Source organism: Panthera pardus, unplaced genomic scaffold (assembly GCF_024362965.1).
Source record: "Panthera pardus isolate Hobbes unplaced genomic scaffold, ASM2436296v1 HiC_scaffold_8, whole genome shotgun sequence".
NCBI lineage: Eukaryota > Metazoa > Chordata > Mammalia > Carnivora > Felidae > Panthera > Panthera pardus.
In genome coordinates this window covers 3,414,679-3,532,825 of record NW_026527013.1, presented here as the reverse complement: position 1 = coordinate 3,532,825, position 118,147 = coordinate 3,414,679, and the positions used below count along the sequence as shown (strand labels likewise).

The window sequence follows — 118,147 nt, the reverse complement described above, 5'->3', positions numbered from 1 at the left end:
CCACTAGGTGGTTGCAGCCGGGGTGGTCCTGGGTGTGACGGGGGACGCAGAGGCCACTGTGGGGGCCTTGGGGTTGGGGGCGGTCATGGGAGGCTTCCTGGAGGAGGCATTCCAAGAAGGAAAGGCTACTGCAGGCAGGAGGGTACAGTCCATGCAAAGACTCCGAAGGATGGGGAGGAGCCAGTGTGGCCGACCTGAGTACAGAACCTGTGTCCTGTATGTGGCGCCCCCTTCCCCCCAGAACAGGATCCTGCGTTTATGGGGGGGGGGGGGGTGAAATCCAGAAAGCGCTGCAGTGAGCGTTCTGCGCCACCAGGGGTCGCCATGGGACAGTGATTCCGGGTTCTCCCCTGCCTGGAACCGAAGAGCATTCCTCCTGAAGAGAGGCCCCAGAGACCCCAGAGAGTGCCAAGTTCAGGTCATGCCGCCACGCCCCTTTCCTCGCTTATCGCCTCCGTAAATAACAATAGCAGCTGTATAAACATCCTCAGTAACTGGGCCTTTGGAAACTGTTCGGTCTAAGGCTGTTGGGGACCAGAGCCCAGAGAGGGCAGACACCTGCTTTAAGTCACCCAGCAACAAGGCCGGCCCACCCCAGCCTGACCCGCACAGTGCCCCCTCCCACCCCCAGTGCCTCTGGGCGCGGACCTTTTATTTTTAACTTGGTCAGTGGATCTGGCCTTTTTATAGCCCTGGGAGGTGCCCAGGGTTTCCAATTTCCAAGGGAAGTTAAAAAAAAAATTGTACTCTTCCCAAGAAAAGGAGCTTCCTGACCTCTGGGGGTGGGGGGTGGGGGGCTGGCCCCATCTCCTGTCTTCCCTGACGCTCCCCCGGGGGGCCCTCAGACCTCTTATCGGGCTCTCTGCCTGTCCCCGCCCTGCGAACCCCACGCCCCTCCTCTGCGGGGACCTGGGCACTGGAGGTTGGCAGGCCGGCCTGGCGCCACATGCCCGCCCCATCCCCTGCGGGTCGCTGTGTCGGAGCCCCTCTGTCACGTGGGATCTGACGGGCTCTGGCATCAGCCCGCCCATCCCCCTTGCTCACCTGTCTCCTGTCCCGCAGGTTCTTTGCTGGCCATCTGCCCTCTTCTTGAAGGTCTTTTCTATTTGTCGAGTCATTTAGTATTTTTCTTTAAACAGGCTTTAACATTACCCCCCAGCTCCCTTTTTTATTTCTGGAATTGGATCGCGGTGATGGTTGCACAACCTTGTGACTGCAGTGAAAGCCACTGAACTGTATGTCCGCTTTGGAATGGTGAATTTCATCTCGGTTACAAATTGTAACAAACTCGCCTTTATTTTAAAACTCGGGGTCATTTTCGGTACGAACATCTGTAAACTCACATGTCGTGGCGGGGGAGGGGAGGCTCGCTATGCTTTGTCCCCTAAGGCACGTTCAAGAAAAGATTTGAAAGCTTTCCCAATCCATCTGTGCCTCAGATGTATAAACGAGCGTGCACACAGCAGGCGCCCTGTAACCACACAGCTCTTTGCGCACTTATGATGCGCCGGGATGTTGTCACAGACAAACCCGTTTACTCCTTCCTGCGATGCTAGCAGGCAGCGGCTCCTGCCAACCCCATCTTACAGATGAGGAAACTGAGACTCGGGGAGGGGCCGGTGATGTTGCCAAGGTCACGTGGCCGCGGTCGGAAACCAGAACCACCCCCACCACACACGTTTCTTTCAATTTTATTTAACTTGTTTCTTAATATGTTTTCTTTAAAAGAATTTTTTTTTTTTTACAGTTATTGATTTTTGAGAGACAGAGTGAGAGCACAAGTGGGGGAGGGGCAGAGAGTGAAGGAGACACAGAATCCGAAGCAGGATCCAGGCTCCGAGCTGTCAGAGCCGGACGCGGAGCCCGAACTCACCAACCGCGAGATCGTGACCGGAGTCGGAGTCGGTCACCCAACCGACTGAGCCACCCAGGCGCCCCGAAGTATTTTTTTTTTTAAGTTTCGTAATTAAGTTTTTATTTTAATCCCAGCACAGTTAGTACAGTGTTCTGTTAGTTTCAGGGACACAGTACAGTGACTGAACAGTTCTATGCTCGGTGCTCAGCAGAAGCATCAATTTTATTTAACTTTTAAAAGAACCAGGGGCACCTGGGTGGCTCAGTGGGTTAAGCACCTGACTTGGGCTCAGGCCTCCATCTCAGGCTTCGGGGGGTTCGAGGCCCGTTGCAGGGCTTTGCAGGGCTTTGCTCTGACAGCACGGAGCCTGCTTGGGATGCTCGCTCTCCCTCTCTCTGCCCCTCCCCCCCCCACTTCTCTCTCTCAAAGTAAACTTAAAAAAATAAATAAATAAAAGGACCAGCTTTGGGGTTCACTGGTTTTTCTCTGTTGTGCATCAAAAACTTTTTTAGAAGTTTTCTTAAGGTCAGTAATCTCGACACCCAACGTGGGGCTCGACCTCGCGGCCTCGGGACCCAGACTCGCAGGCCCCTCGCTCCGGGAGCCCTCATTTGTGCATTTCTGCCTCACTGATTTCCACGTGCTCTGGGTTGACCTTCCAGCTTCCTACGTGGGGCCCTGGGCCAGGGGCTGGCGTGCCCCTCCTGCGAAGGGCACAGTAGGTCCCTCGACCTTGGGGGCCTGACGCCTCTGTGGCAAGCGCTCCGTCGCACCACCCGCAGTATGAAAGCGCCACGGGCACCGTGCGCCCTCTATGCCAGCACCCCCCTCCCCCAGCCTGTTCTGCAGCTGCAGCCGGGGGCCTGCAGGCTGCCGTCGGGCGGCATCTCCCCTTGGCTCGAAACCCCAGTGGCTGCCCAGCGCCCTGGCTGCGGGCGGCCAACCACCTGCCTGTGCTCCCCCCGGTCCCCCCAGCAGCTTCCTCCCTCACCCCATCGGGCCACATGGGCCTCCCTGTGAATTCCTTTATTCGTGCAACAAACTACCGGGTGTCAGCCCCTCTTCTAGGCACTGGGGACACAACAGGGGACGAGCTGGTGTGGTCGACGTTCTAGGGAAGGGGACACAGGAACAAATAAGGAAGCAAATAGGGGTCATCTCAGGGGTTAAGTTATACGTGTGGGCTGGGAAGGAAATGCACAGCGGGAGGTGGTGGATGCCTGAGAGGCTTTCAACAATCTGGGAGGGCTGCGTGGAGGAGGGGACATCCATCCCATCAAACTTACTGCTTGAGGAGCTTTTGATCAAGGGCATTAAGGCCCAGGGCAGGGGGAGGCTGCACTGGAGCTCAAATGTCCCATTCAACACCGATGTTCAGAGTCTCTTCCACAGCCCACGGAGGGCAAAGGTGCCGGGGTCCCTCCCCAGGAGTGCCAGTGTTGCCCACATTTGGGCTGGGTCTTGCCTAACACATGGGGCGACACCAAACCTAACTCGGGACTCCACACCCCCTTCTCCAGGGACACGCAGTTAGCACCCTGCTGTGCCAGCAGTCCCAGGGAGGGTCACCTCCCCTTTCCAGGCTGTGATGTGATTCCGACCCGTGCTATCTTTAACCTGAGGCTGGGAGGCTCTGCTCCCCTCCCTGTAAACACTGCTCGGATGACACCCCTGGAATCCTGGGGGGGGGGGGGGGGGGCGACGAGTGTGGCCCAAGTGTCTGGGGAGGAGCTGTAGTCCCAGAGGCAAGAGACACCCCCGCGTGAACTCACCTGCTCCCTTGACACGTGGGCGCCGAGGCCACGGCAGTGACCCCACACAGCCACGGGGCTCCGGAAGGTCTGATAGGCGAGTACCGAGCACCGAGCACCCAGCAATGAGCAGAAGTGAGGTGCCAAATTCGGCTTCGTGGAGGCAGGCAGCGGCTCCCACTGGTGGGGGCGCCGCGTGCTTTCGCGACCTTGGGCTTCAGCCTCAGTCCTGAGCTCCCGGACACGGGGCCTGGACAGTTGCCCCCACCCCCTGCCAGTGACTTAACACTTCCCGCCGGCTGAGCGGCTTCAGGCAGCCTGCTCTCTCTCCCACTTTACACAACCCACCTTCACTCGGCCTACTGGGGACGTGGGCTCCCCCTATAACCCTCACAAGCTGACAGGGGAAGCAGCGATGAGCTCACCTCACCCCTAGGCCCCCCGAGACCGGCCGGAGCCAGGGAAGCTGGGACCCCGGCCTGCACTCCCCCGCCTGCCACCTGGGGACCCCCCTCCCCCCAGCCCCCAGAACCGGAACCACATCGTCTGCAACCCTTTGGAGCAGTGGGATCACCTCTCACCTGACACCGGAGCCGGGCCGTTTTTAAGATGGCCTCCGTGGCCTGGGGGCGAAAGTCGCGCTTCTCAGGTCTGAGCTCGGAAAGAAAGTGTTTAGCCCCGATCAGCTTTCCTCTGGGGTGAGTCTTCTCACACCCCAGTGGCCGGTTTCCCCCACTTGCAAAACGGCAAGAAGAACACCTACTTCAGGAGGCCTGGGTGGCTCAGTCGGTTAAGCTTCCGGCTTCGGCTCAGGTCATGATCTCGCGGTCCACGGGTTCAAGTCCCGTGTCAGGCTCTGTGCTGTCAGCGCAGAGCCTGGAGCTGCTTAGGATTCTGTGTCTCCCTCTCTCTGCCCCTTCCCTGCTTCTCTCTCTCTCTCTCTCAAAAATAAATGTAAAAAAGACACACACAAAAAAACACACCTAGTTTACAGGGCTGCTGTGAGCAGCGATTCAGGTGGCCCATGGAAGCACGTGGAATGGTGTCTGGCATCCAGCAAGGGCCCAATAAATGCTTGGGCCGGTGTTGTGTCCCGAGACTACTCTGGAGCACCTGCTGATTCAACACCCACTCCTCCCAGGCCACCGTGTGTTCCCATTACAGCCGAGCGGGTGCTGTTAGTGGTCGGACCCCCGTGAAACCAGGAGCGGGAGAAGCAGCCTGGCCTTCCCCACTGTCGTGCGAGGGGACGACACGGAATAATCAGCCTCGATCCGGCCGGTGCAATCCTGACCCGAGGGGGCCTGCACCGTGCCTGGCGCACAGGGGGCAGCGGGACCTACTCAGCGCGCCAGACCAGGGAGCAGTGCTCTCACTGTGCTACCGTACGGAGAACTGGAGAACTGCAACTACACGAGGGAACCGGCAGGAGAAAGAAGAGGGACCAGATTTTCCTGCCCGACCGGACCGGAACCGCAGAGCTACCGAGTTCGGCCTCTTGGGCGCTCCCCCGCTGCCCCAGCCCTCCCTCGCCTTCCGGGAGGGCCAAGCCACCTCTTTGGAGCCTTCCCTACCGCAAAGCTGGGGTTTGGGAGAAGTCAGCGGTTTCCCTCCTTTTCCACGGGCAGAAACACGCCACTTCCCAGGGAAATCCCACACAAGGTCCCAGGACACAGACAGAAACTGCCCCAGTGAGATGGTGGCGCGGGGGCTGGGCTCTGCGAGCCCCCACACCACGACCTTTGCGCTGGGCGGCACCCTCTCCCCGCCCACCCCGGGAGGGAGCCGTCCATCCCCCCACCACCCGCGTCCCCCCACGGCTGCCTTTTAAATGACTCGGGCACCAGCGCGGAGACGCACGATTTAAACTGCCTCATTGCTTTATTCCGTGCTTTGAAGGGACAGGGACACTTTCCCGCCTCGACGGAAGGTAAAACCCGGCCTTGCCAATAAATAACGTCCTAACTAACACTGCAAATGCAAACGGGGCCCGGGGGCCCGCTGTGGCTTCTCGAGGCCTCCGTGCAGCTGCGAGACGAGGCTGGGGGGGCGGGGGGGGGGGGGGGGGGGGGGAGACACCCTCTCCAGGCGGGACCCCGCCTCCTGAGCCCGGGAGGCCGCTTCGTCCTCTGCCACCTGCCACCGCTCACCGCCACCGGCCCGCCGCTGCCGGGGGGCGTGGGCGGGCACCGCTGCGCTTGGCGCATGCGCGCCCTGAGTGGTGGGAATCCGAGATTTCTCATCACCTCACTGGCAACTTGTGGACATTCGCCGCCTCCTCCAGCTCAGTTACAGCGAGTGGGGACCTGGCTCAGGAACACCTGCGTTCAGGCTTCCAAGCAGCTAAAAAAAAAAAAAAAAAAAAAAGCCTAGAGCCGCGGGGCTGCGCACAGCCACACTGCGCATGCGCGCGGGGCCCGGGAGGCTGAGGCGACCGCGCTTCCTGGGACTCAGAAACCGAGCCCCCGATCCGCTCCGACCGTGCGGGTCCTTGCCGGGTCGGGGAGTGACGGCCCCGCCAGCTCCTTCGGCGCCCGGCCCGATCCGCGCTTGGAAAACGCCCCTCTCTGTGACTTGAGTGGAAAGTTGGGGGAGGCCCAAGTAGAAGGCAAGCAGGGAAGCTCCAGAAAATGGACGGTCGCCTCGCTTTAGGGACCGCCACCAAATCCTCCACGCCGCCGAGCTCACCCCTGGTAGACAGCCTCGCCGCCTCGGCCACGGCCACAACCTCCCCGTGTGACATCCGCTCATCCCGTGTGACCAAAAATTCTCAGGAAAAGAAAAAACACGGCAGCACAACTTCTGGCCTCCCGCGCCACGCCTGTAACCTGCCCGCTCACTAAGAAACGCAACACCACACCAACGAAAGCCATGCGAGGGGCAGGCCGCCCGGGCAGGGAGCCCTGCCCACGGCCCGTGGTGAGGGCAGGGGGCAGGGGGCAGGGGGCAGGGCGCGGGCGGGCTGCAGAACTGAGAGCCGGCCTGCTTCTCCGACCCGCCGCCTGGGAGCGCCCCCCTCCCCCGTCCTCACCCTGCACTCGGCCGCGGGGGGGGGGGGGGGGGCGCGTAAAAGCAGGGACCCGATCCTCAGCTTCTTCCCGGTTCTCGGAAAAGAAGGCAAAAGCTTCGATCCCTCTGCCTCGAGGCAAGAAGGCAAAAGTCCTCCGAGACCCGGGCAGATGGGATGCAACCTCCCCCGATCAAAGACAGGCGGAGCCAGTTCCTCGAGCGCCTGATGCCGACGGCTTCGAGCACCAACGACTTGCTGATTCCTTTCCCCTCTCCGCAGAGCGGAGGGGACAGGGGCTCCGGAGCCTGGAGAGCCCTTCTGTCTCCCGCTGCCTAAGGGCTCGGGGGAGGGGGGAGGGGGGAGGCGGGGCGACGAGCGTGGGCCCCACTCTTCCCGGTGGTTTCTCGGCTCTCAGGACCCCGTCAGTGCAGCTCGATGAAAGCCTCCAGCTCCTCGGGGATGAAGCCCTTGTAGGGGATCTTGTTTTTGTCCAGGGCGCGGGCCGCAAGGCACTGCAGGGTCACGTAGTTGAAGGGCTGAATGGTGCTCTTGGCCAGCAGCTTTTCATCCAGCAGCTCGTAGGCGGTCTTCTTGAAGGCATTGGTGGCATCCATGTGGGCGCCCGCTTCGATCAGGGCGTTCATGATCCCGGGGCAGTTGTTCTGGGCCGCTATGTGCAGCGGGGTGTTGTTGTCAAAGTCCCGGCTGTCTGGGTCCGCCCCGCAGTCAAGCAGCACCTTGACCACCTGGGGAGAGGGGAACCGGCCCACCGGGTAGCGGCCGACGTTCGTGGTGTCCTTGTCCACTGCCATGTGCAGAGGGGTGAAGCCGTTCTTGCCCCGGGGGGCGCACTTCAGCAGCCGGTACACGGTCTGGTGCTTCAGGTGCTCCTGGTCCGGCGTGCACTCCACCTTCTCCAGCAGGTACAGCAGGTGGAGGATGATGGCCAAGGCCTTGGTGAACTGGGCCGAGTCCCCGGGCTCCTTGGGCAGCTGCAGGGCCCGCTCCACCTCCCGCACTCCTTTGCATAGCACGCCCATGAGGTCCGCAAAGCCGATCTGCGCGCCCGGGCTGCCCTTGGCCGCGCGGTCCTGGAGCACGTAGGAGAAGAGTTCGGCGAAGGAGAGGAAGCTGCTGGCGGTCATGGGGCTCAGGGGCTCCAGGTTGTTCTGCTGCATGTCCAGGGCGTACTTCCACAAGCGGATGCAGCGCTCGAAATTGCCCGAGTCGGCGTACACCGCCCCCCGGTAGCGGATGTAGTAGGACGTGTCCGGGTGGGCCGGCCCCAGGATGCGCTCCCGGACCAACAGGGCCTGCGTGCGCATCTCATCCGGGTCGGTTTATGAGCGCTTCCAGCTCCTCGGTGGTGGTCACCTCCCGGGAATAGTCATAGGCCAGCACCAGCTGCGGGGGCTCCGGTTTGGGCAGATACGCGCCGCCCTGGTGCCGCAGCTCCATGGCCCGTCTCCAGTGCTTCAGGGCCCCGAGCAGGTCCCGCTTCTTATCCACGTAGGTGGCTCCCAGCAACTCGAGGGCTTCCACGGCGGCCTCCCGGCTCGTGGGGCAGCAGCTCTCGTACGCGTCACCGAGCGCGTCCTCCGGGGGGGAGCTGCGGCCGCGGGGCCCCGGGGGCGGCACGCATGCCGGGCCGGCGGAGGGGCCCCCCTCCCCAGCAGGCTGCTCCTGGATGAGGTACTCCACGATGTTGGTGTGGCCCGTGACGCTGGCCGCCAGCAGCGGGGTCATGCCGTAGCCGTCGCGCTCCATGCGGGCGTGGCAGCCGAGCAGCAGCTGCAGGATCTCCAGGCTGCCGGACTCGGCGCAGTCGTGCAGGGCCGTGTTGCCCTTGGCGCTGCGCCGGTTCACTTGGGCGCCCTGCTCCAGCAGGTAGCGGGCGATCTCGCGGTGGCCCTTGTAACAGGAGATCATGAGGCACGTGTGGCCGTGCCGGTTGGCCACCTCCAGGTCGGCCTGGTGCTCGCCCACCAGGTAGCGCACCACCTCCAGGTGCCCGTCGAAGCAGGCGGCGCGCAGCGGCGTCGAGTTGGTGCGCGTCGTGCGGTTCACCGACGCCCCGCGGCGCAGCAGGCTGCGCACCACGTCCAGGTGGCCGGCGGCCGAGGCGGCCCACAGCGGCGGCGCGCCCTCGATGGTCTCGCCGTCGAAGTGCACCGAGCCGCCCGCCTCCACGCTCGCGCCGCACCGGTCCACCAGGTACTCGACCACGTCCAGGTGGCCGTAGCGGGCGGCGATGAGCAGCGGCGTCCCCCCGCCGGCCACCTCACCCGTCAGCTCGTCCAGCTCCTCCCGGCTCCGGCCGCTGAGCAGCTTCTGAAGCAGCTGCAGCTTGCCGTCGCGGGCGGCGTTGTACACGGCGGTGCGGAGGTCCATGGCGCGGGCTTCCGCCAGGCCATGGGCCGGCCGCCGGGGGACGCGGAGGGCGCGGGCTAACGCCCGGAGGGGCGGGCGGCAACCTTCACCGTCTCCCCCGCCGCCATCTTAGGGGCTTCTCCGGCGGAACAAAATGGCTGCCGCGTCCCGGCGCTGCGCGGGCTCGGGGGGGGCGCGCAGGGAAATGTAGTCCTGGGAGCCGGCCTCCCCCTCAAGACAGACGAGGGACGTAGAGGGTCAAGACTACCGCTCCTAGGAGGCCGCGGGCCAGCAGAGGGGACCTGGGAGCACGGTGCATGGTGGGGATTGTGGTTCCGAGCGCAGAGGGTTGAGGCGGAACCTGGCCGGGCGTGGACTACAATTCCCGTCGCGCAATGCTATCCCCATGACTTCTGGGAACCCGGGCAAGTCTGACTACGTACTTCCTGTGGCTCTCTCCGCGCTCCGGCCCACAAGGAAACGCGGGCGCGGGCCGAGAGACTACATTGCCCGAGAGGCATCGCGAGCGACTCGGAGCCAATCGGGAGCGAGAACGAGGGCTAAGCCGGCCAAACGGCCCGGTGTGATCTGGATGTGGCGTGGCGGAGCCGCTGGCCGGCAGGGGGCGCTCGGGAGAGGCGGGAAGGCTGGCGGCGCCTGGGACGGTAAGGGACGCGGGGGGCGGGGGGAGGAGGGGGTACGCCTGTGGCCCTAAGGGCGGGTGTCCCGCGCTCAGCTCGCTTCTCAGTCGTTCGTGTGCACGCATACATTTATTTACTCCCTCATTAATACACGATTGAACACTTAACGTTGCTTCCTCCAACACTCGACACCCGAAAACAAAATCTACACTTGACTTAGACCGCCTAAGCCCTTGGTCGTCGGACCTAGGTCTTAAAGATCCTTCTGAGTAATACCTCTGGGGTTGGGGGCTTCGAGAATTTCGGCCACTCGCCCAAGGACACGGGGCAAGTAAATGGCAGGGTCGGGATTTGAACCCGGGGGAAGGAAGCTACGTCATTGGCAGGACCCCGTGCGAAATGAAAATGTGGCCTCCCTGGGCTCAAACTGATTAAGAATTTCCCTCCCGGTGGTGACAGCAGAGCCTCAAACCAAACGTGGGGTCCTTCTGACCCTGGGGGCCCCGGGTGACTGCACACATAGGTCCACACTTGCGAAGCGTGAACCGCACCCCCGAAGCCAGACCCTGACCCCCAACACGCTCCCGCCTGCCCTTTGCTGCCGCCTGCCCCCAGGGTTATTGAGAACGTAGGAAAGATGAAGGATGTGGGCGGACTCGGGAGTGTTCCAGAAACGCAGAGGGTTCTCTCACACCTCCTAACTTGTACAGGTACTGTTCCCGCTTCTTGCAACACTGTTCCACACCTTCACTTGGCCACCTCTTGGACCCTCTGCGGGTGAGACTCCCGAGTCCTCCTGTGTGAGCCCTTGACCCGGTGGCGCTCCCCGGATGCCCTCCCTGGCACCACTGACGTTCTCCAGGAATCTTCGGGAAAAGACTGTCTGAGTCAGCTCGGGCTGCTATAACAAATACCACAGACGGGGTGGCCGTGTTAGGGCTCCCAGAGAAAGAGAACCCAAGGCTACACACGGAATTGGCTCACGGAATTACGGAGGCCAGGAAGTCCTCTGATGGGCCATCTGCCAACTGCAGTCACAGGAAAGCCAGTCCGAGCCCGAAGGCCCGAGGATCAGGAGAGAGCTCCGATTCCCAAGACCAGGAGACATGGGCATCCCAGCTCTGGCAGGGAGAGCAAATTCTCCGTCCCTCCACCTTTTTTTTTTTTTTTTTAAGTTTATTTATTTTGAGAGAGAAAGCGAGAGCAAGCACATGTGAGCAGGGGAGAGGGAGAGAGGGAAGAGAGAGTCCCAAGCAGGTTCTGTGCTGTCAGCATGGAACCCGATACAGGGCTCGAACCCACGAACCGCGACATCATGACCTGAGCCCAAGCCAAGAAAGAGTCAGATGCTTAACCTTAACCGACAGAGCCCCACCACCCCCCCACCCCCGCCCCCAGGCACCCATCCACCCACCTTTTTGGTCTATCCAGACCCTCAACAGATTAGATGAGGCCCACCCTCATCGGTGAGGCCATCTTGCTTACTCTAACATCTACTGACACAAATGCTAGTCTCTTCCAGAGACACCCTCACAGACACTCGCAGAGCAGGTGAGCGTATTACCTGCTCTCTCGGCATCTCGTAGCCCCGGCAGGTTGGCACATAAAATAAACCATCGCGGTGGCTACAAGGACAAAACATTTATTTCCCACAGTTTGGGAGGCTAGCACTTGGGAGACCCCGACGCCAGGGCGGCTGGGTTCGGGGAGGGCCCTTTTCCTGGTTTGGAGATGCCGCCTTCTCTCTGGGTGCCCACGTGGAGGAGAGACGGTTCCGGTCTCTTTGTCCCCTGACAAGGGCGCTAATCCCACCGCGGAGGCCCCACCCTCGTGACTTCATCTGACTCCGATCGCCGCGGAAAGGCGCCACCACCCAGAGCCATCCCACCCGGGATGGGGCCTCGCCGTGGGGATTCGGGGGACACGAATGTTCGTTGCATAGCGCGCTCCAAAATGGCTTCCTGAGATTTGGGGCCTGTTAGTGGAATTTCTAGATTGCTGCGCTAAAGGAGGGGGGAAAACGAGAGGCCCGAGGAAGGAGAGGTGAGGACAGAACCCCTCACACAGGCTGGGTGGGGTTTGTTTCGAACGCGGGGACCAGAGGCAAAGGCAGTTAGAAGGCCCCTGGGCTCACGAGTGGTGGGATGGGGGTTCGAACCCAGGCCCGGTGGCTCCAGACAGGGCCTGGACCTTTAGTCACAGCAAGGTAGGGTCCAGCAAATTGTGATATCGTTTATGTCCTCGGCTGTACGTAGTTTCTACAGTCTTTCTTGTTGCACAAACGTTATACATTCTCTACAGGGTAAAAAATAAAAGTCAGGAAAGCTGAAAACTCCGCACCATATCCCCTCACCAGAAACAAAACTGCGAGTGACCTACAGACATTCCTTTAAAAAAAAAAAGGGGGGGGGGGGTCGCTGTGCGTCTCAGTTGGTTAAGCGTCCCACTATTGGTATTGGCTCAGGTCATGATCTCGTGGCTCGTGAGATCGAGCCCCGCATCGGGCTCTGTGCTGACATTGTGGTGCCTGCTCGGGATTCTCTCTCTCTCTCTCTCTCAATCTCTCTCTCTCTGCCCCTCCCCTGCTCATGTTCTCTCTAAATAAATAAATAAATAAATACACCTTAAAAAGAAAGAAAAATAAAAAATTTAAAAAAAGATTTGAAATAATTTTCACACCCAACCTAGGGTTCGAACCCACAACCCTGAGATCAAGAGTTACACGCGCTCCCAAGCTCTCCCGGCTGAGCCAGCCGGGTGCCCTGATCTACAAACGGGTCTCTTGTATATCCTGTTCTGTGCACATGTCTGAATTTCTTTCATCCTTGAGTGCCATTAGGTGTTGAGAACGACACCTTTTTTTTGTCCTTAAAGTGGGCTTCATGCCCAGCACGGAGTCCCACATGGGGCTTGAACCCAGGACCCTGAGATCAAGACCTGAGCTGAGGTCCAGAGTTGGACGCTTAACCGACTGAGCCACCCAGGCGTCCCTTCCTTCGATGTAATAACGCTCTCCAGGGGGAAACATAAAAATAGAAACAAACACCCCTCCCTCCCCCCCCAAAAAAAACACCAAAAAAACACCCCCCACCATGCTACACATACCCATGGCTTTAAGTTAGATATAGTTCAGTATTTCTTTCTGTTTCCTGAGTCGATAAAACATGGAAAAGTGGTCATTTGAGGGACCAAGAAATTACAGGTGTTACATACCTCCTCTTGTGCCCTTAGCATTATAGCTTGAATATTTTACCATTCATTCAACAGGTGCCACATTTTACATGCACAGTCTCCCGCTGGTGGGTATATATTGGGTGCCCACTAGGTGCCAGGTAGCTCTCTGGACATCAGGGGTATGAAAATGAACAGGACGGACAAAACTCTGTGCTCTGAAAGAGCTGATATTCAAATGACAGATTTTCCCAGCAGTATTTTCGGGATAGTGTAGTATTCCGTTGTGGGGAATTGTGCTATGATGTATGTAGATAACCAATCCCCTGCTATTAAAACCCCCACTAGCTACGTATTTGTGGCCAAACATTTCTGCGTTTTCTTTAATTATTTTTTTGATTGGGGTAAAATATACATAACATAAAATCAGCCTTTTGACCGTCTCCAAGTGCACAGCTCAGAGGCGTCAGGCACACACATAGTCGGGCAGCCGTCCCCGCCACCCGTCTCCAGAACTTTCCATCTCCGCAAACCGAGACTCTGTCCCCATGAAGCACGGACTCCCCACCCCTGGCTCCCACCATCTGCTCTCTGTCTCTGTGGACGGGACTCCTCTGGGGACCCCCCTGTGCCTGGGGTCACGCAGGGATGTGTCCTTCTGTGTCTGGCTTCTGTCCCTGCCCACAGTGGCCTCCGGGGCCATCCATGTGGTGGCAGGTGGCAGGTGGCAGGTGGCAGGAGGTCCTAACCCACTTCCTGTCTGTGGATTTGCCTGTTCTGGACATTTTGCATAAATGGAATCACGCGCCATGTGGCCTTTTGTGTTTGGTTGTCTCGCCCACGCTGCAGATCCTATCTTCTGGAAGCCACTATAATTCTGGATTTTCTGACCCACAGTGGGGGTGCATCATCCTAACTGGTCCACTCTTAGGGGAGAGCCAGGGACCAGGGGAGGAAGGGCTGAAGTTTGCATGAGATTAGGGGTAACAGATAAGTCAAGACAGCAGAGGAATTGGGGGGGGGGAAGGGGGGGATCCATAAAGTGGCTTGAACTGACCCTGGATGCATCTACCCTCCAGAAGGAAGACCGAGAACAGGATATAGGCCTGGCAGTGGAGAGATTTGGGGAACCAGGTCTCTTGCCCTAGGGCAGAGTAGGGACACGCCCACAGGACTTTTGAGACTTTTGATTTCGATGGTGTGTGAGGACCTCAGTCTTCTCTCCTGGCTGAGCGGGACCCTGCCCCCGGGGGTACTGCCTTCCAAGAGTTGATTGTCAAATTTTCAGCATTTTTGACAACTAGATGTTAAACCCGGCCAGTATTGAAATTAAATTCTAGGTGCCTAAAAGTTAACAAATCACGAAAAACAACAACAACAACAACAACAACAACAACAACAACAACAACAAAAACCAAAGGTGATGAATACAGAACACGCATCACATCCCCCTTACTCTCCTACTTACTGCTTTCAGCCGGGCCCTCGGGGTGATTCGTGCCTACCGCGTGGGCAGGGTGGAAATCCTCCCCGACCCTGACCGTGACCCGGTGACCCTACCCATTTCTTCCCAATTTCCTGCTCTGCGACTCCACTGCCCCAAGCGGGAAACCATCCCGGTGGGAGTTCCTTCACTGCAGAAACGGACTCGTGATTAAAATGAGCTACCGCGCAGGGGCGCCTGGGTGGCTCGGTCGGGTTAAGCGTCCAACCTCGGCTCAGGTCATGCTCTCGAGGTTCGTGAGATCGAGCCCCGCGTCCGGCTCTGTGCCGACAGCTCAGAGCCCGGAGCCTGCTTCGGATTCCGTGTCCCCCTCTCTCTCGGCCCCTCCCCTGCTCGCGCTCCGTCTCCCTCTGTCAGCCACCCCTCCCCCCAAGGCCCCCGGACTCTGCTCCGTCACATGTCACCTTGCATCCACATCTACTCTAGAATTTAGATATTGAAGCCATTATTCTCGGTCTGCGCTCGCCACGCGGGCTGGGACGAGCCGCGATGTTTGCCTGCGGGTGCTCGGTGCTCTGCGTTTGCTCGACAGGGCCTGGCATACAGCAGGCGCTCCATATATGATGTCGAGTGGACAAAGGAAGCGTTCCAGGCAGCACAGCGCCACCCTGCCTGAGAATGGCGGCCGAGATCGCTCCGGTGCCGGCGCCGTCCACCTCCTCCTCTTTCGCTCGGAGTTGGGAGGCAGCGCGAGAAGACAGGGTGGGGGAGGGGCCGCCATTCGGCCGGGACCGTGGCCCGGGGCCAGGCGACCGCCCCCTCCCCAGCCCCTCCGCCTCCGGGGAGCCCGCTGTCCCGCTTCCGGTCCGTCCCGGCGCGGGACAAACGTCGGGCCGCACCCGGGGCGGTCGGCCAGGGGCGCGGGGCGGGGCTTCCTAGCGCCCCACGCGGTGGCCACCTGCGCGGCCGCGCTCCGGACGCACCCAGTTGGCCCAGAGGCCAGGCGACCGCTAGGGGGCGCCAAACCTCGGCTGGGGGCTGGGGGCTGGGGGCTGGGGGGAGGGGGTGAGAAATGATGGAAGTAACTACCCCCCCTTGCCCGTTACTGGGTTACCGGCTGCATGCCTCCCACCCGGACGCTGAAATCCTAACCCGCAAAAGGCAACGGTTTTAGGAGGTGGGGCCTCCGGGAGGGGATCAGGTCAGAGGGTGGAGCCCCCCGAGAGAGAGAGAGAGAGAGAGAGAGAGAGAGAGAGAGAGAGAGAGGCCCCGAGAGCCAGAGCGAGCGCCCTGTGCCCTTCCTCCGCGTCAGGACGCGGCGAGCAGAGGGCCCGTCCCCCAAGCAAGGGGGCACCCGGGGTCATCGGCGCCCCCAGCCTCCCCACCCGGAGGAAACAGGAATCTGCGGTTCGGAGGCCCCCAGCTCGCGGCGTTTCGCTACCGCGGCCGGGACAGGCCAAGGCGGGCTGCTGCAGCGAAGTGTCCCCGACGGGGTGGCTTAAACGCAGACGGATCCTCCCAGCTTCCGGAGCCTAGATGTCACAGGTCAAAACGTCAGCAGATGGGGCGCCTGGGTGGCGGTGCGGGATCGGGCCCCGCGTCTGGATCTGCGCTGGCAGCGCGGAGCCTGCTTGGGATCCTCTCGCGCCCTCTCTCTGCTCCTCCCCCACTCACGCTCTGACTCTCTCAAAATAAATAAAGTTAAAATAAAAAAAAATACCAGCAGGGCTCCTGAGTCCTGTCTCCCTCTCCCTCCTCCTCCTCCCCCTCCTCCCCTTCTTCGTCCTCCCCCTCCTCCTCCCCCCCTCCCCTTCTTCCTCCTCTCCCACCTCCTCCCCCTCCTCCCCTTCTTCGTCCTCCCCCTCCTCCCCTTCTTCGTCCTCCCCCTCCTCCTCCCCCTCCTCCCCTTCTTCCTCCTCCCCTCCTCCTCCCCCTCCTCTTGCTCCTCTCCCTCCTCCCCTCCTCCCCTTCCTCCTCCCCCTCCTCCCCTTCTTCCTCCTCCCCCTCCTCCTCCCCCTCCTCCCCTTCTTCCTCCTCCCCCTCCTCCTCCCCCTCCTCTCCTTCTTCCTCCTCCCCCTCCTCCTCCCCCTCCTCCCCTTCTTCCTCCTCCCCCTCCTCCCCCTCCTCCTGCTCCTCTCCCTCCTCCCCTCCTCCTCCCCTTTCTCCTCTCCTTCCCCCTCTTCCTCCTCCTTCCCCTCATCCCCCTTTTCCTCCTCCTTCCCCTCCTTCTCCTCTCCTCCTCCCCCTCCCCCCTCCTTCTTTGCTTATTTAATAGCTGTTTGTGGCACTTTTATAACACGGCCCCCACATTCTCTGACCCTTCTCCCGTTCTCTATGTCCCCTCCCCTTGAATGTGCGTGGTCACATGTCTGCTTGACCTGTAAAGTGGAAGTCGTTCTGGGATTTCTGAGGCTAGGGCATAGAAGGGGGGAAGCCTCCCCCCCCCCCCCCCACAGTTCTCTTGAGCTGCCCATCACCATGAAGGAAGTCAACAACCCGGAGATCATGGTGCGGGGCAGGCCACTAGCTGACCCCCCCGTCCACCATCCCAGAAGGGCTCAGCCTTCTGGCCGTCTGCTCCCAGCTGTCCCCTGCAGAGTAAAGGCCTCTTGGACCTTCCAGCCCAGCCATCCGGGAGCTGCCACCACCCACGTGGTAACAGAAGCCCCCCCTCCCCCCCAGACACGCCCAACTTCCTCACCTACAGAATCAGTGACATCTGAGACAGATGATTTGTTTCAAGCCTGTGTGCTCTCTGGTGGTCGGGGAGGCAGCAGTGATACTGGGCCTCTAGTTTGCATGTCTATGATTACTAACCAAGTCACGCGTCGCCCAAGAGTTCGTTTACTATGTCGGTCTCCTCCCCGGGGAGCTGCCTGCCTGCCCGCTGGGGGAACCCCGCCACGGTTCAGTTCCTAAGAAACGGGCTTGACGTGTCCTTGCGGGGAGTAGACAGATCTGTGCCGAGTGCAGTCTTTTGCTCCGTTCACCCCTCCAGCCACAGTTCTTGACGTTCTGGGTACCTACAGTGTGCGGGGTCATGTACTAGAGGCTGAGGGCACGGCACCGAGCGGCCCAACGCCATTCTCAAGGGCCCGGAGTCTGGCCGAGGGCGATAACTCAAGTCCGGCTGTGTGGTTAGGGACGCACGGGCCCGGGGGATGGACAGACAGCCCCTGGCTGGGGAGGGAAGGAGAAAGTAGGGGGCTGTTTGTTTCGCAGACACGCATTTTCCGGGATAGCTGTTACAAAAAGTGGAGTCCCACATCATTCTAGTTGTCTGTTTTGGCTTAACAAACTCCCCCAAGCTCCGTGACTTCTGTGGACCGCCTTGCCTCGTCCCAAAATCCGTATGTAGAAGGCCTAAGCCCCAGCACGACCCCATCTGGAGATCATCTGTAGGGGGTATCCCGCAACCCTGGGGGGTCACACTCTGGTGTCACCCGGGCCCCCGTTCTATTGGCTGGAAGGCACTCACTAAGTCTGGTCCTCTTCAGAGGGAGGGAACCAGACGTCCCCCTCTCCAGGGAAGGAGATTCAAAGTTTGTGGCTGTTTTTAAGCCACACGCTTGAGCAGAGACCGAGAGCCAGGACCACAGGGCGGGCACGACCCAGTCGGTGCCTCCTTGAGTCGCCCCACGCCTACAACTCAGCGTTGTAGCGGAGATCTCCAACGCAGGGGTCCTCCACTGGAGACCGAGGTGCACGATTCTACGTACAGCTTCTGCAAGCAGAGACGATTGACGTCAGTGGCGTCTCATGTATTTCTTTTTTTTTTTTCTTTCTCGTTGAGGGTCTTCAGAAGCGACCCTCCAGCCCTCCTCCAGCCTCTAGCAGGAATGTTACTGAGTAGCAGGTGTATCCGCTTCCTTAGGAAAACAAACAAGAGAGAAGCGTTGTGTCTGTTATTTTCTTTCAAATGAAATAAATTAACCATGTTCAAGTGTATAAATGACACATTCAAGGGGAGCCTGGGTGGCTCAGTCCGTTAAGTGTCAGACTTCAGCGCAGGTCATGATCTCACGGTTTGAGGGTTCGAGCCCCACATCGGGCTCTGTGCTGACAGCTGGGAGCCTGGAGCCTGTTTCCGATTCTGTGTCTCCCTCTCTCTCTGCCCCTCCCCCGCTCAGACTCTGTCTCTCTCTTTCTCCCAGAAGTAAATAAACATTAAAAAAGTTTAATGAAACATTAAAATAACCACCTTGAAATGTACGATTCGGTGGCATTTAGATCATTCTAAGTGCTGGGCAACCTCGACTCCTGTCTAGTTCCAAAATATTTCCATCGGCCCTAAAGGAAACCCCAACCCCAACGGACCCAACTTCTTTGGACCCGCTTCTTCTGGACAATTCATGTAACTGGAATCACGCCCCAAGTGTCTGGCTTCTCTCCCTGAGCATCACGTTTCCAAGATGTATCTACATTGTATCGTGTGTGAGTGCTTTCTGCATTTTTTGTGGCTGAATATTCCGGCGAAGGGATGGACCACATTTTGTCTCTCCACTCATCTGCTGATGAACATTTGGGTTGTTTCCACCTTTTGCCTGTTAGGACTAGTGCTGCAATGATAAGAATTTGTTTGAATCTGTTTCCAATTTTTTTTTTTTTTTTAAGTGGCCTCACGCCCAGCCTGGAGCCCAACGCAGGGCTTGAACTCAAGACCCTGAGATCAAGATCTGAGCTGAGATCAAGAGTCAGATGCTTAACCAACTGAGCCACCCAGGCGCCCCTCAGTTCTCTCGGGTATAAATCTAGGTGTGGAATTGCCAGATTATACGCTAATTCTATGTTTTAACTCTTTGAGGAACCATCAAGCTGTTTTCGTGTATCTGTGATTAAAAAAAAAAAAACAGCTTTATGGAGGCATAATTGGTATATAATAAACTATGCATATTAAAACTGCACAATCACATCATCCGCGAATAGAGACAGGTGTTTTTATTTTTCTTTTCACTTCCTTCCAAAATCGATGCTTTTGATTCCTTTTCTCACTGCTGTAGCTACAACAGACCTGTTCTTTTTCTTTTTTTTTTTTTAACGACAGACCTGTTCTGTTCCCCGTCTTGGAGGGAAGCAACCAGTCTTGTATCGTGGGAGTGTGCCGGTCACTGTGGGGTTTCATAGGTGTCCTTTGTTGGGTCAAGAAAACTCCCTTCTATTTCCCTTATCTCCAGACTTAAAAAAAAAAAAAAAAAGGATAGATGTCGGATTTTGTTAAGCGCTCTCTCTGCATTTATTGAGATGATCGTGCAGTTTGCTTTTGGTGACCATATCGCGAATGACACGGACTGATTTTTCAAAAGTTAAACCACCCCTGTCTGGCTTGTAACTTCTTGTTTTGCTATAATTTCAAGCTTTTAGAAAAGTTGCGAGAAGAGGCAAAGTGTTTTTGCTTATCCTTTACCCAGATTCCTCAGTCGTTTGCATGTTATCATGTTTGCTTTATCTATGTGGTCTAATTATGTAGATTATTGTTTAGATAATATTTATTATATAGGAGTATATAATATGATACATAATATTTATATTATGCTCTATATTTTAAAGTGTATTTACTTATTTTGAGAGAGAGAGCGGGGGAGGGGCAGAGAGAGAGTCCCAGGCAGGCTCCACTCAGAGCCCAACGCGGGGCTCGAACCCACAAACCGTGAGATCATGACCTGAGCCGAAACCGAGAATCGGACATTTAACTGACCGCATCACCCAGGTGCCCCTACATTATAATTTATAACAAAATATGGTAAGGTGTTATAAGTAATACATTACATAATTATATAAAACATATAAAATAACGCATGATATATAAAATATAAATTCAGATGACATAGAATAAAATGTAATGGAATTGTACACATACATATACACATAATGCATATATGTTTTCTGAACCATTTGAGTCAGTAAGTTGGGGTCTTGACCACCTTTACTCTTTTTTTTTTTTCTGGAGAAAGAGAGAGACACAGAGAGAGAGAGCTCACGCGTGTGTGGGGAAGGGGCAGAGAAAGAGAGACTCCCAAGCAGGCTCCGTTCAGAGCCCAGCCCCGGGCTCGATCTCACAGCCCTGGAATCATGACCTGAGCTAAGGCCAAGATTCGGACTCTCAACGGTCTGAGCCCTCCCCCCCCCCCAGGTGCCCCATTGACTAACTTTACTCTTAAACACTTTGGTGGGCGTTCCCTTGGAACAAGGACTTCTCCTACAGAGCCACAGTTCAATGATCAAAATTGGGATATTTAACACGGATGAGCCTACGGGCTTTGCCATGCTGATTCCAGGGCTTTCTCTCCCTTCACAGCTGTGCTCCTGGAAGGTCAGGAGCGTTCGCAAGCCGCTGATGCTTTCCTTCTCTCCACGGCTGGTTTTATCCCTGATCCGAACCAGGTGGGCTGAAAAACAAGGATGGTTTGTGTTGTGTGTGTGTGTGTGTGTGTGTGTGTGTGTGTGTGTGTGTGTGTTTTCTCCAACTGTTTCCTCCCTGCTGTCTGTAAAACCTCTCTTCTCTGCCCTGAGGAGCATGTTCTGTGACCTGTCTGGTCACTGTCAGCTAAAAAAGTCTTGGGGCCCTTGGGTGGCTCAGTCGGTTGAGCGTCCAACTTCGGCTCAGGGCATGATCTCACAGTTTTGTGAGTTCGAGCCCCGCGTCGGGCTCTGTGCTGAGGGCTTGGAGCCTGGAGATTCTGTGTCTCCCTCTCTCTCTCTGCCCCTCCCTGGCTTGTGCTCTGTCTCTCTCTGTCTCAAAAATAAACAAAAGCAACCACAAAAATCTTGCCCTGTCCAACCCTGTGAACAGTTTCCATCTGACAGCTTTTTCCATCTCCTCCTTGGCTGGCTAAACGTCTCTGGGCGTGGCATGGTGCCCCCCCCCCCTCCGGGGACAGGACCTAGTGCCCTGTCCCTCCTGCGTCTCTTTGCACCTGTGCCTGGCCATGTGCTGCTTCTGTCCCTCCGTCCCTCACCAGGCTGGGGCAGGGCCAAGGAGCAGGAGCGAGGAGCAAACCAGCAGGTGTGAGCGCTGACCCCCCCCCCCCAGATGCCCTCTCTGGTCAGCACTGGGCACAGGCTGGGCTCCTGGGATCCAGAAAGGCAGGTACGGAAGGGGACAGATTCCAGAGCCAGATGTGGGTCAGGGGAGGAAGCTCAGCCATCTCCTTGTGATGCTGCCTGCCTGTCGTCATGGAAACCGAAGCCACTCTCTTTTGAAGGACCCATTAAGGTACTGGATGGGACGTAATCAACTCTCCCCTGGGGTGGCCCCCAGCCACCCTTGGGACCAACAGGAAAGGCAAGTCCTGGACCATGCAGCGTCTGAGCTCTGCCCTCGCCATCCTGACTGCTGCCGATGCACTGCGCGACCACAAGTCGGCTTCTGTTTGCATCTCGACATGCAAATGTCGTGGAAATGACAGAGGGACACGTCACAATCGCCACACTGTCTCTGAGTACCAGGCTGTGGGAGGAGCATAAGGTAATGGCTTGAAATGCGGACGCTGACTGCACACTGCCCGCGTTCAAATCCTGGCTCTGTCCCCCACTAGCTGTGCGGGCCCCAGGAGCCTGCTCATCTCTGACCTCGGCCTCTTGTCCTACAAAACGGAGTGTGACAGTCGTAACCACTTCATGCGAGGTAGTGCATCTAAAGCTATGAAAACAGTGTCTGGAGAAAGGAAATGTGGTATGGTCATGCAGTGGAATATTATGTGGCCATAAAAAGGAAAGAAGAACTTTCTGACTCTTGATACAATGTAGATGAATATTGGAAACATTATGCAACATGTCCAACATTATGGAAACATTATTATCCCCGAGAGAAGTCAAACATAACAGCCCACACAGCATAGTATAGTATTTATGTGAAATATTCAGAGTAGGCAAATTAATACAGGTTAGTGGAGTTGCGGGGAGGGGCGGGGTGTAGAAGGAGCATGGGAAGTGACTGCTTAACGGAATGGGGTTCTTTCTGGGGGTGATGGAATGTTCTGGAAGTAAGTAGTGGTAATGATTGCAGAACACTGGGAATGTACTGAATGTCACTAAATTGCCACTTTAAAAATGGTTAAAATGCAAATTTTATGTTATGTGCATTTGTTTGATGAGATTGTAATGTTTGTTTTACTTTTGAGAGAGACAGAGCGTGAGCAGGGGAGGGGCAGAGAGAGAGAGAGAGAGACAGAATCCGAAGCAGGCTCCAGGCTCCGAGCTGTCAGCACAGAGCCGACTCGGGGCTCGAACCCACAGACCGCAAGATCATGACCTGGGCCAAAGTTGGATGCTCAACCGACGGAGCCACCCAGGCGCCCCATGTTGTATAAGATTTTTTCTGGTGGCACATCACAACACAGCGACACTTGCAGAGAAGACGTGCGGAACACCTTGTCACTTGGAGTTCCAAATAAGAGAAGGATACGGGGCGTGCCCTGGGGGGCGGGGGACAGCAAGCTGGAGCTGTAAGCAAGCTGCGTAGGGTTCGCTAGGTTTCCAGGACTTCTTGGGATTGGCTAGTTTGAATAACTTCCCGGGCTCCTGGACAATGAGGCTGTCCCTAGTTGCCTGGCTCCCAGCCCTGGGGCAATCGAAGCAGGTGCACAGTGTCCCTTGAACACGACAGCTGATAGGGAAGTGGTCCAGGTGTTGGATTTCATCAGCTGCTCAAGAGGAAGGACCTCGTGGGCCTCTGGCCTGTGGCTCAGAAATGGGTCCCTCTCTTACTCCCTTCCTTCTCCTTTTCCATCTGTCAATCCGTTATGTATCCACCTTTATACTTTTCTTCCTACTACCCACTTATTTATCTGTCACTGTTGCCAATGTCCTCGTTGTAATTTCTTGAGCATTTACTATGTACCAGGCGTGGCGCCATGCATTCACACAATCACCCTGATCTCTGCAACAGCCTGAAGAAATAGCCACAATTGTCACTATTTTTGCAGATAGGGAAGCTGAGCTGGGAGGGAACGCTCTTGCCCAATGTCCCCACTCAGCATTCTTCACCTTTCTGCCCCACTGACCCGTGGAGAGGTCTCTAATCCCACCACAGAACTAGAATTTTTGCTCGCACCAAGAGCTGGCTGATTTTAATTTTCAGCCCACATAGTGTTCCAAAGGCAGGGTCCCACATGCTTCCCATGAGTCTCTGAGGCGGTTCATTCCACATTTCAAACTCTACATTTCCCTGTGGCTGCTTTTTGCCTTCGGAACTGTGTTGCATCCGCTGTCGACTGGATCGCGTGTTTTATTTGTTCTGTCCTTGTCTATCTCTCCAGGATATGGGCGTGTCTTTTAGGCAGCTCTGCTATGTGAGCCATTCGTATGCCTTCCCTCTCCAGGAGCTTATAACTCTCTTTTGAAATGTGAGCCTGGAGATACAGGCTCACAGGAGGTCCCAGTTGGAAACTGGCTTGGAAAATGTGAACAACCTGGGTGGGTTTCCAACTGTTTGAGATACGTGTAGCAGAGATGGTTGGCTGTTCTCAGCAACTGTTCTCTCTTTCTCGCAGCGCTAGAACCCGCGATTTAAAGCTGAGCACATCTGGCCTCAGAAAATATAAACAATATTCCAATACATGGTGCATCATTTGGGACCAAGGGGGGTGAGCGCGATGCACGAAGGGTAGCAGAGCAATGATGCAGAAGGAGCCTGGGCCCTGCCATCATGGGCACTAAACCATCCCTGAAGTGCATACACCCAGTTATGGGACATAAAATGAATGCATTAAATGGGTTTTTTTAAATAAAAAGAATAAGTTGGATTTTTTTTCACATAGTAAAATGCACAGAATTTAATTAAGTGGGTAGATGTTTGGCAATTGTATATACCCCCATATGGTCACTCCCCTAATCAACAGAGAGAACTTTTTCAGAACCTCGGACAGCTCCACAGGCCCATTTCCAATGGATTCCTACCCACCTGGAGGCACCCAATCCTCCTACAAATACTTCTGCTTCTCCTTCCTCCTCCTCCTCCTCCTCCTCCTCCTCCTCCTCCTCCTCCTCTTCCTTCTCCTTCCTCTTCCTGTTCCTCCTCCTCTCCCCCTCCTCCCTCTCCCTCTCCTCCTCCTCCTCCTTCTTCTGAGTAATCTCTATGCCCAATGTGGGGCTTGAGCTCATGAGCCTGAGATCAAGAGTTGCACTCTCCTCCGACTAAGCCAGCCGGGCACCAAAGCCCAGTGTTCCGATTTCTCTCAATACAGATTAGTTTTGCCCATTGTTCTGTGTCCTATACATGGAATCATGCATATGTGCTCAAACTTATTTTGTTCAGCATGACTTTCTAGTCCTCTATACTTCCGCGTGTATCATAAGCTTGTTTCTTTCTTTTTGAAGTTTATTTATTTTGAGAGAGGGAGCGAGAGAGCACAAGCAGGGGAGGGGCAGAGAGAGAGAGAGAGAGAGAGAGAGAGAGAGAATCCCCAGCAGGCTCTGTGCTCCATGCTGAACCCAATGTGAGGCTCAATCTTATGACCGTGAGACCATGGCCATGAGATCATGACCGTGAGATCATGACCTGAGCCAGAATCGAGATTTAGATGCTTAACCAACTGAGCCACCCGGGGGCCTCTCATTAGGTTGTTTCTCCCCCCTCCCCCCCCCCCCCCACACACTGAGTAGCCCATGGTGGGATAACCATAATTTGTTTATCCACTCACCAGTTAGTTTTTGGCTATTATGACTATAACTGTTGAGGTTGTTTCTGTAAAATTCATTCTGTGGAAACACATGTTTGTTTCTCTTCTATGTAAAACTAGGCATGGGATTGCTGTGCCAAAGGGGGGAAATTTATTTCCATTTCATTTAAGCCTGCTAGTTTGAGTCTATCAGCATTACCGGACCACATTCTTGTAGATTGGCCTTGCTTGCTTCTTTGCCTTATTCTCAGGTCCCTTGACTTCTACTTTCTGGGACCACCTTCCCAATAAACTACACTTGTCTCGTGGATTCCCAAATGAAGATAAGTGGGCACAGATCAAATATAATAGGATAGCTCAGTGGGTTGTACCTTCAGTTCAGACGCCCACAGCAACTCTGTGTGCTGGTTTATGTTTATAGGTGCACATGGGCTCCGTGATTTTGTGTCTGGTGAAGGTAACAGGGGCTCGGACACCAGCATTTATACCTCAACTGAATACTTAGCATGTCGCTGGCATGAGGGCGTATGAAGGTGAATCTGATGAGATTAGCTGAAGTGTCTCCCCAGAGATCTTTGAGAGAAATAAAAGGTTGGTGGTCTTTTTTAATCAAAAGAAGAATTCCCTAAGCATCAGTGGAGAAATGGATCAAAATGCAGATTTCTGGGTCTCCCTCACCTCTGCTTATTGAAGCTGGGAGGGTCCTGAGAATCTGCATTCTCTATGAGCTTCTCAGGAGAATCATCCTCACGTTAAAGTTGGGGAATCCAAGGGAGAGGTGGTCCTGGGTGGGCTAATTGTTGGGTGTAGCTGGCAGGAAAATGACGTGCAATTTCTCTCAGCAGGTGCCAGACCAGGTGAGCTATGTGAGGATATTTGAATTTTATCCTGCAGGCAATGGGAGTCTTTGAAGGATTGAAGACAAAAGTGGGACTTGATCAGATTTGCGCTTTAGAAGACCCCTAATGTACGTGGAGAATGAGTTGGCTGTGTGCGTGTTGGGGAAGGAGGGAAGAGACCACAGATGACCAGGCAATGGTGGAGGCAGAGGGCTGGAGGAGAGGTGGATTTAGCCAGAATGACTTACCTTGGAGGATACAGGGATGGAGGTTGCTGGATGAGGAGGGGAGGGTCTCTGGGTGTCTGTGTCCCCCTGCCACATTGATGGGGACGTGGAGGGAGGGGCATACTGGTGGCTGGGTGGATTGGGCGTTCAGTTTGGAATGATTAACTTGGAGTGAGTGTGAAACACTCAGGGGAAGGTATTCACAGAACTACCAGGGCAGAATCTCTCCTTTCAATCGAGTCCCTAATTGGGGGGACAGTGTTCAGGTGTCTTTTCCTATCCAAAAGCTCTCCCGCACCCAGAGGGTGATTCTAAATATACCAGATAATCTCACAATTAGCCTTAACCCAGACATTGAACCCCCTCTCCCCACACCATTCATGAAGCGCCTCTGGCATTTAGGTGTCTTAGTAATCGTGTTTCTCTGCTTGTTAATGGACCCACTGAGGCAGTACTCCTGGGAGAGAGAAAGATTTCATTTGTCTGGGACTGAAGAGGGAGACAGGGGTTGCCGGAGCTAATGAGGAATCAATGCTTCGTAATTGCTAATTAAATGAGCCTGGCTCTCTCCTGGGGCTATTAGTTGGCTGGCTGGCCCTTGAGTGTCCACAAATTTAATTACACTCCCCAATAAACACCTGCAGCAACCATCACCCTATGGTATGTCTCTGGGGGAGACCAAGGAGAAGCAGGATCTTTGTGTATGCGTGCTGAAGCCATCGATTAATTTATTGATTGATGTATTGGTTTATTCTCTGGTGCCTTTACTGATCCAACAAATGCTTATTGAGCACCTGCTGTGTGCCAGGCCCTGAACTGGGTGCTGGGGACACAGCTGTGAAGATACAAACACAATGTCTGCCTTCATGGGGCTCACAGTGTAATGGGAGACAGTCCTGCAAACAGATTACTGAAGTTATTGGAGAGAAGTTCTGGAGAGAAGATATCCCAGGTCTATGAGAATGCATAATATAGACTTGACATGGGGGGGGGGCGGTGAGGCAACCAGCAAAACCTCCCTTGATGACACGAAGCTTGGCGAAGAGGGTAGAGTGAGCCGTGGGGGTGCTGTAGGGGGCGGAGTTTTCCAAGTTGATGGAATCGCAAAGACAAAGGTTCTAAGGCTACAACGAGCTCGAGCTCGCTGTGGTGTCTGTGACTTGATTAGGATGCCAGAGAGAATTGGGGGTGAGACTCATGGAGGCCACAACTCACCTACCAGGCACAAGTTTACCTTGTCCTGTAAGTGGTCCACGGAACTGATGGCAGCATGGGGGAGGAAAAAACCATTCCTCGAAATGTTATTGAGAAGGCGCCAAAGAACTATGGTCTAGGGAGGGCTCCACATGCCATTCCTTCATTGATTTCCATCAGGAAAGTGTAGTAAGATGGTTAAAGACCCTGGGCTCTGAGTCAGATGTTTTGTAATTCCCGGCCTGTGGGGGTGTACAAGCGACACGGCCAATACCATATAAGGCACGTTGCTGTATGCTCCTGGGGCGCGTGTCCCTGTTTTATTCCCTCCCTTATCCTTGGTCCTCTCCCTGGATGTAAGTGATCCTCTATGATCCCCTGTCCCCCACACTTGCTCGTCCGTCTCAGGCGGAGGCCGACGGGAGTCCACGCTATGAGGAAGCTGTGACTTGTTGTCATAATACATCAGAACAACAAAATCACTAGTCTTCCACACAGCACTAGACCACAACCGCTCCAGTCTTCTTTGCCACCCTCTGCCCCTCCCCTGGGAGCCCCCACCCAGCTTCTACCCCTCACTTGAGCCAAGCCATAACATCTGGGCTTCCTACTTCTCCAGTGCCTCTTCTGGTCCTCCTGGAGAGAGGCAGGATCTGATTCCCAAGGGCCCAACTCCCACCCAGGCACGTCAGGAACACGAAATTTGGAGTTGGACGGAGGTGGGGCTGACTTACAGCTTCATTCACCCTTGGGCTAGTTACATCCCTGCCAATCTCTGGGTCTCAGTTTCCTCATGTGTCACCTGGGCCCAATAACACCCAGGTCCTAGGGATGAAAGATGGCGTGATATAATGTACATAAAACGCTTGGCACAATGCTTCTCACAGAAGTCTGGAAAGAGCACAGCAATGTCATCTTGGCAGGCGCGTGTTCCCCTACGGTCCTACTGACTGGCCATCTCACCTGTTAACAGGGAATTACAGATTTGTGTATGTGGGTTCATTTCACCTGCTGATCTAGAAAAGAATTCGTCGAAACGTCCATTAAATGAGGGGCAGGTCTCCAGAAGCGTCAGACCATCCTCTGTTCCCCCATCAGGGTGCAAGGGCGAGCTCCCCCGTTACCAGGGAAGCTGCCCGGTTTCCTGGTGCTGAAATTAAGTCGGCCCCGGAAAGCCTCTGGGAGCTGTCCGGAGTCCTGGTGCTGAAGCAGATCGCGGTTCCCTTCCTGGTCCCCGAGAGGCGCTGTCCGGAGTCTCGGTGCTGAAACAAATGGCAATTTCCTTCCGTGGTGGTCGGTGAGCTATCCAAAGCCTCCGTGCTGAAGAAAACTTGACTTGCTTCCCGCTCTGCCCTTGGCTCCCCCCACTCCCCTCTGTTATCTGTCCTTCTGACTCTTCCCCTCCCCCAGATTTCTTTACCTTCCTATTTTCTTCCCGGGGAGCTTCAGAATGATAGTAGGGGAGACACGGAGAGGTCGCAACCAGAACTCATACCTGCTCCCCACCTCGTGGCTCTTCCCAGACTTACCTCCCAGGTAGTCAGCCCCGTTGGTCTCCGCTTCCCTGACCGCCAAACTTTGCCGTCTTTGTCACTTTCTTGGAGGATATCCATGCGCTGATCTGCAAACCAGCCCCATCCCCGGGGTCCCTGGTCCCTCAGACCACCCTCCCCACCACCACCAGGCAGCCTCTGTATGCCTCACCTGCTTCCAATCTCGTGGGCAGATGCAGGTGACCAGTGGCTGCCAAGGCGAGGACGTGCACTTTTATGGGCTTTGGGGAAGGCGGGGCACCGGGAACCCGAGGAGGGGCTTCACCGGCCGGCCAATGGGGCTCCGTCTGGAATGCAGCTCCAAAGATTACCTCATAGGCTGTGGTCTCGGTTTCAGAATAAAAGTCTGGCATCTGCCCAAAAACTGGGTTGGGGTTTTCTGGAGTTGGGAGGGGGCACTCACTATGGTCCTCAAGGTCTCCCCACTACTCAGCCCAACCCCCTCCTAGGTCTCTCACATCCAGTTTGGCCCAAAAGCCCTGGATGGTACCTACATCTCCCCATCTCCAGCTGGTGCTATTGCTGGACCAGAAGAGAGAAAACTGGTAAACTGAGTTGGGGAAAAAACAGGGCAAGCTCAGAATATTTAAGTTCAGCTCCAGATAGGGAAACTGAGGTCTGTGGGAGTGGAGGGAGGGCTCAGAAGAGCCTGGGGCAGAAGTGGGTCTCAAGACTAGATCTTTTGATTCCTCAGTTCAAAACCCGTCTCATAACTTCATTTATTGTTTTACTTTACTGAGCAGGCTCTGAGTCAAAAACACAAATCCAGACTTTTCTCCTTCTGGCTGGGACTTTGGGCACCGTCGAACCTCTCTGTGCTTCAGTTTCCTTACCGGTGAAATGGGGATAATGGTAGTACCTTCTCAGAGCATCGTGATGAGGAATTAGTGGTATGGTGTGGATGGATGTTAGAAATAACGCATGTGAGCCAGGACTAGGATAAGCAAGACACCTGCCTCAGGTGCAAATTTAAGAAGGCACAAAAAAAAAAAAAAAAAAAAAAAAAACAACCAACCCTCCCCACACACACACCTCAGTAATCAAGGTAAATAATGTTTCAATGCAATGTTCTAAGAAATCAAAATTAATGTATGTAAAAAGTCAACAATGAATAATTTATCAAATTTTTAAAAATGTTAAACATTTATTTATTATTGAGAGGCAGAGAGACACAGAGCGTGAGCAGGGGAGCTTGTGCTCTCCCCAGTATGAAAGTCCCCTAAAGGGGCTGCTCATTTTGTGGAATCTGAACTCACAAATGAGCTGTGTGCACATCACCTACGAAGCCAGGAGCATCAGATGAGGCACCTAGCACTTGTCAACAAAGATGCCCAAACCCAGAGTTAATTCCACCGACGCACCGGGGAAAAGTTCAGTCAAACCCATGGGAAGCGGGTGCAGAAACTATCATTCTGACACATAGTAGATACTCAACAAGTCCACTGTGAAGTGTGGACTCCACTGAGTGCATCTGAAGCACTCGAAACTGCTACATCTGTTTCCTTCTCAGAGGTCAGTTCTGGCCTCACAGTTCCTAAGGAGCACCAGGGAGCATGCCGCAGAAGGGACAAGAATAGATGGGAAGGCAGCCTGGAGACGGCTGCCTTATTTGTTTCTCTCTCTTTTCTTTTATTTTGGAAAAAAAATTGTTTTCCAACCCACAGGAAAGTTGCAAGAATCGTGCAATGAACTTCCATGTTATCTTTAAAAAAAATTTTTTTTTTAAGTTTATTTATTTTTGAGAAAGACACAGAAACTGAGGCAGGCTCCAGGCTCTGAACCGTCTGGACAGAGCCCGACACAGGGCTCGAACCCGCACACCTAGAGATCATGACCTGAGCTGGTCGGGCGCTTAACCAACTGAGCCCCCCCAGGCGCCCCTCCATATCATCTTTAACTGGATTCACCCAGGCATTGGTAACATGTTGCCACATTTGCTTTCTCTTTGTTTATTTCTCTACGTCTATCTTTGTATCTGTCCCAGTCCTGTAGGTTTCAAACACAACTGCGCCTTCGTTCCCAAATACTTCAGCATGCACCCCCCCCCCAAGATCAAAGACAGTCTCCTACTAACCCCGAATGTAACGATCACAACCGAGAAGTTAAAACTGCTACAACGCTACTGTCTAACCCCGACCCACGTTCCTGCCTCACCGATCTCCTGAGACTGCATTTTAGGGCATTTCTTCCCAAGCTCGGATCCAAGTCAGGATTGGGCACGGCGTTTCGTCGTCCTGTGTGTCCCATCTTTACTGCAGAGAGGTGGGTCACAAGATGATTCTTCGACCCTAGGATTCGCCTCTCAGTCCTGGGATCAGGCTTCCTCACTGTCCTCCCTGCGGGTGTCCACTCTACACCGTGTCTGGCCCCCCTTATTTACAACGAGAGTTTGTTTAGAGGACTTCTTAAGTCTCTTTCTGCTCCAACATTCTGGAAAGACATAGCCAGATGTACGCACCCCCAAGCCTACTTTATGAATTCATTCACGCTGCAAAAAATTATTTTTTTAATGCCTGCTATGTGCTATGTGGGAATCCAGCAGGGAACCAAGCTGATGTGATTTCTGTCTTCCATTTAGTGCAGAAGACAGATGATAAGCAAGCAAACAAATAAAGGAACAAAGTGGCCTCACACAGCAATGACGGCTAGGAAGATAATAGATCAGGAAGGTTGGAGCAGGAATTTCTGTTGAGGGCCAGAAAGTAAGTATTTTTGGCTTTGTAGGACAGCCAGTCTCTTGTGGCTACCCCACTGTGCTGTCGTAGCTCAAAGGCAGCCTTGGAGAAGATGGAAATGAATGGGTGTCACTGTGTGCCAATAAAACTTTATTTATAAAAATGGCAGCAGTTTATTTGAGCCCAGGGCTGCAACTTGCTGGCTCCATGTCAAACCCTCTGCATGCCAGGTATTGCTAAGGCCTTGGGGCAACCCTATAATGTAGCTACAGTTGTTGTCCCCACTTTACAGATGAGGAAACTGAGACTCAGAGAGACTAGCCCAAGGCCACCTAGAAAGCAAGCAGCAAAGCTGGGATTTGAACACAGCCCTGTCTCTTGGCTCTAAAACTCATGCTCTTGACCATTCCCCACCCTATCATTTGGGGTCCTCCTTACGCCCCTAGGAGACGCCTTGACACCTAAGATTCTGAGATTCTCTTGCCAATTCTTCTAGGCTGCAGAGAGGATATGATAAGACTGGTTTTACAGACATGGCAGGAAGCTCAGACAGGGAAAGAGACCTGCCCAGAGAACGCAGTGAGACGGGGCTGGAGCTGGGATGGGGACCCTGGTCCACCACCTGCAAGGTCAAAGCTCTCGTCAGTCATCCGTTGTCTTCTCTGCCCCTTTCCAGATCCTTCATCCATAAGGAAGCTCATACATCATTCTCCCCCTGCACACACACACCTTTTAAAAATCTTTTCAAGAGTTCTTTTTATGTTTTTTTAAGCCAGGTATATTGAAGTATAACTGATGCGTGGTAACATTCGTGTGCTCAGATGTCCAGTTCTAGGCATTTTGGCAAATGCATAATCATGTATCCCATGCCACGGTCAAGATACAGAACCGCTTCACTACCCCCAAAAGTTCCCTCATGCCCCCTGTGTAGTCTCTCCTCTCCCCACTCCCCTAATCCCTGGGAACCGTGGATCTGACCTCCATCAGTCTAGTTTGTCTTTTCCAGAACGGCGTTTAAATGGAATTACACGGTGTGCAGCTCTCTGTGTCTGGTTTCTTTCACTCAGCATAATGCATTGAACGCTCACCCCTGTTGTTGCGAGTATAAGGAATTAACTCCTGCTTGTTACCGAGTAGCATTCCATTATGTGAATGGACTTCGGTTTGTTTATCCACTCACCAGTGCAGGGACATTGGGTTCAGGAACATCTCTAGCTTTTGGAGATGATGAATAAAGGGGCTATAAACATTCATGCACAGGAGTCTGTGTGGACAGTATGTTTTCATTTCTCTAGGGTAAATACTTAGGAGTGGGTTGGCTGGGTCGAACAGTAAGGGTATGTTTGACTTTCTAAGAAACCGCCAAGTGTATGTTTCAGAGTGGCCATATAACTTTGCATTTCCGTGAACAGCAGACGAGGTGTCCCAATAGCTCCACGTTTTCATAAGCTCTTGGCATGGTCAGCTTTTTAGCCACCTAATAAGTGTGTCTTCTCCCGTTTTTATGCATAAACTAGCATTCTATACACATCTTGTAAAACGTGTTTTCTTTTTTTTTAAGTTTATTTATTTTGAGAGAGAGAGAGAGAGAGGGCGAGAGCAGGGGAGGGCCAGAGAGAGAGGAGAGAGCAAGAATCCCAAGCAGGCTCCATGCTGGTAGCTCAGAGCCCGAGGTGGGGCTCCACCCCACGAACCATGAGATCATGGCCCGAGCTCAAGTCGGCCACTCAACCAACTGAGCCACCCAGGTGCCCCCAAACCTGTTATCCTTCATTTACTAGCATATGTAGGAGAAAAAGACATAATCCTCAACACAAGGTCTAATTGGAGAGGCAGATAGTCCCAGTCTATTACAACTCAGAATGAACAAAGCTGTGAGGGAGGAGAGTCCGGGCACTGCAGGAACCCAGCGCAGTCACCTGCTCCAATCCAGGTTGAGGAAGGAGGGGGCGGGAATCAAGGAGGGCTTCCTGGAGGAGGCTCCGCGGTCTAAATTGAGACTTAAGGCTGAGGAGGAGTGAGCTGGGCAAAGTTGCAGGAAGCAACTTCCTGACACAAAGAACAGCGTGTGCAAAGGCCAGGAGAAGATTCTGGACTTGGCACGCTTGGCCCCAGGACCAATTGGTTGCGGAGTCCCTCCTCCTTCTCCTCCTTTCTGCCTGCCTTCGGGTCCGACGGATCCTTTTAAACAGAGGTGGCGACTTTCCCTTGCGAACACACTGGCGCCTTAGGAGGCTCCATTCCGCCTTCCAGAATAATCCGAGCTGGCATTTTTAAATCACTTGCTGTGTCCGCACTAATTTGGGCTCTGCCCTTGCCATCTCGCCGGGAAGCTCAGCTTCATAGAGGGTCGCCTTTGTTCCACTTTCTCCCCTCCGGGTCCCCAGGGTCTGCAGCATTTGCCCATGTCCTAGGAGGAAGGCAGGTGTAGGTACGCAGAAGTGAATGAATCGCTTTAGAAAAGGTTCCCCATGAGACTCCAGTTCGGAACAGTAGCTAATTATCTCCTGGGATAATAAAGCAGCAGCGAGTATTAATTAATAGCCCATCACGGTGGGAAAAAAGGCTTGAGAATAAGGTTTGGGGCTGATCCTTCCTCCCTGTCCTCTGCCTTACACACACACACACACACACACACACAGCCCCTTCCTCAGCCGTTACTATAGAGACCTCTTTCCTGCCACCCTCGTGAGCATTTACAAATCGAGACCTGCACAGATGGTGGCCTGTTGTTCTCTCTTCTAAGGACAATTTCTGGAGCCCCGAGGATTAAGGGAACAGGGCTACTCTGGACAACATCTGCCTGGGGCCCCGAAACCTGACCCGCAAGCCCTGGCAGGGGGAGATTCACGGAGGCATTTACCCAGAAGGAGTGGAACACACAAACAGGACCACACGCAGGTTGCCCTCCCCACCTGCGGCCGCCGGGGAATCCCTAATGAAGGTCTCGGTCGGTCACGGGTCCGGTCGGTCCCCAAGCCCCTGAACAAGAGTCACACTTCAACGCTTCAGCCTCTGCGAAAGGGAAGAATCTCGCAGTGTGTGTCTGGAATTGTTACATAATATAAACTAGGGTTTCCTGAGCATCTGCTTTGGGCCAAACGCCACACACATTTTATGTGTAACGAGTGCATACGGATGCCCTTTGTGTATAATCATCGTGATGATGTGGGGGCTCTTTTCTTTGTCATCAGCTATCGGCTAAGAGTTTTTTGAATGGATATATTTTTTAATTTATTTATTTTTGAGAGAGAGGGAGAGAGAGCGTGTGCGCACACATGTGCGTGGGGGGAGGGGCAGGCAGCGAGCGAAAGAGAGAGAATCCCCAGCAGGCTCAGCGCGGTCAGCGCCGAGGCGGACGCGGGGCTCGAGCCCACGAACCGTGAGATCACGACGTGAGCTAAAATTGAAGCGTCAGGGGCTCCTATGCTAAGGGCTTCATATATCAGGGAAGGGCAAGAATTGTTAGTAATTGAATGAAAGAATGAATGAATGATCTCATTTGCTCGTCGTACCCACCCTGGACCATACTGACTGCACCCCATTTTGCAGATGTGGAAACTGAGGCTCAGGGAGGTGGAGAGATTCTCGCCAAGGACACGAGGCTAATAGGCGGTGGAGGAGGGCTCTGAAAGGAGGTCTTCCTGTTATGGCGCCCCCTACCCCTCGTCTTGACGAGGCCCGGAGAGGAAAGCAACTTTGTCCAGCTCCCGAAGCAGGTCAGGGATCCGGCCAGGACTAGAACCCCTCTCTCCTGTGCATTTTTCTTTGGCTCTCTCTTATTCCCTTGCAGCTTTAGCACCAAGCACAGTGGCCCACAAAAAAACCAGGTAGATATTTTCAGATGATGCTGTACCAGGTTCGGGCCTTCCAGAATCTTCTGGACTCCTTCTCAGGTGGTCACGTCCCTCCAGGAGCCCGGGACACGGAGTTTTGTCCCTCTTTGGAACATGCCGGGGAGACAAACACGGGTCGATTGCCGGATTATGGTCACACCCAGAGGGGCAGGCTGGCTGGGCTGGATATTTCCCCCTACGCCATTCTGCTGTCCCCCGGAATGGTTCCCCTTGACATCTGCCAGTTTCCAAAATCAATTTTCTAGCTTTCCTGTTGGTTCTGTGACCTTCACAACGTCCTTCCAATCACCCCCTTTCCTGTTGAAGTAACAGCTCCAGTTACCAGGTATTGAGCGCCGACCAAGTGTGGGCTCTTTCTTCCTATCTCATGCTTACAGTGGCCTCCAAGCTCTGTGCAGTTCCCCATTTCCAGAGACAGAAGCAGGCCCAGAGAGGTTGAGACACCTGCCCGAGCTCACAGAGCAAAGAAGTGGAGAGAGCCGCCACTGGAAAACAGAACCCCCGCTTGCAGTCACATCCCGTGACAGGTGTCTGTGTCCTGAGTGGGAGCAGCCCCCAGCCTCTGAAAGGTGGCTCTCGGGCTGCAGAGTCAAGGAGGAAAGCCACGTCCCCGCAGGCCTGGGTTCCACTCCATCCCTGACTCCTGGAAGAACCTGGAAAGAATAGCAGGAACAAAGCGTCCTCCCTTCTGGGCTTTCTGAGATGCTTCAGGAACTGGTATGGACAAAATTTCCCCTACAACCCTCCCCCGCAACTGTCCTCCCTCTGACTCTCCCTCCTAGTGGCTGGGGAGGGGATGGGGACAGAATTCCCGGCAACAGCAGTGGTGGAGGGGAGCGTATGCCTAGAGGAGGCAGAGAATAAGATGTGCGAGTGTCAGGGAGGCCCCTTCGAGGAGGTGCCATCTGTGCAGAGAAGGGGAAAGGCGAGAAAGAGCCAATCAGCGGGAAGAGACTTCCAGGCCGAGGGAACAGCAGGTGCAACGGCCCGGAGGTGGGAACGGGCGCTGCAGAAACCGAGAGCAGGCCAGGTGCACGGTCTTGTCCACTGAGAGCCTGGGCCACTTCCTGTGGCCAGTGATAAAGCTGGTTCTTGGAGCCTGCATTCTCCATAATGAGAACGAGGGCTCGGACCCACAGCGGGGCTCAGTCCACAGTAGGTGCTCAATTAATGCTCGCGAATGAAAGAAAGAACGAACAGAAGGGACCCAGGAGGGACAGAAGGGATCAGCCAGTCCAGGAATCAACAACTCACATGCCCGCAGGAGCCTTCCACACAAAGACTCCCAAAACAAAAGCACCCTGTGATGAACAGACTCCGACGGCAGCCAATTCAGCGTGAGGCCTCCTGCCCAATCCCTTTATTTTATCTACGAAAAACAAAACAAAACAAAACAAAACTGAATTCAGAGCGTTTAAAGGACACGTGGACGTTCTCACAGCTCATAATTAAGCTGGACCATGATGACAACTTGTCCACTGACTGCATAACATATGCTTCACACACATACTCTCAATAAATACCCAAAACTCTCACGAATAAATACTGCGCCCCCCCCCCCCATTTGTTATTTTAACTGACAGGAAACCAGAGGCTCAGAGAGGTTAAGGGATTCATCTAGAGTCACACAGCGGTAAATGGCAGAGACTGGCTTGGAACCCCGTCTGCCCGGCGCTGAGTCTTGGATGGACGCTCCCTTCAAAAGTTACACTTTCCGTATTTTTGTAGCAAAGGAAACTGAGACTCCAAGGAGGGCAGAGTGTGTGTGTGTGTGTGTGTGTGTGTGTGTGTGTGTGTGTGTGTAATTTAGTACAGACAAGAGTTCTGAGACCCCAAATCTTAAGAATCATACCCACCGAGCTGATTCACGCCTCCAAACCCAGTTTACCCCGCCTGGAGGAGGCTCGGGTTCCCCGCCCCCACTGCGAGCGCTCCGTCCTCCCCCCACCCCCGCCCACACCGGGTGTACACAGTAGGCGCTTAATAAGCGCTCCGACGGCGGCTTCGAGAAGGCGCGACGGAGAGGGTCCCGCAGGTCCGCCCTCCGCGCCCAGCAACTCGGGGCCCGCCCAGCCCCCCGCCCCGGCCCCCGCGCCCCCGCGCCCCCGGCCCCGCGGAGCTCTCCCGCCGCAATTACGGTAATTAGCTCGGAGCTGCGCGCCCGGGAGGGAGGAGGCGGGAGGCGGACTTTGGCCCGGGCTGACCTGCTTCCGCGCGGGCCCCCGGATTGGTCGGCGCCGGGCACGTGACGCGCGGCGCGGACTTGTTGCTGGGCATCCCGGCGTTGCCGGGGCAACGCCCGCCGCGTGTCCTCTGCGCCGAGGGCCGCGGAGAAGTGGCTGCGCCGAGGGTCTCCAGACTCGGCGGGAGGCGAGGACGGGGGCGGGGGGCGATCGGCAGAGCGAGGCTGGCTGCCTCCCTCCCCCCAGCTCTCCCCGGGCCCCAGGCCTCCCCCCTCCCCCCTGCCCAGTCGCCCCAGGCCCCCACGGACAGGACATGCACGTGGGTGGTCACATCCCGAGAGCCAGGGGGCGCACGCGCAGCCACCACGCACGGGCCCCACTCCAGGGGCAGACAGACAACACAGACGCACAGAGCTTGCATTTAACAAGCAGTAGTGACACCCCCCCCCCCCAACCGAGGTGTCACAGCATGTCCGACAGGGGGTGACGCAAGACAAGGCGTCAGGGACACAGTCCCTGTTCCCAATCCTTATCCTCATCCCAGGAGCCCCTGCACCTGACCACCCCCGCGTGCGGGGCCCCAGCTAACGGCTTTACCTGCGTTTCATCCTCATTACCCTCCTATACTGACCCCATTTTACAGATGAGGAAACTGAGGTTAAGACTAGGACCAGCACCCAGCTGGGAGAAGGGGACTCCACCCGCAGGGAGGTCTACAACAGCTCACGTCCTCACTGTATAAAACTTACTCTAATAGTAATAATAGTAATAAATCTAGCTATTGCCGCCTAATATATTACCCCAAAACATACTGGCTTGAATTATATGATCTCATGGCTTCTGTGATTCAGAAGTTCAGGTTGGGCTTAGCTGGGCGCTGTGCCTCACAGCCTTTCAGGCTGCACCACGTGAGACCTGAAGGTCTGAGCGGAGGAGGATCCACTTCCAAACTCGGTGTGGGGGGGGGGGGGCGGGGAGGGGTTGTTAGCAGGACTCAGGTTTTGGAAGGCTGCTGGCGGGAGCCTGCCCTGAGGTCTTGGCCACGTGGGTGTCCCCAACACGGTGGGTTGCTTCAGTAAATTTTTAAAAACGTTTATTTATTTTCGAGAGCGAGAAAGACACAGAGCGTGAGCCGGGGAGGGGCAGAGAGAGAGAGAGAGGGGGAGACACGGAATCCGAAGCAGGCTCCAGGCTCCGAGCTGTCAGCACAGAGCATGACCAGGGGCTCGAACTCACAAACTGTGGATCATGACCTGAGCGGAAGTCAGATGCCCAAGGGACTGAGCCGCCCCCCCCCCCCCCCCCCGCCCCGGGCGCCCCGATTGCTTCATTAAACCGTCCAAGGCCAGGAGACAAGAGCCCTCGAGCAAGATAGAAGTCAGTTTCTTTTATAACCTAATCATTGAAATGTCAGCTCATTACTTTGTGTGGGTTCATGTTGGTTACATGCCTACGTGGATAAAATGGCAAATATATACGGAGTCACTAAGTGTACAGTTTAGTATATACATTTAAGTCCATTCACAATGGAGGGCACCTGGGTGGCTCAGTCGGTTGAGCGTCCGACTCTTGATTTCAGCTCAGGTCACGATCCCAGGGTCGTGGGATCGAGCCCTGCGTCGGGCTCTGTGCGGACAGCTCAGAGCCTGGAGCCTGCTTCCGATTCTGTGTCTCCCTCTCTCTCTCTGCCCCTCCCCCGTTCATGCTCTGTCTCTCTCTGTCTCGAAAATAAATAAACGTTAAAAAAAAATTTAAAAAAAAAATAGAAGCAAGTCCTTTCTAATGCACAAGACAGAGGCTTAGGGGAGAGGGGCTGCTTTAGGTTCGGGAGTGGTCAAGGGAGGGTTTTCTGAAGAAGGAAGAGGCATTTAGGCTGAGACGATGAGCCAGAGATCTGGCAACTTGGTGGAAGGATAACCCAGGCGGGGACCCAACTCCTGGAGGCAGGAGGGAGCTTGCGCTTTGGGCCCCGGGAATGCCAAAGCGGCTGCGGGGCAGGAGGAAGCGGGCTGGAGGGCCTGGGGGTTCCCCGGGTGTCACCACGGCGGGTGGAGGCTCCCATCTGTCCAGATGTGTCACTGTTTTTGTGAGAAGTAAGGGAGACGTTTTCAGAAATGCCCAAGAGGCCCTGCGCTGTGTAGTGAACAACAGCGTTACAACCCAGTGGAGATGTGGGCGGACCCTCCCCCCAGGGGACTCCCAGACCCTAGAGGGCTGGTTCACTTCCTGCTTCCTCCCTGCCCTCCCTCCGCGTCTCAGGCTTGTTTTCACAGGGTTTGCAAGGAGCACGCGCCAAAGAAGCAAGCGGGGACTGAAAGAAAGTCTCTGGGTCAGCTCCGGAATCGTGCGTTTGTCCCAATCGGACTACTTTTTGCCTTACGTGGACATCGGCGACTTCTGGGTAAGGCTGCACCCTCTGCGGTATTCAGCCAATGAGGAGCCAGGGGAGGGACCAGCACGCTGGGAGATAAATGGTCTGCTGCACACCTGCTCTTGCAAGATCCTGGGCCAAAACCTCGCCTCGCTGTCCGTGTCCCTCCTTTGATTGGGTCAGGGGGTTGATTTCTCACAGTTTTCCAACTGTTCTGGAAGCTGATACAGGTGCAGAGGAGGGGAGACGTGGATGCACTGTGTCTATTGTGGTGAAAACGGAACGCGAACTTTGCCACCTTCATCATTTTAGGCGCGTAGCTCAGTAACGTTGAGTACGTTCACGCTGTTGCGACCCAGAGCTCCAGAACTTGGTCAACTTGCAGAGCGGGACCTGGGTCCCCATGAAGCAGGGACTCCCCGCCCCCAGCCCCAGCCCTGGCCCCCACCGTCTGCTCTCTGTCTCTGTGGACCGGGACTCCTCTAGGGACCCCCTGTGAGTGGGATCCTACAGAATTTGTCCTGTTGCGTCTGGAGTCTCTGACCGTGCACCGTGACCTCCGGGTTCATCCGCGCGGTGACAGGTGTCGGCATTTCGTTCCTTCTCAAAGCCAGACGCTCTCCCACCGCGCGCAGAGACCACGTCTTGTGGGTCTAGTCTCTGATCGGCGCTTTGGTTTTGCTCTACCTTTAGGGCCGCTATCCACAAGCCCCCACCTTCTGTTCCTTCCTGTTACACGCCCACAGCTGGAATTGAAGGCCAAGAGGATTATGCGGTAAAAATTCGGAGAGGAAAGCCGGTGGGAGGGCTCCTTGGGGAGGTACGATATTGTGATTTTTTTTTTTTTTTGGTGAGTTTGTTTGCTTGTTTTGAGAGAGACAGAGAGAGTGTGAGCTGGGGAGGGGCAGAGAGAGAGGGAGGATCCCAAGCACAGAGCCCGATGTGGGGCTCGACCCCACACACCGTGAGATCATGACCTGAGCTGAAGTCGGACGCTTAACCGACTGAGCCACCCAGGCGCCCCGTATGATACGTGATTTTACAGAACGACGGTGATGCGAGCCATCCACAATGAGATAAAAGGCTCCGCATCTATGCAGCTGACGCCCGAGAGGGGCCAGCGAGTCTGATGTCACTTTCTAAGCATCTTTGAGCCTCGGGTCTCTGCTGGCACGGGGTCAAGATTCCCCAAGCTGTGCTCACACACGCCACTTGCTGCCCAGACAGGCCCCCCGGAGCACCGCCACCCCGGCTCATCTGCGGTGTCCCCGGTGGGTCCGGGAGAAGAGGGGCTCAGGTTTCTGCTCAGGGCAGCTGTCGGGAGGCCCCCGGGCAGGTGAAAAGCTTGGGAGTGAGGCTCCGGCAACGGAGATGGAACCTGATAATCCCGTGTTGCTCTCGTCCCTCGCAGAGTGTCCCAGCTCACCTGTGACAGCCAGCTCGGGGACCCGGGACACAGGGAGCCTGTGCAGGGGTGGGGGAGGGTCTGGAGACACTTCTTGGCTGCAAGGACCCTGGTCTGTGTCACCGGAAAGGAGTCAGAGCCGGGTCTCCACACGCGTAACCCACCTTCAGCCCCGGACAGCCACACCCCGCCCCTGGCCACGGCATTTCGTCTCCGCTTCTCCAAAATAACCTGCCGTGTTGTCTTTTCATTATTCAGCGAGCACATGTTCCCTGCAGATAATTCAAAAGCCGGGGGAAAACCACAAAGAAAATAAAAGTCACCCACGACCACCCCACGGCAGGGAGTTGTTGCCAGAAGTTTCTAACATCCTCCCCCACTCGTCCCTAATATATCTGCTCTCCTTCGTGTGTTTACCAAAAAGGGAATCGTGCAGCACGTTGCTTCCCTTCGTAGACGGAAAACATCTTCTCCTGCCTCGAAATTCTCTGCTCTGCTAGCTCTCCCGGTTCAGCTCTCCCGCAGCATAAGTGACGTGCACCCCCTCATTGGACATCTAGGTTGTTCGCCGTTGGGGGGCGAAGCGACTTGGTAACCAGCTCTTTGGGACCGCGTCTTTGTACAAGTTTGTGGAGGCAGAATTGTCCTGTCTGTAAATGTGCTCATTTAAAGCATTTAAAAAAATTGTTTAAACATTGTTTTTAGCACATTCATTTTTGAGAGAGAGAGGAGAGAGAGAGAGCAGGGGAGGGGCAGAGGGAGGGGGAGACACAGCATCGGAAGCAGGTTCCAGGCTCCGAGCCGTCAGCACAGGGCCCGGCGCGGGGCTCGAACCCACGAACCGAGAGATCATGACTGGAGTCGAAGTTGGAATTTCACTTTTGCAAAAGAGGAGCTCGCTCTGTTCTTGACCGCAACCCCCCCCCCTTTAAAATGAGTAAGACGGGGGCACCTGGGGGGCTCGGTCGCTTAAGCGTCTGGCTTCGGCTCAGATCATGATGTCTGGTCTGTGAGTTCGAGCCCCGCGTCGGGCTCTGTCTCTGTCTCTGTCTCTCTCAAAAAAAGTAAACAAACATTAAACAATTAAAAAAGTAAAATAAAATGAGTAAAACCATCTCCATCCCCCTCTTTTTTGTGTTTGAATCACCCCCAAAGCCTGGACCCATCTGACCCAGTTTTCCATTGGTGGCATGGCCCGATGGCTGGACATCTCTTCATTCATTTGTTCACTCGGCAAGTATTTATTAAGCACCTGCTGTGTGCCAGGCATCGTTCCAAACGAGCAGTGAACAAGGTAGACAAACATCCCTGTCCACGTGGGGTTTAGAATCGAGAGAGGGAGACGGACACTAGACCGGGAAGCGGCTGGGGAAACTGCCTCACACAGGCAGCTGGGGAAAAGTGTAGCGTGACGTCAGTGAGGCACGTAACAGGTGACCAGGGCGGGCTTCCCCGAGGAGGCGATGTCCGAGCTGAGACCGGAGAATGCATTGGCACAGCTAAGAGAAGCAGTCAGGAGAGCATTACTGGAGGGGGGCACAGCGTGTGCAAAGGCCCTGGGATGGATGCAAGGGAAGGTGGCCCATACTGGCTGCAACCGGGCCCGTGTGGAGCAAAGCGAGTGACAAGGGTCCTGGTTGGAAATGTCCCTGGAAGGACCCTGATTCTGATGCCAGCTGAGACCAAGCTGGGTGTGTGTGTGGGGGGGGGGGGGGTGGGGGTGGGACCGGGGTTGGAAACAGAGGAGGAGTCAAGGGGGCCTCGCAAGATTCTGGCCTGTGAGGCAGGACAGGTGGTGGTGAGGCTTGATGAGGGCGAGGTTTAGAAGGTCTGGAGCACAAGTTCAAGTTTGGATGCACTGAGGTATCTGTTAGTGGGGGGCGGGGGAGGGGGCGCTGAGGAGGGGTCAGAGGTCAGGCGGGAAGTGGCCGAGAGGCTGGGCTAAAGGAGAAACTCACAAGTACCACAGAGGGACAGGCAGAGTGAGGAACAGGGGGCCTAATGGCCTGAGCACCTGCTTTGGGGTCCGGGAGAGCCACCCCAGGTCCCCCCCACCCCCAGCCGCCAGCGGGATCCCTTCCTCCGACACCCGAACAAGCACAGAGCCTGGAGAGGGGGCTGTGAGGGCTCCACTCGCGGGCCTCGGTCCAGCTTTATTTCTCTTCCCTTCCAGAACTTTGAATACATTTCTCTACCTATTAAATTCAAAGCCAGAAAAACGGCCACCAAGGCGACAAATGTGTTCTTCAAACACGGAGAGACAGAGAGAGAGAGAGAGAGATGGGGAGGGGAGGGGAGGGAGGCAGACAGCATCCTCCTGAAACCATGGTGACCAGTATGATTTGGAGGGGGGGGGGGCGCTGATGATATTAATCATAATTCCCGGTGTGGATCTTTCCAGCATGGGTTATCGTATGCGCAAGGCCGCGTGCGTGCGTGCGTGCGTGTGTGTGCATCTCTGTGTAGGCGTCTGAACGTGTGTGTAAGGCTGCATGCATTGCAGGCATGTGGCTGCGCGTGCACGAGCGGCACGCTCACGTGTGACTTTTACACGGATGTTCCAAGCTGGGTGTGGACGCAGGAGTCCCACGCGCGTCTGAGCGGCCCCGCACAAGCCTGTGTGTGCTTCGCCGTGTGCCCCTGTGCCTCTGGGGGCGTGACCGTGCGCGTTTGCGTCTGCACTCGAACCCGCTTGCGCGTGCGTGTGCACGCAGCGCTGTGGGCGCGACCCGCGGGCTTGGGTCACGCCTGAGCAGCCCCAGAAGTGTGTACCCACACATGTCGCCGTGTGTGCACGAGGGGAGCTGAAAATAAAAACCTGGGAAGCGAAACCCCGTGGTCTGGTTGACAGTCTCCTCCCAGAGTCGGTTCCCCGATTCAGAGAATGTGCTAGAGTTTTGCAAGATGTTACGAGGGGGGGAAGCTGGGGGCAGGGTACCAGGGACGGCCGCCCTATTTTTGCTACTTCCTGTGGCGCCTATAATCGTTTTAAAAAATCAAAGGTTAAAAGACTCTGGGGGTGAGCAACAGGAATTTCACACATGTTTGTGTCTCCTCAAGACAAGCAGGAGAAAAAGTGGGGGGGAATGGTAAGCAGCTAACCTGTGATTTTTTTTAAAAGTAGGATTTTCACCGAGAACACGGTTGGTGCCCCGAGTCTCCCAGGTGGAGGGTGGCCATCCGGGTGCTGTGCGTGTGCGTGTGTGTGTGTGTGTGTGTGTGTCGGGGGCCGGGGGTGGGAGGTGTGGCGTGGGAGGCTTAGATCCTGCGACCCAGGCAGGTGCGGTGGTGTTACCAGGCATGTGGCCGTCTGGCGACCCGGGAGGACGTGGCGGGCCTGGGACCGCGTACAGAGTGAATGGTGAGCGCGTGGGACTTCACAGGCGAAGGGGAGGAAATTTGATCAAGGTGGAGTTAAAAAGGCAGAGGCCTCAAATCCCTTGGGGCGCGGGGAGGGAGGGGCAGAGCAGCTAATCCCCTGGGTGTCAGTTGTCGGACCACCTGCCTCAACGGGGTTCGCCCCCCACCCCAGGGTCCCAAGCTTAAAGGGGGGCAGGGAGAGAGGCAGAGACACGGAGGCGCAGAGGGAAGGGGCAGGGAGGCAGAGAGACAGAGCCCAGGCAGAACAGAGGGAGACAGAGAGACAGGGACAGAGGGAGAGAGAAAGAGAGACGAGACAGAGAGAAGCTGTCCAAGCATCTTCTTCCTCGACGAAGCCATCGTCTGCTCGCTTCAAAGGACCGATTAGTTAGTCCATTCCAGGGCATTCTCTCGGCAAGCCAGTAATGTATCAGTTACCTGTTGCTGTGTAACAAACCACCTCCAAAATGCAAAGGCTTAAATGACAACAATTTCTTATTTGTCATGATTCTGCGGCTTGGCCGGGGGACTCTTGCCTGGGCTCATTCGTGCGGCTGCGGTCAAAGGGCAGCTGAGCTGGGCTGGAAGGTCTCAGCTGGTCCCATCCACTTGTCTGGGGTCTTGTGTGCAGGTGGACGGGCTGGGACCTCTCTCCCTCTACTTGCCTCGCTGCTGGGGGCCGGAAGCCTAGAAACTACAGTTCCCAGAATCCCCTGCAGCTGAGCTCAGGAGGCCATTAAGTAAGTAAGGGAGCACATAGTCATGCCATGCTCCATGCAGAGGCTGTGTTTCTGTTCTTCTTTTTTTAATGTTTTATTTATTTTTGAGAGAGACAGAGACAGAGTGTGAGCGGGGGAGGGGCCGAGAGAGAGAGAGGGAGACACAGAATCCGAAGCGGGCTCCAGGCTCTGAGCTATCAGCACAGAGCCCGACGCGGGGCTCGAACCCACAAACCGCGAGATCGTGACCTGGGCCGAAGTCAGATGCTCTACCCACTGAGCCACCCAGGCGCCCCAACCCAGAGAATCTTAACCGATGTAATAAGGAAGGTGAAATCTGGACGGGTGACTGTTTTACACAGAATGGAGCAGAGAGTCTTGTTCAAAGACCATAATTTCCGTGACATCAGGCTCCCAGCTCAACCAAAGCAAAGGACAGTAACACTGGAGCCACACTGAACGGCAGGGCCAGAATAGCCCTCAAGAAACCACATCTGAACCACCACAAGGTAAACTGAGTCCAGCAGGGACGGGGGCTGAGTCATTAGCAAGATTGAGAGGCAGAGCTTTAAAATGTCGCTGGTCCGGGAAGAGCCAGCTATGAGAAAGGATGGAGAGATGTACAGACGTCAGGGGAGATCGTGGCACGGACAGTGCTTTTTTCCAAGCCCTCAACCCGGTGTCCGATGTTGCCAAGGTCACGGGCACAAAAATGACTCCTGTTGTCCTAGATGTAGACGTACCAACAGTTACACTACGTCACATTGGACCAGGTCATGCAAGATCTCTGGTTGTGTCCGTGGTGGAGACAAGGAGATGTCAGAAACCCAGGGGTGTATCAGTTAGGGAAGGTTATACGCGGTAACAAACATCCCCCAGATCTCCGTGGCTCAAAAGTGGCCCAAGATGTATCTCCTGCTTGCGTTCATCCCTCTGTCGGGGTTTGGCTGAGGATGTCTTGCGTCCTCCTTCTATAGGTACCGGTTGGTGGAGCCACCGCCCCCTCCGATTTGCCGGTCACTGCAGCTGAAGGAAAGAGGCAATGTGACAACTGGTACCCTGGCTGTAGAAGTTTCCGTCCGGAGGGGGCACGTGTCACTTCAGCTCCCATTTAATTGGTCAAAGCAGCTCCCGTGGCTCCCAGGGGACTTTGGGGGGAGCAGAGAAGGGCAATTCCGCCTGGGAAAATGACCGGACATCTTTTTTGGGGACAGCGTCAACGGTGAACTTAGGGGGTGGGGGAAGGGTGATGTTCGCCAGCAACGAAACTCACACCAGAAAAAAAGTACCCGAACATCGGCCAAGGCCGGCTACCTCTAATGCTCCTGGATGTCGGCAATCTTCTAGAATCTGATAGGGTTTAATTCGTGTGATCCTCAAAGCAATTCCATTTGACGGACGAGGAAACCGAGCACAGAGAGGTTAGGTATATTTTCCAAGAACCCGCAGCTCTGAAGCAGCAGACGGGGAGATTTGATCCTAAGCAATGTGGCCCCAAACCGGGTGCATTTAAATGCTATACCAGAACGCCTCAGACCCAGAGAAGCTTCCGGAAGACAAAAAGGGCCAAGAAATGTGGGCCGCAGTGACTGATTCAGGGATAGGCCGGTGATCCCCCCTGAGCCAATCGGATCCTTCACCGGGACTCTGGCTGGACCCGGTAGGGAAGATTCTCTGTGTCCACCCGAGTTGCTAGGAGAGAAGGGTGTGGGTCTGGGGAGCTGGTGACTGCGTGGAGGGTTGCAAGATGGCGACGATCGTGTTTGAACCCCTGGAGGCAGCCGTGTCTGAAGCCAGCTTAATCCTGGCTTCCCAGTCCACAAGCCAGCATCTCTCCCACCCCCCCCATTATATCTGTTTTTCAAGGCAGTTTGAGTTGAGTTGCTTTCCCTTGTAAGCAAAAGATCCCTAAAGAGGGCCAGTGTCCTTGTGCAGATCCCCGGACAACTGACTCGAGACGAGGAGACGCTGATGCCCTGGAAAATGAGCGCGTCTCTACTATGTGACAGATGCCGGTGAGCCCGTGCCTCGGAGCAGGGAACTCAAGTCCAGTTCAGCCTCCAACACGGACCCCACGACCCCCACCTCCTGGTGTTTACAGCGGGGTAGACTTGTCCCTCTCTGTGTCAGGCTGGGTCCCTGTGGACCAACAGATGCGGTCACACAGAGGCGATGACTGTCGCTTCCGAGATTAGGTTGTAAAAGACAGCGTCTTCTACCTCATTTGTTCCGCGCGTGAGCTTCTCTCTCTCTCTCATCTCCCCCTCCCACTGCGCCCCCCCCCCCCCACTTGTCTCTCCCTCCTCCCTGGCTCCCGGCCTGTCCTGCTCTCTGTCCAGCCTTGGTCTCTCCTGCTTTCCTTCCGCTCTCATTTCCCTCCCCCTCCTCACGTGACCTCTGGTCTGTCTCCCCTCTCAGTTTCCTCTGTCTCCCTCTGTCTCTCGCTCTCTGCATCTCTCTTCTGCCTCGTCTCTGGCTCCCTGCCCCCACCTGACCCTGTGTGCATCTCTGGGGCTCTCCGCCCGGGTTCCCTGCCCCCTCCCCTTGCAGGCAGGCCGCCCAGTGAGCCCGGGACACCCCCTCTGTGGTTGCCAAGCTCTGGGGCTGGGAGGGGCCGAGAGCTCATTACCCTAATGGTGTCTTCGAAGGGTGCCAGCCAGTCCCGGAAGTGGGCCACTTAAGCCCTTTGGAGCTGATGGCAGCCTGAGGCCTCTTCTCCCCACCAGGAGCTGGGAGAGGGGAAGGGAGGAGGGAGGAGAGAGGGGAGGGCGGGAGGAGGAGGGAGGGGGTAGGATGGAGGGGGATGTATCTCCACTGTCCTGGGAAAGTGCCCTGGGGCGGTTGGCAGGGGCGAGGAGGCGGGGCCAGACCCCAGGACCAGGGCCCCCCTTGCCCACACCCTCGCACACCTCCGAGAGCACCGCCCCCACATTCTCACTGGGTCACCCGGAGCCACACATGCCCGTGGTCACAGGCGCCCCTCTGCTGCCCAGGCGGGTCTGGGGACATCCCACCGGGTCCCTGCAGCGGGTCCAGCCCCATCGGCTAATTTCCTTCCAGAGGAGCTGGGGATCTGGATCTTTCTGGGAAGCCATTTATGGTGTTTTTAATGTTTATTTAGTTATTTTTGGGAGAGAGAGTGGGAGCAGGGGAGGGACAGAGAGGGAGAGAGAGAGTCCAAAGCAGGTGCCGAGCCGTCAGCACGGAGCCCCACGCGGGGCTCAAACTCACCACCCGTGAGATTATGACCCCAGCCGACGTTGGACGCTTAACCGACTGAGCCACCCAGGCGCCCCTGGGTGAAACCATTTATTTTTTATTTATTTTTTTTTTTTAATTTTTTTTTTCAACGTTTTTTATTTATTTTTGGGACAGAGAGAGACAGAGCATGAACGGGGGAGAGGCAGAGAGAGAGGGAGACACAGAATCGGAAACAGGCTCCAGGCTCCGAGCCATCAGCCCAGAGCCTGACGCGGGGCTCGAACTCACGGACCGCGAGATCGTGACCTGGCTGAAGTCGGACGCTTAACCGACTGCGCCACCCAGGCGCCCCATGGGTGAAACCATTTAAAAGAAAGCGGGGGGCGCCTGGGTGGCCCAGTTGGTTAAGCGCCCGACGTCAGCTCAGGTCATGATCTCCTGGTTCCTGGGTTCGAGTCCCATGTCGGGCTCTGTGCTCACAGTGTAGAGCCTGCTTCAGATTCTGGGTCTCCCTCTCTCTCTGCCCCTCCCTTGCTCTCTCTCTGTCTCTCGCTTTCAAAAATAAATAAATTAAAAGCAATTAATAGTAAAAAAAAGAAAGCAAAAAGGAGGGATACACTCCCACCCAGCAGAGCTAATGGTCCAGACCCCAGCCTCTGATTTGCAAAGGGACTCCAGTCACATCGCTAAGAGTTGGGCTGGGCCTCTCCCAGCCTCCACCTTCTCTTCTGGAAAATTCAGTCAAACATTCCTCATCTCAAGGGCCTATTTTGAGGACTGACGCAGGAGGCCGGCTCAGCCAGGGACCGGAGGGAGGGAAGGCCTCCCATCCTCTCCATCTCCCCGCCACCCCATCCCTGACTCTGCTTCCGTCCTTCTCTGGTGTGGTTTTACCCCATCTCTGCCCCCCCCACCTCTCTCTCTCACACACACACACACACACACACACACACACACACACACTCTCACACTAGTGCTCTGAAGGCCCTACCAGGAGGAGGCAGGGAGGTCACTTGCCTGACCTAGAATCTCACGGAAGCTTTGATTTAGAAGAATCAGAAGCGGAGTGTGCACGCGGGGGCCTGTGTGTGTGTGCACGCGCACACGCATGTGTACCTATGGCCGCGTGCCAGCGTGGCCCGCGAGTTACCCCTGTGGGCGTGTGCGGCTGCGTGGGCCCAGGGTGGGGGGGGGGATGTTGGGGGTGGGGGCAGGGGTGGGGCTCCTCCGGGGAGGGATGTGGCCTTGAGACCAGCCTCTGCCTCCCATTTCCCTCTTCATTTCTCTCCAAGGCCTTGGGGGTCCCTTTTGCGCTGAGCTGGAATAGAGGCCCCTCCCTCCCTCCTCTGTGGGTGGGGCACCCACCCAGGAGCCCCTCCCCCCACCCCCCAGCCCCCCCAGCCCCCCCCACCCCCGGTCACCAGGGTCACATCAGCCTGGCCTCCAGTCCTGCCCGTGACTCGCTCTTGGTCTGTGACTCTGGGCAAGACACTGCCCCTCTCTGAGCCTCAGTTTCCTCATCTGTAAAGTGGGGAGGAGAATGGCTTCTTGCTAGGCAGGGTGATTAGGCACTTTAAAAAAAAAAAAAAAAAAAAAAAAAAAAAAGAGGGGCACCTGGGTGGCTCAGTCGGTTAAGCATCCAACTTCAGCTCAGGTCGTGATCTCACGGTCTGTGAGTTCGAGCCCCGCGTCGGGCTCTGCGCTAACAGCAGGAAGCCTGCTTGGGATTCTCTCTCTCCCTCAAAATAAACTGAAGAAAATTAAAAAAAAAAAAAAAATTAAAGCAAGCTCTATGCCCAATATGGAGGTTTTGCTCTGTACGTGTGGGTGGGTGTCTGTGTATTCTCTGTTACTTTTTTCCCCCAGTTTTTTTAAAAAAAAATTTTAATGTTTATTTTTGAGAGAGAGAGACAGAGTACGAGGGGGAGAGGGGAGAGAGAGAGAGAGAGAGATACAGAATCGGAAGCAGGATCCAGGCTCTGAGCTGTCAGCACAGAGCCCGATGTGGGGCTCGAACCCACGAACCGTGAGATCATGACCTGAGCCGAAGTCCGCCGCCCATCCAACCGAGGAACCCAGGCGCCGCTCCCCCAGTTTTACTGAGACATTATTAACTTATAACATTGTGTTAATACACGGCGTACAAAGTAATGATTAGACATCCCTATGTATTGCTACAGTGATCACCATTTAACCAACATCCCTCCCCTCACATCGCTACAAAGTCTCCCCCCTGTGATGAGACCTTCTCAGGTTTACTCTCTTAGCAAGTTTCAAACATTCGATACAGTATTGCCATCCTTTTACATAAAGGGAATGCCTTAGCCAGTTCCCATTAGGGAACATTCTGATGATGGCTTTTGAAGGATGCTAGAATGACATCCTGTGGACCACAGTTGCACACAGGCATGGGAGAAATTTTGCAGGTGCGTGTGTCTCAAAATACAGTGCATTGGCTGGAGGGAGGGTGGGAACAGAGAGCTAGTGTTTCACGGGGACGCCGTTTCCGTTTGGCAGGGTGAAAAGGGTCTGGCGACGGGCGGTGGGAACGGTGGCCTGGCGTTCCTAACGGTTAGGACGAGAAACAGGTTTTACGGGTATTTTACCAAAGTTTGAGAAAAAAATAAAGAAGTTGTATTTTTGATTGGAGCTTATTGATTTATTCTGAGAGGGAGAGAGTGCACGCAAGCATGAGCAGGGGAGGGACAGACACAGAATCCGAAGCAGGCTCCGGGCTCCGAGCTGTCCGCACAGAGCCCGGCGCGGGGCTCGAACCCACGAACCGTGAGATCGTGAAATCGAGAGCGGGACGCTTAACCAGCTGAGCCATCCAGGTGCCCTGGGACCTGGGAGCCGTCCCTAGTCCCCGTCCCTAGTCCCCCTGGCACCAGCCCCAGGGGATCAGGGCAGGAGGTAGCGACCCTGAGTGTGAGAACCCCACGGAAGGGGTGTTGGGGGCGGGGGCTCTGGATCTGCTGGTGTGTCTTTGCAAAACCTACTGATGGACAGGTTGTTTACTATCTCTGGGAATGAGCTGGGAGGGGCCGTCGTCCAGGGTCAGCAAGGCCCCAGATGGCAGAGCGTCAGAAGTTAAAAGGCATGGTTATAATAGAGTGTTCCCAGGAGGGGACATCTGGGTCCTGGAGACAGCGCCTTTCCGGTCCCCAAGCCACTGTTCCCTTTTGCGGCTCTGAGGCCTGTCTCTGCAGGTAAGGCCTGGGGAACAGGGTTCTTTTGAAGAACTTAACTCTTTCTGGGCAGAATTTAAAACCGGCCGCTGCCGTGACTGCCCAAGTTCAGGGGCCACTAGGGGAGCCCGGAGTTTTGCTGAGATGAGACGAACAACCATCCAGATCCTGAAACTTAACCACGAGAAGGCGGCCAATTGCTTTGGTCTCAAAATGCCCGGGGCCTCCTGGCAACCAAGCCGGTCTTTGCCTTGGCGGTTTTTCTGGACAACTTTTGTATTTTTTTATTTTTATTTACTTTAGCACTTTTTAATGTTTATTTTTGAGAGAGAGAGAGGGAGCCAGACAGAGTGTGAGCGGGCAAGGAGCAGAGAGAGAGAGGGAGGGAGACACAGAATCCGAAGCAGGCTCCAGGCTCCGAGCTGTCAGCACAGAACCCGACGCGGGGCTCGAACTCACACACCGTGAGATCATGACCTGAGCTGAAATCAAGAGTTGGAAGCTTAACCGACTGAGCCCCCCAGGCGCCCCGGAAGCAGATACTCTTTCCCACCCGTTATATAGGTGGGGAAGATAAGGCATGGAGCATTCAGGTTGCTGGAAGGCAAACTTGGCCAGCTAAACTGGAAGCCAGGCAGTGTGGCTCCAGAGCTCGCCCTCTTCAGCCCTGTGTGCCACCCCGTGGCTCAGGCCCTACTGCTCATTGGGCCTCACCACTCACCATTCCCATCACCTGGGTTCTTTATCCACCAACCAGCTTGTTTCTGCCTCAGGGCCTTTGCACCTGCTGTTCTCTGCTCCAGGAATGCCCGGCCTCTAAATGCTCCCAGGGCTGCTTCTTGTTACACAGGTGTGTGCTCCTAGCCCTTCCCCAAATCTGTCTCTTGTCATCGAGTCTCTGTCTCTGGGTCTCCTTAGCTTCCCTCCTGTGGGCAAAAGTGCACGCGCACATCTGTGTGTGTGTGTGTGTAGACGGTGGGCCTGTGAGTGGGCTCGCACACGCTCAGTCACAAGCCATGCTCCCCGCCTCCACGCACTGAATCCCCGGGTGTACCCCCCACGGCTGACAGCCACAGAGTGGTCTCAAACTGCGGCCCCCGCCCCATGTCACCCCCAAAATATTGACTGTAGACTCACAGCCCCCCTGCTCTGCTGCTGAGAACTGGTGTGTGTGTGTGTGTGTGTGTGTGTGTGTGTGTGATTGGAAGGCCCCTCCCCCCGTCCCAGAAACCTGGCTGGGCAAGAATCCTGGAGCCCCTCAAGCCAGGCCCAGCTGAGACTTCAAGTCCCAGGTCCCAGGGACAGAGAGCTAAGGGGTCTCCGGAGGAGGAGGAAGGTTTAGAGAGAAGGGCTCAGACAGGGAAAGGGGGCTCAGAGAGTGGAGTGTGGGGGGGGGAGTCTGAGTGTGGCTCAGAGAAGGGAAGGAAGTCTCAGAGGTGGGGCTCAGGGAGGGGGAGGAGGTTCCCAGGGGCAAGGAGGCAGAGAGGGGACAGACAGGAGGGGAGGGCCCCAGAGAAGGGCCTGCAGCATTCCTGGAAGGCTTCCCGGAGGCAAGGCCTGCTTTTCCCTGCCAGGGTCTTGAAGGAGTGGACCCCTTGAGCGTTGGCTGGCCAAGGGGTGGACCAGCTGACCCTTGTTCACCAAGGAAATCCGGCCTCCTGTTCAGCATTCTCTGGGGTGGGGGGCAAAGGGCAGGGGTGAGGGGGTGCTTCCCAGGCTGTCCCTCCACGTTTTATGCCCCAGGGCCCTGTCACCCTCCTGGGGCTCGATGGCTTCCGTCTTCCTAATCAGGACTTTGGTGTGCGCAGCCCGGGGAAGGGAGCCCTTCACCCCTCCTGCGATGCCCCCACGCAGGTCTCTCTCCAAGCCCCCCCCCAGCCTGGCTCACGTGGGGGCCCCCTCCCCCCCTGCCTCCGGGTCTCCCGTTGGGCCCCCCCCCCCCCCCCCCCCCCCCCGCAGGCTTTAATTGGCTTTCGTGGAGCTGAATTCATCGGTGCTCAGCCACCCCCCCCTCGGCCCCGCCCTCTGCCGCAAGGTGGGCGGGGCCGCAGCTCCCCCAGCCTGGCTGGCTTGGGGGGGGGGGGCTCCATTGTGGGGGGGGCGCACCGCCCCCTCCCCCAGCCCTGTGCCCGCTCCGGAGACAATGCCAATGCGCGGAGCCCGCTGTCCTTAAGGCCGGGCTGCTGTCGGACAGACCCACATCCTGCTTTGTCTCGGCCGCCCCCCCCCCAATTGCCCCCTCCCCTTGGCCCAGCCCCCCTCTCGGCTCCAGGGGCCTCCCTTCCCCCTGCCAGCAGAGGGCAGGAAAGAGCGGAAAGGCCGGGCGTGCCTCAGTTTTGCCATCTAGGGACAGCTTGCTGCGTTGGACCCCCGGAACTGGTGTCCCCCTGTGTCCCCTCTCAAACGGACCCCCTCCCCAATGTCCTGGAGACACCAACCGGTGCCATCCCTCCTTCTGATCGCCCTGCCTTCCTTTCCCTCTCTCTTTACTGCACCCCGGTTTTTTTTTGAGGGGGGGGGCGTTCCAGGCAGGTCAGGGTCCTGCAGACAGAGCTGGCTGGCTCGGGAAGGGGGCGGGGAGAGAATTCCACGCAGGGTTCCTCGGTTCACAGAGGCGAGGGCAGGGCCCGGGGAGCAGACAGGAAAGTTCCAGAGAGAACGTAGGGAGGCCCCACCAGGCATCTGGGCTCGCAGGGCCCAGTCAGGCTGCCCATCAGATCGAAACTAACGCTGGGCAAACCTACTTTTTATGAGGATTAACTCATTAAACCCTTCCCGCCAACCAGGCTTCACAAGTGAGCACCTGAAGCACAGAGAGGGACAGTAGCTTAGGGGTTGTTGCAGAGCAAGTCAGAGGGTGTCGAGGCGGAGGCCGCCTGGCTCCAGGGCGTGTGTGTGTAACAACCAGACTGTGGGACCTTGCAGTCCGTATGGGGCCATCGCAATGGGTTCTTGAGCACGTGGGGCCTTACTTCCTCACGGGAGAGAAATTTCTAGAAGGGGGTCAGATCGTTCGTGGAATTAATGTCTTTGCTGAACACCACGGGCTGTGCATACCGTGGGCAGAGCAAAGGCTGAGGCACATGGGCCGTGCTGGGGAAGAGTGGACACGGCAAGCAGGGAGAGCGGACAGGGGCCTTGTGTCCCTGCCTGAAGGGGGACAGGCCAGTGGGGGAGGGGGCCGGCTGAAGAAGAGGGAAGGAGAAAGGCCTCAGCCCCACGGGCCTGTTTCGGGCCAGCTGCCCGATGGGGGACGCCCTTCCCAGCATCGCGGCCCCTTTGTTTATCTTTTGAAAACTTTTTTAATGTTTATTTATTTTTGAAAGAGAGAGCGGGAGTGGAGGAGGAAGAGAGCGAGGGAGACACAGAATCCGAAGCGGGCTCCGGGCTGTCGGCACAGAGCCCGACGTGGGGCTCGATCTCATGAGCCGTGAGATCATGACCTGAGCCGGAGTCGGCCGCTTCACCGACTGAGCCCCCCAGGCGCCCCTCGCTGCCTATTTATTTAGCGCTCAGGAGGCGGGTGCTGTTGTGACCCCCATTTTTCGGATGAGCGAACCGAGGTCAGGGCAGGACCCGGCTCGCCCAGTATCGTCAGTGGCTGCGGACGAGCCGTACTTGGTTGTTGGAGCCTCAGCGCTGTTTATTTGTTACGTGACCCTCCAGCGGCGAGCTGGACCCGGAGACCGAGCAGGGGAGGAACCGGGAACGGAGCACCTACTGTGTGCCAAGTTCCATGGCTTGCCCTTGGTTTATATAATCCGCTCCCACCATCACCCTCCAGGAGAGAGCACTGTTATACCCATTTCACAGACGAGGAGGCTGAGGCTCAGGGAGAGAAAGCCACGTGCCCAATGCCGCACGGCGAGGCCGAATTTGCCAGGCTACCCACAACCACGAGAGAATGAGCGAGAAACCCAGTCCTGGGGAAATTCCAGCCTCTTCGAGGGGGTTGGGGGGGTGTGGGGAGACAGACAAGTGTCCCCATCGCTCCCCCTCTGACGTCCCATCTCTCCCTACGTTTAGCCTTCAGACTGTGCTGCTTTGATGGTGCAGAGCTAAGAATATCCCCGAACAATGCGGTGGCCTCGAGATGGAGAGGGTTGAGGGGCAGCGAGGGAAGGGAGGAGGCAGCGGGGACCGGCTCACGCAGGCCAGTGACCCAGACTCCCCCTTGCCAGCCACTCAGGGCTCCTGTCTCTTTCCTTCCCATTCCTGCAGCCCTAACACGCCTACTTTGCCATCATTTGTGACCGATTTCTCTATTGGCTGGGTTCACTGTGGAGAGGTTTAGAAATGTGAGTTCTGGGGGCGCCTGGGTGGCTCGGTCGGTGGAGCGTCCGACTTCGGCTCAGGTCACGATCTCGCGGTGTGTGAGTTCGAGCCCCGCCTCGGGCTCTGTGCTGACAGCTCAGAGCCTGGAGCCTGTTTCGGATTCTGTGTCTCCCTCTCTCTCTGACCCTTCCCCATTCATGCTCTGTCTCTCTCTGTCTCAAAAATAAATAAATGTTAAAAAAAAAAAAAAAACCACCTAGCTCAAGACCTGGCACCTTAAGAGTGGGTGGGGGGGGGGGGTGCGGGAGAGAGGGGGGGGGGGAGAGGGAGAATCCCAAGCAGGCTCCACACTGTCAACACAGAGCCTGACTTGGGGCTCGAACCCACAAACCGTGAGATTGTGACCTGAGCCCAAATCAAGAGTCGGACGCTTAACCGACTGAGCCACCCAGGAGCCCTGAGAAATGCCTCAGAGGGGGCCTCTGTCTATCAACACACTCCCCTTGCCCTCTCCATCCACTGCCAAACTGGGGGTGGGGGGCACATTTGGGTTGTTTCTGTTCTTTGGCCTGAAAACCCATCAGACCACTATGTCTTAATATGCTCATGACCCTGATAAGGTCCAGGGCGGATCTTCTAATGGCTGGTTCAGAGCCAATGGGCTTTTCTTTCCTTTTCTTTTTAGGTACGTTGATTACCTTGAACTTCATCTGTGGAGAAGGCAGCCTAGTCTTGTGCCAAGGACTTTGGAGCCAGACCACCAGGCTTCAGATCTCAACTCTCGTTACTACACGCTGTGTGACCTTGGGCGAGTTACTTAACCCCTCTGTGCCTTGGTTTCCTCACCATTAAAAGGGGGCTGCTGCTGCTGATCGTGCCCATATCATGGGATTATTGGGTAGACTAAGTGAGTTTAAAGTGACATTTCCTGGGAATGCAAACTGGTGCAGCCACTCTGGAAAACAGTATGGAGGTTCCTCAAAAAATTAGAAACAGAACTACCCTACGACCCAGCCATTGCACTAAGAGGCATTTATCCACGGGACACAGGGGTGCTGTTTCGAAGGGACACATGCACCCCCGTGTTTATAGCAGCCCTATCGGCAATAGCCAAAGTACGGAAAGAGCCCAAATGTCCATCGACGGATGAATGGATAAAGAAAATGTGGTCTATATACACAATGGGGTATTACTCGGCAGTCAAAAAGAATGCAATCTTGCCATTTGCAACTACGTGGATGGAACTGGAGGGTATTATGCTAAGCGAAATCAGAGGAAAATATCATATGACTTCACTCATATGAGGACTTTAAGGTACAAAACAGATGAACATCAGGGAAGGGAAACAAAAAATAATATAAAAACTGGGAGGAGGACAAAACATAAGAGACTCTTAAATATGGAGAACAAACTGAGGGCTGCTGGAGGGGTCGTGGGCAGGGGGGTGGGCTGCATGGATGAGGGGCATCGAGGAGGACACTTGTTGGCGTGAGCACTGGGTGTCATATGTAGGGGACGAATCACTGGGATCTACTCCTGAAATCATTATTGCGCAATATGCTAACTCACTTGGATGTAAATTAAAAAAAAAAAAGTAAAAAAAAAAAAAAAAGACCCCCCCCCTCAAATAAAAATGAACCGGGAAAAGACAGAAAAATTAAAAAAATGAATAATAAAGAGTGACATTTCCGGGGCACCTGGGTGGCTCAGTCGGTTAAGCGTCCGATCTTGGCTCAGGTCATGATCTCACGGTTTGTGAGTTCGAGCCCCGCGTCAGGCTCTGTGCTGACAGCTCAGAAGCCTGGAGCCTGCTTTGGATTCTGTCTCCCTCTCTCTCTCTGCCCCTCCCCTGCTCGCGCTCTGTCTCTGTCCCAAAAGTAAATAATAAAACATTTGTAAACATTTTTTTAAATAAATGAAGTGCGACATCTCCTTAGAATGTTTCCCAGCACGTATTCCGCTACTCCATGCGTGTTATTCTCTGACACCCCAAGGGATCCGAGGCAGCTAGCCTTTGCAACAGGTATTTCCCAGCCTGGAAATAACTGAATCCCTGTGCGCTTCCCTTCTTTCTCTCGTTTCTCTTTCCGCTTCCTCCCTCCAACTCCAAGAATGGCTAGCCACCTGCTAGAACAATCCAGCAATTGGCCACCAATCCCATCTGCTGAGGCGGCCGGCTTGGGGACAGGGACACTCTTGCAAGTGCTGGGGTGCATATTGGGGGGAGCGGAGTGTCTGACTTTGAGACGCTGAGGTCTGGGGCTCAGAGCGGGGCTGGAAGGGAGGGTGGTGTGGGCAGCGGGAGGGGTGGTGTTGGGGAGGCCGGGGACCCTGCAGGACGCCCGGTGGTCGCGCTCCTGCTGACACCTGCTGGAGGGACGGAGGTATCGTCCTTTTCAGCCAAGGCGCCTCTCTCAGATGGTGGACCCCCCCCCCCCAACCCCCCAGGATCGCTGGCAGGTCCTCACTGGCAAACAAGTGCCCCCGAGTGCGTTTGAACGACCCAAGTAATCCTTTGAAGGGAGTTTTTGTTGTTTCGTTTGGCGGGTGAACGAGCTCTCAGGGCTTGACGGGGTTCACAGGGAGACATGTTTTCTGAGCTACTCCCCCTCCACCAGGAAGCCCACCTGTATTGCTTCGTTCCCGCGCCCAGGCCTTTTCTCCTCCGGCCAGCTCTCCGTAATTTCAAGAAACGGTTACTGAAGAAACAGAAGGCAAACAGGCAAACTGTGCACTGGGGGAGGAGGCCACAGTCTACGGGAGGAGACCGAAGAGAGACGAGAAAACAAATCCACAAATGGGATCGTTTCAGAGACTGATGATAAGCCTTTGAAAGAACACGGTGCAACGGTGGAAACTGAATTTATGGATGCCAAGGCGGGAGGGGCGCAGGGAGGCCTCCTCTGAGAAGGTAACATTGAAATCAAGAATCGCAGGAAGAGAGATAAGGAGCCCGAAAAAAATACCTGGGAGAAACCAGAGGTCACAGCCCGTGCAAAGGTCCTGGGGCAGGGCTCTGCCTGGCAGTTGGAGGCGCAAGCAGCGAGGAGGCCTGTTTGGCTGGAGCGGAGTGAGGGAGCGTGAGAAAGGTTAGACATGAGGGCAGGGAGGGGACTGCCACAGGTCAAGCGGGGCCTTGAGGATTATGGGAAGGACTCGGGCTTCTGCTTCTGGGAGGTGGGAGCCCTGGAGGGCTGCCGAGAGAGGAGGGTGGGCCCTGACTCGGTGCTTACGGGCACCCTCTGGTGGCCACTGCGGGGAGGACGGACTGGGGGGGGCGGGGAGAGCAGGAGGCTTGGCAGGGGGCAGAGGGGCACAGGTACAGGACTGTGGCGATGGGGCGGACCAGCGTGATGGCCGTCCGGTGGGGAAGAAGTGATCAGATTTGGGGCGCGTTTGAAAGCAGCGCTAATCGGATGTGCGGGGTGATTGGACGTGGGTGGGGGAGAAAAGAGCCCAGGGCAGCTCCCAGGTTCCGGGTGAGCATCTGGAAGGAAGGAGCTGCCTCCAGCTCAGTGGAGGAGGCGGTGGACGGAACCATGTCTGAGTCTGGCCAGGCTGCCCGCAGACTCTGCCGCCGTCTGTCGCACTTTGTCCCAGCAGCAGTAGGAAAGGAGTATAGGTCTTCATGATACATGGCCGTGACAGTGGTCTGCTGGGCCCCAGGGGGCTCTGGGGCATAAGGAACGACGTGCGTCCCGTCAACGGGTGTCTCACATGCTGTTCCTTGGTTAATCTTCCCGCAGAAGCAGATGTTGAAAGTATCGATGTGTTTGTTTCCGTTAAGCGCAGGAGAGTAACATTACCATGAAGTTCTTAATGGTTTGAATTGAATTGTCAGACACGTTAAGTTTCAATATTTTCTTGAGGATACTCGGGCGGGGGGGGGGGGGGGATGGCCACTCAAAAATGCACATTCTTGCTCCTGCCTCAGACTCCACTGCGGTTGGGCAAAGCACTGCCGAAACCGGTCTCCACGTACAGTTTTGATACATTGTTCGTTATGGAATTCTATTGCTACTAACAGGAGGATTTTGGTATGTTGCATGAAAATATCCATTTGTCTTGATTGTTGCGTTTTCTGGCACCCCCTTCGTGTCTGCACCTGAGGCCACTGCCTCGCTCTCCTCGCTCTAATCCTGGTCTGGGGGGGGGGGGGTGGGGAGGGAGAAGCGCGCTCCTCCGAGAACCGCCCCCCCCCAACCGCGCCCCCCTCCCCGGCCCCTCCTCCCTTCGGCGTCCGCGGCAGCGAGCTGGCGGGGCGCGGGCCGGAAGCGCGGGGATCCCCGCAAAAGCAGGCTGTATAGGCGTCCCAGAAAAGCCGCCTCTCGCTAGTTTCCGTAGTGTAGCGGTTATCACGTTCGCCTCACACGCGAAAGGTCCCCGGTTCGATCCCGGGCGGAAACACGCGTTTTTCTCAGCGTAAGACGGCGGGTAAGCCCTACTCGAGGGTCACCGGGACGAGGTTTTTAAATTTCTTCCGTCGCTTTTAAAGTCATTGCAAGGTACGAAAAACTTTAATTCGGCAGTTTTTTTTTCTTATAAAGGACGTTTCAACAGGCTATGGGGGGGTGGTGGGGGGGATGAAAAATAACACCGTCGCCTGCGTTGGCCGGGAATCGAACCCGGGTCAACTGCTTGGAAGGCAGCTATGCTAACCACTATACCACCAACGCTCCGGCAACCACCGCTTTCTCCGAGCGCCATTAGTAGAAGTCCCATCGGCCGGGCTGGGCGATACCAAACCGCACAGGGGCGCCCCTCTCCAGTGTCCCCTCCAGCTCCCCGCGCCGGAAGATGCTGCCGAGGGAAATTCCAAGCCTCTGGCCGCCAGGGACTGTGCGGGCGCGTCCCCCCCCCCCCGGGATCGCAGCCACCTTGGTACCGTCCGGGCGGCGGCCAATCGTAGGCCGCCGCCTGGGCCGCTCAACTTCCGGGTCAAAGGGGCCCGAGCCACCGGCTCCCCCGTGTCCGCCACCGCCGCTGTCCCCCGCGCCCGCCACTTCCGGGGCCGCAGTCCCGGGCATGGAGCCTCTAGTGTGAGGCGCCTCCGGCCCCGGGACGCCCTTCGCAGCCCGGCCGCCGCTCCGCGCCTGCCCCCGAGCCCGGTGAGCAGCGCCTGCGCGCCCCGTCCCGCCTCGGCCGCGACCCCGAGCCCGCCATTGACCCGCCCCACCTCAGCCCTGACCCCGGACGCGCCATTGGCCGGCCGCTCGGGTGCCCTCCGCCCCGGCCTCCCCGCGCCCCGGCCCTGCCTTTGGCCGCACTCCCGGTTCCAACGGCCCCCGCCTCGGTTTCCCTTCCGCCCCGGGCCCTCCGCGGCCCTTCTTCCCCTTCTGCCTCCTCCGGTGGCCGGGCCACCTCTCAGCCTCGCTCGGCCCAGCCTCCCCTCTCGTCCCGTCGCTGCCCAAGCCACCTGGCTCCGGTCCCTTCCGGGAGCGGCCGCACCCACGACGGCGCTCCTTCCCTGCGGGCCCTGGAGCTCCCCTCCCCATGCAAACACATGCTCCCCGTCTGAGAGCAGAGGCCGCCTCCCGGACCTGCTTCCTGCCCCCACCCACTCACCCCTCCCCGGGCGCTTGGCTTCCCCTAATCCACACCCCCACAGGTTCCAGCCCCTTCTCAGCCTCCCTTCCGGCCCTGTCCGGCCGCCCACCTGCTTCCCACCGGGCTGTAGACCGGTCTTGACACTTCCCCATCCATGCTGCCGCCGAGCCGTCAGAAGGGCCCCGCTGGTTCCGTTTTCCCCCGCCGCCGTCGTTCTCCCCACCCCCCCACCGGGAGGAAGTCACTTGCCTCAGTGGCAAGGACCAGCGTGCTTTCCAGGAGCTTGGACTGAAGCCCTGGAGGTGTGCACTGTGGTCGAGTCCCTGGCTGGTTCCCGGGAGGATCGGGCCAGATGGGGGAGGTCTTTCCTCCCCGGTGCAGTTCAGGGCACGCAGGCGGCGTTGCAGGGCGGTGAGGTGGCTCTAGGATCTGTCCAGGTAGAGAGAATGGGGCTGGGGGGGGGGGGGGCGGTCAGGACTCTCGAGGGGAAGGAGAGCGGGCTGTTTTGGCCAGGCTGACCTGCTGCGCTAAGGCATGCTTGTTCCATCAGGGTCTGTATCCCACGCCTGCGGCTGGAATGGAGGCTTTCTGGACCCTTTAGAAGGTCAGTGGTGGGGGCCGCGGGGTGACGGTGGCGGCTGGCGTGTGGGCAGGCGGGATTCATTTGCGTGCTCCAGGATATAGACATCTGCAGGAAGTGGTTTTCTGCAACTCCGGGGTCACTGCCCTGGGGCCGCTGGGGGGGGGGGGGGGCGTGGCTGCATCCTCCCCACGGGGAGCCCAGCGCCTGGCCCTCAGTCAGCCTTTGGTGGGGATCCTGGCTCTTAGGGGGGCGTCGGTGCAATCCCGCCCCCCGCCCGATGGTCATGTAACTTGTCTAGGTGACAGTATTGGCCGTGACGTAGGTTCCGTCGCACCTGGTGTTTTATTTGAGCACGTCATTGTCACGGCAGCCCTCCACGCAGGTACCGTGGCCCCCGTCTCACAGCTGCGGAAACTGAAGCACGATGTAACCGAGAGGTTACACTCAACCTAGTTTGACTTAACCGAGAGGTCGAGTGGTCTCTCAAGGTCACAGAGACCGAACGTTGTAGAGTCAGGATTTGAACCCATCTCTCTGACCACAGCGACCCCTCTTTTCACCGCAGGACTAAGAGTGAGGCCGGGGCTCGCCCACGGTCTCGGTGCTGTGACCGGGCGCTGCTTTCTTTTTCTCAAATATTTATTTCTGGGAGAGTGCAAGCGGGGGAGGGAAGGGCAGGGGGGTGGGGGGGACAAAGGATCCAAAGCGGGCTCTGCGCTGACAGGCTGGACAGCAGCGAGCCCGACGCAGGGCTCGAACTCTCGAGCTGCCAGATGGTGACCTGAGCCGAAGTGGGACGCTCAACTGACTGAGCCGCCCAGGGGCCCCTGCTTCCCTTTTCTTGAAGCCTCTCGGCACCCGCCCAGCCACCTGGGGCCTGGCTCATCACAAGGGTGTTCGGGTACTGACCAAAGCAGGGCTCCCTTTGACTTCAGACAGCGTTCAAGGGAGGACCGGGACTCATTAACTCTACCGAAAATCCTGTGTGTGCCAGGCATGGAACAGGACGGGTGTAAGCCTGCCCCCCTGGAGTGACATCCCGGGGAAGGGTGTCCCCTCACCCAGAGCAGGGGTTCTCAGCCTCAGCACTGGGGATGTTTGGGGCCACGTCACTCTTCGCAGTGGGGGTGGAGGCGAGCGTCCTGTGCTTTGTGGTTGGATTAGCAGCCTCCGGTCTGCGTGCCGGGGGCCCGTCTCCCAGCCGTGATGACCAAAAATGGCTCGTGGGGGCACAGTTGACCCTGGTTGAGACCCGCTGGGTGACGGGATGCAGTTGGCCCCGAAGAGACTCTGTATTCCATAATCATTTGGGCTCCTGAGGTCCTGGGACGTTGCACCATTTACATTTGTGAACTGAGGGAGAGGGGAGGTCACTCACAGACGCTGGGGTCACCGTGGTTTGTACAGTCTGACCCATCAGGGATTTATTCGAGTGTCTCGTGTGGGCCTGAGGATCTTACTCCACTGCCCCCCCCAAATTAAGAATGCGGAGTTTCTCTGCCTCGGCACACTCAGTGCCAGGAGCACCCCCAGTTGTGACAACCACAGCTGTCCCCAGTCATTCTCTGGGGAGGGGGGGCAGAGTCCTCCCCTTTGAGAGCCACTACCCCAGACTTAGCTCTGTATGGAAGGACAGGATGCTGTGTGGGGGTGACAGAGCGGTGACTTTGGATTGGGGGTCCGGAAGGACCTCTGCAGAGGTGAGACCGGGGCGTGAAGGAGAAGAGGGGCGAGTCCCACAGAAGGCAGGGAAGGGCCCCTGGGCCGTGGGACCGGCAAGTGCAAAGGCCCTGGGGTGGGAAGGAGTCGGTGTGTGTAGGGGAGAGTAAGGCCAGCGTGGTTGGAGATCACGGTCAGGGGCGAGAAGGGGAGGTCAGGAAGGCCATCAGAGTGTGGCCACAGGGGGGACCCTGGGACTGTTCGGTTTCTGGTGAGCACCGGGGGTGGCGTCCTTGGCGTCATTTAAGACTCCCGTCTTCTCGGGGACTTCTCTCGCCTTGGGAGGACTGCACGACAAAAAGGATGCTGCTGGTTTCTGGCAAGTGCCGGGCACCCTCTCGAATTTCCGGGCAGAGCCTCTTCAGAACGCCCTTGGCATTGGGTGTCCCCGGAGTAACGGAGGGCTGCCTAGAGCGGTGGGCAGGCGAGGAGGGCCGAGAGCGGGCACGCCCAGACCGCTGGGGGTTGCAGCCCGGGGGTCTCTCTGCCCGCAGGCTCCCCCACCCTCCTGAGGTCAGCCGAGTGGTTAATGCGGAAGGTTAAGAAGCTCCGCCTGGATCACGACCACACAGAAGGTTGGAGAAGGTAAGGGGTGTGGCCGCGGGAGTCCTGACCTGTGGGGGTGTCGTTGAGGTTCCCAAATTTCCGATGATGTCCTAGGTCTGGGAAGACCCCTGCCTCCCCCTGCCACCCCCTACCTTTCTGCGATGCCCCAGGACTCTGTTCTGGCTGTTCCGCGTGAGGTGGCAATGTAGGCGAGAGCAGGGTTTCTCAGCCTCGGGACTGCTCACGTGGGGCCAAGCCATTCTCTGTGGGGGCGTCCTGGGCGCCGTGGGGGGTGGAGCAGACCCCTGGCCCCCAGCCCCTCGATGCTAGGAGCACCCCTGTGTGACAACCACAGATGTCCCCAGACATCACCCGGTGTCCCCTGGGGCAGGATCCGGCCCGGCTGAGAACCGTTGGTCCGGAGGTTAGAATGTGGGTTCGGGGTCCGTCAGACTCGGGTGATATCTGATATCGGGCGGGTCATTTGATCCCTCTGAGCCTACTTTGCAGCCTCCCAGATGGGGCTGGCCCCAGAACTCACCTGTCAGGGTCACGGTGAGGAGTAATCATAACTGTCCACGTGAGGCCCCGGGGCACTTGGTGAGTCTCACGTGTGGGGCCGTGCACGAGACGGAGGCCACAGGAAGCCCTCCGGCCAGTGGGCTTCTAGCCCCCGTGGCTTCGTTTGCTTTTAGCCGGTGGGAGCGACCGGGCGGGCAGGAAGGGAACTAAAGAGCTCCTGGAAGACAGGGGTGACGTTGAGCAGTCTGCTTCGCTCCCCGGACGCGGGCTCCGGTGTCCGCTGGGGAAATGCATCAGCAGGTCGGCTGGTGACGGAGACCCGAGTGCCCCTTCTCACGGGCGTTAGGTCCCGGGCGGCCACGGCGTGGGCTGCGAACTGAGTCTGCGCCGGCCGGTCGTGACAGTGGGAGGCCCGCACGGTGCCGGAGGCAGGCCTTGGAGGGCAGAGCACGGCCCGCTGTTTCCCGGGAGCCCCCGCCCCACGGGGCCACTCAGGCATTTCCTCCCCGAGCACGGCGGGCCCCCGCCCCTCACCTCCCCGGGGCCTGCCTCCCTGCCCGCCTTCTCTCTTTGCGGTTGGCCGAGTGCTCCCAGACCTGCGGCCGGCACCGAGAATCCGCAGTTCCTTCTTCCTTCTGCCCGCTGCCCTCGTCACGGGCCCCGCTTGGGTCTCTGGCGGATGCCCCGCGGGGCGGTGGTCCCGGCTCTCGGAGCACCAGTTCGCGGGCCGCAGACCTCCCGTGGGGCCTTGTCGGTGATGGCACCGGAGGGCCCGAGCCGCCTGCCCGTGGCCTCGTGGTCCGCGAGGCGTCCTGCCGACTGGCAGAAGGAAAGCGTAGGCGGACCCGGCCCAAGTGGCTTGGAATCCGCTTCCGTTTCCCCAGCTGTGTAAACCCTTGACTGGAGGAGCTCAGGCTGGCCTAGGATGGGAAGCGGGGCACTTGGTCACCTGTTCCTCCCCTTCCCCCACCTCCTCTGCAGTCTCTCTGCACTTCTGGGGAAGAGAGAGGTGAGTGGAGGACCAAGTCATAGCACCAAGCCTGGGCCTGTCTGGGAGCTCAGACCGCCTGGCCACATCTAGAAGATTCCTAGAAGTTTCTCCCGATGTTTCATTTCATTTCTCATCTCCTGGATCACATTTTTGCTCCTTGGGCTCTCTGCAGTGATCGGAGGCAAGATCATTTTTATTGTTCCTTGCTATGGAAATAAGCCACATGATTCTGTGAGCGTTTCTGCCCGGCTCTCAGCTTATGGGGTCCCCTTTGGGAACCCTGGAGGTTGTGATCGGTTTTGCTGCCGTGCGCAAGGCCTGAACGGTGGCCGCAGTTTTGGCGGGGGGTGGGGGGGGGTGGGGGGTGGGGGTGGGGGCTGGGCCGGTCGGAGGAGTCCCCTGGCCTGGTTTTCTGGGCTGGTTGTCAGCAGCGCTCGGGGCCATGTAGGTTCCGGAGCGCTCCGCCCATCCTGGCCCCAGCCCCTGCCTGACACTGCTCATGCCCAGCGCCGCCCGTGGAGGTAAACCACAGCTCTGGGGGCGGGGTGGGGGGGGGGGAGGACGAGGGCGGGCCAGGACATGCTGCACGTGACCCTCACTGGGTCTCCCGTCTTTTCTGGCTTGGGTTCATTTGCCCCGAGGGTCCCAAAAGCCCTGATGGCCTGTGATCCCTGTCTTCAAAGCCATCGTAGGAAGTTGTGAACCGAGGGCACTCTTTGTGGCTGGGGAGCAGGAACCGCCTGCTTGCCGTGCCCCCCGAGTCCTGGCTGGGTCCAGTAGGATGGAGTCAGGGAGGCTTTTCTGTCCCTCGTCTGATACAGGGTCGGGGTGGAAAGGGAACTCTGAAAATCGGCCCACAGAGGCCATGCTCAGAAGCGTCTCCTCTTGCCCCTCGAAGCAGGAGACAGGGGTCCTTTCTCCCGTATGGGGACTCGGGGGGGTGTCTTGTTGTGAAGGGGCAGGCCCTTCTGGGAATTGGAGGGCACCGTGTGAAGGTGGGCACAGCTCTGCCTGGTGCTTCTCTGAAGCCCTCGGCCTGGGCTGTCCCTGTCCCTGTCCCTGTGTAGCAGCAACAACTCCCACTTTTGACCAGTGAAGCCCGGGCTCTGCCTGTAAAGCAAAGCCACTAATCCCGGAGCAAAGCTGCTAATCCCAGAGCACAAGGAGGCCCAGCATTCAGCGAGACCTTAGGCCGGCCGATGCCCACGGAGGAGAGGGAGGCCGCCCCGCTCGCCTTGGCGGCCTCGCTAGAGAGCCCGGCTCTTCCGGAACCGGGTCACTGTGGCTATGTTTAGATTTCCCTAAAGCAAATATTTGCCTGGCTAGTCCAGTCTGCTCAAGAAATGTGCCCAAACAGCCAGGGGGAGAGAAGGGAGGGACGGGGCCTCGGCCACAGCTGCTCAGGGAGCGGGGGAGGGGTGGGGGGGGCTGTCCCGAGGGGCGTCCGTTCTCTCTGCTGGGGTTCTCACACCGTCTGTGCACAGCTGCTTGTCTCTCTGAGCCTGTCCCGTGAGGCACGAGTTTCCCCCGCTGGACCCCAAGCTGGATGGCATGGGGGACGAGCTGTGCCGATTAATTCTTTACGCTCAGTTCTTTGCGTGTGAGCAAGCGTGTCTCCCCAAGGGCTTAATGCAAGATAATCATTCCACACGGCCCTCTGTGGAATGCGTCCTGGGAGCCAGGGGCCTCCTGAGGTTCTGGGGCCACTGCCATGAACGGGACAGGTGATCAACAGACAGCCCTTGTGCCAGTGCTCTGAGGGCAGGGGACATTAGTCGCTGACGCGCCTAATGGAGAGACCAGCCTCGGTACAGATGGTCATGGAAGGTTTCTGAGGACCCGACAGATACTTACACTGAGATCTGATTGGACGTTAGTCAAGCAGAGAGAGGGGAAAAGTGTTTCAGGCAGAAGGAAGCACGTGCAAAGGTGGGAAGGAGTCTGGCCTGTTTGAAGAGCCAACGGAAGGCCAGTTTGGCTGGGCAACTGATAAAAAGGGGATGAGGTTCGAGGGGCTGGCGGGGGTCAGAGGACAGAGAGCCTTGAAGGCCGTGACAGGGACTGGTTTTTACCCCCAGGACTGTGGAAAATCAAGGAAGACGTTTAAGCGATGGGGTCAGATCTGCGGTGGATGTGTTGGGTCCGTTAGCGAGATGTTGGGGTCATTTGGCACACAGGTGGCAGCGGCTTGGATCTCGGAAGCATTTGTGGTGTTCAAAAGAAATAGAACGACGCATTTGGGACATATTTGGGGGGCTGGGATAGTTGCAGGGGGGCTGGGACAGTTGCAGGGGGGCTCGTCGGGGGGGTTCAGGAGCGTCTGACGAGGGGGCAGCTTGTCAGTGACACAAGGGCGTCATCCTCCCTTCTCATCGTCTCCCCGCTGTCCCCTCCCCCTTACAGCTTGTCGCTGAATTCTGAGGGGACAGAGAGGATGGCCACTGGGGCGCCAGCGTCTGAGCGGGGTGATGCGGTCGGGACGGAGGACCCGGCCTCCCGCTTCCAGGTGCAGAAGCACTCGTGGGACGGGCTCCGGAACATCATCCACGGCAGCCGCAAGAACTCGGGCCTCATCGTCAACAAGGCTCCACACGACTTCCAGTTCGTGCAGAAGACAGACGAGTCGGGCCCCCACTCCCACCGCCTCTACTACCTGGGTAAGCCCTCCAGGCGCCCTCAGGCCCAGCCGGTCCTATCGGTTAGGAGGCCCAAAAAGAAGGGCCTGCCCCTGGGCAGATGTCCCATGAGGCCGTGCCACCCGCGGTGACTTCCGTTTGCAGCAGAGGTCTGGCGCAAGGGTGCCGCGGGGGGAGGTTGGGGGGGGGGGGCAGGTGTGCAGGTGAGTGGAGCAGAGGGCGGCCCTGCCCCGTTGGGTTGCAGCCGTGCCGTGGCTGGGCCTTGGATGTGGCTCTGAGCCGCTGCGATCGTCTCCAGAACCAGGGCGGCTGGGCCTGCCCCTGAGTCGTTTCCCAGCCCCCTGGGCCGGGCTGGGCCGGGCCGGGCCAGTGAGCGGCTCCTGGCCGTCGGAGTCACAAGTAACTCCCGTGGGTGCGTGCCGTGGGCCCACGCGTGGGAAGGCTCTTTGAGTGCGCCCGGGGATAAACGACACAAGCGGCTGGTCACACGATCGCGGTCCTCGCCCCAGACGCCTGGATAAGCACGTTACCTGCTCGTCGCTTCCTTCTGCGCCACGTGCCTCGGGGGCAGCACCGTCTGCATCCCCGGCGGCCGTTCGTGGGCTTGTGTTCCCTGCCGGCCCCGGGAGGGCCTGTGCGGGAACCGGTGGGGCCTCACGCAGGCCTGGCTCCTGGCAGGTGGGCGGCGAGTGTCTACTGAGCAAGCGGACGTTGCCTTGCTTTGCCCGAAGGTCTCGCGGGGCCCCTGCGGCAACAGGGCCGGGCGTGCCCCCGGGGAAGCAGCAACGGCCCACGATTGGTGACCCGGGGCAGGTGTTCAGCCTCGGTCCTCGACTCGACATTCAGGGCCTGACCGTCCTCTAAGGACCCACGGCCCCTGTGGGACGATGCTGGCCCCGGCCGGGCCCTCGGTCAGCGTTGGCGTGAGGGGTGGCACGTGCCGGTCGGCGAGGGGCGTCCTCTGCCTGCGGCTGACCCCCGCCGAGGGCCACGGCAGCGACTGGACGCCGGGTGGCTCTGCCCTCCGCAGACTCGGTGCAGCACCCCTTCGTAGAGACAGACGTGTGTGGAAAGCACGTTGGTGGTTTGGTGAGCGCGGGGTTGGAAGAGGAGGGATCGGGAACAGAGCTCAGCAAGCGACCGCCGTGTGTTTTGGAGATCTGGTTGTGCTGGGCCTCAGCTGCCCCCATTCGTCTCTGTCCCCTCCGCGGCCGCTCCCGAGACTAGTTGCGGCAGAAGCCGTGTGCCCCCCGCCGCCGCTGAAAATCTGCACCGCGTGGCCCTTTACAGAGAAGGGATGCCAGCTCGGGCCTGGGAGAGACGAGGATTGGGCGTGCTTCGGGCGACGGTCATCAGGGGGCGTGGCTCTCGGGGTCAGAGGTGGCCGGGACACGTGGACTGTGGCGGCCGCTGCTTCTCTCTTCCCCGTGGTTCCGCGGCCCCCAGCTCGGTTTTCCAGCCCTCGCCGCCTCAAGGTCAGGCTGCCGTCCTGGACCGGATACGCGTATGAGTTTCGTGGGGCTCCCGCTGTCGCAAATCACCGCTGACTCGGTGGCTTAAAACAAACAGAAACGTATTCTGTCGCGGTTCTGGAGACCAGAAGTCCGAACTCCGTCTCTCCGGGCCAAAGTCAAGGTGTCCGCGGGCCGCGCCACGCTTCCTGCAGAGGCTGTGGGGGAGGACCCGTTCCTTGCCCCTTCCGAGTTCAGGTGTGGCCGCCGGGGCACGGAGCCTCCTCCTCTACCTTGTGTCTGAGGTCTGCCTCTGTCTCCCTTATGAGGGCACGTGATTCCATTTAGGGCCCACCCGGGTAATCCAGGCTTCTCCCCAACTCCAGACCCTTAACTGCATCCCCTCTGCAGGTTCCCTCTTGCCGCAGAAGGTGACGTACTCACAGGGTCTGGGGATCAGGACCTGGGCATTTGGGGGCCACTGTTCAGCCAACCGCAGAGCTGCCGAAAGGGATGGAAACCCCCTGAGCTGGTTTGAACCGCCAAGGGCACCTCACAGGAAGGACCCGGGTGTGCCGGGGAGCCCCCACCCCGGCCTCAGGCCGTGGCCCTGGGAACCAGGAGCTGCGAGGGGCCCAGGCGTCTGCCCCGCACACGCTCTGCTCCACACATCCGCCCCCACTGGACACCTGCCTTCCACCGCCACGCGCCCAGGGTGACCCATCTCAGGTTCCGGCCACCCGCACAGATGGACGAGCTCTCGGAATTTCTGGGAGCGGGAACTAGGTCCGTTCGACGTAGGTCAGATGTCTTGTCTGCGGCCCGTGCGTGTGTCTGGGGCTGCGGTGAGTGGGTCCCTGCAGTCCGTAGGACGCCTGCCACCACGGCAGGTAGGGGACAGACGGCCCTAGACAAGGGCTGTGGACTTGGCGGAGACCCCAGAACCTTCCCCGGACATCTCCGAGCCATCCTGCTTTTTTGGGGTGACGTAGCTCACCTTTGAGGTCATCCGTCTGCATCACTCAGTACCTTCGGGGTGCCCCGAAGCTCACTTCGTGTCCAGGTTCTTGGGGCACGCCCCCCTGGAGCCCCCGAGTACTTTCGTGATAGGTCATTGTGCTGGTCTGGCCCCAGGAACGCTGCAGCCAGCCGTGTTTGTGGATGGAACAGAAGGGGCCTCCGAGGGCCATGCCGGCGTGCTTGCCCTGGGAGCCCCTCCCCCCTGAGTGAGCGCCGGCCTCGCCGTCACCGGGGCCTCAGGGAGGGCTCTGTCGGATGCACACGACGGATGAGGTCCGGCGCGAAGAAAATCAGCAGAGGAGGGAATGTGCCGGCTTCCGGGGCCGACGATGGTGGCGGTCGTGTTCCAGGGCTCGGACCGCAGCTTCTCCGGCTCCGCGGGGGTTGGTCGGCTCGTCCCCCTGCAGGTGGGCGTCTCCTGTAGGACAGAGGACGACGCAGGGCCCGTGACCACTCTGGGAGTCCCTCCGCGGGGGGAGGGGGCCTCTTGTGTCCTCGTGACCTGAGGAGAGCCCGGGCCCAGTGCGGGTCACATGCCCATCACGCTGGCTCCTGAGGCCACAGTGCCCGAAGATGGTGCTTGTGCACATCTGGGCCACCTGCCACCCCGGTGGATTTTGGGGGCTGGGGTGCTGTCCCCAGAGGTGGGGTGGAGCTGGCAAGGGGGGAGGCAGGGGAGGGGCAGGGGCAGCAGAAATCAGACCCCGGGCTTACACGCCCAGCGTGTGACATCACCGTCACAGGTGCCAGGGCGCCGCAGGGAATGTGCTGCTCTGTGCCATTTGGTGCCGTCACTTACTAATGCGCTGGGCGGAGGAGGTGGCTCCGATGTCCTTGGCAAGGCCGTTCTGTTGACTTCCTGTTGGGAAGCCTCTGGCTCTCCCGCTGAGCCCCGAGGACAGGGGTCCGGAGCTCGGGCTGCCGGCTGCTTCCTCCCGGCCCTCCACGCGGCTCCCGCGCGGCTCTTCTTAACGAGGTGTCACCCACAGAGCCTAAAACTCGCCCTTCTAAAGGTGGGCACCGCTGGCTTTTAGCGCACTCACAGCGTTGTGCAACCCCCACCGTCTAATTCCAGAACGTTTCCGTCACCCCAGAAAGAAACTCTGGACCCATTAGCTCTCGCTCCCCTCCCGCCCCCGGCTCCTGGCAACCATGAGTCCGCTTCCTGTCTCTCTGGGGTTGCCTGTCCTGGACGTTGCACGGAAATGGGGTCATGCACCGTGAGATTCTTGTCCCCACCTGTCTGTCCCCACCTGTCACATGAACTTGAGAAGGAAGCATGCCCCGGGCGGGGGGCGGCGTCACGCCTGTGCCTCGAGCTGGGGATGAGAGGCAGACGGCACAGTGTCGAGGGGCCTTGGCCGTGAAACCGTGGGTGTGGCCCAGGCGCACGTCTACATCACCTTTGCGTTTTCTCAGCGTGAGCTTCCTAAGGTTGCCCTTGAAACCTTTCCTCCTGAGATACGTTCTTCCGTTGCTAACTGAACTTCCCGTGCCACGTTCGTCGGAAGTGGAAAGCCCTCGTGGATTGCCACATGAACCAGCTGCCCGTGAAGAGAGTCGTGACGAGAACAGACATTATCTGTCGGGCTCTGGCCCCAGAGGCGCCGAGCGCGGGGCCTCCCCGTCCCCCGCTCGTAGAGGCGAGAGCGCGTACGAGGAGGTCCCCGAAGAGGCCGCCCCCGCCACGTGGAGTCTTCCCCCTGGAGGGCACGGGACCGAGAGGGGCCCGGCGTTGTAGCCCGTTAACAACAGCCCCGCCGTCATCCGTTGACTTGAAGACGCTGTGGGTTAGAAGAGAGGTTGTTGCTTCGTTTGCCACTAAGAACACGACCGCCCCTCTGACAGTAAGACGCAGCCGAGAGGCAAGAACACGAGAAACAGCGGCTTCACTGGCGAAGAGCCCACGTCCCTCCGAGCGACCCATCGGGGACACCGCGTGACGCGCCTTCTGTGTCCGGCTCGTTTCGGCCACACGGAGTCCTCACCAGGCGGCTACTGTCCTCTTGCAGACAGGCTCAGATTAGATCAGTGGGGGGCATCTGGGGGCATCTGTGGCTGTCCCCACCCAGGCACTCCTGGTGTCGAGTGGGTGGGGGCCCAGCGGAGCCGAGGGGAGGGGTGCTGGTGGGGTGCACGGTCCCCGGCTCCCTTCCTACGTTTGCTCTTTCTCCGACCCTGGATTGGTCCTTGGCCTCTGCAGAAGCCTTTGACGGGAACAGACACCCGAGCCCCGAGCCTCACCTGTTGAGAGCTGGGTTTCCCCGACCCCTTTTGTTCTCTTGCGTGCTAGTCCTTCGGTAACTTAGCACAAGGCGTCTGTCCAAACCTCTCCGATGTGAAAGATCCCATTACTGTTGCTAATGGGCTCGAACCTGGGGCCGGAGCATCTGTGGGGAGGGCTGCCCGGGGCGGGGGGGGGGGGGGGGGGAGAGGTCGGAGAGGAGCCAGCCGCGGGGAGCCAGGGGAGCCAGCGTCACCGCTGAGGCCAGCCCTTGCCCCAGGCCCTCTCCTCGCCCTGGGCAAGGTCACCCATTCTGGTTTTTCTCTCTTCTCCCCAAGGGATGCCTTATGGCAGCCGCGAGAACTCCCTCCTCTACTCCGAGATCCCCAGGAAGGTCCGGAAGGAGGCTCTGTTGCTCCTGTCCTGGAAGCAGATGCTGGATCACTTTCAGGTGAGCCCGTGCTGCGGGGCTCCGGCCGGCGCTGCCCTGGGCCCCCCGCCACCCCGCCACCCCCACCCAGGGCGAGGGAGACAGGTGCAGGCCCCCCTGCCCGCTGTGCTCCAGCCCCAGTGCGGGCCCTGATGAGCGCTCCTTACCAGAAGTTCCTTTTCCACGCCTCACAAAGACTTGGAACCAACCTGGTTCCTGCAGGGGAGACTTGGCTAGTACTTAACCGCAACCAAAGTCGGCTCACCTAGGGAGAAGAGGGCCGGCGAGGGACGGGGGTGCCTTTTGCCGTGGTTTGTGTTGATTTCTTTGTGGTCGTGGCAGCACGAGGTGCTGGGTGGAGGCACATCGTGCGTTTCTCCACAGCCGTGTGACCGCCCTCACTTCTGCCCCAGGCCCACCAGGCGGGGCGTGCAGGGGGCGGGGGGGCGGGGGGCGGTCGTTGCACTCCGGGTTCTGCTTTTCAAAAACGCGTTTCTTGCCGGGAACGTTGCCCCGTCGTGTTCAGAGTTCTCCTCGGGGCAGCCGCGCGCCCAGACCCCTCCGGGTTGGGTGTTTGGGTGGCCAGGTGGTCCTGAATTTGCCCCGCTCCCCCCCCCGCCCCGTGCAGAAAGCAGAAGTGTGTGGTGGAGGGAGGGTTCACCCAAAGCTCTGGTTGGACGGGATGGTGCTCAGGGCAGGAGGGAGGGCGTCTGCGGCATTGGCGTTGGGGAGCAGGGGAGAGTACCTTGGGTAGCCGCCCGTGCCGGCGGCTAGGGGAGAGCCCCGTCTGCCTCAGAGAGGACCTCTGGGCAGATGTGGGCGCAGGCGAGCCCAGAGACGGGCCCAGAGGGGAGGAAGCCTCGGGTGAGCCCGGAGCCTGTCCACCAGCCCTGTTGCCGAGCCCGCCTGGGCACCTCATGGCCCCCGGGCTCGGGCCGCTCTGGCCTCCTGGTTGGGGAGCTGCGCCGGACAGCTGTGCTCAGCAGAAAGTTCTCTCTGGCTGCTGACGCGGGCCCGTCCGTGTGTGTCCCCAGGCCACTCCCCACCACGGAGTCTACTCTCGGGAGGAAGAGCTCCTTCGGGAACGGAAGCGCCTGGGGGTCTTTGGCATCACCTCCTACGACTTCCACAGCGAGAGCGGCCTCTTCCTCTTCCAGGCCAGCAACAGCCTCTTCCACTGTCGGGACGGGGGCAAGAACGGCTTCATGGTGAGCCCTGGTCACTGGCTGGGGGCAGGGCGGGTGGCCGGGCAACCTCCCGTCCCCCTGAGCCAGACCTCTGTGTCCCCAGGTGTCCCCCATGAAGCCCCTGGAAATCAAGACCCAGTGCACCGGGCCCCGCATGGACCCCAAGATCTGCCCTGCCGACCCCGCCTTCTTCTCCTTCATCAACAACAATGACCTGTGGGTGGCCAACATCGAGACGGGCGAGGAGCGGCGGCTGACCTTCTGCCATAGAGGTGAGGCCACGCAGGGGGCCGCGCTCCTGTCCCGGGTGGGTGCTCGCGTGGACGGCCGCTCCGGCCCCCAGCGCAGCTCCCAGAAAGGCCCCCGTTCCCACTCCTGTTACCCCCGACCACCGGGCGCCTTCTCGGACCCTGCTGTCCCGGTTCCCCCGCCTGTGTGTCCTGCGTGGCTCTGCCCCGGCCTCATGGGGAGTCCAGCTGCCTGGTCCATAGTTTTCTCTGTGTGAGTCAGCCGGGGTGGCCTCTCCCCCCACCAGGTCCTTGTTCTGCCTCTGCTCACGCGAACCCTCCCCACCCCCCCCCCCCCCCCCCCAGTTCCCGTCCGTCTCCTCCGAGTCGGGCTCGGGTCTCACGTGCTCCCTGAGTTCTCCCTCACCCCCCTGCTCCCCAGAAGTGACCTCCTTCTCCTGCATGTTGTGTGGAGCTCTGCCCCAGTCAGGGGCTCCGGTCACACGGCCCTTCCTGCCCGCAGCCCCAGCGCTCTCTCCCTAAACCTGAAGCTTAGCCCAGGCGGCACGGACGCCGGCCGCGTCCGGAGACACCGTTAGCTGTGGTGGCTGCTTAAGGACGCTCCTGGCATTGCGCGGCAGGGGCCAGGGCTGCGGGTCAACCCCCCAGCGCTCCGGACGCCCTCAGCCGTAGGATATTTCAGCCTCGAGTGTGCGCGGTGCTTGGGGGCGGAGGCCGGCTGTGCGCCGGGTTCCTCACCGCGTGCGGCTCTCTCCCTGTCCAGGCTCACCCAGTGTCCTCGATGACCCCAGGTCTGCGGGCGTGGCCACCTTCGTCATCCAGGAAGAATTCGACCGCTTCACCGGCTACTGGTGGTGCCCTGCCGCCTCCGGGGAGGGTAGGCGCCCTCGCGTTTGCCAAAGCGCTTCCCGCGCGTCCCTTCTGGTAGCGGAGCCACGGCCTGCCTGCTTCTCTGCCCTCGGCTCTTTTCGCTTGAAACAAACCGCAGAGCCTTTTGTGTCGATAGTCGTGTCCCAAGCCGTTCAGGCCGCTCTGACAGGACCCCACAGGCCCGGGGGGCTGGGGAACAACAGACATCTTTTCCTCCGGGTTCTGGGGGCGAGCCGTCCAAGGCCGGGGCGCCAGCAGATACGGCGTCTGTTGAGAACCTGCCTCCTGGCTCACGACCACTGTCCTCTCCCCGCGTGCTCACAGGGCAGAAGGGTGGGGCGCTCGCTGGGCCTCTGCTCTGTCGTGAGGACACGCTCGTCTCATTCCCGGGGCTCCCGCCCTCCTGACTTAATCCCCTCCCGGAGGCCCCACCTCCCCCTACCAGCGCCTCCGGGTAGGATTTGACATTTGAATTCGGGGGTACGAACTTTCTGTCGGTTGCAGTCAGGACACAGAGGACTCTGATGACTAACTGTCCCTGGGGTGACGATGGGCCACGGCGTGTTTAACCGGTTCCACACCTACCGACACTTCGGCTGTTGCCGAAGTGTTTGGTTTGGGTTTCGCTTTTTATTGTAAACGGTGCTATGGCGAACATTTTTTTTAAAATTTTTTTAATGTTTATTATTTTTGAGATAGAGACAGAGAGCAAGCAGGGAAGGGGCAGAGACACAGGGAGACACAGACTCTGAAATGGCTCCAGGCTCTGAGACGTCAGCACAGAGCCCGACACGGGGCTCGAACCCACGAACCGTGAGATCATGACCTGAGCCGAAGTCGGACGCTTAACCAACTGAGCCACCCAGGCGCCCCTGAACATTTTTATATACACTTTCTGATCTGGGAGTTTCTCAGTGGCTCTTAGCCAGGGACGATTCTGCTCCCAGGAGACCCCAGGTGACGTCTGGGGACATCTGTGGTTGTCACGACTGGGTGGCTACTGGTACCGAGCAGGCAGGAGCCACGGGTGCTGCTCTGCGCCCTACAGTGGCCAGGACGGCTCTCTCCCACAAGGAGTGATCCAGCCCCAAATGTCAGCAGGCCCGAGGATCCTGAATCCTGCCACAGAGAAAATTCCAGCTATAAGAGAGCTGAGCGGAAGCTACACACGGCTTCGATCTTGATGGATTTCCTCTTTGTGGAAGAAGCCAGATCAGTGGGTCCTTTTGTATCTCTGTGTCTTTGTCCCCGTAGTGCGGGGGGTATCTTGTCCCCTCCAGTGTTCGGTCAAGCAAGATCCATCTGCTCTGGGTGGGGGACTTGTTTCTGGAACGTGCCGGTAGCATCAGACCCTCTTGTGCTGCTAATTGATTTCTCCGTGGCCTTCGTACCCCTGTGAGCTTCAGCGGTGCTCACGTCCCGGCCCCGGGCTCCGGCCGTCTGCCGTCAGAGCCCCGTCTCCTGTTCGCTCTTGCCTCTAGTTCAACTCACCTTGTCCTTAAATTAACTTGAAAGAAGACTTTATGGTCCTGCCATCAACAGAAGCAAGACACTAAATCCTGTGATACAAAGAAGCCGGCACGATATGTTTAAGTTGGCTCCCAGGAACAGGAGGGGTCGCCCCATCAGAGGGGCACCTGAGGCCGCCTGGTGCTGCCCGAGACTCAGGCCGGGTCGCAGGTTACAGGGGACAGCGCCGTGACCTCTCCTTCCACCTGGGCCGGGCTCCTCAGCGCGCTGCCGTGCGGCGTGTAGCCCCGGGGCCCGTGCCTCTGGAGCTAGGGTCCGGGGTCAGCTCTTTCAGCCTGTGGCTGTCTGCAGGCCTGAAGCGTCCCGGTCGGTAAGATGGGGTCCTTGGCCACGAACCGGATCTCTCCCCGTCGGCACTCTGGACTTCGGGGCTGGCTCATCCTCTGTGCTGGGGGCCGTCCTGAGCACTGTGAGGTGTTGAACAGCATCCCTGACCTGAGGTGTTCCTCGGGCTCTGACCAGCTCAGGTGACCGACCCCTGGGCACACAGAACGGCCCTTGGTTGGGGTCCGCTGGTCTAGATGATCTCAGAGGTCCTTTCTCTGGCGTGCTGGTGCCGGCTCAGAAACCCCTTCGAGGAAGACCCCCCCCCCCCCAACTCCGTGGCCGTCAGCCATCTGGGGTAGCCCCCTCCCAGACCCCACACCCGGGGTCACCTCCTGTGCTGTCTCGCGTGAAGGGATGGCGCTTTTCCTCGGCCACAGCAACCCGAGAGTATTCTTCCCGGCTGTCGGGGTCTGGGGATCAGGAGTCCTTCGTGCGGGGCAGGTGGACGCAGAAGTCTGAGGCAGGGGTTCGGGCTGCGGTGCGGCCAGTCCCACCCCGTATGGCCTCAGGCCAGCGGCTCACCCCTCCTGTGCCCCCTCCCCCCCTGCAGACCGGGTGGGGCTGGGCCGCTGGTTCTGGAGGCACCCCTGCTCCATCTGGGGCGAGTCTCCGGTGGGGCCATAGGACGCTGCAGATGGGGACCCTTTTCGGCAGCCTCAGGAGGAAGCAACAGCCGTGGGCTCCCTCCCCGTGAGGTCAGCACTGCCCGTGCCGCGTTCCTTTCCAAGCGGCCACCGCTCGGGGATTCACGCACTTCTCACGATGCTTATCCGGGGCCTTCTTGAGCCGAGCCCCGCGTGTTACTCCGCTGGGGCCGCCAGAAGCAAGCCCCCCAGACACGGCGGCTCAACAATAAGCATTTACCGTCCTGGTCCCGGAGGCGGGAGGTCGGCCATCAGGCGTCCCCGGGGCTGCTTCCTCCTGGGGCCGCTCTCCTCAGTGTGCAGACGGCCGTCTTCTCCCCGTGTCCTCACGTGGTCGTCCCTCTGCGTGTCTGTGCCCTCATGTCTTGTTAATGAGGACACCAGTCAGATTGGATCGGGCCACTCTGATGACCTCCTCTCAAACTCATCATCTCTCTAACACCCTGTCCCCAAATAACAGCCCCATTCTGAGGTGCTGGGGGCTCCCCACACGGGATTTCAGTTCGGCCCCATAACACCACATAGGGCCACCTCTCATGCCATCTCCTAGGAACGGCTCAGTTCTTCCCGTGGCGCAGGTGAGAACACTGAGGCCCTGGCATGAGATGTAACGGTTACAGTAAACAGCAGGGCCAGGCTTCTAGCCTGGGGGCTCAGGCTCTTATCCGGGCCCTGCCGTGGTAGAGCTGGGTCCCCTTTCTGTGCGGCAGAAGGTGGGGTGACAGCAGGGACGTCTGGCGCCCCCAGCAGCTCCCCCTGCCCCTTCCAGGTCCGGAAGGCTTCAAGACGCTGCGGATCCTGTATGAGGAAGTTGACGAGTCTGAGGTGGAAATTATTCACGTGCCCTCTCCCGCGCTAGAAGAAAGGAAGACGGACTCCTACCGATACCCCAGGACAGGTGAGGGCACTGGGCAGCGGCCCGGGCTGCCCAGCAGGGCAGGCGTGCACCAACCAGGACCCAGAGGGGCAGGCCGGGCTCGACAGCGGCAGCGGGGCCGGTGCCACTATCGGTGACCTCGGGGCCCGGGGAGACGGTGCGAGAGGGGGGGCCCGGGGGTGCGGCCCCATCCGAGGGCGCGTCAGATCCTTGGCACCCCGTGAGAATGCAGGCTCGAGTTTGCCCTGTTTCTCGAGGAGGCCAGGAATCCAGATGGCTCCAAGAAACCGCCTGCTTCTTAAACGCTCCTCGAATTATTTAAAAATGCTTGGCGAGCTAATTGAAAATACGTTGCAGGCCGGGTTCGGCCTGTTTTTGGTCCCCTGGGAAGCGTGTGGGAAGCGCCTACTATGTGCTCCACCCGACAGGGCCTTGCAGGGATACTTCCAGTCCCTGGTGCAAGTGGGAAAGGTCGGCCCTCCTCCTGCCCCGCCGCACGGGTGGGAAGCTGAGCCTCGGAGGGGCTGCCCGTCCCGGGGCGAGCACCGTGCAGGCCACGGTGGGGACTGATCGTAGGTGGGGCTGGAGCCTGACCCGCATCTGTCTGTGGCGAGTGCCATTTGGCCATCCCGGCCAGTAAGCCACGTGCCTCCTGACAGCTCGGGGCCCAGCTGAGGCACGGGGGACACGTGTCACCTGTCCGCATCGTTGACGGTCTTATTGTGGACGTGCCCTGTCTTTGCGACCAACTCTCAGGCTCTCCAAAGGCAGGGAGGCATGTTCTTTATGTTTGTCCCCCCACGACCCGCCTTCCCACCCAGCACGGGGTCTGGCCTGCGTTCTTAAATGGTAAAGACGGTTGTCACGGAACAAGGTCCAGGGCCAGAGTCAGAAAGGCCTGCCCGAGGGACTTTGTGCCCGGACCAGAGCGTTGACGTGCCCACGGAGAGACCTTTGGATACCTGGTCCCTTCCTGCCCCTCCCTCCCACGCTGGCTTTGTCACCTTCCTAGGGCATCACCCCACAACCTCCACCCCAGTCACCTGCTCTCGGCCCTCACAGGCGACACCTGCCGGCCTCACCTCCCTTTCATTTCTGCAGGCAGCAAGAATCCCAAGATCGCCCTGAAGCTGGCCGAGTTTCAGACCGATAGTCAGGGCAAGGTGAGCGTGGCCAGGGTGCCCGGGGGGGAGCTGGGTGAGGAGGGGTGGGGCCGGGGTAGGTGGTGGAGATGGGGGGACAGTTGGGTGACATCAGCAGGCCGCTTGCCCCCTTTCCAGGGGCACGCGAACCCGAAAAGGCACTGCCTCCGTAGCGCCCCGTCACCCCGCCTCGGTCTCGAAAATGAGTGGTGGCCCGGCCTCATCTGCCTCTGGGTGGTCCTGGGGTGTGAGGAGGCGATGCTGAGGAGCGGCCCTTGAGCAGAAGGTCCCACAAGAGCTTCCAGAACAGTCTCCAGAGCAGAAAGCTCCGTTGGGTAGTCGTCCAGGGGACTAGAGCTCCGCCCCGGCCACTCCCCGTCCCTGGCATTTGGGCAGGTCCTCACCTATAACTTCGCCGGGATGGTCAGTGCTCCAGACGCTTCTCTCTGTCACCCCGGGGTCAGTATCGACAACAAGCGTCCTTATCACCCCGGGAGCACTCGCTCAGGACCCCGCAGCCGGGAGGGCAGGAGAGGCTATAACCGAGAAGGGCTGAGGGGATGCCAGGTCAGACGGAAACCACCTCCCCCCTCCCCCCAGGTCAGAGGTCAGAGTACTCAAGCTGAGGAAGCTCTGGGACGTTTGTGCCGGAATGACTTTTTGTGTGAGGTTTCCCAAAAGGCGGAAGATAAAATGTGCTTATTTTCACGATCGGGGGTTAGGTTTTGGTTTCGGAATGATCAGACCCTGACCAAAACCTCCTTTCTACACTCCGTACCAGAACGTTCTGGCAGATCTTACACAGACCTGACGTTAGGTGGCTTCACTGAGCCCCTGCCAGCAACGTGGTTCTCGGCCCATCCTCCGGAACCGCCGAGCGCCGGCCCCGTTAGCCTCCGGGAAGCCGCGGCAGCTGGACGTTGTGTCGCCCAAGGCTGCCTGGCTCTGTGGTGACAGCCCAGGCCAGAGCCCTCGCTTTCCTGCCAACAGGCTGTCCTGACAGAGCCCCACATGCCGGGGGCTCGGACCACAGAAGCATGTTGCCTCCTGGCTCTGGAGCCTAAACGTCTGATAGCAAGGTGTGGGCAGTCCGGCTCCTTCTGCGGCCGTGAGGGGGTCTGTTCCCGGCCCCGCTCCTCGCCTCGTCCTGCCTTTTGTCACAAGGTGTCCTCTGCCTGGCGGCTGAGTCCTCACATCCCCCTCACGAAAGGGGGCTACCCTATTCCAGCACCACCTTAACTAATGACACTGTAGCCGCCCCGCTTCCGAATACGGCCCTTTCTGAGGCACCGGGAGCCAGGACCCCAAGATAGGGATTGGGGGGACACGGTATCCCCCCACCCCACCCCCAGCAGCGGCCATCTCCTCCCAGGCACCATGTGACCTGAGTCTGCTCTCCCCTTAGATCGTGGCGACCCAAGAGAAGGAGCTGGCACAACCCTTCAGCACGCTCTTCCCCAGGGTGGAGTACATCGCCAGGGCCGGGTGGACCCGGGACGGCAAATAGTGAGTGTTGCCTCGTCACTCACCTCGTGACCCTGCGGCCACATCAAGGGCAAGTCTCTGGAGCCAGGCCCCGGGCCACCGCACGCAGGCCAGGCAGCCCGATGTCACTTTCCGTATGGCCCGCGAGCCAAGAGCGGCCTTCGTGCTTTCTAAACACTTAGAAGTCAGAAAATCCAAAGAAGAATACCTCCTCACACACGGAAACGATATGAAATCCACATTTCAGCGTCCAGGAATAAAGTTTTATGGTCACGGGGCCACACTTGCTGGTGTACAGATCGTCCGCAGCTGCTTTCACGCCACGCTGGCGGGGTTGACGGGCTGCTTTCGAAAGGAACTGTGTGGCGCACGAGGCTGGAATATTTACTTGCCGGCCCCTGTATCACAGAGGCAGCCTGGACCGAGGTGCCGGGCCTTTGGCGGGCGGCAGGCTCTGGCTGGAATCTCCTGTCCCTGTGGCATCGCTCTTTGGTTTTAGTTGTTGTCGTTCCGTGTTGAGACTCAGCTTCTCTACTTACGGTACCGACATCTCCGTTTAGAACACATTGTCCGTTTACAGTCGGGGAAGGTAGAGGGGCACCTGGATGGCTCAGGAGGTTAAGCATCATGGGTTCAAGCCCCGTGTCGGGCTCTGTGCTGACAGCTCGGAGCCTGGAGCCTGCTTGGGATTCTGTGTCTCCCTGTCTCTGCTCCTCCTCCCCTGCTTGTCTCTGTCTCTCTCTCTCTCTCTGTCAAAAATAAACATTAAAAAAAGTTTTTTAAATAAAATTAAAATAAAATAAAAAACAAAAACATAAGGCACCTAGGTGGCTTAGTCCGTTAAGCATCCGACTTCGGCTCAGGTCATGATCTCGCGGCCTGTGGGTTCGAGCCCCATGTCGCGCTTTGTGCCGACAGCTCCGACCCTGGAGCCTGGAGCCTGGAGCCTGCTTCGGATTCGGTGTCTCCTCTCTCTGCCCCTCCCCCACTTGTGCTCTGTCTCAAAAATAAATCAGCGTTAAAAAAGAAAAGGTACAGAGAACTTTTTTCCCCCCAGTTTTGAGAAGTTTTATTTCAAAACAGTTGTTTTGAGGACAGAACATAATGATAGACTAGCTCCCAAACGTGATTTTTAAGCAATACCTACACCAACGCGGGGCTCGAATTCACGGCCCCTCCACCGACTGAGCCAGCCAGGTGTCCCCACCTCCAACGGGATTTTGTCTTTTTTAAGTTGCCGTTTGCCTGCCTCTATCCCAAGTCCTTAAGGACTCAGGTTGTTTGACAGGATGAACAATTTTTTAACACACACACACACAAAAGTACAATGTCCATTCAGAGCAAAACAGGAAATAAAGGGTAGTGAATGAGACGTCTTCGAAACGCTGCTCTGAGTCCTAACGACACGCGATGTTTCCAGAATGGTTGAGTTAGAGTCCTGTCGCCGCCCCCCCCCCCCCCCCATCTTCTCCGGAGGGCCCGTGCTAACGAGAAGCCTTTGTGTGCTACGGGGTTACTCGGTCGAGTGTAGGCCAGGCCGCCAGAGGAAGGGTGGTTGTGACGCCACGCGTTCGGAAAGGGAGGCGTCTGTCACCCGGCTTCCCCCCGCTGGGCCCTGAGGCCTGCGGCCGCTCTCTCTTGTCGCCCCCTCAGTGCCTGGGCTATGTTCCTGGACCGGCCCCAGCAGCGGCTCCAGCTCGTCCTCCTCCCCCCGGCCCTGTTCATCCCCGCCACCGAGGATGAGCAGGAGCGGGTGGCCTTGGCCAGAGCGGTGCCCAGGAACGTCCAGCCGCACGTGGTGTACGAGGAGGTCACCGACGTGTGGATCAACGTAAGCGTGGGGAGACGCCGGGTGTTGCGCCCCGCCGGGGCCCCCAGATCCCCGGCTGGGCGGGGCCGGGGCGGGGGCGGGGCAGCAGGCCGAGTTCGCCTCCCACGGACCGACGCCTGGCCACGCGGCGGCGGCCCGCCTCCTGACGCACGTTCCGCCTTCTGCCCGGACAGGTTCACGACATCTTCTACCCGTTCCCCCAGTCCGAGGGAGAGGGCGAGCTCTGCTTCCTCCGTGCCAACGAGTGCAAGACCGGCTTCTGCCACTTGTACAAGGTCACCGCCATCCTAAAGCCCGGAGGCTACGACTGGAGTGAGCCCTTCAGCCCCGGGGAAGGTGAGCAAGGCCCGACTGACCCCGCCCCGTGAGCGTGAGCGTGAGCGTGAGCGGTCCGCGAAGGGGCGGGGCTGGGAGGAGTCAGAAAGCCAGCCTCTCTGGAACGTCTTTCGCGGTCTGGCAGGGGCGGTCTGGCAGGGGTTCTCGGTCGGTAGCGTGTACCCAGCGCCGACCACGTGCCAGGCCCTTCTCACACCAGGGGCGGGCACACCACGGCCACAGATCAAATCCGGCCCACTGCCCGTTTTTGCAAATAAAGTTTTATTGGCACACGGCCGCGCTCATTCATTTACAGGCTGTCTGTGGCTGATCTCCTGCCGCGATGACAGAGTTGAGGAGGGTGGCGGCAGTGTGACCTATGTCTTGCATCGCTGAAAACGTGCTGTTTGGCCCCTTATGGGAAAAGCGGCCGACCCCTGCTCTAGGTGCCAGGGGTATGAATCTAAAGAGAGAAAGGAAAATCCCTGCTCTTGTGGAACTCTCTAGTGGAGGAGGGTGGGCAGCCATCCAAAAACAATTGAAGACCATACCTCGGGGTGAGTGTGGGAGCACGTGCAGCGGGACAGGAGGTTAGAGAGTGAGGGGCCTTCTTTCTAGCGGGGGGGGTGGGGGGTCAGAGGGACGTCTCTGCCGACGGGTCATGCGCAGAGACCCGGAACAGGTGGCCGAGGCAGCCACACAGGTCATTCCAGGTGGAGGGCACAGCCTGTGCAGAGGTCCTGGGGCAGTAGCCGCCTGGCCTGGTGGACACACAGCAAAGAGGCCCGTGTGGCTGGAGAAGAGTGAGCTGGGGGAGGGGGGGAGGGGAAGAGGGAGGAGAGGGGCCAGGGCACGTTGTACCGGGCCTTGGGGGCCTCAGGGAGGGCTTGGGCTTTTACCACTGATCTCACATCAGTTTAAGCGGTTCCTGGGGTTGCTGTGTGGAGTGTAGCCAGGGTGGGTCAGGGCAGCAGGCTGGGCCAACCCAGGCAGATTCGATTCTGGATGCACTTTGACCTCTGAGTCAGCAGTCTGCCGGTGGATTGGACGTAGGGTCTGAGAGAGAAACCGGAAGGTTTTTGGAGTGTCGGCGTGAGACAGAAAGAGTGTGGGAGGGACAGATTTAGGAGAGAAACGTCCAGTTGAGGTTTGGATGTCTTCACGTCGGAGTGCCCGGGAGTGGACATGCTGTGTGGGCAGGTCTGCGTGCCTGGAGTCCCAGGGAGCAGAAGGATACCCGCAGCGGGCATGCGGGGGTCCTCACGCAGATGGCGTCTCGGCCTCGGGACGGGGTGGGGAAGCAGCGTGGGCTGAGAGCCAGCCAGGGCCCCTCCGGCACCCCACCCCCGGCCACTGCGGACGCTGGGCCGGGTGGTCCTCAGCGGGGACGTCGTAGGCTCTGTTGGGGGCTGAGCGGCATCCCTGACCCCCCCCCGCCCACTCAGTGCCAGGAGCCCCCCTCGTGACAGCCCCAGATGTCCCCGACATCGCCCAGTGTCCCCCAGCGTAGAGTCAGCTCCCGCACAGGGAATGGAGGCCTGAGAGCGTGTGGCCCGAGCGTCAGGAACAGGCGAAGCCTCGAACTGATGGGACTCGAGTAAGACGGCAACAGAGGAGTGACTGCCGTCTCGGGGACCTGTCACTGCTGTCACTCGGGGTGCAACACAGCACGGGCTGGCTAGGCCATCCCGAAGGCGGGCTTCCTGTGGCTCACTGCTCTTGAGCTTTCCCGTCGTGTGTCCCTCTGACTTGGCCGCCACCACCTGACGTGAGCTCGGGAGTCTTCGCTTGGAACAGCCTCATTCCTGCCTGTGGTGGTCGCTGGGTGGAGGTCGTGGCAGGTGCCCCTCAGGGACCTCCTGCCTTTGCAGTGGGCACGCCAGCTCTCCCTCCCACCCCGTGCGGCCCGCCTGGTCCACGTGGCTCGTGCCTGCTAGGCGGCCGTTGGGTAGCCGAGAAGGCGAGACCTCGGTCACTTTGGACCAGAAGGCATGAGTTCTTGAAAGTTGCCATCGGGGCGCCTGGGGAAGAGGAAGGAAGGTCAGGAGCCTGGGGCGCCAGCCAGAAGTGGGACGCCGGCTGGGGCAGTGTGTCCAGGCCGCGCGAGGGGCCCTTCGCGGCAGAGGGTCCCGCGAGAGAGGGCCGAGCACGTGTGGTGGGCAGCCCCTCCACTGAGAAGTGTGGCCTTGAACCCGGAAGGCTGAGAGGACGTGGCAGCCGGGAGGGCGGCGCATGGCCCGCCGTCAGCGGGTGCGCCGGGTCCTTCCCCAAGGGGCGGGGCTCCAACGGCGGCCACGAGAGGTTCCACTCCCGGGCCTGCACCCGCTCCCTGCAGGCCCGACGCCGGACGGGCTCCGGTAAGGATCTGAAGGAGCGAAAAGTCAGCCGTGTCCAGCCTCCGCGAGCGGGGACCGCGGGAGGAGCGTCCCTCCCTCCCAGATCCAGCTGTGACCAATCTCTGGGCCCAGATCTCTGCAGCAGGAGTCGATGTCTGCCGGGCCTCTGTGAGGCGGGCACGGCATGAAACCGCGTCACTCATAAACCGTCTTAATAAATTTGTAATGTGTGCCTACTAGCATCCGTAGTTATTTGCCTGATGGAAATTCAAAAGTGAGATCTGCCAAAACAACAAAAACCCCAAAGGTCTGTCATAGGATCTCAGCTGAGCCTTTGCTCAGCCCAAGCGTTCTAATCAAGACCTCGTTCTCCAAAACCTAACACATTCTGAGAGGTCACCGGCCGAGAGTCCGGAAGTTGCTGGTTTGGCCCGTGCCGGGTTCTAAAATCGGTGCTTCCGGTAAAAACGCAGAGGTCTGGTTTCCCCCGGGAGGTGCCAGCACCCTGCACTGGCCCCGCACCTTACCGTGTCCCAGGCTCGGCTGGCTCGGCCTCGCCTCCCTCCTCCCTCCTGGCCCCAGCCGCCTGGGCTCCGGTGGAGTTTGGCCTCAGTGCCTTTGCGTCCCCTTCACGGCTTCCTGGGCCCCTTTCACCTCTTCCTCTCCTTACTTGCAGATGAATTTAAGTGCCCCATCAAGGAGGAGATCGCGCTGACTAGCGGCGAGTGGGAGGTTTTGGCAAGGCACGGCTCCAAGGTACCAGAATCTCTTTGCAACCCTCCCCGCCCGCCCTGCACGCACGCTTGTACGCACACACGTGCACAGACACACGCGTGCGCACGCTTCAGCTGCCCTGCCCACCCCGTGTGCCTGTGGCTTTTCTCTTCCCTCCTGGCTGCGTCCTCCTCCTGCTCTGCTCCGCCCGGCTCCGTCCACGGCTCCGTCCACGGCTCCTGCGGGCCCAGGGCCGCGGGGCTCCGCTTCCGGCCAGCCGGACAGCCCCGGTCCGGGAATCGGGGGCTGCTCTGTGCACCCGTGGCACCCCGTTAGCCTTCCCCGCTCCGTGAGACCACCTCTCCCTGGGAGAGCAGCTTATGGGACACTTGTCCTGCAGCTTCTGGCCATCGTAAGGACGTGGCAGGACTTGCCTCTGACCAAATCTTCACCTGGGTCCAGTTCTACAAAATTCCAAATATTATGGAGAAACCTCTTTTTTTTTTTTTTTAGTGTTTGTTTTACTGTTTTATTTTATTTTTGGGACAGAGAGAGAGAGAGAGAAAGAGAGCGTGCGTGAGCACACAGAGGTGGGGGAGGGGCAGAGAGACAGGGAGACGCAGAATCCGAAGCAGGCTCCAGGCTCCGAGCCGTCAGCACAGAGCCCGACTCGGGGCTCGAACTCATGAACCGTGAAATCGTGACCCGAGCCAAAGTCGGATGCTCAACCGACTGAGCCACCCGGGCCTTTCAGTGGAGAGAGCTCTTAATCAGACTTCCTGTGTCCCTTCTCCACACCAGCATAAGTGCCTCCCGGACCAAAAGCAGACGTGAGAGATGTTAGCCCACGTGCGTGCCTCACAGGGCTGTCCGTGCAGCCGCGGTGGTTAGTGGGCACCTGAGTGAGCAAGCGAGGAGTGACGTGGATAGGTCCAGGTCCCTTAGACACGGGCGTTGATGAGAGCATGCCCTCCCCCGACCGCGGACCCCTCCACTGACTTGGAAGGACGTCCCTGTGGGTTGTTGGAAGGAAGCCAGTGGGGACGCCACGTGGTACGTGCGCTCCTGATTCTGTCAGATTTCACACCCCGCTCTGATTTGCGAGGCGAGGTCGGAAGGCCGGTGCCAGAAGGTTAAAGGCTGCCTCGTTTGCTCTGCTACGGTCGATGCGCGCGAAGAGGTGCCTCCTGCCTCTCAGCAGCCGGGAGCTAACGCTCAGTTCGTCGTCTGTGAAATGGGACCATCAGAGAGCTCTGGTCTGCTCGCGTTTACAGCAGAGTCTCTGCCCCCAGCGGGGCGTCCCGAGCACCGTGGGGCATCAGCAGCCTCCCCAGCCCCAGCCGCCCCAGGTGTGACAACCACAGAGGTCCCCGGACGTGGCCGGATGGCCCCCGAGGGGACTTGAACCGGAAGCCCCCGGCACAGCGTCTGGCGGACCCACCAGCCAGGATTCTCCTTTTCCTCTGCCGCTGGGGGCGTTATGGTGTTTGCTCGCCTGGGTTTTTACCCAGAAATTTAAAAAAAGCAAAAAAAAAAAAAAAAAGTCATGGCAGCACCTGATGTTATTTTTAACTGAAGTATGGTCGACGACGCAGCAGCATTTAAGACTTACAAAGGGAAGGGAGGGCCTCTCGCGTCCCCTCCGGAGGGTCTGTGCCGCCCGTGCTGTTTGCGGACCTGGGAGGGTCCCGAGCGCCCCCTTCGTGTGCCTCGTCTCACGTGGCCCTTGTGACAAAACCGGCGAATGACTGCAGGTGCCTGGGGGTTTTCCAACGACGCCCTCTGTTTCTAGAAAACGTGCGTTTATCTCGAAACGATGGCGACAGTGGATACGTCGTGTTTGTTGTGCGGACTGAACCGTTCTGAGTGACCCTGCGTTTGCGAATCCCCTCACTTGCCTCACCCCAGACTCCCCGTAACCTCTTCCCCCGGGAGGCGACCGACCACGGTGGAAACCCCGGCAGCTCTTTTCTGTTTGCACACGGCTCCGCAGGACATCGTTTTAGGGGCTACGCAGGGTGTTTTTTGTTGTTTTTTGTTTGTTTTAGAAAATACGGTTTTACGTGGCCACGGAGCACTGTGCCGTAATTTTGAAAGCGATCTGTACTCGGGGATGTTCGAGTCGTTGTCTTTTTTTAGTATTAAGAACACAGCAGAGCCCTCTGGAACAGTTCCCGGGAACCTACTTGCTGCATCAGAGGACACACTTTTTTAAGGGTTTTGCCTCCGTGTTACCAGGTCGCGGGGTTGTTTCCTGCTTTCCCCGGAGGCTTCACCATGTCAACGTCACGCTGGAGTCTGATGGGGGTTCACCCAGGAAGCAGGCGGGGGGGGGCCCACTTCTTAACCCTGAGCACCTGGGTCCAAAGGGCGGGCTGACCCCTTCGGGGACCAGGCTTGGGGACTGGGGGGCCCTCAGGCAAGGCCAGCCCCTCCCTCAGCCCCTGTCCCAGGCCCTGTGCCCTCTGCTTCTGCGTCTCGGTCTGGGGTTGGCATTCCGACTTCAAGTCCTCCCAGAGGACACCCGGCGAGCTTAGCGAGGTCGCTGTCCGCTCCTGCCCCACCAGGTCCGAGAGGCGCTTCTCTCCTAGAAAGTTCTTCTCCAGCTGGTGGGCTAAAGAAACTGGGGAGAGGGCGAGTCTCCCATCCCCGGAACTCTGGGCCCTCCCTGTGGGGGCAGGGAGAAGAGCCTGGGTCTCTCCGCCGGGCATCGGCCCCCTCCCCCAGCCACCGCGGGAGCAAAGGCCTGGGAAGTTCAGGGTCCGGCCTGGGGCTGCTTCACGAGGAGCCCCTGTGTCCCCACAGATCTGGGTCAACGAGGAGACGAAGCTGGTGTACTTCCAAGGTACGAAGGACACGCCCCTGGAGCACCACCTCTACGTGGTCAGCTATGAGTCGGCGGGCGAGATCGTGCGCCTCACCACACCCGGCTTCTCCCACAGCTGCTCCATGAGCCAGGTGGGCACTCCCCCGACGCGCCTGAGGGCACCATTCTTGCCCCCCGCCTTAGCCTGTGGGAACGTTCTAGAAAGTCAGCCAGGTGGGCACTCCCCCGACATGCTAGATGGCAGCATTCCTGCCCCACCCCCTTAGCCTGTGGGAACGTTCTAGAAAGTCAGGCCGTGAACGTGCACGGGGCTACTTCCAGTCCAGGGCAAGCGTTTGGTAGTTTGCCGGCTATAGAGCCAGCGACGTGAGCACGCTCTGGCATCGGAAGGATCCGGGTGCGACCCTGGGTCCATCAGTTAGCACGGGGGGTGGGGTGGGGGTGTGCCCCTGGCCAGAGGACCGACTCCTCTTGGCCTCAGTTTGCTTACCTGTGAAATGGGCGTGCCGGTAATAGCGCCCCTCTCTCGGGGGCAGAGGAGTTTGAAGCTTAAACAAGTGAGCACCCAGGGCAAAGACAGCAGATAGGTTGGTGGGTGACGGGGGGCGGGGAAGGACGCTGGTGTCGTGCGGTGCTCAGCGCCCCGTCCCGCCTACAGAACTTCGACATGTTCATCAGCCACTACAGCAGCGTGGGCACGCCACCCTGCGTGCACGTCTATAAGCTGAGCGGCCCCGACGACGACCCTCTGCACAAGCAGCCCCGGTTCTGGGCCAGCATGATGGAGGCGGCCAGTGAGTAGCCCCACATCCCTGGGGACCTTGACCGAGGCCCCCACGCCCACCAGGAGCCTCGGCTTGCCCATCTGTGAAATGGGATGCCACCCTCTCAAGTAACACGATGAGAGGGGGCCGTCCCGGCAGCCTCGAGGCCACGAGGGGCCCAGGGTCTTGCCTGCTGGCCCCTCCCCGGAGCCCTGAGAGCTCTCCATTGGGCGTTACCGGTGGCCCTGCCTGTCCCGTGGGGCCTGCCACCTGGACAGCGTCTCATTTCTGTGCCACAGTTAAGGAGGACACGGCACAGGGCGCAGATTCTGCTCACGACCGGCTGCCACACACGGGCAGGCCCCGTGCGGGGCGTCCTCACCCGTGGGCAGCTGTCTCCGAGGGCACCTGCCCGGGGCGCACGTCCCGATGGCTTTGTGTGTGGTGGAGCCGGGGGCGGGGGCGCGAGCACGGCCTCGGGGGACACGAGGCATCTTGCGGTTTGCCCGGGAGCCCGCGGGGTGGCCCCGGAGCCCAATGCTGGCCGCGGAATCCTAGGCAAGGCGGTCAGGCTCCCTGAGATGTGTCCCTTCTCTATGAAATGGCACGATGGCAGGCGGTCCCTAGGAAGAAGGCCTTAATATTCCGTACCTCACCTGGCACACGGGAATCACTCGCTAAAAAAGACACCCTTGCCTGACCCCAGAGCTGCCGTCTGCTAGATTTCCAGAACATTCTAGGTAATGAGAATCCCTGGTGTTTGTGGGCTGGAAAGCATCTTGTTACATCGTCACGCTCTGGGACCAGCTCGGTCCGTGACGCGCCCCACATCACCACGGACGTGACAGAGCAGGGACTCTGGCCCCAGTTTCACCGACGGGGACACCCAGGGGAGGATGGGGCCTACCGGGACACACGGCACAGCAGTGGGGACAGCAGTGGGAAGTCAGGTGTCCTGGCCCCGGGCTTGCAGGCGGGTGGACCGAGGCACCATGTCCCGAAACTCCCGATCTTGCCATGTTTGTAGACCGTCTCTATGAGAAGTCGGCGCGCCGTGGCCTGGGGGCCAGGTCTGGCTGCTCCCGGTCCCTTAGGTACCACGTTAGGGCCGCAACAGCACAGCTGTGTAGTTAAGACACGGAGACGAGAATACTTACCAGCTGACCCTTTACACGGAGCAGTTGCCAGCCCCCAACCTACCTTACAGTTGACTCGTTTTTCTTTTTAAATCGCCTTCCTCTATCTGCCACCTAAATAAACTTGCGAGATAAGCTTCAAAGATTTTGCCTCACTGTCATGATTGGAAAACCAGTGTTGCTTTGCAAAACCAAAGGTGAAAGTCAGAGAAGCAGACGATTAAAACTGGCTGCTACTCAGATCCCAGGGGTGGCGTTGACACCCCCACAGGAGGTCAGAGGAGCGGGTGTCAGGGGGCTGTACCCCGGGCACACTGCCAGGACCAGAGTCCCCCCGGGCCCTCGGATTGTGATTTAAACTGTCAGGAAGCACAGAAGGCGCCCTCTGCAGCTGAGGGCCGGCCGGCAGAGCGTGGGGTTCGGCCAGAGTGCTTCGCGGGCGCCCCCGGCCCGAGAAGCCACAGCCGCTGTGTCTCTGCAGGCTGCCCCCCGGATTACGTGCCCCCCGAAATCTTCCATTTCCACACGCGGTCGGACGTGCGGCTCTACGGCATGATCTACAAGCCACACGCCGTGCAGCCAGGAAAGAAGCACCCCACTGTCCTCTTTGTGTATGGAGGCCCCCAGGTGGGTGCCGGCCCTGCTCCCCACACCCCCCCTTCCTTCGCGCCGGGACCTGGGCACCAGCCAGGCCAGAGAAGGGTTAGCGCACGGAGGCCCCGTCCCCAGTGACTACACGGGATCCTTGGGTCTCTGTCCACCCCACCCTCCCGTGCAGCCCCCTTCCCCTTTCGCCTGCTGATGTTCCCTTGTCCCTCTGGGAAACCCCGCTAACACCCATGTGTCCTTCTGGCCCACCTGCCCAGCAGTGACCCCCTCTCGCCCCTGGTCACCAGCCTGGGGACAGAGGTGGCCCTGGGCCGAGTTCTCCAGCAAGAAGACAAGACAGGCCCAGGTGGCCGGGTTGGAATTGGGGTCCATCTAAGACAGCAGTTCTCACCCGGGGGTGTTCCGTCCCCCAGGGGATACTTGGCGATGGCTAGGGACATTTGTAGTCATCACAGCTGGGGGTGGGGACCTGGGTCAGTCAACACCCTGCGGCCCCTGACATGGCCCCCCATGACGGAGACCGATAAGGCTCCGGACATCAGTAGGGCCAAAATGAGGAACTGGATGAAGTCAAGTGACTCAGGGAACACAGCTGTCTGGCGCGACAGCTCTCGTCTGTTTTGTTAGAGGTGACTGCGGGGTAGAAAGAGGGCAGACTGTGGCTCAAGAAATCAGGGAGTCATTCCAGGGAAGGCCAGCGGGAGAGGCCCTGGCCGAGGAGGGAGCCTGAGCGGGGCTTTCCCTTCTGTTTTCCTGAGCACGGGCTTGGGGCAGAGTGGGCCCGTCTGACCCGCTCCCCCGTGGCTAGAACCCTTCCGGGGCCGTCCGCAGCCTTCACAGTGAAGTGCAGGAGCCTCGATGAGGCTGTGAGACCCCCCGGCCCCGGCCCACCGGCCTCTGGCCCACCCGGCCCCTCCCGCTTGGTGTCACGCACTGGGTGCCTCTCCACTCGTCCGGAGCTCCATGGCCCCTCCTCGCCTTCCCCTCGCAGGTGCAGCTGGTAAACAACTCCTTCAAAGGCATCAAGTATTTGCGGCTCAACACGCTGGCATCCCTGGGCTACGCCGTGGTCGTGATCGATGGCAGGGGCTCGTGTCAGCGGGGGCTTCGGTTCGAAGGAGCCCTGAAAAATCAAATGGTAACATGTCTTCACGGTCTCTCCGGGCCTTTCTGCGTGGTGAGGGGAGCCCTGGGGTGTGGGGGCGGCCCCGGAGCCCCTCCCTGAGGGCAGGCCCGGCTGGGATGCCAGGAATAAGCAGGGCAACCTTTCGGAGCCAAGGAAGATGTGCACTTTGGTGCTCCCCTTTGAGCGGCACCCCACGGGAGACAGGTATGCGCCCGTCCCACCTGGTGCCTGAGGCCCGGGTGAGCCAGACACCTCAGCATAGGCCCCGTCGGCAGGACGTCCCAAGGGCTGGGCCAGCCGGGGGCTGGTGGCTATGGAAGCGGTTCTGATGGTGATGGCGGTGGCGGTGATGGTGATGGAGATGATGAAGGTGATGTTCGCCGAGCCCTTAGCAGGTGGCAGCCTCTGAGTGCAGGACACTCGGCGTCCCGTTTCCTCTTTGTGCCCACTGTGAAAGGGGCCCCATCGTGCCGACATCCTGTTTTAGGGATTAGGAGACAGAGGCCCAGAGAACGCACGTGACTTTCTCGGAGCCAGCCAGGAAGAGGCAGGGCAGGGCTGGCGCCGGCCCGTCTGGCCGCCACCCCGGAGAGCAGGCTCGAACAGGGTCTGGAGACAGGGGCAGCTTCCAGAGACCCGTTTCTGGTCCACAAGGGACGGAGGCGGGAGGGCAGGGTGCACGTGCGGAAGGAGTCCTCTGAGAGGTGCCCGGCCTCATCCCTCAGGGCCAGGTGGAGATCGAGGACCAGGTCGAGGGCTTGCAGTTCGTGGCCGAGAAGTACGGCTTCGTCGACCTGAGCCGGGTTGCCATCCACGGGTGGTCGTACGGAGGCTTCCTCTCGCTCATGGGGCTGATCCATAAGCCCCAGGTGTTCAAGGTGGGTCCCGCACCGTCCCCCCCCCGCCCCCGTTTGCTGGCACCCTCCCGTGCCCCTCGGAACCCGCCCCCCCCGGAGAGGCATCTCGGCAGGGGCCTTGCCACGTGGCTGTTTCTCCCCGCAGCAGCCCCGTGGGGCCGAGCCCCCCTCCTCATTGCCCGCCACTGCTGACCCCAGGATGGCATCCGGCTGCACAAAACCCCACCGGCAGCTCTCTGTGGGAGGCTGAGCCCGGGACCCCGGCCTCGGATGGGCAGAGGTGGGGCATGGTGTGAAGAGCGTCGGGGGAGGGGCCCCCAGGCCGGCGGCGCTGACAGGGCACCGCGGGGCGGCGATGAGGAGGAGGAGGAGGCAGGAAGGCGGTGGGACCGGGGAGGGGCCGATCCCGGCCTGAACGTACTCGTTCAGCTCACCCGCCCTCCCTCGACGGCGCTCGATCCACGATCCACGGGGGCGCACGGTCTGAGGGCCCCCCCCCCCCGCCAGTCCCCCCGTGCATGCCCGTTCCTCACGTCCTGCGGGGGAGGCCCCGGGACAGCCGGCAGGCGAGCGAGGGCTCCTGAGACCTGACCTGTGCGTGTGTGTGTGTCTCTCCTCTCCTCTCCTCTCTCTCTCTTCTCTCCCTCTCCCTCCCCCCGCCCCTCTCTGTCTCTCCAACCCCACTCTGTCCACTGTGGCCCTCAGGTGGCCATCGCGGGCGCCCCGGTCACAGTCTGGATGGCCTACGACACCGGCTACACTGAGCGCTACATGGACGTCCCGGAGAATAACCAGCTCGGCTACGAGGCGGGATCTGTGGCTCTGCACGTGGAGAAGCTGCCCAATGAGTAAGGCCCCACCCGCTTTGGGTCACCAAGGGCCCCCCCCACCCCCCCACCCCACTTTCTCTCCCACCACCCCTCCCCCTGCCGTTTCTGTGTCCGGGAGGCCGCCCCAGGCCGCTCCTCCACGAAGCTGGGTGTCCACGGTGCCTCCCGCATTGGCGCCTCCCGCCCCCTTGAGGGCCTCCCTGCTTGCTGCCTACCGAGGCAGGTGGGCACCCGGGTGCTCTTGGAGGGAGGAGGCCTCGGCCCTACCCTCAGAACGATGGAAAGAAGGCCCTAGAGTCCCACTGCCTTGCACACGCGGGCCTCCCTCCCTCCCCAAGCACGTGTCCCGCTGTGGGGCCATCGGTCGGTCTTGAACCTGATCGGTCTCTGTTCTGTGGGACTTGACGTGCGGTGGTTCAGGACACGGTCCACGTGGTTGTAACATCCGGGTCCGTGGGACCGGCTTAGACGCACCGAGTCACGCTTTGCTAGTGGCCTTTCTCTGAAGGAAGGAACTGTGTCGCCACCTTCTGGCGTGGCTCTGTCTGGCGAACGGCTGCCCTGGGCCCACGCCTTAGTGCCGGGCACTCCAAGCAGGCTGACCCCACCGGGCCCCCTGTCCCGGTGAGGCTGCTCTCCTCGGTCTGGAGTGTGGTCCGGGCTCCCTGGGGACAGCCAAGCTGGAACCCCAGTGCTCTGGGCCTGTGCCGCCCAGTACGGAAGCCGGGAGCCGTATGTGGCCCCTGAATTTAAGCTCGCGTTTGTGCGCAGCCACCGAACGAGTAACTCCATCGAGGCAGATTGGTGGTTGTGGGAGGCCCGGGTTGGGGCGGGGGGGAGGGGGGGGCCTTTGCCAGAACTGGATGCAGGTGGCAGTCACGCAACGCTGGGAATGCGCCAAATGCCCCTAAATCGTTCAGTTTAAAATGAGGTATTTTTAGGTTAGTTTTAAAAATCCACTTAAAGAAACAAGCCAACAAACTACTGTTCCTTGGCCACTCCTGCCACATTTTAAGTGCTCGGGAGCCACATGTGGTGATGACTGTGATAACCGCATTCGGTAGGGCAGGTCTAGAACATTCCATCGTCCCACAGCGCCGTGGGGCAGCACTGCTCTAAAAACTTCCCCGTAGCTCAGGCCATCCCACACGGAGAGCCCACACACCCGCGCCCCTCCTTGCCTGGAAGGAGGCGAGGGAGTCTCCAGACCCACCTGTGCCCCCGGTGCCCTCGCGCTCTCCTGGCCGCCCCTGGGGCCGAGTGTGTGAAGAGGGTCCCACCAGACCCTCACTCAGCCTTGTCTTCCAGGCCCAACCGCCTGCTGATCCTGCACGGCTTCCTGGATGAGAACGTGCACTTTTTCCACACAAACTTCCTCGTCTCCCAGCTGATCCGGGCCGGAAAACCTTACCAGCTCCAGGTGGGTGGCCCCTCCCCCCAAATGGCCTCCTCCAACCTTCCCCAGGCCCCGTGTCCCCCCGCGTCCATTCAGCGATCACTGCTGATCACTGATGGTGCCCGGGGCCACGCTGCCCTCCGTGCCGGGCACGCCGAGGGGACAGGCCAGACCCACCCCAGCCCAGCCTGGTGGAGAGAGGCCGGTGTTCTGAAAATCCTCGCTCACACGCCATTTTATCTGGAACCGAGAAACGGTACAGGGTGCTGAAAGCATCTGTGTGTGACTGGGCTCAGAGAAGCGCTCCCCCAGGAGGGGACATTTGAGGGTGCTAGAGAGTAGGGATGGGATTCAGCCTGGGGGGCGGTGGGGGCGGTGGGCAGACATCAGGCTCAGGACGCTGTCAGAGACAGCAGCGCAGGGGCAAAAGACCGGGGTGGATGGAGGGAGCAGGAGAGGCGTTGGGGCCAAGGCGGGGCAGAGGGCGGCCCCTCTGGCGAGGGGTGGGGTTTGGGGCAGCAGGCTTCCCCGGCTTATAAGGGGCCGGGGGTTGGAGGTGAGGAGCGGGGCTTCAGTGGTGGAGGCGGGGCCTCGGCTGGATTTTGATCAAAGGGTGAGGAGAGGTGTCAGCCAGCTTCCGGAGTGACCAGCCTCTGGCTGCCTTGTGGACAGGGGCCCATGGGAACCAGAGGGACGTGAGCCATAGCCCGTTGTCCCAGCAGGAAAAGGGCCGGCTGAGCGAGTGGGAGGCCTGGTAGACTCAGGAGGAGTTGGGGAGGTGAGAGGGACAGATTTTATCACAGGCTGCCACCCCCAGATGCCTTCATGCGCCCTGTCCTCGGGGAGTGCCGTGTTGCCAGTTCAACAGATGGGGAAACTGAGGGCCACAGGGCAGTGGGGACGGGCCATAGGGACCTGTGGCTGGGCATGCCTTTCCAGACAGGGCCGGAGGGTAGGCAGGGCTCACTCTTGGGAGGCCCCCCCAGCCGCACACACGCCTCAGAAACAGACCAGAGGCAGCTGCACATCAGGGTGAGGCAGGGCCAGGATGAAACCTCAACTGTCTTTTTTTTTTTTTGAGAGAGAGAGAGTGAACACACACGTACACACAAGCAGGGAAGGGATGGGGGAGAGAGAGAATCTCAAGCAGGCTTCACTGTCAGCGAGGAACCCGGTGCGGGGCTTGATCTCACGACTGTAAAATCATGACCCAAGTGGAAATCAAAGGTGGACGCTTAACTGACTGAGCCGCCCAGGTGCCCCCTCACACATCCTTTTTGAGCGTGAGACCCTGAGCCGGGTGGCTGGGATGGCTTCCGTGTGTGGCCGTAGGTGAGGCTTCGAGGGCCAAATGGGTTCCCTCGGGAGAGCGTTGAGCACCCAGGTGGGCCCGTAGTCCTGTACCCCTGCCTCCCGGGGAGAAGCTGGAGGCGAGCTGAGACACTCCACTGGGGATGGGAGCCTGGCAGCTTGTGAAGGAGGTGGAACGCACCCCCCTTTTGTTTCACAGTTGGCTGGGAGCCTGGTGGCCCCAGGCCCTCCTTGTTCACACATCACACTTGTCCCAGGCCAGGCCCGGGGCACAGCGGGGAATGCACAGACCCCTCTCCCTGCCCTCAGCCAAGAGGAGGAAGAAGTGACCAGGCAGCCAGGACCCAGGCTGGTGTGAAGGGTCTGTCACAGGCAGTGCTGGTGCCCAAAGTGTGGAAGGAGTGAGGCCTGGGAGGACGTAGGGGCAACGGGACTGGGGAGGCAGGTCTTGATGTCAGGCTGGCAGGTCCTTGCGGAGCTCTGAGCTGGGGACAGTGTGATCAGAGTCGGGCTTCATCGAGGGATGGATTAAAGAAGGCAAGGGAGGAGGAGGGGAGACCCCTGGGCACTTGGACATATTCTAGGGTAGTGAGCTGGGCCAGTGGCCATGGGCCTGGAGAGGAAAGAACAGTTCACAAACTTGCCTTGCCGGCAGGAAGAGGTAAAGAATGGGCCCCCGGCCCTGATACCAGCCAGCCCTGTCCCACTTGAGACCAGGGTTGGGTACTTTGGGAGAGTCTGGAGCAGGTTTCAAAGCTGTCCCGTGAATCCCCATGGTCTGAGGCCTGTTCGAGTGCCAGGGCCCTCATTTCGTGGTCGGAAGCAAGGCCCGAAGGCCTGTCACCGTCCACCCTAGGGCCTGGATGTCAGCTCCACCAGGTCTCAAGGACCGGGTGATTCCTTAGGTGTGGCCCTTGGCACCAACATGTCACTGCCCCCCTGTGGGGATAATGCCCCCTCGGGTGGTAAGACAAAGCCTGGGGCGGGACGCCTGTCCTGGGGGCCTCGGCACGTGCAGTCCTAATGTGGCCTTCCGGTGAAGTCGAAGTGGCCCCAGTGGACAGTAGCAAGTGTCCCTGAGACCTGCTGCAGCGCCCCTCTGTGTCCCCAGGTTTGGGGGGCAGCTCCTAGGCGGGTGGAGCCTGGAGCTTGGCGAGCCCTTGAAAGGACCTGCAAAGAAAGGCCCGAGTTCTTCATCCGGTTTATTTTGGGGGTGGGGCTGCCGTCAGAGAGCTCGGCAGGGGCCCAGGGTTGCACAGCACGAGGGTGGCGGACGGGGATTGGAACCCAGGTCCGTGAGCCCAGCGTACCTGCTCTTTCCTCTCCACGACCCCCCAGGAGCCCAGGGCGGGAGCGGGGAACACAGGATGCCGGGGTGGGTCAGCACCTGGGGCAGAGTCCCTCCGTGCCACCAGCCCCGCCTTCTCTGTCCCCCCAGATCTACCCCAACGAGAGACACAGCATCCGCTGCCCCGAGTCCGGCGAGCACTATGAAGTCACGCTGCTGCACTTTCTACAGGAGTACCTCTGAGCCCCGCGCCCTGGGGCCTGCACATTCAGAGCACAAGTGGCTTCGCCGCCGCCGCCGCCGCCGCCGCCGCCGCCGCCGCCGCCCCCGCAGGGGGAGCCGGCGGGAGGGGCCGAGTGGCCCCCGAAGGCCCCTCCGCTCGGCGCCTCCTCCCGCCGCCCCCGCCGGCCAGCCCCGCCCCGGGGCCTCCGCCTTCGCCGCCCCCGCGCCTTTTATCATTGTTTTAATGCTCCTGGCTGTTTTGCCTGCTGCTTCTCGGTGGCCAGGACGGCGAGATGAGGCCCGCGCCCCAGGGGCGCGTCCTCAGGCCATCCCCTCCTCCCCACGCTGCCCGGGAGCCCCGACTCCGCCGGGCACGGGGCGGGGGGTGTGGAGGGGGGCGAAGACCCTGGGGGGACCGGGCCTCCGTCGCGGGGCCTCCCCACGCGGTCCCCGGCCCCGCCCCGCAGCGCGCCGGCCGCCACCGAAGCATGCGACTGCCTTGCCCTCCAGCCCCGCCCACTTCATGTCGCGTTCTGTTGTTGGGGGGGCGCTTCTGACGACTATTTAAGAGACCGAGCAGAGCAGAGGGTGCCTAAACCGGGGATGGGGTCCGCCGCCAGCCCCGTCCTCTCCCGGCCCGGAGCGGGGAGCCTCCTGCCCGGCTCTGAAGCGCGCGCAGACCGGGGGGCTCCGGGCTTGGGACGGAGCCGTCCCCGCCTCAGGGTTCGCCTTCCCCCTCCCCTGCCCTCCCCTCCCCGCCAAGACTCCTGCCGGGGGCGGGCGAAAAGGAAAACAAAAGAAGCAAAAAAACAAAACAAAAACCACACACACAAACGAAAACCCCCACCGGAAACGAACCACCTCTACATATTATGGAAAGAAAATATTTTTGTCGATTCTTATTCTTTTATAATTATGCGTGTAAGAAGTAGACTCATTAAACAATTCCGGACGGAAGCGCTGCCACCTGCCTAAGGTTCCTTCCCAGCCGCGGGGCCGCCGACGGCTGTGCCTCTGCCTGGGCGGGTCCCGGGAGGCGACCGAGCCGCGAGCTGCCCGGGCTGGAGGGTGCCCCGCCCCCATCAGGCTGGTCCCGTCGAGGACGGCCCCCGGGTCCTGATGCAGCCACCGCAAGTCGCCTAGGGACCCAGCCCAGGATGTCACGGCCGGCCTGCTCCAGCCCACGGGCTTCCTCAGGGCCACAGCGTAAGCCAAGGCGCAAGTCCTCCTGGCGGTCGCTCTGCCCTGGCTGCCTCCACTTCCTTTGGTGCCTGTGTCTGTCCAGAGGCTTGACTCCGTGGTTGGGGCGTCGGGAAATGCCGACCAAGGAGGGCAGGCCGCTCCCCTCTCACGTCCGACCCAGCAGCCCTGACCCAGGGAGACCGGAGACTGCCTGAGCAGGTGGCACTCTGGTACATGAGTTCCTAACAGCAGGACGACCTCTCCTTGCGCCTTCACCCTCTCCATACTTTGGGAAGCTCCGCTTTTATTTTTAATGGCTTAAAAAATATAATAAAACTTGAGTGCAAAAGCATATATAGAGGAAAGATGCCTTCGCTCCAGACAGGGAACCACATCCCAGTCTCTATTTTTCAATATCTGTATTCTATTCCTGCTTATGAATGTGCCATAATCTATTTTGCCAGGCACCTATCAAGGAGAGAACAGGTTATTCGGGGCTTTTTGAATCCGCATAAATCAGGGGTCACCAGACTTCCTCTGTAAAAGGCCAGAGAGTAAATATTTTCGGCTTTGCAGGCCAGACGGGTACAACCACTCTGCTCTCCTGGCCCCAAAGCAGCCACAGACAATATGTAAATGTGTGCGTTTGGCTGCGTGCCAATAAAACCTTCTTTACAAAACCAGGCAGCTGACCAGATTTAACCCCCAGGCTGTGGTTGGCCAGCCCCCAGTATAAGTGATAACTGTTCACAGTCTTGTACACATTTTGGGCATATGTTTGAGTTTATAGGGGTAACTTCCTAGAACTACCCAAAGGCATATTCGATGTTAGTTTCACCGAGCACTGCCGAATTGCCTTCCAAAGAGAACACCTCAATGTAAACTTTTCCAACAAGGGTGAAGTACGCCTGTGTCTCCATTTCTTCACCAGTACCACCTGTGATCAATTATTTTTTTTTATCTTTGCCAGTGAGGTGTGGCATCTCACTGTAATTATACCTGCGGCAACATTTTCATGTTTTAAGATACTTGTTTACCAGTGACCATCTGCCCACCTTTCTTTCGATCTGTTGGCCTCAACGATTTGCGGACACTCTTTATATATGAAGGAAATCAGTCCCTTGTCATCCATGTTGCACACTGAACCGTGTTGTCGATCTCCATGTGTTTTGCAGATAGGAAGCTCAGCCAGTGAATGTTTTAAAAAATCAGTCTTGGGAATAAGTAGTCTTTCACTTAAAGTCAAGGAGGGGACTGGTCACAAGTCACAGAATGACAGAACCGGTGGGAAAGGACACTGGGCGGGCTCCAGGAGCCTTGACAGCTGGAAACCTGCATTTGTCTCAAAGCAGGAACTCTTCGTCGGAAACTCCTACCCCTGCCTCCCACAGTCAGTACTCAAGATTGTCGTGAGACAGCATCCATTGGCCAAACTCTAGTCAGTCACATTCCTACCCTGACAGTGAAGCCCGGAAGTGTCAGTGGGGTGCCAACAGGAAGGAAGGATGGGTGAAGGGCAACTACAAGAGGACAAGTGTCCGCTGGCCGAAAGTCTCGGTCGCGGAGGTGGCAGGGAGAGGCACCTGTTTCTTCCAGGCTGATACGTGGGCCACTCTCCTCCACCAGTGGCGGGGGATCCGTCAGCGGGAGGGTGCCCGGTACTGTCTGAGGTTGCCTGTGCCCGGGCTGGCTTGCTTTCCTGCTGGAAAGGTTCCTGTCTTCCCTAACTGGCGGGAACCCACACGTGATGGACACAAAAGCCCGTGTCCTGCTGGCTGGAGCTCTTTCCCGGTTTGTCATTTGCCTAACAGGTTTGTCATGTTTCAACACAAACAGAAAACAAAGACACACAAGAATTTTAACTCTGGACACACAGGAAGTTGTGAAAATAGTACAGAGAATCCCAGGTGCCCTCCATCCAGCTCACATCTTACCTAACGCTGGGCCATTGTCAAAATCAGGAAACTGACACGAGTGCAGTGCAATTAACTAGACTCTATTCCTGATTTAGATTTTATCAGCTTTTACATGTGCTGGCTGGTGAGAGCGTGTATGTGTGTGTGTCTTTTCCTTTCTGTCGCCCGCATGGATTCCTGTAACCAACACCCCAATCATAATACTAAACTGTTTGTTCTCCAGAAAGGAGCTCCTCCGTGCATCCCTGTTATGTCCACACCCACCCCATTTATGGTGTCCTGAGCAGAGAGAGGGATGTCCACTGACATTTGTGTCATCAAATGGTGTCCTTAAGGACTGCCAGAGTTCATGTCATGATTAAAAAGCAGGATCTCTGGAATGATGTTTATTTTTTCTTTCAATCTCTCCAGTATGTGTTTTTTTTTGTTTTGTTTTGTTTTTTAGGCAAAAAGGAAAAACACGCACACGCCAACCTACCTCTCTTCGGTAGGAGACTCAAACAGCACACAGTTGAAGTATCTTGCTAGCAACGGCACATGGCCGCTAACTGAATCCTTCACAGTGAGGGGCCGAAGGTCAAACACAGCAGGGGAGGTAACGGGGAAGACATCAACGGAACCGGAACATGCTCTGTGAAACACAGCAAGACTGTGATCATCTGGTTTCTGGAGCCGATTTCCTTTTAAGGGGTCCAGAGCAGGCAGCTGCAAGGAGAAAGAGATTTCTTCAAGCAAACAGGTATCCCAAGTCAGGCCAGGCTGCCCATTCCCTGAAAATGGCCTTCACCCTCTTGAGGCCCCGAAAGTTTGCACTCGAGCTCAGCTTAGGGGCAACCTGTGAGATTTTCTTTCTGGATTCTGTTCTCTCAAGTCAGGAAGGACCAGGGAAACAAGTTTAATCCTGGACCCTCTGGCCCTCACCATTGTGGTGCTTCCTCGGAAACTCAAGCCATGTGTGACCAAAAAATTGGGGGGAAAAGCTACGATTCAGAGTCCTTGTAAAAAATGTCACCTGCATGTTGTTCTCAGTTAATTATCCTGACAACCCCATGAGAGAGGGACTGTTTGCTTTTTAGTTTATTCTGAAAAAACGTTAGGCTGACAAAAAAGTTGCAGAAACAGTACCGAGTTCCTAGATGCCCTCCACCCAGCTTCCCCTCATGTGAACATCTTAGGTAACCATGGTTCCATCAGGAAATGAGCATCAATACAATCCTGTTATGTAATGTGTAACAATCTCTGGTCCAGGATTGTTATGCACGAACCGGTCCCTCCCAAATTCCTATGGTGAAAGCTGATGCCCAGGGTGACGGTGTCAGGAGGTGGGGCCTCCGGGAGGAGGTTAGGTCAAGAGGGTGGAGCCCCCGGGATGGGATGAGCGCCCCCACAAGAGACGCCCCAGAGAGCGCCCTGCCCCTTGCGCCCTGGGAGGACCGAGGACCCGGAGAATATGAGCACTGAGCTGCCTCCGAACCAGGAGGTGGGCCTCACCTGACGCCAAATCTACCGTTGCCTTGATCTTGAACTTCCGGCCTCCAGAACCCTGAGAGATAAGCATGTGTTTCTTTATACCAGACTGCGGTGTGTTTGTTAGAACAGACTGAACTAAGACAAGGAGCCAATCCAGGAGCCCGCATCGTATTTTGTTGTCCTGGTCTCCCCATCCTGTGATGGTTCCTCAGCCTTTTTTTTTTTTTTTTTTTAGGAGTACTGCCCAGTTACCTTGTGGAATGGCCCTCAGCTCCGCATTCTGTCTGACATTTGCTTATAATTAGATTGAAGTCATGCATGTGGGGCAGGAAGGCTAGAGGCGCCACTGAAAATGCCCTTCTCGGTTCACCCTGTGAGCGGCTCCGCGTTGCGGCCTCATTGGCGCCCTTAACTTAGATCACTGGGCTAAAGACGTGTCTTCGTTGTAAAATTACTATTTTTCCCTTTATAACGAATAACTATCTTGGGGGAAAGTACTTTGAGGCCACAGAAATAACGTGTTTCTCATCTTTTCCCCCACTAATTGTTAGATCTGTTAACCTTAAAAAATAAAACTGACAGTTATTTTACCACTAAAAACAGGAATGGCAGAGCACTGCAACCTGGGACAGGCAAACTAAGGACGGCAAAACCATTGGGAAAGCTGCAGAACAAGGGAGAGGGATATTATCTTACAGAAGAAAGAGGAACTTGCAAGGGCCTCTTCTAAACAAAAAGTCCGCTGCCCTACCTGCCAGGGGTGGTGGCTTCTCATTGGCTGGGCTGTGGCTGCCTCTCATTGGCTGGGCTGTGGCTGCCTCTCATTGGCTGGGCTGTGGCTGCCTCTCATTGGCTGGGCTGTGGCTGCCTCTCATTGGTTGCGCTGTGGCTGCCTCTCATTGGCTGCGCTGTTGTGGGGCAAGGGAAAAACTTCCTCTTGCTGGGCCTGCGCAGTAGTGGCTAACACACTGTGGACTTGCGAGGCGCTGGACTTCCTGTTGGGCCTGCAATTGACCAGAAGTCCTAGGGTGCAGAGCTTTCCCTGCCGGCCCCCCCATTCCATTCTAAATGAGGTTTCCCGTTATTGAACTTCAGATCCACCCAGGGATCTTGGCTGCAACAATTACAAGGTATTTACCCAATGGCCATCGTCCATTTCCCTCATTCCGTCTACATGCACGAACTGGGAGAACTGTAGGGTCAGTCGCAAGGCTGGGCATGGAGGCAGGAAGGCAGTCTATGGCCACTCCCCCCCGGAGACGCCCCCTGGAAGCCTAAGCCCCGCCCCAACATGGCGGCCAGAGCCAGGGAAGGGGCGGGGCGCGCCTGGTCACGTGCCCGCGCCGCCGCCGACGTGGCCTCCAGAGGTCGCCCCACGTGTCCCTTGCCGCGTCCCGTCGCCACCCTGCCCTGCGGATCCGATCCCAACATGGCGGCGCCCAGCAAAAGGAGGAACGGCGAAGGCGCGAGCTGGTGGGCTGCGTTGCTCCTGGCGGCTGTGGCGTTGAGGCCGGGGGAGGCGGTGTCCGAGCCCACGACGGTGGCGTTCGACGTGCGACCTGGCGGCGTCGTGCACTCTTTCTCCCAGAACGTGGGCCCGGGGGTACGTATCGCCGCCGCCCCGGGGGCTTGAGCGGTGGCGCCGGTGGGGGCGGGTCCTGAGAAGGGGGCCTGGACCGTCAGGGGCGGGGCCTGGCTTGGGAAGGGACTCTGGGGGTGCGGTCATCACGGAGATAGGGCTGAATTTACGCGGAGCGGGACTTCCTGGGGTCTGGCGACTTGGAGGGGGTGGGTCACTAGCCTCGGTCCCTGTTTCCTCTCGCGTGCCTCGCGTGGGCAAGCAGCCCTAACTCCCAGACCGGCCGAGTCCCCGGCCATTGGAGGGCAGAGCCGGCCCAGAAGTGGGGGGAGAGGAGGCCGGGGGGTTCTTCACCTCCAGGCCCTGCAGAGGGTCAGCCTCGCTGCGGCTCTGACTGCGGAGGAGGTGGACAGACGTTGCCCCTTCTCCATTGCACCAGGAGAAGGATGTCCTTCAACCCTTTCACCGAGGTGGGAGGCCAGGCCCTCCTTAGCCGTCAGTCAGCAAGGCTGGGGCTAGCCCAGCGCTGCCCCTAGCTCGTTGGAGAAGCCCTTCCCCTCCCATCTTCATTTTCCCTGTCTGTTACAGGTGTCACTAGCTGCGACGTACCACTTCCTCATAGCCAGATGTCGCCCCAAGTGCTTTATTTGCTAGGACCGTTTCACAGATGAGGAAAACAGACTCAGCAAAGTTTTCACTTGTCTGAGGCCCACAGCAGAGCAGAGAAGGGCCTCCTGGTGCCCCTGCTTCCAGAGTCCCCAGATGGGTGGGTGCTTGGGGGGTGGGGGACTTCCCCCTTCCTGTTCTCCCTCCCCCAGAAGCCACGTGGGCTATTTGTCCTGACTTAGGAGCTCACTAGCAGGGAGACAGGCAGGGGAGTTCTAGGTCTGTAGACACTGGGAGGCCCTGTGGGGCTGGCCTCCAGGCACATCAGCCAAGAATCGGGCTCTACCTCCTTTCCTTAGTGCAGATGTTCAAAAGCCGGATGTTATTTATTTTTTTAATTTTATTTATTAGTATTATTTTGTTAGGAATTAGTATTTTTTAAATGTTTATTTACTTTTGAGAGAGCATGAGTTGGGGGGGAGGGGCAGAGAGAGAGAGAGAGAGAGAGAGAGAGGAGGACAGGGGATCCACAACGGGCTCTGCGCTGGCAGGAGCAAGCCCGACGCGGGGCTCGAACTCGCAAACTGTGAGATCATGACCCAAGCCAAAGTAGGACGCTCAACCGACTGAGCCACCCACGTGCCCCAAGAGCCAGATCTTCTGGATTTTGGATCTCGGAAGGACATCCGCCGTAAGCGCTTTCTAACAAACTTTTTTCCGTCTTCAATTTGTCTCCAGGACAAATATACATGCACGTTCACCTACGCTTCTCAAGGAGGGACCAACGAGGTGAGTTGTTCCCAATTCCACGTAGTTTTGTATGGCGGCATCCGTTGTCGTGGAGAAATGCTCTCCAGGGAACAATAGAGCTGGGTCACACCCACATTAACTCACATTCGTGGAACTGTTCTTGCGTCGCCCATGAAAGAACATACTCCAGTTCACTAACGATGGCAGGTTTCCCCCTATAATTCCACACAGTGAACAAAAGTCTGGATGCGAAGAGGCACGTGAGGTGCGGCTCTGTCCCCGGGAGCCTCTGTCAGGGGCGTTTTGTTTGCCTTCCGTGATGCATGACCAATCATGATAAATTTAGCAGCTTAAAACAACCCCCATTTACTGTCTCCCGGTTCTGATAAGGTTAGAAGCCGTGGTCAGCGCGGCCGGGCGCTTCATAAAGCCAAAATCAAGGCGGCAGCCGGCCAACTCTCATCTCCAGCCTCCTCCGAGTTGTCGGCGGAACCCAGTTCCTCGCCACGTACGACTGAGGTCCCCATTTCGTGGTGGCGGTTTTCTCCGGCGGCCGGTGGCCGGAGAGGAAATAAGATTCGAAACATAAGAAGGATGTGATTCACCCTTGCTGGCTGGGGGGGCGGGGGGGGGGAGCGCGAGGCAAGGAGCGCAGATGGCCTCTGGGAGCGGATGGCAACTCCTGGCTGGCGTCCGGGCGTCAGTCTTCCAGCCGCAGGAACTGAGCTCTGCCCCAAGCACGTTGGCAAGAGTTGGAAGGCGAGTCCAAGCCTCAGGTGGGAGTGCATTTCGCTGACACCTTGCGTCCGGTCTTGGGAGACGCGGAGTAGGGCCCACCATACCCGGCTTGTGTCGGGGACCGAGAGCTGCTTAGGGGGCAGCGCAGTGAAGCTGCTGAACTTGGGGTCACACAAGGGTAGTGAGTTGAACGGTGCTCCCCCAGAAGCCACGGTCGCTTCCTAATCCCTGGAACCTGTGACTTTAACCTTACTTACGTATTTATTTTCATTGGTTTTTTTAACGTGTATTTTACTTTTGAAAGGTGGACAGAGACAGAATGTGAGCAGGGGAGGGGTGGAGGGAGAGGGAGGCACAGGATCCGAAGCAGGCTCCAGGCTCCGAGCCGTCAGCACCCAGCCCGACGCGGGGCACGAACCCACGAACGGTGAGATCATGACCTGAGCCAAAGTCGGACGCTTAACCGACTGAGCCACCCAGGCGCCCCTAACCTTATTTAGAAGAAAAAAAAAAATATATCTGCAGGCGTAAGTTAAGGACTGTGCAACGAGGAGATCGTGCTGGGTGATCCCAGTGGACGCCAAATCCAATGACAATAACTCTTACAAGAGACACTCCGGGGAGATTTGATAGAAGAGGAGAAGACACTCAGAGGAAAAGGCCAAGTAAAGACAGGGGCAGAGATGGAGGGGCGCGGCCACAAGCCAAGGGACACCTGGAGCCACCAGAAACCAGAAGAGGCGGGAAGGATCCTTCCCTAGAGCCTTTGAACTGTTCTTGCGTCACCCATAAAAGAACATACTCCAGTTCACTAACGATGGCAGGTTTCCCCCTATAATGCCACACAGTGAACAAAAGTCTGGATGCGAAGAGGCACGTGAGGTGCGGCTCTGTCCCCGGGAGCCTCTGTCAGGGTCATTTTGTTTGCCTTCCGTGGCAGCCTGGCGGCGACACCTTGGTTTAGACTTCTGGCCTCCAGACCTGGGAGGGAATACAGCGTGGCGGCTGTAAGGGAGGAGGTTTGTGATACTTCGTTACGGCAGCCCCAGGAAATAATGCCCGCGGCCACAGACTACGAAACAGCCAGGAACGGACGCACCAGTACAAAGAAGAGCTCCGAGAATGAGGTACTGGTTTATTCAGGAGGGAGAGCTTCAAGGGTTCGGGAAGAGGCGCAAACAGACTTTCTCAAAATCGTTAGAATTAGAAGAAAAAGGGAAGAATTCATCGTCCCTGTAAAAACCAGTAAACAGCATCTCCCTGTATCCCTGATTGTGCTTTGCTCCCAATCGACCGGACTTTGGGGAAAGCCTGCTCTCCTTCCAGAACAGTCTGTGGCATTGTGTCGCCCTACTGTGGCCGTTCATCGGGTGCCATGCGCTGTGCTGAGCCGTGCACACGTCTCATTTCTTCCTCTCCACGGCCCCAGGCGGCCATACTGTTCTGCCATGACCTAGTTTCACACACGAGGACACAGAGGCCCGGGGTCCCCCAGCTGGGAAGTGACCGAGGTCCCCAGGGCATGCACCCCTAACCACTGCTCTGTGCAGGAAACACCAGCAACTTGGAAAAGAGCGCACATGCACACACGCACACACGCACACCCGCCACCGACGAAACTCTCAGAGCTACAGCGTTGGGGGAGGGAGAGCCAAGTTCAGTCGCGCCGGCCGGGGTGACTGTAGGCTGCAGCCTTGTCTTGAAGTAGCCGTTGCGTCACAAACTGGAATTCCAGCTGCTTTCGTTCATCTTGGAGGAGGAGTTCGTTCATCCAGGCTCATCCTGGAGGAAACCACCTAAGAAAAGCAGGTGCGCTGTGGTGCGGACTCGTTCCAGGAGCACCCGTCTGGAACTGTGACCGAGATCACAGGTAGCCGGCTGCCGGGGCAGGTGGCACTGTGGGAGCCCGACGGGGCGCTCGGTGGCTCCTCATCTCTCCGTGCCCGCCAGGAGGCCCGGCAGCTGCAGCGCTTGGCCGTGGCCGGTGGGGATGCAGAGTGGCCATTTCTTACCAAGTCAAACGTACGCTTGCCCTGTAGCCCGGCACTTCCACTGCTAGGGGTCTGCCCGCTGGTAACGTGCACGACCGTCCCAGCAGCGGGATTCAGAATGGCCAACGAGGGAAACAGCCCGAGTGTCCTAACCCTAACCCTAACCCTAACCCGCGGACAGCAGCGAGGAGGCGCCCACACCCGCTGCCCCGTGACGGACCCTGAACACACGCCGCCCAGGGAAGGAACCAGACACGAGAGGCCCCAGAGTATATGATTCGACTTATGTGAAACGTCCAGAACAGGCAACGTGCGCGCGCGGGGGAGGGGTGACTGCCGAGGGAGATGGGGTTCTTTTCCGGGGAGGCGGAATGTTCCGGAACTAGGTCGTGGTGATGGGATGCACACGTGGGAACGTGCTAGAAAACACAGACTTGTTTGCTTTAGAAAAGCGAAAGGTCCGGTACGGAAATATTGCCCAACAAAGCCACTGAACAAGTGACCTGTGGTCGCCCGCAGCAGCGTGGGTGAGCGTCCGGGGCCGCGTGCTGAGTGGAAACATGCACAAGACCTGCCTACTGCCTGATTCCTCTCGGAGGACGGTTTTGTAAAGGCCCAGCTCTGAGACGGGAGACGAGGTCCGCGGTTACCAGGATTTCGCGGGGAGGGGTTAAGTGCAGAGGGAAGGGGCCGGGGAATTCGGGGAGACAGAACGGGTCTGTACCTTGATGGGGTTCGGGACACACAACTGGAGGCGTTGGGCTCTGTCGTGTCCCATCTGTCGTGTGTGTCCTAATAAAAAGTGCTAGCAGCTGCCACTTAGGCGTCCTCTGTCACACCCAGCCACTTCTGTGCCCGGTTCCCCTAGCTGCACAGACAAGGTCCCAGGGGCCCAGGCTGTCCCAGAACACACACTCACGGGCGTCTGATGCCAGAGCCGGAGCCTTACCAGCTGCCCACCGTGCCAGCCACGAGACCACAGCCAAGTTCATGTAACCACAAGGTCACTCACAGTTGACCCTGCTGCTTAGAAGCTCTTGGTTTTAAATTGGGTTGGCGTTCATTTTTTCAAACCATGTTTAAATGTTTGCCTCGGGGCGCCTGGGTGGTTCAGTCGGTTAAGTGTCCGACTTCAGCTCAGGTCACGATCTCGCGTCCGTGAGTTCGAGCCCCGCGTCGGGCTCTGGGCTGATGGCTCGGAGCCTGGAGCCTGCTTCCGATTCTGTGTCTCCCTCTCTCTCTCTGGCCCTCCCCCGTTCATGCTCTGTCTCTCTCTGTCTCAAAAATAAATAAACATTAAAAAAATAATAATAATAAATGTTTGCCTCATTTTCAAGAACCTTTTCAGAGCTGTGGCAAACCTCTGTCTCACAGCATAAAACCATTTCCAGGTGCTCAGAGGCCTTGGGGCCATGGACAGGTGCTTTTAAAAGTTTTTTTCAGTTTTTAATTAATTTTAGACAGAGTGAGGGCATGATCAGGGGAAGGGCACAGTGGGAGAGGAAGAGAGGGAGAACCTTAAGCAGGCTGCATGTTCAGTGCGGAACCCAGTGCGGGGCTCAATCCCACAACCCTGGGATCTTGACCTGAACCTAAATCAAGAGTCAGGCGCGCAACCGACCGAGCCACCCGGGCGCCCCTGGACAGGTGCTAATTTTAAACAGGGAGGAAAAAAAATCTGAGTCTGCGGGTATGGCCTGCAGCCGTCCCGCCAGAATAATCGGTCCCCACCTCCACGCTGCAGGCAAGCGGCATCTAGATGACCATTTACTCCCATTATAATTAACCTAAACACGGCCTTGCTCTCCTTAATGAAGACGCTCTAACTTTAAATCAGGAATGCCAGTACTCGGTGTATATTATTAGTCTCGGGAGGGGACTGTAAACTCGCATTTTACTAGCAAAATCCACAGATGCCGCAGGCAGCCCAGAACCGGCTGTGGTTGTCTGTTTCCATTCGCCGGGTTTTCAGGGGCCGTGAAATCTAGAAGAAACTGGTAGCGGTGTATTTGGGAATCACAACGTTTTTGATTTAAAACAAAAATTTTTTTAGCATTTATTTTTGAGAGACAGAGACAGAAGAGGGGCAGAGAGAGAGGGAGACACAGAATCCGAAGGAGGCGGCAGGCTCTGTGCTGACCGCGGGGCTCGAACTCACGGACCTCGAGATCGAGACCTGAGCCGAAGTCGGCCGCTCAACCGACGGAGCCACCCAGGCGCCCCTTTAAGTGGATTTCTAGAAAGCTAACACCTCCACGTCATTGAAAAAGAAAAACACATAAAAAAGCTTTCTGGTGCCTTCCATTGTCCAGGCCCCACCCACGTCTTCCGTGTAACCATGAGTATCACAGTCTTGGCATTTGCGCTGAGGACGTTGTGGTCATTCAACGAGCATGAATATACTCTGTTGCCTTTTAGTTTTCTTGATAGGCTTTATTTTTCAGGGAAGTTTGAGATTCACAGCCAAAGTGGGCAGAAGGCACAGATTTTGATAACCACCCCTCCCCCAGGCCCCCCATGCACGGCCTCCCCTGTCAATGACGGCCGCCACCAGAGGGGACATCTGTTAGAGTCGCCGAACCCGCCCTCCCGCGTCATTGTGAGTCCCGGCCCGTAGCGGACACTGGGGTTCACGCTTGGTCCTGCTCCTGTGGGTTTGGACGAACGTGTGAGGGCACGTCCCCACCGTTATGGCCTCACCGCCCCTGAGCCAGGCTCCAGCCGGCTGGCCCAGGGAAGGTTCGCTCACTTTGCAGAACCAGAGCTGAACCTGAAACCCACAGAGTGTGCCGTGAGCAGTGAGGCCGCGGGCCCGGGGCCGACCTGTATCTTTCTCTCCCCAGAAGTGGCAGATGAGTCTGGGGACCAGCAAAGACCACCAGCACTTCACCTGCACCATCTGGAGGTAAGTCAGGGGTCCCGGGGTGGCGCCTCGCTGAGTCTGCTGTGGGTGCTCGCCTGGGGTGCTGGGAAGACAGGGTCCTACACCCCAGAGGGCGCACAGGCGGGGGGCAGACGTCACACAGGTACAGATCGGAGAGGGGGTGTGCCACTGTGCGGGGGGATCGGTGGGGCGGGGAGGGCACCCCAGGCAAGCGCATTGACACTGAGGCCAAGAGGGGAGGGGGGAGGAAAGCAGCCCCGGGGGAGGGGTGGGGCTCCCCCCCCATCGTTACCCTCCGTCCCCCGCTCAGGCTTTGCAGTCCCGGAGCGCCACGAGCGAGCCACAGCCCAAGAAGGGACAGGAACGGGGGTGCTCAGCCCAGTGGGGGGTAGGGTGCTGGGGCTGTGTCGCATCATGTCCCTGCTCCCCTGGACCCTGTGGCCTGGAACCGACTTCTCAAGCACTGGTTGTGGGTCTGGCACAGTGCAGGCCCTTTGGGGGAGACACGGAAGTCCGGGCCGGGGTGCCCCCCTCAGGGGGCTGGGGTGAGCACAGGGGGACAGATCCACAGACAGGAGATACTTGGGTTGTGGCAGCAACAGCCATGAAAAGACATGGGGTGTTTTAATTCGCTCATAGGCGCCACCTCACAGTCCCCTGCCTGGTGCTTTACGGACAGCAGGTGCCTGCCAGCAGAGTCGGGGATCTTCTCCCCCACGCTCTGCACTGGCCCCTGTTGGCAACGGGCAGAGGCCCCAGGGGCCAGGAGCCCAGCGTCCTAGTCAGGCCCTGCCGAGAGGAGACCCCGTCCGCAGCCCCCTGGCCTCAGAAGCGTCCCTGGGGCAAGGGGCCCCGGGGCGTCCGTCTGTCTGCAGATCACCGCCCGGCACCAGGGGGTGTGAGCACCAGCCCTCTAGGTGCCCAAGGACCTGCTGGCCGCAGGGCCACCCGCTCAGCAAGAGGTCACGCCTACCTGGGCTGGCCTCCCGGTTCCGGACACTGACCGATCAGGCCCTGGCAGCCACCAGGGCTTAGAGAATCTGGGAGGCCCCCTGGACCCCCCCCCCCCCACCTGCCCTCCTGGTGCGCCCCTAGGGGGGCTCTTCACACGGCACGCGCTGCCGGCCCCTCTCAGCCCCTCGCTGCTCTGGCCGTGCTGCCCTTGTGGTCCTTTGCATGCCCCCATTTGCACCCTCCCCGGGACCTTTGCCCTCCGCCCAGGGCAGCTGTCTCCCTCCCCTGCCTAGTTAACTCCTGTACTTCTCGCCGCCGGGGATGTTGCCATTTCTTGGTCCCCAGCACAATGCCTGGAAATGCCTTTGGCCCCTGATGACAAAGCATTCAGTGAATGAGCATAAGGCTTCCCATCCTAGCACAGCTGGGGCCCAGAAGGAGAAACAGACCTGTCAGTAAATGAGCCGGACGAATGTTCTAGCAAAGAGGAAAGGCTGACTTTCTTGCCTGCCCCTCTTTCGCAGGCCCCAGGGCAAGTCCTACCTGTACTTCACGCAGTTCAAGGCGGAGGTGCGGGGCGCGGAGATCGAGTACGGCATGGCCTACGTGAGTACAGGCCGCGCGTGCGGGGGTGGCTGCCGCGGTTCGTGCCATCGCAGGCTGCTCCTTTCAGACCACCGGCAGGGGTGGGGAGGCGGGTGGAGTGAGGAGACAGACCTCAAGCCCCCAGGGGGAGATTCTGTAACCCGGGAGGACACGGGACGCCTCGCAGACTCTGGACCCGGACGTGTCAGGGAGACGGCACTGGGCCCGGAGACCCCTAGAGACCCGCTGGGCGGGGCAGGACACCTGGCCTCCCTCTCCTACCACCTGCCAGTCTCTGGCCAGTGCCCCGCTGCTGGCCAGGCCAACAGGAAGCCAGAGGGGAGGGGCCCACTCTCAAAGTCCTGGATGCTCAGCCCTGGGGACACGGGCAGGGACGGCAAGGGCAGCAGCACAGGCGGTGTGCTCACAGGGGTGGGGCAGGGCCCCACGTGCCTCGGCTCCCGTGACCTGCCGTTCATGGCCCGGGCAGCCCCTTCTGCCACGCTCCTGAGCCCCGCTGCCCCCACCAGGGGCCGGCCACACTGCGGAGCCCCTCCCCTGGTCCCCCCTTCTGCATTTGGGTCAGAAACAGTTGGAAAACCACTTTATTGGTCCAAGAAGGGGAACCAGGAGGGACAGGCATGAAGAGATCTGTTGCCAGGAACTGGCAAGGCCCTTGCAAAGCCTGCAGGCCAGGCCGGCTCGAGGGGGGCGGGGGGGGGGGGCGGGGGAGGCGGCTGGCACTGTAGGGACTTCTGCAGGGACCTCGGTCCTGCTCTGAAGGCCCACCCGGGGTCATTGAGGATAATCTCCTTTTCTTAAAGTGGGCTCCCGATGGACTTTGATCACACCGACCAAATACCTTCCCACTCTCGAGGGCCTGATTGCAGAACTGGGGCAGACAGACACGCCGCTGATCGAATTGCTCTCTGGGGTCCTGTCTTGCTTTAAAACCCATGTTTAGCTGACTTGAGACACAAGTCTGATGTTTAAAAATTACAGTCGAGAGGCTGCTGTGTTTGCGTCCTTTCCACACGTTAACTGAAGGGAAAAAATGAAGGAAATAACCTTCCTCCGAGGATTTGCAGCAAAGGCGTGACGTTTTAAGCCGGTTGACAATCTCTTAAGTGGATTAACCACCGGCTCCTCTGGATTTTCTTTCGTGCTTAGAAAAGCGTCAGGCGCCCCTTTGGTGAAAGCAGGTGGCTTTAGCCTGTGCTGCTCTGGGAAGCAGACCGGATCGTGTTCTTTCCTGATTAGAAAAGCTTCCACGGGTTCTTTTTCAGTCCAAAGCTGCGTTTGAAAGAGAAAGCGACGTCCCCCTGAAAAACGAGGAATTTGAAGTGACCAAAACAGCAGGTATGAAAGGATGATTGTTGGGGGCCCCTGGGGGGGCGCAGTCGGTTAAGCGAGCGGCTCTCGGTTCCGGCCCAGGGCATGATCTCCCGCTTTGTGGGTGTGAGCCCCTTGTGGAGCTCTGCGTGGACAGCGAGGGGTCTGCTTGGGATTCTGTCTCTCTTTGCCTCTCCCCCACCTGCTCCCTCTCTCTCAAAATAAATAAGTTTTTAAAAAACACTTAAATAAAAAAAAAAAAAAAACAAGGGATGTTTGGTGCAGATAGGCCCCAGGTACACAGGCAGAGAAGATGGGGGGGGCAGGGCGCCCCCATCGGAGGGAGGGGAGGCTACCCCTCAGCGCCCCAGCTTATAGCCCAGCGTCTGCGGACTGTTGCCCGAAAGGGCCACTAGTTATTTTCGGCTTTGTGGGGCAGACAGCCTCTGAGAGGGCAAAGGCGATCCGTGAGGCGCCACAGGTCACTGAGTAGGCGTGGCTGCGTTCTAATAAAACTTTATTGTATGAACACGGAAGCGTGAACTGCCTATCCCTAAAATACCATTTTCCTGTCGGTTCTTGTTAAAGTTGTTTAAAATGGGGGCGCCTGGGTGGCGCAGTCGGTTAAGCGTCCGACTTCAGCCAGGTCACGATCTTGCGGTCCATGAGTCCGTGAGTTCGAGCCCCGCGTCAGGCTCTGGGCTGATGGCTCGGAGCCTGGAGCCTGTTTCCGATTCTGTGTCTCCCTCTCTCTCTGCCCCTCCCCCGCTCATGCTGTGTCTCTCTCTGTCCCAAAAATAAATAAAAAACGTTGAAAAAAAAAAAAATTTAAAATGTAGAAGCCGCCCTGCGCTCATGGCGCAGGCCACGCTTGGCCAGTCCCTGCTAGAGAACGGAGGGCGCGAGAGTCTGCTCGGAGCCCTGTGGCCCTTGGGGACACTCGGGGTCGCTCCACAGCAAGGGGTCCTGTGACACCCGCACAGCCTGGCCGTCCCGGGCTCTGTGACGAGGAAGAGTTCCTGTGCTTTTCACGCAGAAGGTGTCCGTGAGGCATCGAGGTTGCTGCCTGCCCCGTGTGTCACGGGGAGGCGGGGTTACCTCTGAGGTCGGGGAGCCCCTGGTGTCCTGAGCCGTGTTGGGCTCTGCGGGGCGGGTGCTGGGCAGGAGGAGGGGTGGGAAGCTCCACAGCCGGGGCTCCGGGGAGGGCGAGCGGTTAGGACGATGGACACGGGAGTGGGGCCATGTGGCGGGGAGCCCTGAGGGTCCTGAGGGACAGCAAAGATAAGGTGAAGGACCCCCGTGATTGTGGGAGTCACCAGGCATAGGGATGGAGGAGGGCGGTGCAGTGAGCGGAGGTTTGGGGCATGAGGGGCCTTGGGTCTGGAAGGAGCCCTGTCCTACCTGCAGGTCCTTGGAGGTGTGGGACTGTAGCGGTCAAGGACAAAGGAGGTGGGGTTGCCAGTGCAAACGGGAGGTGATGAAGCTCGGCCACCACCCATTTTTACAGGATGACCTCGGCTCTTCCCACGCTGAGCTTTCCGGGGGCTTCTGCTGCCCTCAGGACAGCCTCCCCTGTGTCCCTCACCCAGCAGACTTCAGGCCTGGCCTTTCCTTGTCGGGTCCACTGTGGGGACGGCGCCCGGGCCTGGCCCAGGGCCCGGAGCGTCTCACCCCAACGCTTCTTCTCTTGCAGTGTCCCACCGGCCCGGGGCGTTCAAGGCCGAGCTGTCCAAGCTGGTGATTGTGGCCAAGGCATCCCGCAGTGAGCTGTGACCGGGAGCCCCCGGCAAGGGTGGCTCTTCCCCATCCCCGCCGAGGGAGCTGGGCCCTGGGAGAGCTGGCGCGTTACTGGTCTTCTGGGGTGGGGGGGACGACTGTCGGCCGACGTCCTCTGAGCGTGGAGCACGGGTCTGGGACCCACTGCCCGTCTCTCTTACCGAAAGAGGCACTGACTGAGGCACTCGGTGGGGGACTCCCAGGGGGACTCCCGGCTTTTCTGAAACCAGTGCGCGCCTCCCTGTGGATCCGGCCAGGCTCCAGGTCCCTCCCTGGAAGAGCGATCCTGCCGCCCTGCCTCCAAGCCTGCCGCTTTCTTGCAGTTTCCCTGGGGGACCTTCTTCCAGACTACCTGGGAGGAAATGAAGTGTTCTTTCGTATTTAAATAAATAAGCCGATCGAAGAGCTACCACCCAGACCTGGCGACGGGCAGTAGGGGCTGCCTGTCTGGGCGCTCGGGGCTGGGGGCCCAGGGACGGGGCAGGGCCCGGGTGCCGGCACGCCCCTGCCTTGCCGGAGACCTGCGTCGGCCCGGGCACCTGCCCTCTCCGCGTTGCCCGCAGAAGCGCCGGGCCCACGGGGGCCGAGCGCTCCAGGGTGGTTGGCTCAGCTAATCTCTTGGATGGCGGCACGGCGACTTAAAACATCAGCGGGGACAAACACCCACAGGCAAACATAAATAAAACCCCCAAGTGTCCCAGCCACTCAGGAGGGCCCTGGTCCTCCCAGCAGTGGGCCTGGGAGTGTGACCCCCAGCTTGCCCGTCAGCCTGCCCTCTCACCGTGTCCTCTCGTGAGCACACGAGGGGAAGAGAAACCGCGAAACTCTGGGCTTTGGTCCGCCGGGCTGTGAATCGGAACCTTGCTAACGAGACGCACCTCGTGGGCTGGCCTCCCTCGTGCCGACCTGAGCAACGGGGCGCTGCGGCGACCCCA

The 118,147-nt window shown here is 58.5% G+C and overlaps 4 protein-coding genes and 2 non-coding genes across 17 annotated transcripts; 3 read left to right on the top strand and 3 right to left on the bottom strand.

The window, feature by feature from the left end:
- Window positions 1-6,823: 6,823 nt before the first annotated feature.
- FEM1A (fem-1 homolog A) lies at window positions 6,824-9,146 on the bottom strand. The gene is given in 2 exon segments (XM_019430897.2): window positions 6,824-7,956; window positions 7,958-9,146. Coding segments are annotated over 2 exon segments (1,968 nt in total). The 5' UTR covers window positions 9,008-9,146; the 3' UTR covers window positions 6,824-7,038.
- A 51,096-nt stretch (window positions 9,147-60,242) lies between these two features.
- TRNAV-CAC (transfer RNA valine (anticodon CAC)) lies at window positions 60,243-60,315 on the top strand. Its single transcript has one exon. It is a non-coding gene; the product is annotated as a tRNA-Val (tRNA).
- Window positions 60,316-60,512: 197 nt separating this feature from the next.
- Window positions 60,513-60,584, bottom strand: TRNAG-UCC (transfer RNA glycine (anticodon UCC)). The gene has a single exon. It is a non-coding gene; the product is annotated as a tRNA-Gly (tRNA).
- Window positions 60,585-60,988: 404 nt separating this feature from the next.
- Window positions 60,989-100,983, top strand: DPP9 (dipeptidyl peptidase 9). Of its 7 annotated transcripts, XM_053897015.1 has the most exons (22): window positions 61,826-61,892; window positions 62,006-62,059; window positions 64,252-64,342; window positions 68,220-68,473; window positions 73,486-73,598; window positions 74,612-74,785; window positions 74,868-75,036; window positions 75,776-75,889; window positions 79,153-79,281; window positions 80,362-80,423; window positions 81,808-81,908; window positions 83,541-83,718; window positions 83,892-84,054; window positions 87,046-87,125; window positions 89,889-90,041; window positions 90,569-90,704; window positions 92,292-92,437; window positions 93,411-93,557; window positions 94,271-94,423; window positions 95,108-95,250; window positions 96,541-96,652; window positions 99,378-100,983. In XM_053897015.1, the coding sequence occupies exons 3-22, from the start codon at window positions 64,287-64,289 to the stop codon at window positions 99,468-99,470; spliced, it is 2,676 nt and encodes an 891-aa protein (XP_053752990.1). In that variant the 5' UTR covers window positions 61,826-61,892; window positions 62,006-62,059; window positions 64,252-64,286; the 3' UTR covers window positions 99,471-100,983. The 7 variants fall into 7 exon arrangements, with proteins under 7 accessions (XP_019286284.1, XP_053752991.1, XP_053752990.1 ...); XM_019430739.2 differs by lacking the exons at window positions 61,826-61,892; window positions 64,252-64,342 and adding an exon at window positions 60,989-61,016; XM_053897016.1 differs by lacking the exons at window positions 61,826-61,892; window positions 64,252-64,342 and adding an exon at window positions 61,605-61,757.
- On the bottom strand, window positions 85,950-105,277 carry LOC109255905 (uncharacterized). Of its 6 annotated transcripts, none has more exons than XM_019430748.2 (3): window positions 104,055-104,587; window positions 103,026-103,252; window positions 85,950-86,054 (listed from the first exon to the last, which is right to left on the bottom strand). In XM_019430748.2, exons 1-3 carry the CDS (start codon window positions 104,103-104,105, stop codon window positions 86,006-86,008), a joined length of 327 nt encoding a protein of 108 aa, XP_019286293.2. In that variant the 5' UTR covers window positions 104,106-104,587; the 3' UTR covers window positions 85,950-86,005. The 6 variants fall into 6 exon arrangements, 3 of the variants coding, with proteins under 3 accessions (XP_019286293.2, XP_019286291.2, XP_053752997.1); XR_008420204.1 differs by lacking the exons at window positions 85,950-86,054; window positions 104,055-104,587 and adding exons at window positions 104,714-105,021; window positions 105,156-105,277 and having other exon boundaries at window positions 101,857-103,252; XM_019430746.2 differs by lacking the exons at window positions 85,950-86,054; window positions 104,055-104,587 and adding exons at window positions 101,857-102,435; window positions 105,156-105,277.
- Window positions 105,278-105,378: 101 nt separating this feature from the next.
- Window positions 105,379-117,621, top strand: MYDGF (myeloid derived growth factor). Its single transcript, XM_019430751.2, has 6 exons — window positions 105,379-105,620; window positions 106,941-106,991; window positions 112,525-112,586; window positions 114,044-114,125; window positions 115,391-115,463; window positions 117,130-117,621. Exons 1-6 carry the CDS (start codon window positions 105,447-105,449, stop codon window positions 117,207-117,209), a joined length of 522 nt encoding a protein of 173 aa, XP_019286296.1. The 5' UTR covers window positions 105,379-105,446; the 3' UTR covers window positions 117,210-117,621.
- Window positions 117,622-118,147: the final 526 nt, after the last annotated feature.

What these genes read in the sequence shown, in the direction of transcription:
- DPP9 (XM_019430737.2), top strand. Translation starts at nt 65,930, where the DNA reads ATGTTTCATTTCATTTCTCATCTCCTGGATCACATTTTTGCTCCTTGG. An exon ending in GCTGACCTTCTGCCATAGAG is followed by an intron (nt 75,037 to 75,775) that starts GTGAGGCCACGC and finishes CTCCCTGTCCAG; the next exon opens with GCTCACCCAGTGTCCTCGAT. An exon ending in GAAAACCTTACCAGCTCCAG is followed by an intron (nt 96,653 to 99,377) that starts GTGGGTGGCCCC and finishes CTGTCCCCCCAG; the next exon opens with ATCTACCCCAACGAGAGACA.
- LOC109255905 (XM_053897022.1), bottom strand. Translation starts at nt 104,105, where the DNA reads ATGCTTATCTCTCAGGGTTCTGGAGGCCGGAAGTTCAAGATCAAGGCA. An exon ending in AGTTCAAGATCAAGGCAACG is followed by an intron (nt 103,253 to 104,054) that starts GTAGATTTGGCG and finishes TTCTCCTTGCAG; the next exon opens with CTGCCTGCTCTGGACCCCTT. An exon ending in GAGTCTCCTACCGAAGAGAG is followed by an intron (nt 102,436 to 103,025) that starts GTAGGTTGGCGT and finishes CAAACCTGTTAG; the next exon opens with GCAAATGACAAACCGGGAAA.
- MYDGF (XM_019430751.2), top strand. Translation starts at nt 105,447, where the DNA reads ATGGCGGCGCCCAGCAAAAGGAGGAACGGCGAAGGCGCGAGCTGGTGG. An exon ending in CTCAAGGAGGGACCAACGAG is followed by an intron (nt 106,992 to 112,524) that starts GTGAGTTGTTCC and finishes TTCTCTCCCCAG; the next exon opens with AAGTGGCAGATGAGTCTGGG. An exon ending in TTCACCTGCACCATCTGGAG is followed by an intron (nt 112,587 to 114,043) that starts GTAAGTCAGGGG and finishes CCTCTTTCGCAG; the next exon opens with GCCCCAGGGCAAGTCCTACC.